Raw genomic sequence first — 143,050 nt, 5'->3', positions numbered from 1 at the left:
TTTCTTGAAAATAGTTATGTTGGGATAAATGTGTCTCAAAATATTGATTTTGAGGAAATGCAAGATTCAGGTTTCACACCTGCTAAGGATAAAGACCTGATTTTCTCTATCATTGTTCTTTCGAGTAATGTAAGAGAAAGTTCAGTCAATGAATATCAATCTCAACTAGATATGGTTGTTGATGAGGAGGTATACATACAACAACCTCCTGGTTTCAGTATAGATGACTCAAATAACTTAGTTTGCAAATCAAATAAGTCAATTTATGGACTTAAACATGCCTCCTGCCAGTGGTATAAGAAGTTCAATTAGGTAATAATGAACTTTGGATTCACTGAAAACATTGTTGATCAGTGTATTTACATTAAGACCAGTGGGAGTAAGTTCATAATTTTGGTTTTATATGTTGACGATATTCTTCTGGCAACTAATGATTTGAGTCTTTTACATGAAACAAAAGATTTTTTTTCTCTTATTTCGATATGAAAGACATGGGTGATGCCACTTATGCCCTTGGAATCGAGATCCGTCAAAATAGAACTAAGGGTGTCCTTGACCTCTCTCAGAAATCTTATATCCTTAAGGTTCTTAAAAGATATGGGATGGAGAATTGTTCTCCTTGTTCGGCACCTATAGTGAAAGGGGATAAATTGAGCTTAAAGGACTGTCCTCAGGATGATATTGCGAAGGCTCAGATGGATGTTGTCCAATATGCTTCGGCAGTTGAGAGTTTACAGTACACGCAGACCTGCACTCGACCTGATATAGCATTTGTTGTGGGAATGCTTGGTAGATATCAGTCAAACCCAGGCATTGCGCACTGGAAGACAACAAAGATGGTCATGCGTTATTTACAAGGAACGAAAGACTATATGTTGACCTACAGGAAAGCTGACCACCTAGAGGTCGTTTGATACTCTGATGCGGACTTAGGAGGGTGTATTGACAATAGAAAATCCACTACTGGATATATTTTCCTTATAGCTGGTGGTGTTGTCTCATGGAGAAGTGGAAAGTAGTCTACCGCTGCTGCTTATACCATGGAGGCGAAATTTATTGCTCTATACGAGACTTCGTCACAGGTCATTTGGATAAGAAACTTCATTATGGGTCTCGGTATAGTGGACTCTACTGAGAGACCACTAAAGATCTTTTGTGACAATGAAGCAGCTGTGTCCTTTTCAAATAACAACAAGAGCTCAACATCGTGTCGACACATGGATTTAAAATATTTTGTTGTTAAAGAAAGGACTGAGAATCATCTGGTATATATTGATACAATTGGGACAAAGGAAATGACTGTGGATCCCCTTACTAAAGGGCTAGCACTGGGATTGTATTCACAACATGTAAAGGGGATGGGTCTTTTTTATTCCTTTTGATGTATGACAATACATTATGTGATCACATTTGTGTTTATGTTTTGATTCTCTAAGGTTTTGTGTTATTGTTGATTTTGCATAAAGAATCTCTCATATGGGTTAGAGAGAATAGCAGAATAACAATATTAAAAGGACCAATAGAATAGGTGAGAGATCAACCTATTTATAAAGATAATTTTTTACATGCCTAAGCATTGAAGGTGAATTGTAGCGTAGTACATGGAAATATGACATTTCATAAAGGGGTGTTCATATCCATGACTCATACGATTCATCCTTGTGATAAAGGGTGGCATGTGAACCCACATGAAGAATTAAATTGAGATAACGGTATACAACTCGATTTAGTACACTTTTGATGTCAATGGGTCAAGTGGGAGAATGTTGGACATTATCGGTTATGGGTCCAACCCATAAGTGTGACCCTGTTTGACACCCATTAGTGGGTCACGTTAGTGGCCATGTAATGGGGATAGTGGGTGGGAGTTACGTGAATGTGGAGAGACCACATTCACGTAACTGCCTAATCTCCCGTCACATAAGGGGTTAGGGGATGTGAGGATGATGAGACATTCATAGCATTTACCCCGCCAAATTCAGTTGCGCATTCGGATGCAGCGGAACAGGGTCCTGCTCACCATCGACCTAAGGTCTGGGCTCATTGTGGGCATCGATCGGCTGAGAAGAACGCTAAATTTTCTACATGCACTCCATGGCGAATTCAGGTACGCTTCTTGTCAATGTTTGTTTTACAGGATTCGCCAACAGGCCCTACATATTCTAGAAGGATCCCACAATTGTTGAGGTTTATCATGCATTCCCATCTCAGGTGATTGACGACGGGGAGTGGTACCCTGACTTAGGCGCTACGCATCATGTTACCACCAATCTCAACAACTTGTCCCTTCAATCAAAATATCAAGGTAGTGATTCTGTTCGAGTGGCTAGTGATACAAGTTTGAATATTCAATACATTGGTAGCTCTCTTGTTTTTGCCAAAAATTTAAACGTTATTATCCATGATGCCCTTCACGTCCCAAACATTACCAAAATTCTTCTTTTTGTTTATCGGTTCTCTAAAGACAATGATGTCTACTTTGATTTTCACCCTTGCTTTTGCTATGTGAAGGATAGCAGGATGGGGATGCTAGTGGCTCAGGGACCAAGTAGGAACGGACTTTACAAGCTAAGGTTTATGTTAACACATCCAAAAAATAAAGAGGTGCATTTTGGGGAGCACAACGCCATTGATCAATTGCATAAACGCGTGGATCATCCATCCATGCATGTAGTACTTTGTGTCATTAAGAAATATGGACTTTTATTTATCGATTTGTCTAGAAGAACAATGTGTGAAGCTTGTCAACAAGGCAAAAGTCATGCATTGCCTTTTGATTCTTCATCACATAGAGTGTTTGGTCATCTTGATTTAATATTTTCAGATGTCTGGGGCCTGCTCCAATTATTTCTACACAAGGTTTTCGTTATTACATTCACTTTGTTTATGCGTACACTCGTTTCACATGGATTTATGTGTTATATAGGAAATCATATGTGTTCAATGTATTTCGCATATTTAAAACCCTTGTTGTGAATCGATTTGGTCAAACCATTAAGTCACTTCAAAGTGATTGGGGGAGAATATTGATATGTTGCCTTGTACGTTCAAACTTGTGGAATTGAACGTTGAGTCTCTTGTCCACGCACACACAAGAACAATGACTTTGCTTAATGCAAGCACATGCACATTGTTGAAACGGATCTCACCCTTCTTGCTCAATCTGGCATTCTTATGCTAGAGACTATGCATTCATTTCAGTCACTTATTTGATTAATCGACTTCCATCGATTGTTTAACATGAAGTGCCCCTACTCCTTGTTATTTAATGTTGAACAAGATTATACCTTTTTAAAGGTTTTTAGGTGTGCTTGCTATCCTTGCTAGCATCCTTATAACCAACACAAACTTGATTTTTGGATTACCCGTTGTGTTTTTCTTGGTTATAGAAGTTGCCACAAGGGGTACGTGTGTGTTGAACAAGATTCAAACTTGTTTTTCTTGGTTCAAAATGTGGTCTTTGATGAGATGATTTTTTCCTTCAAAGAAGCTTTACCCATGACCCATCCCTGAACTTTATCAGCCACTTCACCATTAACTCCTCCTACCGCCCTTCTTCTTTTACCGGTCTTTACTCCTCAGCAGCTAGGCCCCTTATTACCCTCTCCCTCCTCAACGTCTACCTCTCTAGACATCCATTCCCCGAGCTTGGAAGTTGTCTCACCTCTGTCACTGCCCCCTCCTCTCCTCCTCACTATACCTTGCACCTACGACTGATCTGAGACCCTTAAATGCTCGCTCTCCTTCCCCTCCCCCTCCTCGCTCTCACTCAATAGTCACTAGGTCCCAGACAAGCTCTCTCAAACCCAAAGTTCTTATTGCCACCAGATACTCTATTCATCTTGTTTACCTCACCGAGCTTCACCAAAATCAAGAGCTCACCTGTTTTATCAAGCCCATAAGGACCCTCGCTAGCGCAATGCGCTGCATAATGAGTTTAATGCCATATTCCAAAATGGGATTGGGTCTTTGATGCCTCTGTCTTTATCCCGAAATATAGTTGGTTGCAAGTGGGTCTTTTGAAATAAAGCATATGACCGATGGGTTTCTTAAATGGTACAACACTTGCTTAGTTGTCAAGGGATAGTCTGGTGATCAAACCCACCAGCATTCGCTCTATTCTTGCCATTGTTGTCCAATTTAGTTAGGATATTAACCAAATTGATGTGCTCAATACATTTTTTTATGGGTGTCTTAATGAGGAGGTTCATATAACCCAACCTTCACGATACTTGATTAATGTGTGTAAGCTTTTTATGGTCTCAAGCAAGCTCTGTGTGCTTAGTTTCATAGTTTGAGCCTCTTCCTTCGAAAACTTGGGTTTGTTGGTGGCATTTATTTGTTTATTCATCGACATGGTTTTGTGATTGCATATATACTTTATTTATGTGGATGATATTCTCACTACTAGCAATTATGGGACTTTTATTGATTATCTCATTCCAGTGTTGAATCATGAGTTTGCTTTCAAGGAACTCGTGGGCATTAAAGCATTACAAGTTATAGATGGATTTATCTTGTCTCAATTGAAGTACTTAGTGGATTTACTTCATCGTGCTAGCATGGACGGGGCCAAGCTTGTTTCCACACCACTTGCTTCCCATCCCAAGTTATCACTTCATGATGGTGACTGGTATCCAGATCCTACAGACCCGTTTAATAAATGGGTCGGCTGTGGCAAACACGAACCCGACCCATTTATTAAACGGGTAACCTGACATGACCCACCAACCCGTTTAATAAACAGGTTGGCGGGTCGGGTTGTTAGGCGGGTTGGGGTCGGGTAAACGGGTTAGCGGGCGGGTTGGTGGGTTGGGTTCGGGTAAACAGGTTGACCCGCCCGCCTAACCCGTTTATTAAACGGGTCAGCCAGGTTGGCGGGTTGGCATACCCCTAATACGAACCCGACCCCTTTAATAAACGGGTTAAGCGGGTCAACCCATTTATTAAACGGGTTAGTTTAAGCCAAACCCAAACCCACCTAAGAGGCAGGTTGGAGGGTCGTGTCAGGTTTTGCCACCCCTACTACCAAGCTTTACATTACAAAATTGATCATCAGTTCCTTCCCCACAGAGTAACTAAACTATTTGCCCTAGGTCATGATCGACCTCTCTTTCGATAGTTGACGTTGGTATCAGGCAAATTTGCTTTTGGTCAGAGCTGCTTTAGTGATCATATTTGTTTTTGGTCTAAAAATGACAGTTAAACTTTTTTCTTTCTTTAAATTATTGAATATCACTTTCATAGCTCATTGTTTTTGTGGCTAAAGTTGAGGGTAAATAAGTAATTTCATAAGGTTAAAAAAGTAATCTGCTGATTTAGGCAGATAAAAGTAAATTCTCTATACATTAGATGCCTATACGTGAACTACCTTTTTTATTAATTATAAAATCTAAATAAGGCCTCAACAGTGCACAATTATCCGCCTTTCACATGTGCCACCGAGGCCTTGGTTGCTAGATGGGCAGTTAAGGTTAGATTCCCATGGGCATCACCCTTTTGTGGATGCCAATGCGTAGCATAGGCCCTAGCAGTGTTGTGAGAGGTGTACGCCTCAGTACCTGAAGTGTACGCCTCATAGGCGCGGTGCACGCTCAAGGTACTGAGGCATTGTTGTGATGCGCTTAAAGTAAATATAAAAAAAGTACCACGGATACTTGAGAAGTAAGATCACTTGAGAGTGTGATACGAAGCCCTTCAAGAGAAGTAAGATCACTAGTGCGAGGCGTTGAGTGTGATGCCACATATTTTTACGATATTTTAGATAATACCACAGATACTTGAGTCTTATGTTGTGAGAGGCGTACCTGAGGCGTACGCCTCAGAGGCGAAGCGCAGGCTCAACGCCTTGCTTCGCCTCATCGCATTTAACAACCTTGGGCCCTAGGGCAGAGTCCTAGCCTCAAAGTTTTCCGTCTTGCGCGATCATTAAGCAATTTTCATGTTTAGATATACTTTTAATGTGATAATAAACCAATGACTCATATTGCACTAAAAACTTGATGAAATAAAATTCTATTTTTCTTGTCAAATTGATTCAATTCTAAGGCAATTTTATTAAATAAACAATGATAAAACACATCTACATGTTTGGGTTAAGTTAAAAATCACCTGCCACTATATTTTCAAAAGTATTTATAGCGTTTAAGATGTAAAACTGTTTAGGAACGAATAATTTTCCTAAGTGAGATTCAGATCGAAGGCCCAAGGAAATCCAATCCGTTTGAACCGCTAGTGTGGGGAAAGACATTGAATAGAGATGCAAATGATTCGGATTCAAGTCAGATATGGCCAAACCACATTCAACTAATTGGATGTTGGCTAAAAGAAGTAAGATTTGGATGGTGAAAAGCTCATAACAAATCCGATCTTTTACATGTAATTATATTCGGATATAGGATTCGATAACCAAAAAAACAAAACCATATTTGCATCCGTTTATAATTGGATATATCCGTTTATAATTGGATACCAAATAAAATCCAATCTATTGACATCCTAAACTTGTTCTTTGACTTGGGGTCGGTGAAGTGAATCTGACTCACTGCCCTCCGAACCAATAACGGTAAGTAAGGTAATCAAATCGGACGGCAGTCAGAGGAGAAGTAGATGATAAGCTGAGAGAGAGAGAGAGAGAGAGAGAGAGAGAGAGAGAGAGAGATGGCGTCGTTGGTAGCGTCGTCGCCGTGGCGGACGGCTAAGGTTTTCCCGATTTCCGTCCGGCGCTTGCCGGCGTCCGGACGCCGGAGCGGCTTCCTCCTCCGGGGACTCACCACCGTCCGCGCCGCTGCTTCCGGCAGCGATGACAGTTCGCCGGCGAAGGAGGTTCGCGTTCGCTTCGCCCCTTCGCCGACGGGGAACCTCCACGTCGGTGGTGCTCGGACGGCCCTCTTCAACTACTTATTCGCGAGGTTCGCTCATTCCCTTTCGTCGTTTCTCCCTTTTCTCCCCGTGGATTCGGGCGCTTGTTTTCGATCTTTATCGGAGTTTTTTTCGGATTTCTGTAGCTCGTTGGATTACAATCGAACGCCATATTCATATGCCTTCTTTTTGCAAAATTTCTGATTAAGTAATTTGTTGGAATTTGGTAATTACCATGGAATTGGCTAACAAACGTTCATAATGATCGGTCGTTTCGTGATCGATATGGCGTAATTATCGTGTGTCGAACTTCTGCTTTTTGCCCATTGTGAAATGAAAAAGGAATGTTGATTGAGAGTTCAATTGGTTCTGAAATCTCGAAGTGCTACGCTTATAATATTTTATGATGGTGTTTGGCGAGTTGCCTTAATCGCTGTACTTAATGAGTCTTGATTCATTGAACACAATTCTTGTTAATTTCCACGTCGAGGGTGAATGTAGTTAAAGACTGGATATGTGTTTGGATGATGAAGTTTTTAATGCGTTCATACAATGTACAGATGGTGGGTGAAGAGTATCAGTATTTATTCCTCTAGAGATGTGGGTTTCTATTGCTCTTTATTCGGTTGATGCAATATGGAGAAGTATGTGTCGGTCGGAGAGAGATTATCGAAACGGGATAGTTTATACAACATAATAATTAGTTGATTGTGACATTTACCAGTTTGTTGAACCATAAAAATGCTGAATTTACTTTCTATAGTTCATAATTTCTTTTACACTTAGGTATCGGTGATATTACTAACTGTTATCTAATTGTTTCATTTATGCAAATATTTTGATGTCATATATACTTTTGCCATTGCCTGCAAAATTTTCTATTTACATAATACATTTGTACTATTAAATATAAAATAAAATCTGGCAAAGCAAAGCTACCTAAAAGTTAGGGAGCAAAGTGACTGATTTAAAGTCTTTTAGTTTGGTGGCCTAATCCAATAGAGGAGTGGACGTCACCACTCCTCTATTGCTAACAACGCTGTACCTAAAAAAGGGAAGCACATTCCCTTTTTTAGGTATAGCCAAGCAAACCTTAGTAAAAGCGAGCAACAAAAGCAAGCAACTGAGCGAGCAAAGCAAAACAACCACCAGAGTTAGGGAGCAAAGCGACCGAGCAACAAAAGCAAGCAACTGAGCTCGCAAAGCAAGCAATCAAGGGATTAAAGTTTTATTGTTATGATCGAAAAAGAGGGAGCAAAGCGACCAAAAAAGAAACTTACAATTGAGGGAGTAAAGCGACAGATACAGTGAGCGAGCGGTACTGATTAAACTCAATAGGAAGCTGCCACTCCTGCCCCAAAGTGAGATAGTAAGGGCCGCCACCCATACTATCTCACCAATACAATACCTTTTGAAAAGGGTAAGCAATTCAATGCCCTTTTCAAAAGAAAACACACCTTTGAAAAAGGGATACCTAACTATTCAATTTCCCTTTTTCAAAGACTAATGCAACTTATAGAGCACTAGATGTTGTGTACTAAGAGGAAAAAAAGATATATCTCAGCAGATTGGTCTTTTCTTCTTCCCTACCCAAACAACAATAGTAACTCATTAACCGCAAGGTTAAGGAACAACAACTCAATCAACAACTCTAACAGCATCTGAGTCCACGTAGGGAACGAGGGCACTGCTCCCTTCAAGACCAAATGATTCGATTCATGAGTCACTGGGTTTTCGAACTAAGTTATCCATCTCTTTTATAAAAGTTGAATTGAATTATTTTTTATCCACTTCCACTAACATCAGCTTCCGGAACTCTTCTTGTTTCTTTGATTTTCAGAGGACTTATAGAAGACCCTGACATTTTTTATTCTCATTTTCTAGGTCCAAGGGTGGAAAATTTGTTCTTCGGATTGAAGACACTGACTTGGAAAGATCAACACGCAAATCAGAAGAAGCAGTGCTAGAAGACCTGTCTTGGCTTGGTCTTGATTGGGATGAAGGTATGTTTTAGTTCATTTGACATGTAGCTGGAAATATGTAAATGGTTGTTGCCTTCTTCTTCTTCTTCTGTTTATTGTGAATGCTTTATCGGGTCTGCAAAAGTTCCGTGTCATCAATTGTCATCATTCTTTGTGTGTGTCCAATAATCAAAGATAAAAGCTTAGGAAGTTTTTTTCTTTTTCATTTATTCTGCAATGAATTTAATATATGTTTAATTATTTAGACATTTTATATTGGGCACTTTTGCATCTTGACAGTGATACTTATACTAGTTTCTTCATAAATTATGACTTACAATGAGAAATTACCCTGCAGTTGCTCGTTCATGCAACCTGTGTATTACATGGGTTCTAACAAGAATACCTATTCTCCATAGCATGTGTGCTTGCTGAATGTTGATGTAGAGTAAGATCAGTTAGGATACATCGGTGCTATTGATGCCATAAAAGGGACATCCTTTATCATGAAAATGTTCTAAGCTCACAATGCCACATGAACAGTCACAGACACCAAATTTTTACTTCACATTTAAAGTTCAACACTCAGGATCATTAGGAAATACAGATACTGTCATGTCAATCACCGATTATGCAAGAAAAAGTAGCATGTAGTGACAGAATACAAAAGAAACAAAGAAATACAGAATACAAACAGAAAAAGTAGCATGTAGTGACATTAAATCACAAACGTGCTGTTCAGTTTTGGCCTTATCCAGCATGGATTTGACTATGACAGTGAAATGTGTTTTCATGCAAACTTAATAAAAGCTTACAAAAGAGAGAAACAGTGCTTAGATATTGATGGTTAACCTGAAAAAATTGATGTACATCTGGGAAACTGATACAAGTTTACCATGAACATTTATAAAGTTATATAATTGAAAAAATGAAAATTTATAAAATTGCAGAATGCCCTGTGTAAATTCCCATTGAATGGAAGAGAAAAAGAAAAGAAAAAGTCAAGCCATTTAAGACATGTTCTTTTCTTATTTTTTATTTTCTTTTTTCTTCCCCTCATGCAAACCTGTTTTATAGCTATGATTGCACCCAGTAAGCCAGCATATTCCATACACTAGTACCATCACCTTTATTGCATTATAATGTTTCTAGCCTTTTTCTATTTTCGAAGATGATAAAATTGTCAAGATTTCTAGGTCCTGACATTGGTGGTGAATTTGGTCCTTATCGACAATCAGAACGGAATCCTCTGTACAAACAATATGCTGAGCAGCTGTTGAGATCTGGTCATGTTTATCAGTGCTTTTGTTCCAATGAGGTAATTGGCATTGAATAATATGCAGGCCTATTAACTTGGAAAAACACTTACATTGAAAAAAAAAGAGAGAGAAGAGCTGAAGATACTTTGGCAAAACATGCACCTGTTTATTGTTTTCTCGAGTGAAGCCTGTATTACTCTCACACTAATCCATGTTCTTATATCTTCTGGATACCCAGTTACTTAATTTGTTATGCATATTATTTAATGTGTTAAGTTTTTTATAACTTTTTAAATTAGGGATATATTGGAATAACAGGGGAACAAAGTTGTTAGCTTCACATAATTACCAACCTGCAATCTTCCATATTCAGACAGAGACAATAGGATGTGTAAAAAGCTTAAATTTGATATATTAAAACGTGTTATTGTGTATGAAGCAACTGCACATCAAAATAACTAGAATGCAACAGATAAAAAGGCCATGAAAAGAATGTGGAATCTAGGGAAAATTAAGAAGCGACCCTGCCAGTGATAAAATGAAGGCCCCAGTATTCAACTGTAGGTGTTTGTGGAAGGAAATTGCAGATAGTGGTTACACTAGTAACAAACAAAATCCCTAAAAAGTTAAAGAAAATTGCCACTAATCATGTTACAAGAGATTTTTCCACAAAAATCCAATTATTATTAAATTCTCTGTGGTCATTACCTATCCTGAGATTTTTTCGCTATGAATTTACTAAATATGATTAAAATATGGAATCCCTACTCCTACATGGTTATGGAAATCCAGTAATACACTAGAAGAACATCTGGAACATTTAAAGGTGTCAGATTGGACTCTTGGAAGTTTCTGTTCGGTGCTAGAAAGATCATGGATAAAGGATAAGACTTTTTTGAATTGTTCTTTGTTTTTTATACTGGGACTTTAGATTGTCTGGTGAAAGTCTTCTTGAGAGGGATTTTAGAGGGCCACATTTCATCATGATAGTAGGAAAATCTTCATTCTGATGCTTAGGAGCACTGAATTGAATGATGGAGGAACGTGATCCTATTCCAACAATTGACTAGGTTACTGATCAATTCATCTTGTTTCCTTTTTATGGAACTGTTTAGTCAAAAGTGCTAAGTAATGGTAGGTGACTGAGGCTTTGCCTAGAAATCCAAATAAAAAATTAATCATTTAAATAAAAAGTAAGAATATGAAAAACTAAAATTTGCTAAATTGTGATCTAATATTTTGTTGATATTATATGTGAAAAAATTTGGAACGAGGAGATACGTAAGAAGGTAGGCGTTGCACCCATTGAAAATAAGATGAGAGAGAATCGTTTACGGTGGTTTGGACATATTCGACGAAGGCCTAATGATGCTCCAGTTAGAAGGATGGAGAAATGGGAAAATATATTAGTTAAAAGAGGTCGGGGTAGGCCTAGGAAGACATGGATGGAGGTGATAGGAAAGGATATGAATGCTTTGAACCTCACCGAGGACATGGCATTGGATAGAAATGAATGGAGGAGAAGGATTCATGTGGAAGACCCAGAATGATTTTCTTTGTTGGTTCATATCGCCGACCCCAATTGTTTTGGGATGAAGGCGTAGTTGTTGTTGTTGTTGTATATGTGAAAAATTTATTTTTTTCTTGTCTCCTTCTGCCACCCCAGCCCCCCTTCTTTCTCTCCCTCCCATGCACTCTTCTAGTGCATATCTTGGCAGGGTGTTGGCCTGGTGTTGGGCTAGCACCTAGCTCAAGGTCACCTAGGCAAGAGTGTAGGCATTCTTTTAATTACACAACTATGGAATCATCAGTTGATCCTTTGCAGGAGAAAATTTGGGAAAATATGCCTCCTCCTTGTGCTAAAACTTTTGCTTTGACACTTTATCTTAAGCCCCTCACAGATGAAAATAAGCAAGTTGTCATTAATTCCTCAAAATCATAATCATGCAAGCAAAACATCTTCTCAATACCCCCATCATGCTTTTGTTTGCCTCTTGCATCCATGTCAATGTGACATAGATTAATGTTTGAAGCTCTCTCTTGTGTATTGCATTTTGTGTTCCAGCTTGCCACTAAAATTTGTCGTGCACGTTATGTGATCCTCAGTTAAGATGTCAACAAGGGGTCTAACTAGGGGTGGGCATCGGGCCAGCCCGTCCCGGTCTGACCCGTTAATGGACCAGGCCGGCCCGGTTCTTAACGTGCTTGGGTTTGAAGGGAAGACTATGGCCCTGCCCATTGGCCAATGTGAAGCGGGCCAGGTCCGGCCCAGCCCGGCCTGGCCCAATCCTAAAATGCATAAATGCTTGACTGAAATGATGGGTTAGTGAGAGAATAGCAAGTTCCCATGCAACTAATTCCTAATTAGTGCAACTAATTCCTAATTAGTGCAACTAATTAGGTAAACAGTAATAATTAACAAATAGCAAGTTCCCATGCAACTAATTAGGTAAATTATAATAGTTATTCAAGTTACTATGTAATAGTTAATTTTTTTAAAAATTATATAACTCAGGCCCATCGGGCTAGCCCGGTAGCCTGCAGGCCGGCTTGAGCCCGGCCCACGTATATAACAGGCCGGGTTTCGGCCCGGGCCTAAAATCATGGCCCAAACCTGGCCCATGGCGGGCTGGGTCGGGTCGGCTTGGCCCATCAGGTCGCCGGGCCGGTTGCCCACTCCTAGGTTTAACACGTAATATTAACTTACATGGAATGACAGCACATGTTAAATTATTTCAAGCTATGTCACATAGGTGTGGGTGTAGATGCGGGTACAGGTGTGAAGAGTGCGGCACAGTAATTTTAAAAAAGATGGGTGCGGCGGTGTGATATATATATATATATATATATATATATATATATATATATATATATATATATATATATATATATATGGCAGAGCCACATTGAGGCCAGGGTGGGCACGTGACCACCCTAACCCAAAAATTCCCCAATAGGGCGGTTGGGGTCAGAGGTAGGCAATGCCCACCCTGGCCCAATGAAAAAAAGATCAGGGTGGCATTGCCCACCCTGATTTTTTACATCTCTCTGTCTCTCTCTCAAGCTTTCTCTATGCAATGGTTACAACCCATCTGCTGTTCGGCACATTTTGTGTGTATGATGTATGTATGTATGTATGTATGTGTGCGTATGTACATATTTATGTGTATAATATAGATAAAGCGGGACTTGGTTGGGATTAATGGGGTCCAGTTTCAGACTGAAATGGACCTCAGTATGGTTGACCGCACTTGACACTATGGAAGTCGTGTCCAAGTGTACCACCCGCATTGATGCAGGTGGGACACGGGTGCATTGCCCTTTCATAAGTGTCCATGTTACATAGTTTTCAAGCCTCCACCTCCTTACCGATGTTAGAAGCTTGCCAGAAATGCTTGGAGCTGATGCACTTAACTACTGTATTTTTTGTGCATTAACTGGATTTGGATTTGGAATAGACCAGATCTTATTTGGCTTGATCTTAAACATCTTGGATCAGGTTTTCATGATCTGAACATTGAAAGATCTAGGTGGGGTTCGGGTTGAATCTGATCTGCTGAGATCACTATGTAAAGGAAAGTCTCATCCTTGCAATACCTGCCATCTACTTTTATGTATGCCAATCATTTTTCTAGTTCTTTTTTAGCTTTAAATTGTGTTGTGCCTACCAAAATTTCTTTGGTAGCTATGCTTTAATCTGTCAAATCATGCCTCTTCTTTGCACATTTTTCATATCATCATAAAAAAGTTAGCTGTTGCTTCTTGTTGCACTTCAGGAACTTGAAAGAATGAAAGAGATAGCGAAGCTGAATAATCTGCCTCCAGTATATACTGGAAAGTGGGCCACTGCGACAGATGATGAAATACAAAAAGAACTGGAAAAAGGGACACCATTTACATACCGCTTTCGAGTTCCAAAGGAAGGGACATTAACAATTGATGATCTTATCCGTGGTGAGGTATGTGCTTGCCATTCACGTTGAGATAAACCTGTGCATTAGCATATGGCATTTGTTCTCGGTATTCTAGTTCAGATATTGTTTTTGATGCTAGGTTTTCAGGGTAATAAGAAGTTGAATACTCTCTCTCTCTCTCTCTCTCTCTTTGTAGTGCTCAAATTTCTGTTTCTTGTTCTTTTTATTTCTGTGCCATGTATTTTTTTTATTTTTTATGATTGTGTCATAATGAAGGTCAGTTGGAGCTTTAACACTCTTGGGGATTTTGTGATTTTAAGAAGTAATGGTCAACCTGTCTACAACTTCTGTGTCACAGTGGATGATGCTACAATGCACATTTCCCATGTCATAAGGTGAGTATAGTCTTCCACTAAAGATCTGAATCTGTTCATTTGAAGCTTCTGATAAGCATCATATCCTTAGTGATCTATTATTTAAATATTTCTGGCTTGTTGGTTCATAAAACTTCAATTGCAGAGCAGAAGAGCATTTACCTAACACTCTGAGACAGGCACTTATATACAAAGTAATTTTATGAATTGTTAGCTTTCTTTTAGTCTCTTCATTTCTTTTATGGACCATGTTATTCATTTTAATCTAAACTCTTTCACAGGCTCTTGGTTTTTCCATGCCTTATTTTGCACATGTTTCTTTAATTCTTGCCCCTGATAGGAGTAAGCTATCAAAAAGGCATGGTGCAACATCTGTGGGTCAGGTACTGCATACTGATACCTTTCACTGTTTGTACAATTTTAACTTTTCTTTTAAGGGGTTTATCATAATGCTGGGGGCCTCCCCAGCTTGCTTAGCGGAAAAGGAAAACAATTTATTAGAAAAAAAAAGGTTTATGACCTCATTATATCTAATTGTCATTTATTTTCTCTAACAGTTCAAGGAAATGGGATACCTACCACAAGCTATGGTGAATTATCTTGCTCTTCTGGGGTGGGGTGATGGTACAGAAAACGAATTTTTTACAATTGAGCAACTTGGTTAGTGTCCAATGCTCCTTTCTTTAGTGTTCAGTACTCTTTTTGTAACCATTGAACATGGAAGTTATGCTAATTGAAGAATGCAAATGCACATGAAAGTTATGATAATTAAAGAAATGCAAGGGCACTGCCTTAGTTATCTTTAGTTCTATTTATTGAAAACAATGTTGTAAGTATTGTAGCACATAGTACGATACTTATCGTATCTATGGGGTGTTTTGATATGATACACACTTGTATCTCAATTACAGGTGTATCTTATGATACATATCTTACAAAACACTCCGATACAGGGTGTATCTTAAGATACATTATAAATGCAGTTTCAATTTTTTTTTTCCGAAAACATATGAGGCCCCTTGAGGCTGGTTCATATTCATCCCTAAAGAGCTTAAGAGTGATTTAGGGAGATTTTTTGCAAAAAAAAAGAAGTGTAATGAAATAGTAGCAGACAATACAAAAACAATGCCACTAAAGGCTTTACAAGATCACAATCACAAAAGTGCATAAGCACAAACCAATGTCACTAAGGGCTTACAAGATCACAATCACAATGTGCATAAGCACAAGTCTACTATAGGACAAGACAATAGCCAACAAGGGGCAACAACACAAGCACTAAGTGCATATAAGACATTAATGAACTAAATAGAAAAACACAAAATATAAAAATATTCATCTATATTGAGCATAAATGCTTAAGCAAAGCATTAAGAAAAATGAGCACCAGTGCCATTATATACAAAAGGACCCAAGGCATGAAGCCATTGGGAGCTCCCAACGACTCTATGGTCCCAATGACCATAAAGCCCCTACAATGCAATAAAGGGGAAAATAAAAATAAAAAAGCAAAACTATCCATAGTGGGCAACATCTATTACAAAAAGATGAAAATACCCCTAGAGGGTATTACCTATTACATCAATATAAATAACATATATATATATATATGTACAACTTAACACTCCTCCTCAAACTTACAGTATGATATATCAAAAGTTTGAAAATACAACAAAGATTTAATGGGAAGGATTCAAGTCTTCAAGCGACTTCAAGGAAAATCTCCATCTTTATCACGTAAATTTTTTTGCAAATACAAGTCTTCAAATGTCTTTATTGGTGATCATCTCCAAACACCTTCATTGGCTATTTTCATCTTTATAACATGATGCATCGAAGATATCCTTTCTCAATTCATTGCATCTTTAAGAGCCTGTAGAGAGAACATACCAAAAGGTTCCAACTACACAAGGAAGATATCCTAGCCCAATAGTTATAAAAAATTTAAAACCAATATATTTTAAAAACAAGAATAGAATTTTCAAATAAAGTATGAATAATTTTTAGAAACATTAGATAATCATTAAGAAAGATAAGAGGAGTATTTTTTGAGGATTAATTTTTATGAAATCAGACTATAATCTTAAAATCAACATATTTTTCAAGAAAAACATAACATTGATCATAAGAAAATTTGATCACTAAAGGACATATGAATCATCAAGAGATAGACAATTATGTATAAATAATATCCTAAGCATTTCAAGTAACATGCATATAAAATATAACAAGTCAAAAGGAGACCATAAGAAAAGAAGCGCTAATTGTGTTTATGCATACAACAATGTGAACAAGATAATCAATATAGAACACACGTATATATCCAACATGTAATTAAAACATATTTAATGCATATAAGATGATAATAAAAATAATTATTTTTAATAGCATGCAGATAAAATGCATGGTTTTAAGGTAAAGAATCAAATAGCCTTCAATTACGAACAAAGGTGTCCATGAATATCAAGTGGACAACATACAAGTGTTTTCGTAAGGAACACACTCTCAACACCCACAAAGGGGCACACGCAAGAAGGCTCATAATATAAAGATTAAGATTTTATTAAACATCATAAGTATGCAAAAAATGCTTGAAATTTTTATCCATAAACATTTTTTATACAAGAAAAAATAAGTAGTAAAAGTTTAGAAATTTAAAGGAGAGATTTTAAAAAATCTCACGTAACAAAGAGAATGATATTTGCAAATCAACACTAATTTGTGACAAATATAAAGAGATTTAAATTTTCATAAATATCAAGAAATGATACTTTGCAAACTTCAGCAATAGTTTGATCACCACAAGCAATCACCTCACTAGGCCTCCAAACCTAATAAATCAAGTGTATCAGCGATTAGAACAAGAACATAATTACTATGCAAATAAAGGGCTAAAGATACACGTGAAGGTGTGTATAAACATCTTTTGTCTTCATATAATGACACTAAAAAAAGTGTATCAGTAACTAGAACAACATAATCACAATGCCAACGATGGGATAAAATCACACACGAAGGTATGAATAAACATATCTTGTCTACATATACTGACACTAAAAAATCATGTGTATCAACGACTAGATCAAGAGTTTAATCATAATACCAACAATGAGCTAAAAACACACACGAAGGTATGAATAAACATCTATTGTCTAGATTTAATGACACTAAAAAATCAAGTGTATCAACGACTAGATCAAGAGTATAATCATAATGCCAACAATGAGCTAAAAATACACACGAAGGTGTGAACAAACATCTCTTGTCTACATATAATGACACTTAGATAAGAGTCTTAATAGGAGAAAACACCCGAGGTAAGAAAGCTTGTAATGAAAACAAACTAATGCCATCAATTTATACAATCTTTCGAAACACCAAGGTTTCAAAAAAAGATTGCCATCACAAATAAACATAATTATGAGCATCCAACATAATAATAGCCAAATAAACAAATGAGTGATACAACACACTCGTACAACTAGAGATCAAACAACCGTCAGTTAGAGCCAAACTATAAGTTGATAATCTAAACTGATATAATCGAGGTTTATATAACTCACCTCCACAAACAAACTCTGGTTCAACAATAATAAGGTCAAGAGAAATGATGCATTATATAAAATTCTATGATGGACACAACAAATGCCATAAGAAGACATTAAATACTCATGAAAATCATTTTTCAAATAAGTGAGTTCAAATATAAGAATCGATTTAAAAAAAACAAAGTTTCAAATCAAATCCAATAACGATAGATGAAAAACTTAGACTGAATATAGTGCAATCATATGCACAACAATATGTCAACTGATGCAATCATGAGCATCGTTAATACAAGCAAGTTATATAGAGAGATAACTCAATCTAGATTACAAGTCTACTATAAGACAATCAATGCCATATAACATTAAAGAGGACAAAAACATATATAGAGATTCTCAAAGAACCATATAGAAAACCAAGTGCATACACAAGTACAACTAATCATGGATACTTACAAAGATATTAAAAGAACTCATGTATATGCAATAATCTAAATATCTTAAAGCCATATATCTTATACAAAAGACATGCATAGGAACAAATTTAAGCATATATGCAAGTGATAGATTTAAGGTACTAAGGGCACAATATAAAAAATTATATTTTATAAATAACAAGTATGCAATGAATCAAGAGTCTTTAATAAAAAACACACATATCCACCAAAGATTTAAGTGGACAAGCACATCCATTAATAATAGACAAGTACTAAAGTGAACTATGAGAGAAACACTTATAACACCCACTAAGGGAAAACACAAAGAAGTTTCTTATAATTCTCAACTTAATATTTTATTAAAAACTAAGTGTTCAACATAAACATAATATTTAGATCTCATGCAAAACATGTAAGATAATGTTCATTAAAGAGCCATGGGACTAAGAAAATAACATAATCATAAGGACTACAAAAATGACCAACAAGAGAAACACCCAATATCATAACTATGTCCCACAAAAGGACCATAAAAGGCATTTATTAAATTTAATGACTTCCCATAAGAAATTATGCTCAATACCTTATGCACGAATAAACAATCTTATTTATCATGTAAGGCAATCATAAGTGTATAAGGATAAAAAATCAATATAAAAATTATTATTTTTCTTTTTATAAGCTAGATTATAATTTGTAACACTTCATATGCTACTTTTAATACACCAAGAGTAAAGAGAAAGATTAAACACAAGTTTAAGCAAAATTTCATAAGATCATACTTATGAAATACTCACGACACCATTATTTTAAAATTTCTCAAATCATTTTAAAACATATGACAATTTTTCAAGAAAGAACAAAACAAAGTTCAATAATAGAACAAAAGCCAACAAATGCTCAAGCATACAAAATTGTATACATATATATATATATATATATATATATATCAAATAAAGCAAGTTTTTTGAAAAATTAGAATTCAAACATGATTTAAAAAAGCATACATATATCTAATTTCACAAGATTAAACAAATAAACTTTATAAGAACAAGTTCAACAATAATAAAAGACATTCAAAGTTTTTTTTTGTTTTAATAAAACAAAGGCAAATATATATATATATATATATAAAGATTAAAGAAAATAAGTGCTTCCTCATGCATAATGCATGAAAAGGATAACACACAAAATACTTAAAGATATAAGATATACCAGGTCTTAGTTTTCCTTGAATTCAAGCCAAACAATGATCATAAATCATTCACGAAGCACAAACTCGAACCAAAGAATCACAGGACCCAAAAGAGGCAAAATGCCAAGAAGAAATTCTTGGCTCTGATACCATGTAATGAAATAGCGAAAAATACAAAAATAATGCCACTAAGGGCTTTACAAAATCACGATCACAAAAGTGCATAAGCACAAACCAATGTCACTAAGGGCTTACAAGATCACAATGACAATGTGCACAACCACAAGTTTATTATAGGACAAAACAATAGCCAACAATACAAGCACTAAGTGCATATAAAACATTAAGGAACTAAATAAAAAAACACAAAATATAAAAATATTCATCTTTATTGAGCATAAATGCTTAAGAGAAGCATTAAGAAAAATGAGCACAAGTAGTGCCATTATATACAAAAGGACCCAAGGCATAAAGCCATTAGGAGCTCCCATAGGAGTCATTGGGATCTCCCAGCGGTCATAAATTTGACCATTGAGGCTCCCAACGACTCTATGGTCTCGATGACCATAAAGCCCCTACAATGCAATAAAGGGGAAAATAAAAATAAAATAAGAAAAATAAAAAAGCAAAATTGTCCCTAGTGGACATCTATTACAAAAAGATGAAAATACCCCTAGAGGGTATTACCTATTACATCAATATAAATAACATATATATATATTATACACATATATATGAATATATATGTAAATATGAAACAAATATATATGTATAACAATACATATATACACATGTACAACTTAACAAGAAGAAGATGATGATACTGATGACTAATTCATCTTTGTTTGAATTTTGAAAAAAAATGGTTATGTAAAAATTTTAAGTATTGATAAAACACTTTATGATATTTTTTTTGTTTATGTAAACACACATTATTATGAATCTTGTGAGTTGTGACTTATTAGCTTAGATTCGTTATTTAATATGCATATTATTTCATAGTTTGCAATTTTCTTGTGAGATATGCATGATATTTATAGCATATTATCTTGATTATTGAATGTTCGATGTCTTTTGCATGCCATTCATATCACATAATTGTTTTGATATATGATATTATAGTACATATTATCACATAATTGTTTTGATATGTGATATTATAGTACATAATATCACATAATTGTTTTGATATGTGATATTATTCATAGCATATAATTGTTTTGATATGTGATATTATAGTTTTATCTTACATAATTCATCATTGTTTCTTGTATTTTGAATTTTTTTAGATTTTTCCTGATTGTTTTTTGGATTTTTTTGTTTTTTTATATAAAGCATACATTTTTTTATGATACGATACGATATGCATCTTATTTTGGGCCCGGCCGGTATGGGTTACGATACGTTTTTTACAATCTTGATTGAAAATGTTGCTCATATCCTCTTGGGGAACATCTATTCTAGTTTAAATTTATTCTGTACCATGCACTCTTCTGATTTTTCACCAATTAAAAAACCGGAATCGTAATTTACTTGGATGTCAGTGTCAGTTTTCACTAGGATCGGTCACACGTGAAAAGAGAGATGAAAGAGAAAGGAGGAGTTGCGGCTGTCACGAATTCTAATACTGAAATCGTGACCTAAAACATGTATAATATATATATATATATATATATATATATATATATATATATATATATATCATTCGTTTACAGTATGGGTCGGGTCTGATATATTATCTAGACCCGGAATACAAAATAACAAATACAAGTAAATAATACATAGACAAATAGACTTTTTCACCCCCCCTCAAGTTGATCATGGATTTGAACCATGAACAACTTGCCTTTAAGTGTCCAAACCGATCTTTGGTCAAGCCTTTTGTGAATATGTCTGCAACTTGTCTTTCAGTGTTAACAAATTCGGGCTCGATCTCCTTTTCTTTAACCTTTTGTCTCACAAAATGTTGATCTATCTCAATGTGCTTGGCACAACTGTGATGAACCGGATTGAATGACATTTTGAGAGCACTTTGATTGTCGCACAGCAAGACAGACCGAGATATCACTTCTCCCACTTCAGTTAGCAAATGCCTGACCCATGTGACTTCAGCAGTAGCGGCAGCCATGGATCTGTACTCAGCCTCAGTACTTGATATAGCAATGACCTTTTGTTTTCTACTGCTCTAGGATACTAAGTTTCTTCCAATGAAGATGCAATATCCTGATGTTGACCTTCGTTTATCTAGATCCCCTGCCCAGTCTGCATCACAATATACAGTAATCTCGTGCATGTCCTTGACAGATGATTTTGGAGAATATATCAATTCATTGCCAATTGTTCCTTTCAGATATCTGAGTATCCTTTTAACAACCTCCATATGCCCAGTACGCGGTTCATGCATGAACTGGGACACTTGATTGACTGAATAAACAATATTAGGTCGAGTGAATGTGAGATACTGTAACATCCTTATTAGGCCGCGGTACCTGGTGGGATCCTCATACAAGTCTCCATCATGGGCACTCGGTTTTGGTGAAGAATACTTGGAGTTCCTAGAGGTTTAATATCCTTCATACTTGCTTTGGTTAGGACGTCCATCGTATACTTGTGTTGGGTGAGAGTCAACCCATCAGCTCGGCTATCAACTTCAACTCCAAGAAAATAACGCAAGGCTCCAAGGTCTTTCATTTTGAATCTCTGACTCAGTAGTTTCTTTACTTCTTTGATATGATCCTCAGAGTTTCCTATAATGACAATATCATCAACATAAATTAGCAATAAGGTGATCACATTTTGCCCTCTAAAGATGAACAATAAGTGATCTAGTAGGGAGTGAGCAAAGCCATTCTTTTGAATCTCAAGAGAGAAGCTATCAAACCAAGAGCGAGATGCTTGCTTTAGGCCATAGATAGCCCTTTTTAGTTTACATACATTTGTCTTACAATCTTCCTCATAGTATCTAGGCGGTTGTTCCATGTAAACTTTCTCCTTCAAATCTTCATGCAAAAATGTATTCTTAACATCAAGCCGACTCAGTGTCTATTCATGTTCAACAGCTAAGGAAAGAATGATTTGAATCGTTCCCATTCTCACCACTGGACTAAAGGTCTCGTCATAGTTTTGTCCTGCTTCTTGTGTGAAACCCTTTGCCATGAGTCTTGCCTTGTATTGTTCAATAGTCCCATCTAGTTTATATTTTATTTTGTAGACCCATTTGCATCCTACCACATTTCTGTTAGGCGGACTGAAAACAATTTTCCAGGTTCCACATTCATGCAAGGCTTGCATCTCATTATTCATGGCTTCTACCCATTTCTTAGAAGTGGCTGCCTGGTAGTACATAATAGGTTAATCTTCCTTGTTGAGAGCAGTAAAAAAGAGTTGAAAATCTATGGAGAAATTGTTGTAGCTAACCCACCTATCAATAGGATGCTGCATGCGACTAGTTCTCCTGACGTCAAGGGTGTGTGAGGAGATAGGTGTAGTCTCTTGAGCCCAATTTAGGAGTCCTGAAGCAGCCGTTCTCTGTCTGGTGTAGGAAATGCCCTTATACCTTCCTGATTCTAATGGTGGTGCTACTTCACAGTTCTGCGATTTCGATGTACCAACGATCTTGGGACTCTCTTCTTCGAACTATCAAAGAGCTCTGAATTCAACCAAGGGTAATAAATTTCAACTGAGGTAGAGGACATGTCACCTGTGCCAATTTTATGATCGAAGTTCAGCTCGTAAAAAATATTTCTCGAGATTTTGATGTGTCTGCTAATGGGATCATAACATCAGTATCCTTTGTAGTCATCTGCATATCCCACAAATCTACACTTTTGAGCCTTATTCTGAAACTTGTTTCTCAAGGACTGATCAATATGCACATAAAAAACACGTAAGTCATGATAATCAAGATGAATTCCAAAAAGGCAACGATAAAGAGACTTGTTTTCTAAAACAACCATGGGCAGTCTATTTATCACATGTACAACAAAATGAAAGGCTTCTGTCCACAGATTGATGGGAAGGTGACTCTCGTGAAGCATACTCATCACACTTTCAACAATATGCCTATGTTTGCGCTTACCAATCCCATTCTGTTGTGGTGTGTGTGAGCAAGACACTCTTCTTCCTATCCCATTATTTTGAAGAAAAGAAATGGAGTCACTGGATGTGAACTCCCCTCCTCCATCACATTGAAAAAATTGAATGGGCTCGAGAATTGATTTTTTACTAAGGACAGGAAGTTCTGAAACAAAAGAAAAGCTTCAAACTTATTTTTCATGAAGTATATCCAGGTGTATCGAGAGAAACTGTCAACAAAAATTAGATAGTACTTGCTTCTAGATTCAGAAATGACTGGAGCAGGCAAACACAGTAATGAAGTAACAATCATGTTATATTCTGATCCCAATCCACTCAAGGTTTGCTACACCATATCACTGTCTCTCACAACACATCCTATAACCGCAAGTTGATATGTGATGGTCTTCATCTTGTTTAGATACTCCATGATGGTCATGGAGTCTTTTCTCAGTAGCTGAAATTCTCTCTTGAGAAAAAACATTCTTGCCTAAGAGACCTGAGAAACTTGTGAATATGTCTGAACCAGTCTCTCATAAAGTTGCATGGTTGTGCAGTTGTCCGGAATTGCAATAAGTACCTCTTGAGAGAGTGTAGAGGTAATGTACGCGACCACTGACTGGTCTTTCTTTTCTCAGTTGAGATATTCTGCATGTTTTAAATACACAATTGAGATTGCCCCTTTATCATCCTTCTCTTATTGCGCAACAAATTCCAGTAGAACTGAAGCGGTTCCATCCAGATGACCTAAGAGACCTTGACTCCTTATAAAAGGAATGGTCTGTCTTTTCCAAATCAAGAAGTTTGAGGTGGTCAATTTTTTAGAAACAAGCTGATTGAGAAAACTCGAAGAGCGACCAGATTGGGAAGAATGGGAGGAGTCCATAGCTTAAGGTTAACAAGGTATTCTCGAGATGCACAGTTCACTGCTTGAGAAACTTGTTGGTCGTCCCTTCTTGCCTTCGTCCTTTTTTTTTGCTGTGATAAATGCAGGAAAGGGAGGAGGACAGCTCATGCTGAACAGACTTTAATAAATCGCAGATGGGAACTGTGTTGGTTCAAGAACAAAGAGTTTCGTGAATATGAAATTTGACAACAGGGCATTTCATGCACAACGATTTGCAGGCACAACGATTTACAGGCATAATGATTTACAAGTACAACGATTTGTGGTCACAACGATTTGTAGGCATAACGATTTGTAGGCACAACGATTTGTGGACACAACGATTTATGGACACAACGATTTGTAGGCACAGCGATTTGTAGGCCCAACGATTTGCGTGATTCAACAATCAAGAAATATGGTATTCCAGATCTGATACCGATGGATGATCAGATCTGATTGTTTCAGACAAGGTTTGGCAGAAATAGGAATTGCGAGACCAAGAATATTCACGATCAGATCTGAGTATTTCAGATCAGACAGAATAAGGAAGTGCGAGATGGAGAATATGTACGATCAAGAAAATTTGGGATCTGACGCAAGGATTGAATATTCTAGATTTGACGCATGTACACGATCAGATCTGAATATTCAATACAAACCGTGAGACGAGAATAGAAAGAAGAACTGGGAGAAAGAAGAAATGGACCTTTCAGGTCAAATCTGAATACTCAGGCACGAAAAATTGTAGAGAAGGAGTATATGAAAGAAAGAAGAAGAAAATGGAAGAAAAGTGTGGAAGAAGAAAACCTCTTGATTGGATGCAGGTCGATCTCTCAGGTCAGACCTTCTGGAAGCAGCTTCGAAGCCCTAGATGGATCTCTACTCTGATACCATGTCAGTTTTCACTAGGATCGGTCACACGTGAAAAGAGAGATTAAAGAGAAAGGAGGAGTTGCAACTGTCACGATTTTCAATACTGAAATCGTGACCTAAAACATGTATATATATCTTTCGTTTACAATATGGGTCGGGTCTGATATATTATCCAGACCCGGAATACAAAATAACAAATACAAGTAAAGAATACATAGGCAAATAGACTTTTTCAGTCAGTTGGGTCTGTAGCTTAACACTTGGTATAGGAATAGATGGATGCTTCAGATATATACCTTTCCTTTTTTTTTTCCTATGTTAGCAGTGAGAACTTTGGGTTGCAAAAATCAACTAATTAGAGTTTTTTTGTGTTTTCAATTTTAGATTAACTCTTTCCTTTTCAATTTATAAAGATTCTTGCTTCGAATCCACTTAAATTATAGGATGGCGGTGCTTCTGTACATACACATATTTTCTTTAAAGGCTTAAACACAAACTCTAGTAAGTCTGTTGAGGAGGGAACAGTACACATAAGCACTAGACAACATTTCATTGTTTGGGAAACATGCTGTGTTTTTATTTGAAAAATATTTGGTCAGCACCACACTTCGATGTTCCTGAAAGTTAGTAATGACTTCCACAAAGTTCTATTTCTAGCTAGTCTCTGTGAAGAGTTGATGATTTTGATGACCCGGTTACTTCTGTTTCTACCTAGTCTCTCCGAATGGTTAAGGGTTTTGATGACCGAGGTACTTATCTCTTCATGACACTTTTTAGAAATAGAGATATAGATAGAATGAGTTGAATTGCATATTGTTCTTAAATTCTAGCATATACTCAGAAAGGGAAAGGAAATAAAGAAAACCTGTGGCTAAGAAGAGTAATACAAGTATCCTCGCTCAATTTTCCTGTTCATTCTGTTTTGCTAAATTAGTTGGATCATCTTTGTTGGCATTCATGAAGGGATCCTGCTTTTGGGTGGTAGGAGTTCCTTCTGAACAGAAACTACTAGAAGGGACTACCTTCTGATAGGGGTCTTGTAGTGATGAATCTTTCTATAGACACTTGAATTTGTATGAACGATGTGGAAGTGATTCTCTCTCAAGACGTTGGATGGTGAGCCATTGAATCCAAGTCTTTCATGCCAATTTTATTGAGAATTACTGTTGCTTAGAAGAATTTGAGGGGTGAAGTTTTCAAAATAGTGTGCATGGCATCTTGAAAATCTCTGTTCAAGGGAGATTTCCAGCCATCATTAACTTCTGATGGTAGTAGCCGCCAAATACTAAATGTTGGGTTAGTTCTACTTCTACCTTGAAAGGAAACTGAATAATCTGGTTGCGGCATGCCATTTTTCAAAATAACCTTCAATTGCAGCAGCTTGAGTGTGATACTATCCAAGCAATCATGAACCACCAGTTTTATATGAGCAAGATGTGGCTGTGGCTGAAGCTTCTAAGTTCAATAGCATTTACTGGACATAGTACTTTTGCTGATTATTCTGTATTTACACTGTAACGACCCCAATCCATACCCTTTAAAAATGCGGAATATTTTTTTTTTTCAATGCGGAAACCTTCCCAGAGATCCAGGGTCCTCACAGTTTCAATTTCCATTGGATAGCCCAACCACCACAAACGAAGTTGCAATCATTATCCATAACAACCAACTAAAACTCTTTTATTAATGAACCAATAAGAGTCTCATACACAACTCAAAAGTGAAGTAACAACTGCAGAAATTTAAAAGAACAAAAAAAAGCAAAAATAGAGCCACTATGTCCCCTGCTGAAGCTGACAAGCTCAAGTATGACTCTCATCCATCCCCAGTAGCCAGTCCAACCTCACTGTTCACCATGTCCTGTGAAAAACCAACAAAGTAGAGTGTCAGAACCGAAATTCTGAGCGCAACTACTTCTAAAGAAACTAGGTGAGACAAAGAACACAGATAAGATTTCATGCAATGATTCGAGTGAGTGCAGATATAAAATTTACAGCATTCAAATATCCATACCTACCAATAATTACATATGCTCACCAGTCAAGAACAGTAAAGCAGTACCATATATCAAGAACTAGATAACCAAACTTTGCAGCACGATTTCAATAAGTAAATCATATGTTACCACCAATTCATGTCATGATATAGAGAATGATTCAAACATGCATGATCTAATGCATAACAGGAAAATGCATGATTATGTGTAATGCATGATTCCTTTTTTTTTGTTATCTTTCATTTAAGTTTCATCTTTCCATATGCATGCCCTATTAAATGCACACAATTTTAAGTTCCTCTTTTTAATTACCGTTGCCCGCGGATACACCAAACGGGTACAATCCCCGAGGTCAAGTAGGTTCCCAGGGTAGCTTAACACACAATTTGTATTTTATTACTGGGTTCCAATTTAGCCCTCGACCGAATCACCTTCGGAACATTATACCTCCACATCTAATGTCGGGGACACAAAGGACACCCCACGCCCACAAGTGCCACTTCCTTGGTACCAAACAAACTCACAGTTGTGACCAACACACCACTTCCGGGTAAAGTGGCGGACTCTCCCTAAAACCGTGGCCAGGAGAAAGAACCTCAATATCGAGTTCAGGGGACAATTTACAGCACACGGAGTTTTTGTATCCTCACAGTCTCCCCAAGATCGGATATCTAAGATTCTCATACTCCATATGAGATATCCCAGAATGTATATTACACTGTTTTTATTCATTATATTTTTATTTAAGTTATTTCTTTAAGTTTGCAACACCATATGCAAAAGTAAAGTGAAAAACCCGCATCCTCCCTTGCGGGGACCCATTCGGGACTCTAGCCCGTATAAACCACTAGAACAGTGTAGTAAAGTGTCAAACCATCTTATGTGGTTCAAGTGATGCAGTTAAAAACATATGTGAAAGAAAACCAAACCCGCGGCTCTCCAGGCCGGTGACGGTCCATTTAGGCCATCGATGCATCACATAATAAAACCAAGATAGTGTTTTATTCATAACACTAAGCCAAAATGCCAAAAGCATGTGCACTCATGCAATCAAAATTCGACTATATGCATGTCGTTATTAAACAGATGCATTTCCTCTATGTGTGTGTCACCTACATCATATACGGATATTAATCAAAGTATATCTTCTTTGAGTGTATGAGTGCACAATTCAAGTATTCTTACCCAAGAAGAATTATCAATAACTGAATCATGCTCACATTCATGAGTACCATAATCATAACAATAACAGTTACATAATCTTCTTAGAAATAACATTCCAACCTGTTCTTAACACATATATAAGTGTATGTAGGTTCCAAGATTTCCCTTTATTCATATCAAAACTTACACAGTATTTATTAAAGTCTAGAACCTAATTCATAACAGTCAAATGAAAGCGTAAACCTCCATGGCAAGTGTTTTCATACAATCTAATACACAAGCTTTTAAATAACACATGGACTCTAGACAAAAATATAACGTTCAACTAGAGACGACAAAGCAAGATACATTACATATAAAATTTCAGTTTTATGTGTCCATCCTCCCTAAACAGTGTAACATGAACACTATTTTACACAACTGAAAATTTTCAGGTTATGTTTCAATGATCCCACGCTGCATCTTACAAATTTTGAGCTTAACCACACTCAAGCACCAACTTAGGCCAATAGACAACCTACAACAAGCATTAGGTAATTCATGCAAGATCCTGTCGGACCTTAATAGTTCATGAACCCAGCAGCAGTGTATCACACTATTCATGCTTTAATGGTTTAGGATTTTGTATATTCCTTTATGAAAATAGGAGATCCGATTAACATCATTCAGCTAACTATGAAAACATATGGAAATCAGCCCTGCTAATAGAAATCAGGACATGTGTATATATATATATATGTATATATATATATACACACACAGTCAGCTGGAACACATACTGACTTTTAGTAATTCAAAACATCGAATGGTACTGCATCATCAAACCCATCTATTCCCTGTTTCAGTATACACAACAGTGTTCCATTTTGAGGATAGTAAGATTTCAAAAATCAATTAACAAGAAATTGCCTATATGCATATCATCACACAACCCCTTTTTTTCCCCTTTCAAGTTACAGACATAGACATCCCCTTTGATATCACGATAACCAAATGCAAACCGAAAATGACTTCAAATTCTGAGAATCCAACATTCAGTCCAGAATAAAATGCACCATTATGAGAATAGCAAGGCAAGAATTTTGCAGTAAATTTCTGAGGCCTAATTACCCCATTATCAACAACAACTACAAGACCCAACAATCTTTATGTACTAGGTTTTCAAGATTGCAAGTGCTCGGATTCAAATACAACATAATTCAGGTAAGTAACGGTATCAAGACCTAAATCCACACGCAAGATCAATTGGATTCATGATTTTAAATTATCATTTCAATGTTATATCTAAGAATAGAATATTTGGCAGAGAAAACAGAGGAAAAAGTAACCCAAAGATCGGCTAACAGCAAATTTCGACCTCCATGTTATGTTATACTATTCTACTACTAACAAGGTTAGAGAGAAGACGAAAAAGAAACATTCAAGAACCTTCTTAAACCTGTCATGGAACGAAATAAAAATATCGACAGAAAAAAAGGAACTCAGGCCACCTGAGTTGCTCGTTTCCTAACTGAGAAACCCCCAAGCATGGGGTAATCCCTATAAAATACTCCGGACCTACACGGTTGGGGTCATTCACTACCTCAGTCGACCCCCACAATGGGCCCGATTTGGGATTTTTTTTTTCTCTTATTTAAATCCTAGCCCAAAGATACCATCGAAGAAAAGAGGGGTTTCTCAGGGACTCATCTCAAATCAACATATGGAATCGAACCCCTGTTCAATTCCTCACCCAAAATCCAAGAAGCACCGTACCTTTTTGAAGCTTTTTCGGCGATCTTTCCGGCGATCGGAGGTTGCAATCGCGTGGGTAGAGGGCCGGCTGGTGTTGCTCCACTAGCTGCCGTGACAGAGGGTTGCTCTAGGAGCCCTTGAAGGTTGCGGATGGCCGAAGCTCTGCTGCTGATGGCTCTTTCCTCCAGCGTGCTCACCAAACGAGAGAGAGAGGGAGACCGAGTGAAGAGGGCAAGAACCCCCTCTCCACTCCCCCTTTATCGGCTAACCTCCTCCCCTCTTGCCGAGAGGCACGGGGTCGGTTACGCCCTGCGTAACCCCCCCCCCCCCCTGCCCCTTTCTTGATTTTGCGATCGGGGTTAGGGTTCTCTCAGAACCCTAACACCTGCTAAAGATATCGGGCAACCCTTATCGGGTTGCCTTAATAAAACCCAACTTTCTCCCTTTTAAATCGAGAGGGTCGGGTCCGGGTCCGGGTCCGAGCCCGTGACCCGCGACGCTGGGTCCATTATTAAAATGGACCCAATTTGCCTACGAGTGACGGATCCTCAGTTGGATCCGTTTGGATCCAACTGTGGGTCCGACCCTATGCATCAAAATCTATTTTATTTTTTTCTTATAAATACTATTAATTATTTATTTAATTAATAATTAATATTATAAGTATAATTTAACACTCCCAATGGTGGGTTATTTACGGATTCTTTTATGGATCCGATAACGGTAACGGATCCAAGGCCCAAATTTAGAAAAATACTCATTATTTTTAAACAAATAAATTATCAAAAATTGAGGTTATTACATACACCATAAAGAATAAAAGCTATGGTGACATATCTAGGCTTAATGTGTATGTCTATTCTTTCAATAGCATCTGGAGATGCATAATTGTGCTTATAAATAGAACTCAGACATATTTACACTCGAGAACCAGTAATCTCCATTACATTGTGCTCTTCTTCTACCACGCTGGAGTGCATTAATGGAATCATTTCTTGTTACAGAATTCTTTTTCTCTAGCAAACAATTTATTAATAATGATGCTTATATTATGTGTTTAAAACTTTAAAACTAAATGGTTCAACAGTGTAAACCATGGTATTGTCATATGACAAATAATTTAATAAAAAAAGTATACGTGTTTCTCCACTCACACACATACACTCAGAGAGAGAGAGAGACTCTTTGTTTTTTGTCACTATGCTTGTATCGACCTCTTCTTTTTTTTTGCTTATCCAAAAATCTCTCTCTCTCTCTCTCTCCTGGGTTCTGTCAGTTTTTTCAATGGTTTAATGGTTGACTTGTTTATAGACCAGAAGATGGCCAGAATTCAGGTTATAGTGTCTCAGCCTCTCAGTTCATGTCATGGTAATCATTTTGGGAGCAAGTTAGTTTGGTTCATCTTGGATTGGATAAATGAGATGAATGTTATTCACTGATTTAGTTCAGTCATGGTTTGCTTCATAGAAGTCAATGATACTGACTTGTCCTAAATTATAAAAATATCTGCTTCATAGAAGCCAATAATACTGACTTTTCCTACATTTTAAAAATGGATTATCTTTGAAGTAATAAATATTTTAAATCATCATTCTGTTTGTGCAAAATGGTTTAATGGTTGTTTATAGACAAGAAGATGGCCAGAATTCAGGTTATAGTGTCTCAGCCTCTCAGTTCATGTCCTGGTAATCATTTTGGGAGCAAGTTAGTTTGGTTCATCTTGGATTGCAAAAATGAAATGAATGTTATTCACTGATTTAGTTCAGTCATGGTTTGCTTCATAGAAGTCAATGATACTGACTTGTCCTAAATTGTAAAAATATCTGCTTCATAGAAGCCAATAATACTGACTTTTCCTACATTTTAAAAATGGATTATCTTTGAAGTAATAAATATTTTAAATCATCATTCTGTTTGTGCAATTTTTCTTTGTGCCCTGAAGTGTTTGTAACTTGCTTTTTTCCAGTCAGTAAGTTTTCAATTGGTCGTGTCAATAAAAGTGGAGCTGTATTTGATTCTACAAAGTTAAGGTAAGGATCTCCTGATGCTTACAATTTTTGCTGAATTGATTTAGTATTCTGCTTGCATTATCTAGCAGTTGTGAGATATACTTGGAGTAAGTATTGATTCACTTGAACGGTTGTTACTGGTGGTTATGTCCCATTGCTCTATACAGATGTACTGTGTATTTCAATCATTTTTTAAAATTTAGAGGAGACATGTTGCTTTATGCACACTACATTGAACTTCAATCATTTTTTTTTTTAATTTAACACAAACACTTGCTGTTATGCATATATAGCTCTGCATTGCTAGAAATATCTTGAGTTCCTAATACATGCAATTGATCCATTTATCTGTCTAGCTTCCCATTTTCCAGACTCTAAGTTAAATTGGATCAGTACTGTCTACACTATGAACTATGTGATTTTCACATGTATATGGTAAATACTCATTCTTACATTTCTGTTTGCATGCTTAATCTATACATTGACTCCCCGTTCATATTTTTGGTTTTCTTTGGGTGACATGCATTTTAATATTGTTCTGCGCTTGAAAAACAACAATTTTCTTCAGTCTGCTTATCTCAGACATATTTTGTAACTTTGAGTGCTCCCCTAATGCTTCGTTCTTGCAAATCCCTCTCTACAAAGATGGATGAATGGCCAGCTGTTGAGAGCCCTTCCCTCCAATGACTTGATCAAGATCTTAGGGAAACGTTGGAAGACTGCTGGACTACTCTCAGAATCAGAAGGAAAATTTGTAGAAGTAAGATCCATATCTTCTTAATGCTGGTTCTTGGCTTTTCTTGTCAAGGTAAAATATTGTGTGATTTAAAATAAAAAAGAAAATAAAAGGATGTTCTCTTGGAAAATTTGTTGTGGAGAGAGAGAGAGAGCTCGCGTGGGGGGTGGGGGCGGGGGTAAGTTCTCTGATAATTAATGCAGGTTTAATTGTTTGATAGTTGGTTAGTTAGGTTAAACATTTGGAAGCTATTTTTGTTTAGCCCCATATCGATGGGAGAATAAGCGAGGGGAGGCCAACCCTATGCCTACAAAGGGGTGCTTCCTCTCCTTTTACAAAACACATGGATAGTGGCTTTTATTTTAATATAATGGAGGACATAGTTTGACAACTTTTCCCTTCATTTTTTATATTGAAAATGGAAAACTAATTTTTTATATGTTGTTAAAAATTTGCAATAAAATCACAATAAATTTAGTTTCAGCAATATTTTGAATATATTGTGATTTAAACATTTATTTTGTGGTTGAGAAATTTTTGTGCTATTTTGCAGTATATTTAAAAAATCACCAATAGTTGTGACTGTAAGAAACTTGTGATTCATCTCTTCTCTACCCTTTTGATCCATTCTTGTGCCCAATAAACTGCATTTTAGCTGATTTTCTTTCCACTTATATCTTGCTATTTGCTAAACTTGTTTTACCCTTGCTCATCTCTCATCTCTTTCCAGATTGCAAATGAAAGTAACTTTATGATATTTGAGCAGGAACTAGTCAGATAATCGAGAATATATATATATATATATATATATATATATATATATATATATATATGGAAGTTCTCATATTAAGGAGCTTATGATTTATGATGTCTGCCTTTTTGTTTATACAGCGTATATGGCCTGGACCACTAGCCTCTTGAATTTAACGAATGTGGCATCAATATTCTGGCAAGATACTTTGTTTTCAAAATATTTGATTGCTTCACAGTGTTTTGAATTTCATCATTCAAGTCATAAAAAACCTCTATCTCTGTATTTATTGTTCAATTCTTTTAATTCTATTTCCCTAGATAACCTAGTTTTCTGTATCATGTCTCATTCTATTTAGTCTTTCTAAAGTTTAGAACCAAGGAAAGTAATGAAGGACGGAGTCCCAAAAACCTAGGTGATGCCCATTGAAAATTACAAAATAGAAATTAAGGGGAATATCTTGAAGATGGCAGGAACTGGGTGAAGTTATCACTTCTAAACTTCTTCATGTGGTTTCCGTGAAGATTTCAACTTCAAATTCAACCTCGATAAATTTATGGTTTTCATGAACTATATAGTTTGAGTAGTTAGATTTTAGAAGAGCATAAAACTGAGGCAGGTAAAAATGCAATAGGGATTATAGTGGATGAAAATGAGAAATCCTCTTTTCCAGAAAGAGGGTCTTTGTTTTCTTTTCTTAAAGGTGTTCAAACTTGATAGAGACTAGTAACGTTAAGGTTGTTCCATTCTGAAAATGCTAGTAACGGGACTTTATTTCAAGTTCTCTAACAAATTGCTTGTCTAGGCAAGTCAAATTGGTTTGATTTGGAACTGATTCAGTCTGAATTGACCGATCTGGAAAAATATTCATTTTGATGTGAAACTCAGTCTAGATGGGATTGAAAATTTGAAATAACTGACAATCTAATCTGGATGAAATGGATCCTCCCAATTTGATTCAGCATTGATAGCATCAGTTGCTTTGCTGAAATAGTAGTCATTATTTCGTGCAAGTATTTGTTCAGATTATAGTCACAAATATTATATTGTAATGCCTGTGTAGCATTTTTCACACTTTCTTTTTAATTATAAATTTACCAAGGTTACCAAATATGTTTTTTTAGTTTATCTCGAGATTTTCAAGAAGGTCCATATGACGTGATATGTGACTATGGTTAAGATATTACATACCTGTTTTGTAACTTAATTTTGGTGCAGGGTTATTTGTTGGCTTAGATTATTAGTATGTAGCGCGCTAGTTTTGATTTGTTCCAAAGGCTTTGTTGTGTGTGTGTGTGTGTATGTGCCCGTGGGCGGGTGCGTGCATGTGTGTGTGTGTAAAAGTGATTCACGTTTTGATGTAATATATTAAATAGCTGATTTTGAATTTTGGCTTTTCAGTAATATTTAATTAACCTTGTATAGAAAGCACATGGTAATTCAAGTGAAAAATTGCAGGAAACAGCAGCTCTATTGAAGGATGGAATTGACTTGATAACAGATGCAGATAAAGTACTCTCTGACTTGCTTTCTTATCCACTGCATTCTACTTTAGCAAGGTAATCCTTTTCAATCATCCTTGATTAGTGATTGCATAAATGGTTCACTATAGGTCCAATTTAGGCCCCAATCATATATTATGTTTTAACTTGTGTACCATATATAGCTCTGAAGGTCAGCCTATTATAGAGGACAAGATTTCTGAAGTTGCTGGCAGCTTGATCTCGGCTTATGACAGTGGAGTTTTTTACAGTGCTCTTGAAGAAGGCCATTCTGGCTGGCAGAAATGGGTGAAGAACCTTGGGAAATCACTGAAACGCAAGGTACCCATCATCACTGAAACTCAAGATTTTCACAGTGTGATTTTGAGACAAAGGCAGTGCAGTAATGCAGTTTCGATTGCCTATGGGTGGAAATATCCCTTGTCCTCGAATTAGTGAAACATTGTTTTTTTCTAGTGCATTAGTTATTAGAATTTCTGCTGCATTCATTAGCAATTGTGTTTTATAGTTGTAATCAGCCAATCTATCATTTGCTACTCATTTCATCTTCTTTTATTAGTAACTTGGTCCTGCATTGTCAGTTTTTGTGTTTTCTTTTGTTTTTCAATTTATGCCTTCATTTTCAAATGACCAAATAGGCTTCCTGTATCCACTGCAATTTTCCAGGACTATGAACCATTGAAAAATCATGGTTGCTTTTGTTTATTGGAACTTGTAAACATTGATTCTGTGCTCTAGTACTTGTACAAATTATTTTGTTGTGAATCTCCTGATCGAATCTGGAATCACAGAGTACTTGACCAAAAACTGCAACTCTTTTCTGTTAAGTGTCTGAGAGGAGGAAAAGGGAGGAAACTATTGTTGATTTTTTTACCAGTTTTTGCAGGATTTTGTCATGCTACTATCATCTCTTGGTATATCTTTCATAAAGTGGTTACGACCAATGCTCATCTTTGACTTGCAGGGTAAAGCTCTTTTCATGCCTATTCGAGTTTTGCTGACTGGGAAGCTCCATGGTCCTGATATGGGTTCAAGCATTCTTCTGCTGCATAAAGCAGGAAGTTGTGGAGCGATCACATCTGAAGTTGGTTTCAAGACATTGGACGAGAGGTTCAAAATTTTAAGGGAGATTGATTGGGAAGCTATTTCTAGAGATAAGCAAGCGGAGCCTGTTGCCACTGTCTCTCACTGACACCTCAGATCGCTTCTATTGTTAGCATTTTGAATCTTTCTCCGACCTCCAATTTTTCTCTGTTAGTGAGCGGGGGAACTATTAGTTAGGCAGTTATATAATTTGCCCACAATTTTGAGAACAAAATATGTGGATTTATTTTCCTTTTTCATTTGTTTTGCTACGCTAGAAGTGTGGGGTGTAGGCTTTGTTTATAGCTATTTATTTTTATGTTTGTATCATGGAAGATGGGGACTGGTGCCAGTGGAACACGTTGAACACATGGTCATTCATACTTTTGTGATGTATCTTCAGCAGGCTGTGAAGGAATTCTTGTGCAAATACATCTATGATTGTTCCATGAATTTTGTCTCAGCGGTACCCTACTTTAAAAAGGCTGATGCAGTAGTAGATCACAGCTTGCTATTTATCTGAGTACAGAAAATTGCTCCAACTGTAAAGATCAGATAGAATGTAGGCTGATTTATTGTTTACCAAATTCTTTGATTTTTTTTTACCCTCTTCAGTTTTTATTAACAGAAAAAGCTGTCATCTTATCGATGACAGAAAATTTCTTAAAATAATAAAAATTATTATTTTAAAATTTCATTAAAGTAGCTTTTGAAATTATTTTTACATGGAGTCGATGTGTGAGTATAAACTTGGTCTAATATGATGGCCACCTAGTTGTAGATTTACATGGTGAAATTACGAGGGGCTTTTTTAGATGTCAATCTGTTTATTGAGCCGATTGATGTATATGACCAGAGCCTAAATACATCGGAGTGGTTAAGCTAAACATTACCGCTATAATAAAGATATTCAATGATCATATCTGATAACTTTAAACAAAAATACAAAGGAATATTACAAAACAGCCCCTACTAGGCTGACCCTATTACAAGAGTGAAATGATTGAAATACCCCTATGGGTATTTTAGTTTACATTCAGAAATATATATATGCTATATTTTAACACCTTCTCAAACTTATGGTGTAAAACCAGAAGTTTGTTAAGAAAAATGAAATCTAGGTGATGGAAGCACCTTGGTGAAGAAATCAATGAGTTGATACTGGCGTAGGGCAAGGTGATAGTCTTCTTTAAAAATTCTTCACATATATAATGGTAATCTATTTCAATATGTTTAATTCTTTGGTAAAATATATAGTTGTCTGCTATATATGTATATGATGCTCTTATTGTCACAATATAATTTATAAAGTGTTTGCTAATGCACTCATATATCCTCAAACAATCTTCATAGTCGAACAATCTTTGATGTCATAGTAACCATTGCACAATACTCAACTTCAGATACTTTATATTGTTTCTTACACTTTCAGAACACTAGAGAATCACTTAAAAAGATACAAAAACCATTAGTTAAACATCTATCATTTAGGTCACCTTCCCAATTTAAGTCGGAATAAGAAATTAACTCAAGAGATAAAGAGAAAGACAATAAATGACTTAGAAGGAGAATTTTGTAAATATTTGACTATCAACATCACAACACTCATGTTAAATATGGTAAAAGAGTGTTGAAACGGACTTGCATTATGAACTGCATGCACAATATCAAGTTTAATAATAATTAGGTAAGTTAAGGCACCAATCATTTGACGATACGGAGTTGGATCTTTCAGAAGTGTCTCATCATTAGACTTCATTTTAATATTGATAACTTCTGGAGTATCCACTATTTTCTCATCAGTAATCTCAGACCTGTCAATAATTTCATTACTGAACTTAGTCTAAGTAAGTACCATCGAAGAAAATAAACAATCTCGATTCCTAAGAAAAATCTAAGAAATTCAAAATCAATTATTTCAAAGTATTTTTTTAAAATAACTTTAATATTATTTACTCTTTGTTCATCACCTATAATGATCATATCATCAACATAAATGATAATGACTATCCTTGCATCATATTTCTTAGTAAACATAGTAATATCAGTATAACAAGATTTAAATCTAAAAGCTAACATAACTAAATCTATCATACTAAACTTTAAGTGCATATTTCAAATCATATAAGGTTTTTCTTAAATGAATAATCTTTTTAGGAGGAACCTCCTATCCAAGAGGTGAATCCATATAAACTTCTTTTTATTAAATTTTATTCAATAAAACATTTTTAACATTTATTTGGTAAATAGCCAAACTCTTGACAACAACTACAGTTATAAGAGTCATAACAAAAGTCATTCTAGCTACATGTGCAAAAGTTCCATCATAGTTTATACCATATTCTCGAGCATATTTTTTTGTAACTAATCTAGCTTTATATATTTTTAAAGTCTCATCACTCTTAGTTTTAACTTTATAAACTCACATGCAACCTATAGTTTTTTTTTCTTTTAGGCAAATCAGTTATTTTTTAAGTGCCCCTAATTCATCATTTATGACTTTTATCCATTCTAGGTAATTTTTTTCTTGGTTATAGGTTGTTGGTTAAAAAGATTCATATATTGAGGAGAAAAAGATTCATATGAAACAAATCTATCAAAAGGTCTTTCTAAGTTGGATTAATTAGTTTTCTAATACACTGGGTTGTCTATCATTTCCTCTACTACTATATTGAATTACCATAGGTTCGTTTTGATAAAAAAAAATTTACCATCCTAGATATTGGATTGAGATTCTTCATTAGCAACATTATCAATCAAACAATCATTATTGTACTTGGGCAATAACTCAAGAAAGAAAGAGTATTCAACACTTTTCTTAGGCATACTTTGATTAAAAAAACTTTTTTTTCAAGAAATGAATACTTCTAAAAACATAGAGTTTGTCCTTTTCAAAATCATCTCCATACCTAAAAAATAAATAAGGTATGACCTTTGAATTTTTTTTTATCATTTTTGTTAGTCAGAATAAATCATTTACATCCAAAAGGCCTTAGTCTTAAATAGTCAGAAGAGATTTTAAAAAACTTTTCATATGAAGAAATATTTTGGAGTTTGGTGGAAGGAAGTCTATTAATAAGATGTACGACAATTAATAAAACTTTGACCCAAAACTCCTTTAGAACATGTTTTAAAATTAGGAGAGTTCTAATAGTTTCAACTATGTGCCTATGTTTTTTTTTGTCAAACTATTTTGTTGGGGTGTATAAGAAAATGATCTTTGATGTAAAATCTCATTTGATTCAAGATAATTGTTGAAATCATTTGACATAAATTCTTCCCCTGAATAAGAGCAAAAGATAAAAATATCAGTTTTAAATCAATTTTTGAAGGTTATGAAATTTTTGAATACTTTAAAAAATTTATACTTGTGCTTAAGAAAATAAATCTAGATTAATCATCAACAAATATAATATATCAAAGGTACCACCTTTTGAAAAAATAAGAGTGGGACCTCATACATTCGAGTGCACTAATTCAAAAGGTTTTAGTGAAAAAAAGTTTCTATTGAAAAACAAAATCTCTTTCATTTTGCTAAGAATACAATCAGTACAATAAAAGTTGTCATTACAAAGATTTTTCAAATGTGGTACATAAGACAATTTAGATATATTAGGATGACCTAACCTTTGATGCCATAAAAAATGCCTATGTTTTGTACATTGAAACACAAAATATTCTTTGTAGTGACAAGTTGATCCATGCAGTAGAAATCTTTGTCTCTATGACTTTTTCCAATTTGCTTCTCTAACTGGAGACTCTGCACCCAATATTGGTTTGATGAGAATAAAACACTATATTGTGGCCGCTAACCTCAGGATCTATGTCGTGGTACATGTTAATGGCTTGGGAGGTACAGAAAAAATATGATCAAATGAGAGAAACAAGACAAAATAGCTAAATCGGGTTGATGTCGTTTGGGTCCAATAAACGTTCCAAGTGTAGTTTTATTTCAGAACTAAGAGGCTTTGGTCTAGAGGTTCTAGGCACACCTAGGAGTGTGTGTGAAGATCTAAGATAAGTCCTAAACTCAAGAGGAGACTGTTGTTGATTAGAGTTTATCAGTTTAGTAAATTTGGGCATTTCGAGTACCCGATATGATGCAATTTTGGGTTTTAAGACCTAAAAAACTAACAAAAGCTAGTCTAATGCTAAGGAAGGTTGGTAGAGGTACATAAAAGGTTTATAGTAGGCTGGTATGAGGTTACACATGTCTGAAACTCAGACACATGATCTACAATGCAAAGATGTCACTTAGCTCACCAAAAAAGCAAAATGCACTGTCTGGGCATTAGGGGAGATGAGGCTCCAAAGAAGGGTTGATCATCCAACCCTAATAGATCTGATATGCAGATGGGTCTAGGGAGTACCAGGGGTCGTGTGAGAGGAGACGTTAGAGACAGAAAGTGAGGGGGATGACTAGAGAGAGTGAGAGAGAGGGAGCGAGAGATCTTAGAACTTCAAATCTTATTACATTTCATAATCCGATTGAGCTACCCCAGATGTCCTTATATAGAGATAACTGAGGTTGAGTCATAAGTATTCAATACTTCATCTAATTAGAAAACTCATTCATGCTAAGACTCCTACCTATCTAAGAACTCCATAAAAAATAATTAAAAAATCAATTAAGGACTCTTATTTCAAAGCTATCCATTCTACTTAATTATCTTCTATAAGGGGGGGACATCCTCTAGGACTTTTTTGATTCACGCTCCCACATATAGGGCCCCCTCGATTAATTGTCTTGCTTCCTAGTGATGTTATGTGCCTGACTTCTCCTATGTATGACTTAAACTCTAAACAATTATCATTTTTCTTAATTGGGAAAGCCACATCATCAACCTAAGACCCACACTATGTTGGTTGACTCTCATGGGGCTCTGGAGTGGGCGTTTGGATCCTGGGCATTGAATCTGGATTATCTTTTAAATTTTGGATTGTAACATATTACGTCCATGATCAATAATTTGAGAAACAGAAAGAATGTTCAAATTCAATTTAAGAACAATTCTAATTTTTTGAATAAAAAAGTTTGAATTATTTTAAAAATTCTCAATATCTTTTATATCAAAAGAGAATCCATAAACAATAAAAACATGAATTTTTCTTGAATTAGTGCAACAATCGAAAAACAAGGATTCATTTGGGGGTCATATGAAAAGATGCTCCAAAATCTAAAAGCCAATTAACCTTATCTGGAAAAGATAAAGTAGAGACCGCGGCTCCCAAAATAGAAGAATAAGAGGTTTCGTGGAGTGGTTGTAGGACCTTCACAAGTTGAGACAAAGTCATGGTTTCAACGAATTTGGAATCTTTATCGGTTTCATTTTTGTCATCTTGAGAATTTCTCACGAATGCCACATTTATTTCTTCTCTTCTTTTAAACTGAAGACAATAAGGCTTGATGTGCCCCGATTCTCTACATTTATGACATATGATTTTTTTTTTGTCATCATCATTGGCTTGAAAAAGTGTGATGGTTTGTAAACATTAGTGTTGACACCTAATCTTGAAACAACAAACACATTATCCTTATTTTCTTTGGATTTAGATATGGATCTCAACTTATCTCCTCCATACACACCTCAGCTAATACTTCATGCAATAGAGAATATTTTTTTTCTATGGATAATGTTATCTCAAACTTGTTCAAATTTAGATCTAAGATCTCTCATAAATTAGAATAGTTGCTCTTCAAGTATTTACTTTTTTTTTTTTGAAGAACATCATTTGGGGTTTTCCATATTGGCTCTAACTTAGCCATTTGATCCCAAAGCCTCTTAAGGGCGCTATAGTATTCTCGAACAGTCTTGTCACTTTGCTTACAATTATAGATATGTTCCCTTGGATACCATTTATGGGTAATATCTTTTTTGGTATAGGTTTGTTTAACAAACTTCTAAGCTTCATCCGCCCTTTCAAACTCAAAAATGTTGAAACATGGCTCCTCATGCATACTTTTTATAAAAGAGAAAAAAAAACTTTAGCATGACTTGCTTTTCAATCTTTATAAGCTTGTGTCCCTACAAAACCTTTTCTCTCTTTAATCTCTTGAGAGCTTCTTCTTTAGATTGTCCATTTTTTCCTATAGTTATTTTTGTGAGAATTAGTTGAGGTTCTGGTTCAGAACCATCAATAAATTAGCATAAATCCTTTATCCATAAGAATTCTTTTTACCGTTGTTGCTCACATATTATAATTGCTCATCAAATTGATGGGAACAACAGTTACAACTTTTTTATCGGCCATTTGAGAGAAGAGATAAAGAGAGAGAAAGGGAGAATAGAAGAGAGATAATGAAAATTCAATTTGATAAATGCCCACCAAGAGACATGTAAATGATCTTTTGAGCCTTCAACACAACATTTTCTTGAATCTACAAGTCTCAAAGAGTGCACGACTATGATATCATGTAATGAAGAAACAAGAAATACAAGAGAATGCCACTAAGGGCTACAAAAGAGCACCAATGCAAAGAGACCACTTATGGACCAAATACAATCTGACAAAGGAGATATACAATAACAACTTATAAGAGAAAATAACATAAAAAATATAATTTTGTATTAATCATAAATGTACTTAAAAAAACATACTTTACAAGAGGAAAGAAGCCCCTTTAAATAGGCAAAAGAGAGAGAGCATGAGGGCTAGTCCAACTAGGCATATTTTGTTAAGGAAACCGATCCAAGTAGATCACATGTGAAGATCAATCCGGTTTCCATAAGAACCCAAGTTTCACATGTAAAGCAGAAACCGGTTTCCAAAAGGACTCTCATCAGAGAAGAGTCCTTTTCCAAGTTAACCTTTTTAATGGCTTAGATTTAGGAGCTGATTAGGAAACTCCTACAACTCCTCTATGTATAAATACATATATTCAACTTCTTAAATCAATGAGAAAAGAGAAGAGAGGTGTGAGAATTTGGGGTTGTAGACGTAGGGTCTTCAAGGAATAGTACCACATTAAGTTTATGTGTCTTGTTCATTGTGATTCTATTATATTTAACCCACAAATGCCTGACCATCCCCTACTTTATATTCTAGTTACTAAACAAACATGCACCATTCAGAAACACACAAAACTCGCCAAATTTACACACAAAACTTGCCAAATTTATATGGTTTTGTCATGATACACCTATGTCCACAGTAAAGCTCTCAAACTTCTCAATCAGTCGGTGAGGAGCTTGATTTACATGAATATTATGTCTTAGTCAAGATAAACTACAATCATCTACTTGCCTATCTTCTTTTCTTTTATTTTCTTTTTTTAATTTATAACCCAAAGAAACTGCACCCAGCACGAGACCTGGTCCCCCTGGCTCAGTCTGCTATACCTATGGTGGTCGTGCCGGCAGTGCAAAATTCTGAGGCTAGGAGCCCTGCCCCCGGAGCCTATGCTATGTGTTGGCTTGCGCAGAAGGGCGACACACCCATGAAAATTGAACCTTAACTACCCATCTAGCAGCCAAGGCCCCGCCCCACTACGCCAACCCCTCTCGGGGCTATCTTCTTCTTCTTCTTCTTCTTGATTCATTGATCTTGAACTTTTGATGTGCCTTTAGATGTTTCCATGGTTTCTTAATCCTTTTGTCTTCTAAGATTGAGAAGATAACTCATGATAGAAGCATGTTTTCCTTTATCTGATGTGAATTTCCTTGTACTTATTATAGAAGTGATTTTTTTCTTCTTTTAGGCAACCATCAACTAGATGAACTTTTCAAAAACTCGTAGCCTCATTCACCAGGACTCTCTCATTCGGTAGGCTATCTGTATTGGATCTAGGTTCAGCTGGATTTGGATCAATGATTTTTGGTTCTTTAACAGTTACAAAACCAATATAGTATTTCCATTGAGACCAAATTTAATGTATTCGTCTCCCTGTCCATTTAGACAATAATAATTAAGAAACACGAGTTTTAGATTGATATTCAAGCTTGTGCTACCAAGGAAAACATGCAAAGACAAAATTTCAAGAACCTGTAATCTGGTCTGACCTTGAACATAGCCTTCAATGGCAACTTACGGTTCAGAGCTTTCCTTTGGCACATACCCTTTTTGAAGTGAGCTCCACTTCCTTCCCACTTCTAAGCAACCTCTAAGCAAGGATCACCCAACTATTTTTTAGAATCATTGTTCTATGACTTCTACCTGCTTACCTAGAAAAGGCAACGTCCACCTAAAAGAAACGAAATAGAGATGTTAATATTGCATTTGGCACCCCTTCTTAGGGCTTGGAAGGCCTTCCAGGAGTGGGTCACAGGCGATGGGAAGGTGATTGGATGGTAAAGTTTATGACTCATTCCCATATGGAATGCCATGATGAAATGCCTAAAATGGGAAGGAGAAATTTCCTCCTTCTCATGGAATGAACTTGGTAAAGTTTTCTTCTCCTCTGCTGGTGTGATTCGTCTCCCTTCGCACCTTTCTCTCGACTGCGATTCGTTTTCCCATCAAGTACACACTCTCTTTTTCTCTCACTCTTTGGTTTTTCCCCAAACCTCTGTCAGTTTTTTTTTTTTTTGCAAATCGACCCACTTTCTCTCTCTTTCTAGTTTCCCCCGAACTCGAACTCGGTCTATTTTTTTTTTTTAAATCGACCCACTCTCTCTGATTTTCTCCCAAACTTTGGTCTATTTTTTTTTAGCAAATCTACCCACTATCTCTGTCTCTCTCATTTTCCCCCCAAACCTCGATCTATTCATTTTGGTTTATGTTTTTGGGCAGTCTCTTCTAGGATTCTGGATTTGTAGATTTTTAGGGTTTGATTTTTAGAAAAGATGATGTATTAAATAACAAGTTTTCATAGTTTGATCATTCATTTTATTCTCTTTGTTTTTCTGCTATTGAGTAAATTGATAATCATTCTATTGGCTCTAGTTCTGCCTTTAGTGCACTGGATCTTGGGCCCCCATTGTTTATCTTTGATTTTGGTTGTTTTACACTATTGCAGTTTTGACCTGCAACTTGCATCTTTATTTTTTTTTTCTTTTCTTTTGGATGGAACATCACTGCTAGATGGTTGTATTTATTCATGTTTCCTATGGTACCAAATATTTTCTATCGATTTCTGAATTGCATGTTTCATTTATAAGTTCCACATATAGGATTGTATATTATCTATCGATTTGAGTTTTTAGGATACATATGGTCGATAATTTTTCCAAGACAACATAGTTTTAGATGGGAGTTAGGATAGCTAATCTATTATTCTACAATCTAATATATTCGCTTACTCGATCTAGAGACAACAACCTTCATAATTTTATGTGGCATGCAAAAGTTGATTAATCCAATAAAGGTTCTTCTTGATTACATTGGTGCACTTTTCTTTTAACTCTACTTCACTTGTTTTGAACTTCAATTGGTAGTTTATTGTTTGGTTGGAATGCACATTTTGTTGTATTTCTTAGTGGGATATTTCATTTATTTGCATTTTCAAAATGCATTTTGTTGCATTTGATACTAGGCTAAAACCATTGGTTAGTATTAATGTGTATGGGCTTCATTGCAGATAAACATGTGATCAGGTTCCAGTCGGATGTTGAGGATGAGTCTTGCATTAATGTTCTTAATCTAGGTTTCTTGGTGCATTTTTTTATTTTTCTTGCCTTTTTATGAGTTATTGTGCATTTTCTCTTGAATTTGATCAATCTTTTATTGCATGATGAATGTTATGGTCTTGCTGCAGTGTTTAGGTGAAGATTTTGGGACTTTAATAGTATGATTTGGTGATTCATGGTCAATTTTGTCTATTCCTTTTAGTATGATTCTTATTGTGTGCTTCTATCAATTTATCTGTGTTTTTTGCTTACTTAACTTAAATTAGGGTTCATTTTGTACCTTTCATTATATGATAAATCAATAAACTTATTGTGTTCAACCTGATCACAAAGTTGGCACAAATCGCTTGTTGGTTTCTATAACGCTAGAAACTTATTTAAGATGCCTTCGGGTCCTTAATTCTTAATATGTGTATTACGCTATGGACAACGAGAATAATCAAGAACTAGTGCCTATGAAAAAGGCACATTGGGATGACTGCACAGAGAGAACATTCATTGAAATGTGTCTATAAGAGGTTAAAAAATGCAATACACTAGGAACACACTTGACTAAGGAGACTTGAGTGACTGCGAAAAAAAAATTGCTCAATCAACTTGCTTTTCTTACACATCCAAGCAGTTAAAAAACCACTGGCATAATGTGAAAACTGATTAAAAGGCGTGAATATACCTTTCTAAATAAACTAGTTTGGGTTGGGACCACATCTGATATACATACACTGCATCAACTAAATTTTGGGTTGAATTTGCAAAGGTATACTTGAAATGTATTTTTTTTGTATGAATAAAAAGTCTTGAATTTTGGGCTGATTTGTTATATATACATATTTTATGTTTTGTAGAAGTTTAATGATGGTGATAAATTTAAGTTGAGAGGACTTGAGTTTTCTAATGAATGTGATGTTCTCTTTGGTGGGACCATTGCTATGGGTGAAGATATCTTGACCCTATCAGAAGTTTCTTTATTAAGAGTGGAGGTTTCTATTATCGAAAGCAATACTTGTACAAGTATGGGATTAGATGAGCTCGAGGAGGAGGATCGCATTATCAATGTTGTTACTCTTACCACTAGTGCGCTACCTACATGACGTTGTAGCGTGTCCATGGATGTATCAAATTTAGATGATGCTAAGGACAAAACATATCGTAGGAGGAGGTTTAATGCAAATCAAATGATTGACATCCAAAACAGAACGTATGAGGTGATTATTGATAGACAAAGTAATACAAAGTTTGGCTTTATTGGTCAAGCAATCGATGATAGAGGGTTTGGAGAGACACAATACTCTTCATGTATTTGGCTATAGACTCATTAGTAATAAGGAGAAAGCTGAATTATTCTTGGCACTTTAGAGTGACGAAAGTATGCTTGTATGGTTGAAGGATGAATATGACAACCGTTGACACATTTATTCATGAGCTTATAATAATTTTGATATTTTGATACTTTTATGGTTTGTGTTTATTATAACTTTGACACTTTTATACTTTGATACTTTGATTCATGAGTCTTCACAATCATTGATTTATGGGCATGTAATAGTTTGGATACCTTTATGATCTCTTTTATCATATTATCTTATGGTTTGTGTATGCCTATTATAGAATGGTTTGTGTATGTTTAGTTGTGTAGTTGCATGACGATTGATATTTGTATCTATATGCTTTGTGGATATTTAATATTCATATCATGTGAGTATGCATTTATTAATTATGCAAATGAACTTATGATATTATTTGTAGTAGATGATTATGGATTCATATAAGAAAACATTAGATGATGAGAAATTTGAAGAAGTTTTGTTAGTAGTTTTATCAATGGGTTGTGCAGTGACTTGTTTTTTGAATTATATGATAAGAGTCTGTACATGACGCGTTCATTTATGGAATCCATTATGTGCATCATATACTCGGGGGCTAATGGAGACTTGCTTATGATACCAATCGCATAAGGAAGCAGATCAGGTCATGCTGAACATGAGCGTTTTTTCTCATGCTGACATCATGGTCGTCTGTTTGCATTTTGGATGAATGCCACGTGGTTTTGTTGACTTTTTAGTTTTTTAAAATGCAAATCGGATGGCCACGATGTCGACATGAGCAACAGAATGACCTGATCTGCTTTCTTCGCATAAGGAAGCATGTCTTCGTGAGACTGTGTAATTATTTTAGAGATAATTCGTTGCATGAGCAAAGAAGTCGAGGCAAATGAACAATTATTTATATTTTTCATCACTGTAGCTCATAATGAGAGGATCATAATGGTGTAGTACATGTCGAGTCATTCAAGAGAAATCATTAGTAGGTACTTTACTAATGTGTTGAATACAATAATGACTTTGGCTAGGAATATGACTGTCCTACCATCATTCGAGGCGACACCTAGTTATATTTTTAGGTCAACTAAATATGTCATATTTTTACGTAATTTTTCGTTTCCACATGCATGCCATTATATCATTGTACAATTAGGTTCAATATATAGTACGGAAAGGGATACGCACTCAAAATATTCTTGCACCATGTGATTTTAACATGAATTTTACATTTGCACAAAGTGGGTGGAAGGCGATGACTAATGATTCTTGGATTCTATATAATGTAGTCAATACGCAAAAATATAGATTTTCTACGCCTCCACGTAGTAAGAGGTTCTATCTTATAAGTATACAAATATATTTGATTATCATATAATATATGTGCAATTATAATTTATAATTGCTTATTTTTTGTAGAGAAATATTATGTTGTTGACTCTGGGTATCTCAACATGCCTGAATTTTTAGCATCAAATAGAAGGGTTAAATATCATCTTCAGGATTATTGAAAACTGACCCGTCTACGAAAAAAAGGGTTTAGAATCACCTTCATTTGTCCTTGTACTTTTTTCTAGGGGAAGACTATTTTTTGTGTTTAAAAGTAAATCAACTGTCATATCACACTAAACTTAAAACAAAAAAAGGGCAACATTTGATTATATCGACCTAACCATCTGAATGAGCTAGAAATCATAGGTAAGGGTCATGTTAACCCAATCAGACCTCACTGATGGATTCAACATGGTCCAAATGTTAGGAATCAACTCTTGAATTGTGTATTTTCAGTGAAAAAATACCATTTTATGAGCCAATAAACTTGTGCATTATGCATATTTGATTTTTCAAGTCTTAGAAAATCTCACGATAATGTGTTGTAATCAGATGATGCAATAACTGATTCCTAGTAACCAAACCATATAGATCACATCTAGAAGGTTAGTTTCATGAAAAGCAACACAAAAAAAAACTCACACATATCATGATGATTGGACCAAAACCTGTGAAAAAATCAATATTTTGAATTAAATTGATTGAAAACATGATTTTTTAGTAAATAAATAATGATAAATCAATCTACATGGTTAGATTCAGCAGAAAACACTTGTAACTATGTTTTTTCTAAGTTTAGGAGGTGCACACTACTCATATATATGTGGCGGGTAAGTCCTAAACATTTTTATCTCTTTTTTTTCTTTAGGAGTAACAAAACATTCATCTCAAATCGCTAGAGTTATACAACTAATTAATAACTACTACTGTAAACATTTTTATCTCTTAACACATCTTAAATGGCTTAAAAAATTTAATTTGAATTTACAGATGAGTTTTATATAAATTATTTACTAGCAAACATTCCCTAAATGATGTATTTTTCATGTTTAGAAGTGTTTTTACAATGTCTTATATTGTGCTAAAACTTAGATGAAAAAATCAAAATTTCTAGTTAGATCTATTCAATTTAAAGCACAAATTATAATAAATAAAAAATGCTAAACACATCTACACGTTTGGATTAAGCAAAAAAACACTTATAAATATTTTGTTTTAAATGTTTAGAACGTTTAAAAGATAAGGCTATTTACGAGTTATCCACTGACCTCTCTAGTGGATGCCCAAAGAGTGAATGGAAGGGTCGGACGAACCCGTACTGCTGATAGCGTGCAATCGGCGACAAATTTTTTTTGCTGAAATGGCTTTTAGTGGCATTTGTAACTGCCGCTAAAAGCCCTTCTTTTACAGATCATGCACACCCTTGACCACACATGCGTCTGTGCATTGTGAATGGCGTTCAACAATACTATATATATATATATATATATATGGTAATACATTCTTGCTAAATAAAACACTTTAAATGGGTTTTTTGGCTTTTCTTCATTTTTTCATGATTCCTACCCCATAAATGTGTTGAACATGGTCGATTTATCAGGAATCCATACTTGGATCATGTGTTTTCGATAAAAAAAAAACATATTTAGAGCCTCAAAATTTTACAAAGATTTTGGACAGTTGATTTTTTGAACCTTATAAAGACCCACCCAATTGTCAGAATCCAACCCTTCAAGGACTGATCCCTATATACCATCAAAATTTAAAAATAAAACAAAGATGCCCAAAAAACTATTTAGCACGGATGTGTTACCGTATATATATATATATATATATATAGAGAGAGAGAGAGAGAGAGAGAGAGAGAGATGCCTACTACCTTCTCAGTGAGATAGATGGACGATATGCTATCTCACATTCACATGCTAAATAGTCATAAAACAATATTTAGCGGCAGATGCAATCGCCGCTAAATCTCTTTTATGCGAAAAAAATGTCGACCGGCTGGCTCTAGTTTCGTTCAGATGGTGGTAGACAGCTACTAATTTCTCTCTCTTTCTCTATGTACTATCTTGCCACTTATACAAAAACAGGGTCAATTTTAATGATCATTTTAGAGAGAAAAGTAAATGATACTACAGATGGCAGCAAATAGGTTGGAAGACTTATTTTTGAAGTAATTACCATTGTCAAGCTACCAATTTTGCATACCACCACATTGTTATTCCAATGTTAGATTTGACGCCAACGAACAACAAATTAATAAAAAAAACCGTAAAAAAGAAAAACGAAAAAGAAGAAGAAGAAGAAGAAGAATAGAAAGCGAAGGCTTGCCCGTCCTTCGTACGCTGCACACAACCTGACGTAGAACCGTCAACGCCAGCCAGGGAGAGATCTGAATTTCTTTCTCTCTCTCTCTCTCTCTCTCTCTCTCTCTCTCTGCTTAAGAAGCCAATCCCACAAAGATCAATTATTTCCTTCCATCGATGGCCGCCAGATCTCTTCCTGCCTGAGATCACGCATTCTCTCTCTGCTCTCTCTGAGATCACTCCGCGAGAGAGAGAGAGAGAGAGAGAGAGAGAGAGAGAGAGAGAGAGAGAGAGAGCGAGATAGAGAGATGGCGTCGTCGTCGTCGTCTCAAGGGCTTGGGGGGCCGTCGAAGGCGGGGCGGGTGCTAGGTCCGTCGCTGGATAAGATCATCAAGAATGTGGCGTGGCGGAAGCAGTCGCAGCTGGTCCAGGCCTGCAAGTCCTCCCTCGACCGACTCCAGAATCTCCCCTCCTCCCCGGACTTCGCCGACTCCTCCATCCCGGGCTTACCCCCAACGGACGCCGACGTCTTCCTCTCAGCCCTCTCCCTCGCCCTCGACTCAGCCGCCCCCAAGGTCATCGAGCCCGCCCTCGACTGCGTCTTCCGCCTCGCCTCCACCGCCCTCCTCCGCTGCCACGCCGACCAGATCGACGACGATCCCGCCTCCCCCGCCCCCGCCCTCCTCCTCAATTCCGTCTGCAGGTGCACCGCCGTCGCCGACAACGCCGTCGAGCTCGCTGTGCTCCGAACCCTTCTCGCCTCCGTCAGATCGAGCTCTCTGGGGTTCCACGGCGATGCGTTGATTCACATCGTGAAGACGTTCTACAACGTCTACCTCGGCAGCACCAGCAACGAGAACCGGATCTGCGCCAAGGCGGCCTTGGCGCAGACTGTGGCCATCGTGTTCGCCCGCGCGGAGGCAGACCGCGTGGACGTGGGTGTCGATCCGGTGTCGGTGCCGGCGCTGCTGGAGATGTCGGACAAGAATCTGAACGAATCGGGCTTGGTTCAGTCCGTTCAGGGATTCCTCGGCGAGGTGTTGGAGGGATGGGAGGCCGATAGCGGAAATTCGACGAAGAGGGACGGTACGGGGGAGGGGGAAAGCAGGATCATGGAGGACGCTTTTAATCTCTTCAAGAACCTGTGCAAGTTCTCGATGAAATTCTCGACGCAGGAGAGCCCGGAGGATGAGCTTCTCCTGAAGGGGAAGGTGTTGTCTCTCCAGCTGATAAAGGTTGTAATCGACAATGCTGGACCCGTTCTGCGGGCAAACGAGAGGTCGGTTGTTGATGCATCCTTGTTTCCCTTTCCTTGATCGATGAGTTCTCGTGATTACTTTCAATGATCATCTTTCTAGGTAGCTTCTCGTTTAAATTATCGAAATTTGAATTTTGGTTCTTTCCTTCTACATGAATTTTGTGTGATACTTGTTTTCCTGGTAGGAGATCCTTACTCAGGAAATGCAAGATTAGTTGAAACATTAGCATACAATGAATTTATATATTTTCTTTTTCACTTTTCTTCTCTGAATTGTCGGAGCACTTTGGAGTTCCTCTAGAGTGAATTGGAGAGTGTTGTGAACATGTTTATTGAGTGAGAAGAACTTTTGATTTCAGAACCATTTCTGAGTTATTCCTAAATATGCTGAAGTTGCCTGGAAATTTACAATCTCTAAATTCATAACTGGTAGTTTTGATGCCTACAGCACATTCAGTCTCGAATCAATGCACATGTTGATTAAGAAGGTGTTGATTCTTTCATCAAGGTTCTTTTGGATTGTATGTATAGGAGGATAACAAGTTGAAGCCCATGGGCCTTTTTGAAGGGGAAGAACAATGTATTGCAGTGGTGGAGAAAACTAGGACGCTCTTAGTTCCTTTTGTGGTCAATTCCTATCTCCTTGGAGTTAGTCCAGCCCATGTTCTAGGATATTCATAAAAGGAAAACAGAAGTGTGAATGCACATATAGAAGGTTATAATGAAACATAACAAAAATAAAATATAAAACAAAATAGCAAACGAGAAAACAAATGAGAATGACAAATGCTAAGATCTATTGTGAAAGACTTGCAAAGACTTTTTTTAATTCTTTTTATTCGTGGCTAATTGGCTAATTTTCTCCTAGTACATAGCCTTCTTCTAGTCCTATTTTTTTTTTCTGACTTTGAAAAGGTCGTCGTCATCATCATCATCATCACAAGGTCTTCTATGTTGTCTTGTCTAAGGTTCCTAGTTCTCAATCATTCTTATTTGATGCCAAAACCTCAGTCATGCCACAATCTTTTATGTCTTACTATCTCCTTGAAGTCTTTGATGGTTTACTTCTTGCTATAGATCTTTTGAATACATATCAGATCACCCTTTCATATAGATATTGTTCTGGGTCCCCATAAAACATGCCTAACCATCACCAAGATACTCTTCAGTTTGCTCTTCTATTGATACAAGCTTCCTCTACCATGCTCATTATCTCCATCTTTTCTTGCTGTTTTTCGGATCTATCTTAACACATGCATCTAATCTATATGCATTCTCTCTTTTTATCAATTCTTCATTGCATCTACGCTATATGCACTGTCTCTTTTTTATTGATTGTTCATTGCATCAAAGTGCTGGTATTACCATCATGACATTGTGCTTCATTTAGAGATGCATCTATTTAGCATATAGGTACCAGTAGCTTGGTTCTAATTCATTCATCTTGTCCTTATCAAACACAAGATTTTGTTGTGTAATTAATTAAGTTGATCTCAATTAGATTTCATTCTATAGATAGAAAAGGAGTATTCAATTCCTTGAAAGCCAAATTAGCCACCTCTATTTTGAGTCACATTCCTAGAACAAGGTGCAATTAGGATTAAGTGCCACCCACAATTGGACAATCCAAACAAAATTCTGTGATGCAGCGGAGTTGAATTCTAGTGTTATATATATATATATAGATAGATAGATAGATAGATAGATAGAGAGAGAGAGAGAGAGAGAGAGAGAGAGAGAGAGAGAGAGAGAGAGAGATATGTAAGTTTTAGACCATTTATCTCCCAGACTGTCCTAGACCCCTTTAAAATACATAACCCCTTTAAAATACATACTTGCATGTGTTTAATGCTTAATCCAAACCTGTAGATGTGTTTATCATTGCTTATTCACTAAGAATCATGCTTTGGATCGAATTTATTTAACAAGAATTCTTGATTTTTAGTTAAATCAAGTTTTTGGTGTAATATGAACCATTGATTTTTTTGTTCTGTTAAAAACACATCGAAACGTGAAAAATGTTTAAACCAATACATGTTTTCTACTAAATACAGCATAGAGATCACATCTATGCATTTAGATTAAGTAAAACACACACGTAAATATGTTTTTTAAAGGGGTATGGGAGATAAATGGTCTGGAACTTACACATTACTCTCTCTCTCTCTATATATATATTAGAATGTATTTTAGGGGTTTTTGTTGTATTATTTTTCTTTTAATTTTAATTTTATTTTTTGTATTTCAAATGCCCTTGTGAGGGGAATTCTTGTCTTTTTTAGGTAGTTGTTGGTGTTAAGATATTTATCTAATATTATTTACGTATATACGTATACATATTGTATATGTACATATGTATGTATGTATGTATATATATATATATATATATATATATATATATATATATATATATATTGGTTGACTTGGGGATGGCTAGTTGTTGGACTGTTGGTCCAACGATTAGATTGGTCACCCTTTCTCTCCTTTTAATCCCTTTATTCTCCCTCTTATTCTTTATATAAAGGGTGGGTGTGTGCTTTTGTAGAAGTGAGGGAGTGATGGGTAGTTCTTAGGTTTTTAGTGTATGAGTGTTTTGTAGTAACACTCTTTTGTAATTTTTCATTTTTTTTGTATTATTTGAATTTCATCCTTAATGAAATTGTTTATTTTTAAGTCTTGTGTTCTATGAGTATTTCTATTGTGAATGTGTATTTAACTATATTGTGTTCTTGGCTCATGGGATGCATTCCAGAGTGCATTGGGATTTGTGTCATTTCATGACATGGTATCAAAGCTTGACATCTTGTTCTTGGTATCTTGTTCGTGTTTGTTCTTATAAAGAAAACTCTTAATTGATGAATGACTTGGCCTCGATGATCTCACATTCTGGTGTGTATTTTATATTTGGTAATGTATGTATGGTAAAATTTCAAAAATTGTTTTTGATATGTTATGTTGAAAAATTGGATGTGTTTTTCAAATTAATTAAAATTAAAGCTTTATTTTAAATATCTTTTTAAATATATTATTGTTTTGTTGGCTCTTGCGTGAGCATGTTGATTCGAAGTATATTTTGAGTATGCTAGTACTTTTGTTTTAACAAAACATGTTAAAAATTATGTATTAAGTGAATATGTGATTTCTTAAGGATTTTGAAATTATGATTACGTGTTCTTCATGTTTCTTGCCTTGGTGTGTCTTTAGACACTTTTTGTGTTTGTCTGTTTAGAGCTTTGTTAGATACTTTTGTTCTATCCTATCATCAATAAAATATTATTTTGTTGTGTTAACCGCCTTGGGTGGATTTAGTGTGTGAGCCATCTTGTGGCTTGTGTATGTTCTTTTGATGCTTTGGTGGAACTCTTTGAGTGTCTACTTTATTGATTCAATGAACTTCTTCAGGAAGCCTTGTTTCCTTTCATGTTAAAACTCATTTTTAAAAATTCTTGTTATTGAGTCTTAAGTGACTTTATGTGTTTTGCTCATTGATGATTTATTGACTTGGGTATTTGTGCCCTCTTGCAACTCTTAGTGGTTCCTTTCTTTGATATTTTATATCATGATTCTTAGAGATTTTATACTTGCGAAATTTCTTGTATGACATATGTGAATTCGTGATTAGAGAAAATTATGTATTAAGCATTTATATGAAAGACCTTCACGAATCTCTACATATGTACCTTCATTGTCTCATAAAAGACTTATAATTTAGATTAAGCTTCTTAAAAACTATTATTTTTGTCTCCTATTATTGGATCTTTGTGCCTTGGTTCATGTGTCTCTGGATTGACGAATTTATGAAAGGTAATTTAAAATTTTTATCTTCTCTGTGTTGATTGCTTGCTTGTTCAAATTTGTGAAAATGGTCATCATGTACTGCGTATAATTGCATCAATTGACATATTGTTGTGCATATGATTGCACTTTATTCATGCTAAGGTTTTCATTTACCTTTATTGAATTTGATTTGAAACTTGTTTTTTCAAATCGGTTATTTGATATGAACTCACCTATTTGGAAATTGATTTCTGTAAGTATTTATTGCCTTCTTATGACATTTATTTTATTTATCACAAAATTTTATATGATGCATCATCTCTCTTGACCTTGTTGTTGGGTCAGGGTTAGCCGTTGAGGTGAGTTATGTGTGCATCTCATGCCATCTTATCAATCTAGATTCTCAAGGGTTATGAGTGATGTGTTGTCCTTTGTCTTGGGTCTGATTGATGGTTGATTGGCCTCTGAGCTCATTAATATTGGTATTTTGAGTTAGCCATTGATGTGAGTTATGTGTGCACCTCAAATCATCCTATCAATCTGCAATTATCAAAGTTTATAAGTGTCGTGTTGACACCAGTCTTGGATCTGATTGATAGTTGATTGATCTTTGAATCCATATATGCTTTTGTTGATTAAGAGATGTTTGTTGGGGTGAGTTATGTGCACCTCATTTTATTTTAGTTTAGATTGTCAACTTATGGTTTGACTCTAACTGACGTATGTTTGATCTTTGGATTTGAGTGTGTTATGTCATTCATTTGTTGTATGACCATTGTTATTATGGATGCTTATAACTCTGTTTATTTGTGATGACCATCTATTTTTTGAAACCATAGTGTTTCGAAAGATGGTTAAAATTGATATTCTTATTGATAATATAGTGTGTTTCTATTACAAGCTTTCTTACCTCGAGTGTCTTCTCTTTGTTATGCTTCTTATTTGAGTGTTATTATATGTAGACAAGAGATGTTTGTACACACCTTTGAGTGGGTCTTTGGACCTTTGGTGACTTTATGTTTATGCTCTTGTTCTAGTTGCTGATACACTTGATTTTTGAGGACAGGAGGTCTAGTGAGGTGATTGTTTGTGATGGTTAAACTAGTGTTTTAATTTACAAAATTCATTTATTATGATGTATCGATTTTTAATATCTTCATAATTTTTCATAAACTCATTTGCTCTTTTATGAGAAATTATTGTTGAAATATTTTCATGCATTTTGCATTATAATTTAGTTACATGGGTTCCATGATTGATTGTCTTGCATAATTTGCATAAGTTTATGCTTTTTCAAGCATATATTCAATAAAAAATATATTTTTTACTTGTTTGTATTGCCCTTCATTGGCTCTTTGTATTGTCCTGTAGTGGACTTGTGCTTTTGCACTTTTGTGCTTATATTATGCCTTGTGCCTTTATATTGTTTACTCTTGGACTTTATGTGTTTTTGCACTTTGTTTTTGTAATTCCACATACTTCATTATATGCTTTTCTAAGCATTTCATAAGTATGCCCATAGTGGATATTGTATGCATCTGATTGCTCTTGAGATTGATCGCACTTTGTATTACTTTTTGGTAAAACTGGTGCTTGTACACTCCTATTGTGTTTGTGTGGATCCTCATTGGGATCCCCTTTTTTGGCTTATTTCTAAGCATGTGTTCTTGAAAGATTGTTTATTGTTATTAATATTGGTCCATAAGTGGCTTTTTCATTAGTTCTAAATTATTACATGGTTCACTCATATATCATGCTACACTCTTATTTATGTCTTCCGTTGTGTAAAGATGATTTGTTATTTATACTCCTTTGTGAGTTATTTCTTCATATTATTAATAATGATGAAAATCTATGACTGCTATGCATTAATGTGCCTTTTATGATAGATGTATGCGTGCATGATTTTCATGAATGATTAAAGTGATAAATGACTATCTATTTGAAAATTTTCAAAATTAATTGTTACTTTAAATGATTTTGAAAAATGTTAATTTGACTTATTAAATATATTTTATATATTGTATGCTTGTGTGATTTGCCATCTTTTCTCTGTAATATATAGTTATTTATTATTAGATTGCTCTTGTTTTGCTTTCTTTACAAGTTTTCAAAGTATTGGAGGCATGGACAATTCTAAAGACAATTCGAGCATATCAAGGAAGCTATAGAAGCCCCTTCAAGAATTTGTATTATGAAGAACATGTTGATATATTATGTAATGGATTTTTTTTGTAATTGCAAACTTACGGTAAGTCACCATAAGTTTGAGGGGGCGTGTTAAGATATGTATATAATATTATATATGTATATATCCAACGGCTAGAAATCTAGTTGTTGGATTAGGTCCAACGGCTAGATTGGTCCTCCTTTCTCTCTTTTTAATCTCTCTCTTCTCCCTCTTGTTCTCTATATAAAGGGTGGGCCTTTGTAAAAGTGAGAGAGTAATAGGTAGTTTTTTAGGTTTTGAGTGTGTGAGTGTTTTGTAGTGAGTCTCTTATGTAATTTTTCATTTCTTTTGTATTATTTGAATTTCATTCTTAATGAAATTGTTTATTTTTAAGTCTTGTGTTCTATGAGTATTTTTATTGTAAATGCGTGTTTAACTCCATTGTATTCTTGGCCCATGGGATGCATTTCGGAGTACATTGGGGTATGTGTCATTTTTGTAATAGGCTAGTGTTCCCTCTCTTTGGTTGTATATGTAGGGGTTTATACTCCTTGTTGCTTTATGCTTTTTCTGAGCATTTGTAGATTAATAAAATAATAGTTTTTATATTGTTTCCTGTGCCCATTATTGGCTTGTGTTTGTAAATGCTTTTGAGCTCTTATATTGCCCTTAGTGGCCTGTGATTGTGCACATCTTTGTAATTGTATTGGCCTTAGTGGCTTTTGTATTGTGTACTTGTCTTTATTGTTTCATTACATCCGGTTCCACAAAGTTCCTTGAAACTAATCACGCACATAACTTCCTTTTCATGCCACCACACTATTAAAAAATGTGATACTGATTATCTGTCACATAGTGATGCACTCTCATGGTTTGAGTTTGCAGTATTTACAAACTGCAAGACTTATTCCTACAAAGCAGTCAATTTATTAAATTGAACCTGCTCCTAAATGTTGCAAGGTGCACCATTGTTTTCCCAAATTCAATCTCCTTGTGCTTAACATTAAAAATCACCTTTTTCTCCAAATTCAAATTTTGTTCTCCAAGATTTTCTACACCCTTTTTCTCAGTCCCGTTCTTAGTCTTATTTCTTCTTGAGGTTGAAGCATATATGTGCTATTGTTAGAATGAAAGCTAACAATCAAGAATAGTATCACCCTTCACATTTCTCTTCTCAAATTCTTGTCCTTTCTTCACTCTTAGTTCTTAACTACCTTTTTTCCCCTTTACATGTGTACTTATTTAAGTGTTAACCTATAAATATGCTACATGGCTGGGTGTTTTGCCATATTAACCCATCTGTTGTTGTTGTTGTTGCTCACTACATGGCTGGGTGTTTTTACACCACGGTTGGGTTACATCAAGGATCTGCTTTAAGCCTTTTCCTATTTGCTATAGTGATGGATGAGCTTACGAGATCAATTCAAGAAAATGTGCCGTGGTGTATGTTGTTTGCTGATGATATTATTTTGATTGATGAGTCTAGAGCTGGGGTTAATGCTAAGTTAGAATTATGGAGACAGACATTGGAAGCAAGAGGTTTTAAGTTGAGTAAGAGTAAGACAGAATACATGGAATGCCGATTTAGTAAGCAACAAAATAGAGATGGGAGTGTAGTGAAGCTTGGTGAGCAAGAAATACCGGTGGATGATTCTTTCAAATATTTGGGATCTATCATTTAAAAGTATGGAGAAATTGATGGAGATGTAAATCATAGGATAAAGGTTGGGTGGATGAAATGGAAGAGTGCAACTGGAGTGTTGTGCGATCGTAGAATGCCATTGCGGTTGAAGGGAAAGTTTTATAGGACGACTATTAGGCCCGCTTTACTATATGGTACAGAATGTTGGGCTGCCAAGAGACATCATATTCAAAAAATGAGTGTAGCTGAGATGCGTATGCTGAGATGGATGTGTGGAAATACAATAAAAGATAAGATTCGGAACGAGGAGATACGTAAGAAGGTAGGCGTTGCACCCATTGAAAATAAGATGAGAGAGAATCGTTTACGGTGGTTTGGACATATTCGACGAAGGCCTAATGATGCTCCAGTTAGAAGGATGGAGAAATGGGAAAATATATTAGTTAAAAGAGGTCGGGGTAGGCCTAGGAAGACATGGATGGAGGTGATAGGAAAGGACATGAATGCTTTGAACCTCACCGAGGACATGGCATTGGATAGAAATGAATGGAGGAGAAGGATTCATGTGGAAGACCCAGAATGATTTTCTTTGTTGGTTCATATCGCCGACCCCAATTGTTTTGGGATGAAGGCGTAGTTGTTGTTGTTGTTTGTTGTTGTTGTTGTAGTGATCCTGTCAATAATTCTGCAAATCTAATGATCCTAACCTGTAGATTTTTTCAACAATAATTCACCCACTATTTGTTGGAATTTTCTTTCCTATGTTCTAAATCTTAAACCTATAGATGGAATTCTTAATTTCTCTTTCATTTGACCTCTTGAAGGCCACGTTATATGTGTTTTCCTTTTCGTCATTGTATCAACAAGTTCAACATTGTTCTGTGTCAGTGCCACTGTATTTCATGATATTGTGCATATATCTTCACTAGCTTCTTTAATCCATCCAAGTGTGATAACCCCTGCCATGATGCATATAACTAGAAAGTGGTATCTCACATTTCTTGATACTTGTCATTATTGATCAAGTCTCATGGTAGGGCGCTGCTTGCTTGGTCTGCTCTAGCCTTACCAAAATTCCTCGTATGACTCAGTTACACAGTTCATATAATTTTTGTCAGAAAGGTTGGCTGCCACTATACACCAAACTGCCTCTTCTCCTTTATCTAGCATTGGCACCGAAATTAATAGTTTAACACCCCACCAATTGCTGAATTGAATATTATTTGTAAAATTGGGTTAACCTAAATGCCTTAATAAGGATTGCATTTTCATTTTAATATGCTTTTTAGCTCCAGCTGATTGCATTGGTGGATTTAACACCACATCAGTGGTGGATTTAAATTTTATTTGGACATATTGGTTAAATAAACTAAATATCTTAATGAAGAAGGATAGCATTTTTTAATCTGCTTTTAAAATTTTTCCTACTTGCGTCGGTCATTCCTTTTGCTTTTGCTATTCTACAGGTAATTCAAGTAGGCTATGTTGTCTGAAAGCAATTCATAAAGGGGGCTACTCTTTTCTTATTTTTGTAGTCTTCTTATTGATAGCCATGCTGTGGCATAGCCCTAGGTGAATCAACTTGTATAGTCTTGTCTTGTGAAAAATTTTGTTGTCCCATTCACCTGTTTCTCTCGAATCTCTTGTTTCATACTATTGTATAGGACTCGATTTTCATTACTCATTTCGTTATCTGTCTTTAAGGCCTTTACTCATCTGCTCACATATAAGAGTATACAAGTGTTCCTTTCTAGCTACATAGTGGCTGTTTATCTTTTTTGTGTTTATTACTTTTTCATTTCTAATTGTGCTGCACCCTGTAGAGATGTGTATAGATGCTTATGTTTGTTTAAATCTTTGAATGCAGGTTTCTTGGTGCTACCAGACAATATCTCTGCTTATCCTTGTTAAAGAATAGTGCCTTGTCAGTGATGAGTGTTTTCCAACTCTTATGTTCTATTTTCATGAGTTTATTATCAAGGTTAAGGTCTGGATTGAAGGCTGAAATTGGCATTTTTTTTCCGATGCTTGTTCTCCGAGTTCTAGAAAATGTGCTTCAACCAAGTTTCCTGCAGAAAATGACCGTTCTAAACTTGTTGGAAAAGATGTGTGAAGATCCACAGATAGTCATTGACATCTTTGTGAACTATGACTGTGATGTTGAGTCACCAAATATTTTTGAAAGGTTTGTTCATGCTCAGTATCCTGAGACTGTACATTTTGCTCTGCAAATTTGTTTATCTTCAGGAAATTATGTTATTTCTTTAGTACTGGACTAGGTAAATGATTTAAAATGCATTTAATTCCTTCAGATGCTTGCAGGATCGTCAATGGCCTATTAAAAACTGCATTGGGCGTGCCTCCTGGTTCAGTGACGACCTTGTCTCCAGCTCAGGACATTGCCTTCAGGCATGAATCTGTCAGATGTTTGGTTGCTATTATTAAATCAATGGGACTGTGGATGGATCAACAGCTACGTATTGTTGACACACGTCCATCAAAAGATTCTGAATTAGATAGCTTGGGTGTTGAAAATCATGCTGCACTAAATGGTGAAGAAGGATCTGCAATAGACTATGAGCTACATTCTGAAGCATATGCTGAATTATCCGAAGCTGCAACACTTGAGCAGCGGCGTGCATATAAGATAGAACTGCAGGTAAGATTATCTGATTATTATGATTGTCAGTGGATTTCTATCGAGTTTGTCGTTCCATATGGTAAAAAATAAAAAAAAGACCATTGTGCGGTGATTATGATTGATCCTTGTGTCTGATCTTGTCAAATGCAGAAGGGCATTTCACTATTCAATCGAAAACCAAGCAAGGGCATTGAATTCCTAATAAATACAAAAAAAATTGGCGGGTCCCCAGAAGCAGTAGCTTCTTTTCTGAAGAATGCTGCTGGCTTGAATGGGACAATGATAGGAGACTATTTGGGGGAGAGGGAAGAGTTTGCTTTGAAAGTTATGCATGCGTATGTGGACTCCATGAATTTTGAGGGAATAAATTTTGGTGAAGCAATTAGATTTTTTCTTCAAGGCTTCCGTTTGCCAGGAGAAGCTCAAAAGATTGATCGTATAATGGAAAAATTTGCGGAGCGCTATTGCAAATGCAATCCAAATTCCTTTAGCAGTGCTGATACTGCTTATGTTCTTGCTTACTCTGTGATAATGCTCAATACCGATGCACACAATAACATGGTTAAAGACAAGGTTGCTTTGATAACTTTGTTCCCTTCTTTTATTTTAAATCTTCCATTAGTGTCTTAGCGAGAAACAGATGTGTCCTTGTAAATTATCTCTGATAAGTTATTTTGTGCTCTTTCTAGATGTCAAAATCAGATTTTCTTCGCAATAATCGAGGAATTGATAATGGCAAGGACTTACCAGAAGATTATCTGGGAACCTTGTATGATCAAATTGTGAAAAATGAAATAAAGATGAATGCTGAATCCTCAGCTCCACAAAAACAAGCAAACAGCATCAATAAGCTACTTGGCCTAGATAGTATACTTAATTTAGTCTCTTGGAAGCAGCCAGAAGAAAAAGCATTAGGTGCTAGTGATGTCCTTTTGAGGCACATCCAGGAGAAATTCAAAGCGAAGACAAACAAATCAGAGTAAGCTAATGTGGTTGATCCTTGCAATCCATTTGTCAGCATACATCTTCCTATGAACAGTTCATTTTTTTTATATCACAGGTCTGTTTTTTACATGATTACTGATGTGGCAATTCTACGATTCATGGTGGAGGTCTGCTGGGCACCAATGCTTGCTGCATTTAGTGTAAACCTTGACCAGAGTGATGAAAAGGTTATTGCATTTCAGTGCTTGCAAGGCTTTCGTCAAGCAGTGCATGTCACTTCGGTTATGTATATGCAGACTCAGAGAGATGCTTTTGTGACATCTGTTGCAAAGTTTACTTTTCTTCATTGTGCCGCTGACATGAAGCAGAAAAATGTTGAAGCTGTCAAGGTAAACTATATGTAAGGTTTAGTATTGCTGATGGAATCAGATTTGGTTGATATTAAAAATAATGACCCAGTTTGGTGCTTGCACAATTTATGATGTCTCAGAAAGAACAAAATATATAAATTAATTAATACATTATCTTGATGATTAAGTCACCTATTCAACCAACTTGGCTTCTGTGGCTTCCAAATTAAGTTTTATTCTTAAAACCACCCCGTCCAAGCCAACTTGAGACTTGCCTAGCTTGACCTTTAAGGTCAGAACCATTAGCATTTTCTGCCTGCAAATTGTAGCATCAAGAGGTCTATGCATCTTTCATGGCGAGCAAGTATGATTTGCTGAAGCTTCAGATCTTTTTAATTAAATTAGAGAGGCATAGAGTACTTTAAACATGTTATATTTGTATCTGTTACATACATATATTCATTAATTTACTGGAGCATGAAATTAAGTCATAGCATTTTGAAGTTAGAATTCTGATTGTAAAGCCTTAGATATATTACTTCCATCATCATTCATTAAAGAGGGAACTAGCCTATATTTGAGTCATAACTTCATTTAGCTACACAAGTGTAATTCTGAATATTGGCTCATTTTACTTCATTCAATTGATGTCATCTATGAAGTAGTTGATTAAGCAGACATGATCTCATAAGCTTAAGTCTGCTTGATGCCATTGTTGTGTAAACCCTTGTCTACAATCTAGCTCATATCAGATTGTCCCATCTCAATTTGTAATCCTAATTGATGTTGATCTTCACGGTGTAAATATGCTTCACATGGGACATGGTGCAGATTTCATTCATACCACAAATGAATTTATCATGGTTTGATTGCTATAGAATGTACTTTGGACCACTAAATTTAAATACTAAAAGTTTATTTAAACAAGTATAAAAATGAAAGGTCCATATTGCACCAGGTTGTAGCCATTAACAAAGATTTCAAACCCACTTTATTAGATGAAATTGTGGTTCTTAATAAACGGACCATGTTAAACCTATCCATAGGTCCAATCTACTTGAAAATGCATAAGTGAGCTTGCACTCATTGATATGGTATGCACATTTGTAAACATCCATCTCGAGAGTATTTGAGATGTGCAATACCAGTTAATCTGGTTAACTCTAATATGAAAAGAAAATTATAAAACAAATATAAAATATTAATAATTTAAGTGCCCAAAAAAGTTGAAAGAAGAGGGTTGACCATAGACAACCCTACTCCCCCTTGCTTGCTCTTCATTCTTAGACACTAGTTCCTGCCCATAGAAACTCTCTCCTTTCTCTTCATTCTCAGACACAAGTTCTTGTAAACAAATACAAAAGAAATAAAAGAGTGCCTCTTATGGGCTTACAAACACACTAGAATGTGTGCAACCAAGGACCATTTATGGGTAAAATACAAAGAACACAAGTACAAGAGCTACTTAGGGGCTAGAACATGACATGCACAAGCACAAGAGCCTCTTAAAGGCAAGAACACTGTTAAAATGTATTGTGTATATATATATATATTGTTAAGATGTATATATATATATATATATATACACATTTAGATATACTGTTGTGTATGTAAACTGAAATACCCATCAGGGGTATTTCAGTCATTCCACTTTTGTAATAGGTGTCAGTCCACTAGGGACTGACAACTTTTCTTATTTCTTATTTCTTACTTTTTTAAATATTACTGTTGTGACAGTTATATAGCTGTTGGAGCTGGTCCAACTACAACAGCTAGTTGGGCCAGCCCCTTATGTCTTGGAGTGCCTATTTAAAGGCACTCCCTCCCTTGTACTATGTTATGCTTGTTGAAAGCATATTTGAATAAAAGATTTTTTTTTACTCTAGTTCTTGCTCTCTTTTGAGAGATTTATGTGTTAGCCCTTGGTGGCTTATTATAATTGGCCCATTAGTGGCTTGTGTATTTGTGGATGTGCACACTTGTAGCCCTTTTGTGGCATTGTGTTTGTGCACTTGGTATTTCATTACATGGTATCAGAGCTTTCAGTGCTCTTGGGTGAAAGCTTGTAGGTGAAGAGGAGGATTGTGGGATCAGTGGAGCATTGGTTCGTTGCCTCGGGAAGCACACCATCAAACTTCTCCAACACTTTTTTCTTGCTATCTTTTCCTCTTCTTATCCCTTTTCTTTTCTTTTCTCCACTATGGCCGATAAAAGAAATTGTAACGGTTGTTCCCTTCAAATGTGATGAGAAACTACAACATATAGGCCACGACAGTGAAAAGAATCCTCATGGGTAAAGATATGGGGCATTTTGTTGATGGATCTGCATTGGAACCACCACCAATTCTCACAAAATTGGTTGTTGGAACCGATGGTGAATCCAAATAAGAAAGTCTTAAGGGGATTGGAAGAGAAAAGGCTATGCTTATACAAAAAGGCTTATAAAGAGTGGAAAGTAGGCCATGCCAAGGTTCTTTCCTTCTTTATGAGAAGTATGCATGAGTTGCTTTGCTTTGATATCCTTGAATTTGAAAGAGCCGGTGAGGCTTGTGAATATGCTAGACAAACATATACCAAAAAAGATGTGGCACACAAATGAGCTCTCAAAGACAAAATACATAGTCACAAACAAGGTGATAAAACCGTGAGGGAATACTATAGTACCCTAAAAAAGCTTTGGGATCAATTGGCTAAACTTGAACCTATATTAGGGGGCTCCTAATGATGCTCAAGAATGAAAGAAATACAAGCATGAGGGACAATTGTTCCAATTTTTTAGAAGTCTTAGACTCATTTGAAAAAGTTCGGGTGTAACGACCCCAACTCATCTTCGTTGAAAAGTATTTTTTTTTAAAACAATTGCGGAAACAAACCCAGAGACCTGGGGCCTTATAGACATAACACATTCAAAAGCCACATGGGATCTTACATTAACCATCAATCAAACTAAATAACTTTATTCATCATTAATTAAAGTTTGAAAACAATAAACAAATGAATATCAATAAAACAAAATAGAGCCACTCTGTCTCAAAGTAAAATATCAAAACAATCACACAGTTCTTGTAGCTCCCTATAGCAGCTGGTCTCATCACTAGGCTTCTGAGGTTGCGAAAACATAAAGAAATGATGTTAGAATCATATGTCCTGCGTACGAATTCCTTTAATAATTCAAATAAGCAAGAAGAATCTAAATCAAATTCATGCAACATTTTTAGAAGAATACAACTACAACAAATTTCAGTATTCAAATCACCATTCATTCATTAGCGGACATTTATCATGCAACACCACTATATCACAGTTAAAAAAAGAGGTAAAGATGCATGATTTAATGCAGAACAGGAATATGCATGATATCAATGCACATGCTGGTAAAATATACTCTCTCTATATATATATATACCTGATAGAGGTATTTTTGTAATTTCACATAGTTGTTTTAGAAAACAACTATTTTTATTTTTTTGTTAAAATGTAATTTCTTTTTTATTTTTTTGTTTTTCATTTTTTGTATTTTTTAGGAACCAAAAGGGGATCCAACCATAGAGTCGTTGGAGCCCCCAACGGTCACAAATGTGATCGTTGTGGGCTCCCAACGACTCCATGCGAGCCCCCTTTTGGGCTCTTCTTTTGAGTCCCTTGGCCTTCCTTTTCCTTCCACTCCCTCTTGTATAAATAGGGGTGAACCCCTTGTATGTATGCATTCTTGAGAGCTCTTTCTCTTTTCAATAAGAGGCTTTTTATATTGTTGCCTTCTTAAAGGCTTGTGTTTGTATTGTCCCTTAGTGGACTTGTGATATTGTCTCTTTTATTCATTGTTGTAAGTGCTTATAAGCACTCTTTATATTTCCACAATATCTCATTACACGGTATCAGAGCCACTCGGTTCTTGAAAGAAAAGTGTGGTACGTATATTTCATATTTTGTGTATCTCTTCTCTTCTCACTTCTTGGAAACATCATGGAGGCAAAGATTGACTTATCCTTCAAGCTCAATGGAAAGAATTACATGATGTGGGCATCGGCAATGGAAAACAACCTCAAAGGAAAGAAACTTTGGGATTTTGTCATGGGTACCGTTCCGGAACCTAAACTTATGCTTTTAAAGAACGAAGGAGGTCAAGAAAAAGCTCTTGAAAGAGATGCTCGCCTCAAGGCCATTGAAAATCATAAAAAAAGAAGTGGAAGATTGGGAAAGCAATCACGCAAAAATCCTTGCGTTGTTTATGAACAATGTTGAACTCAAGGTATGTGCTAATATAGCTAAATTTCGCCGGGTCAATGAGGCTTAGTTCTTTATGAAGGTTATGTATACCCAAAAGGATCTTACAAGAGCGTATTTTTTGCAAGAAAAGATTAGAACCATCAAACAAGGTGATTCTAGCATTCAAGACTATTATAGTGCCTTAAACCCACTATGGCATGAATTGGCGCTTTTAGAGCCAAAATGGGTTGCTATGGAAGATGTTGAATTGAGACAAAAACAAATGAAACAAGAACGATTGTTTCAATTTCTTTTTGGGCTACGTCCCGAATTTGAGCAAGTGAGATCCTCACTTCTCCATAGATCTATCTTTCCTCCAATTGAGGATGTCATTGCCGAAATCACTCAAGAGGAGACAAGGCTTGGCATGAGTAAACATGTTGATGAAGTGCTTGCCGTATCCAAACCCAGCAACAATGTAAGAACCTATAAATCTCCTAACTTTGAGAAACAAGGAAACTATAATGGAGGAAGAAAAATGATTGTTTGTCATCGTTGCTATAAGCTGGGTCACATCAAACCCGCTTGCCCAAAGCTTAATGGAACTTTCAAGCCTAAGGTGGCCTCTCTTGAAGAAATTACCACCAAAGAAGATGAAGGCAAGAATGGTGAGCTCAAAGAAACTCTTGGGCAAATATCTATGGCTCTTCAACAAATTCTTAAAGCTTCTTCCTCCACATCGGGTGCGGCTATTGCTTCTACATCATCACCCGGTACGTATTCTTGGATCCTTGACTCCGGAGCCTCTTTTCATATGACCCCCCATGAAAATGCACTTGTTGATGTTTGCACCAATTCAAAGGGTTCTTGTGTCTCTACGACTGATGGAACATTTTTAAAAATTTTAAGTATTGGCTCTTTTAAAGACTCAAAATTTTTGTGTTCCAAAAGTAAGAGTTGTTCCCAAACTAAATTTAAATCTCTTTTTGGTCTCTCAAATTGCCGACCGTGGATGTGAAATATCTTTCTCATCTAATAGTTGCTTTGTGCAAGATCTCTGGTCCGAGAAGCAGATTGGGCAAGGCCATAGAAAGGGAGACCTCTACTATATGGATCATCTAGACCTTCCCACAAATTATTTTTGTTCTTATGTCCAAGAAAAAAATATGGGAACTTGGCATAAAAGACTTGGTCATCCAAGTTATTCCAAAATGTACTTTTTTCCCTTTGGAAACAAATTTTGTAAGGAAAAAGAAATTAATTGCAAAGATTGTATTTTTGGAAAAATGAAGTCTATTACGTTTCCAACTAGAACTTTTCTTTCTTTAAGACCATTTGAATTGGTGCATTCGGATGTCTGGGGGCCTTCTCCAGTCATGTCTAAAGGGGGTTATTCTTATTATGTTACTTTTATTGATGACTTTACTCGGTATGTTTGGATTTATTTTCTTAGTCATAAGTCGGAAGTATTTACTTTCTTTAAAGATTTTCATAGAAAAATCCAAAATCAATTCCAAAGTAACATATCTACTTTGAGAACCGATTCCGGTGGTGAATATTTATCTCATGAATTTCAAAACTATTTAACTCAAAATGGAATTTGTCATAAAAAATCATGTCCTAGAACCCCTCAACAAAATGGCCTAGCAGAAAGGAAACATAGGCACATTGTAGAAACCGCTAGAACATTACTTGTCTCTAGAAATATTCCAAAGAAGTTTTGGGCCGAAGTCGTTCTAACCGCAACTTATCTAATCAATAGAATGCCTTCTTCTAAGTTAAAAAATGCTTCTCCCTATGAAAAACTCTTTAAATTTTTACCCGATTTCAATCCTCTTCGTATTTTTGGTTGTAAATGCTTTGTTCTATTGCATAAGAGAGATAAGTTGTCTCCAAAAGCAATTGAATGTGTTTTTCTAGGATATGGTGAAAATAAAAAAAGGTATAGATGTTATGATTTTAAAAATGATAAACTTTATGTTTCAAAAGATGTAACATTTTTAGAAGATGAGAATGGTTTTGATAAAATAGAAGAAACAAATGAAATTGATTACATATTTTTATATGATCTTATTGATGACATACAAAATGATTCTCTTGAAAGCATAGAAGATACATGTGAGGTGTCCAACCTTGATATAATACCCTCAAATGATAATGATGCAAATATGAATGTATACTCAAGAAGAAATCAAGAAAACCCTGTTAGTGTCCTCAAAAAATACTCCCAAATTTCTGAGTCTACCGAGGAACCACAAATTAGACATTCTTCTAGAATATCAATACCACCAAATAGGTTTGTATCCTATGATTCTTTGACACCCAACTATCGAGCATGTTTAATAACCCTACATTCTTATTTTGAACCTGCTTACTATAATCAAGCTAAATCTATACCACATTGGGTTGAAGCAATGCAAGTTGAACTAGATGCACTAAAAAAGGCTAATACTTGGGAAATAGTTAATCTACCCCAAAACAAAAAACCTATTGGGTGTTGCTGGGTTTTCAAAGTCAAAACTAAAAGCGATGAATCTTTAGAACGATATAAAGCTAGGTTAATCGCTAAGGGATACTCACAAGGATATGAAATTGATTATGAAGAAACATTCGCTCCCGTAGCTCGAATGACCAGTGTCAGGACTTTAATAGCTGTCGCATCAACCAAAAAATGACCTATTTATCAATTTGATGTAAAAAATTCTTTTTTAAATGAAAGTTTAAATGAAGAAGTTTACATGGATCCACCACCTGGAATTAATATTGAGCAAGGTCAAACTCTTCGACTTTTAAAAGCATTGTATGGCCTTAAACAAGCCCCTAAGGCTTGGTATGATCGTTTTAGTGATATCATGATAAAATTACGATTTCACTCTTGTTATATTGACACTGCTCTTTTTGTTAAAAATGCAGGTACTAGTATTGTTATGTTGTTACTTTATGTTGATGATATGATTATCACTGGGAATGGTCAAAATAGTATTGTTGATGTTAAAAATATGTTAAAAAATAATTTTGATATGTCTGATTTAGGTTTTCTTAGATATTTTTTTGGAATTGAAGTTGCATATTCTTCTCGAGGATATATTTTGTCACAGATGAAGCGTGCTGCAGATATATGTTCTAAGTCTGGCATTTCAGATGATAAAAAAGTAGACTTTCGAGGTTATTAATGCCAAATTACGGTTGGCGGATGGGGTTCTTCTGGAAGATCCCACACTCTACAGACAACTCATTGGGTCTCTCACCTACTTAACCATCACCAGACCAGATATCACCCATGCGGTTAACTCAGTTAGTCAATTTCAGCATGCTCCTACAACTGTGTACATGAATGTTGTTCTCCGGATCATTCGTTACATTCAGAACACCATCAATAAAGGGCTATTTCTATCCTTCTCTTCTTCCTTGAATCTTCTTGCTTATACTGATGCAGATTGGGGAGGTAATCCTAATGATCGAGTCTCAACTACTGGTTTTTGTGTCTTTGTAGGGGACTCTTTGATTGCCTGGCGATGCAAGAAGCAGCAGAAAGTTTCACTATCATCTATTGAAGTTGAGTATCGGGCTATGACAACCACAACAATGGAACTTGTATGGCTTCGCAGTCGGCTTAAAGACATGGGGGTTGATATTACCGAAGCTTCAAAGTTATGTTGCGACAACAAGAGTGTCATCTATATTGCAAACAATCATACCTTCTATGAGCGTACCAAACATATCGAAATGGATTGCCAGTATGTTCGCGATGAATACTTACGAGGAACAATTGCTCTACCGTATGTCATTTCAGAATATCAGTTGGTGGACTTCTTTACTAAAGCCCTTCCGGCTCCTCGCTTCATGTTTCTCCTTGGCAAACTTTCTGTCATTTCCCCATAAAGTTTGAGGGAGGGTGTTAAAATGTACTCCATATATATATATATATATATATATATATATATATATATATTACATCAATACCCAATAGGGGTATTTTTGTAATTTCACATAGTTGTTTTAGAAAACAACTATTTTTATTTTTTGTTAAAATGTAATTTCTTTTTTATTTTTTTGTTTTTCATTTTTGTATTTTTTAGGAACCAAAAGGGGCTCCAACCATAGAGTCGTTGGAGCCCCCAACGGTCACAAATGTGACCGTTGGGGGGCTCCCAATGACTCCATGGGAGCCCCCCTTTTGGGCTCTTCTTTTGAGGCCCTTGGCCTTCCTTTTCCTTCCACTCCTTGTATAAATAGGGGTCAACCCCTTGTATGTATTCATTCTTGAGAGCTCTCTCTCTTTTCAATAAGAGACTTTTTATATTGTTGCTTTCTTAAAGGCTTGTGTTTGTATTGTCCCTTAGTGGACTTGTGATATTGTCTCTTTTATTCATTGTTGTAAGTGCTTATAAGCACTCTTTATATTTTTGCAATATCTCATTATACATGCATGAGTAACTTATTATCTTTTATCGTATGCATGTTCCTATTATATGCATAATTTTAATTTCACTTTCCATTAAAACCCGCGGATACTTAAAACAGACACAACCTAAGTCACATGGGTGCGGGTGCGGGTGCGGGGATTCGGCACTTCCAAAAAACCCGGGTGCGGGGGTGCGGCAAAATATATATATATATATATATATATATATATATATATATATATATATATATATATATATATATATATATATATATATATATATATATATATAAGGGGTCCGGGTTCCCCCGACGCGGGTCCTGGGCAAGGCCGTTCTATATCTTATTACCCACAATAGGGATTGTACCGCCTCCAGCCATCTTTTCTACTTTTACATTTTTAGATTTCTTTATGACATATAATAAGATATGTCAGTTCTTTATGACATATAATAAATGTCAGTGCATCACGTGAAGTGGAGGGGATTTTGTGTTTTGCGCTTTTTCCTTCTGGAAGTGGAGGGGAGACTAGTTGGGGGCAATTAGTTAGTGCATCACGTGAAGGAACTTTGGTTAGAGTCCCCAACCCTGGTTGGGTGCAACACTCGAGACATGTAAAGGGTTAATGTGATGTGATTTGAAGTAATAAGGGGCAGCAACGTTAGCTTTACTAATTTGTCCCAAAGGCCGAATGTTGGAAGCATGGGAGGGGAGATTGGTTGCGCATCAGAGACGGGCAGTAGTAGCGCAGGCACAGCAGGGAGCTTTGCAGGCGCAGCAGCAACAGCCTTGGCCGTGAATGATTCCCTTTAGGTTGGTGGCTTCAAAGGAGAGCTGAAGAGAGGGAAGGTATTAGTCCGGCGCCTCAAAAGCTGTCTCGCACCGACGCGTTCCCCTTTAGGATGCCTCCCTTCTCCCGTTGTGACAACAGCCCCACCTTTTATAACAGTGAGGGCAGGTTGAGGTATTTATACGATGTCCCCGGTGGTGCAGTTGCAGCAGGAGCTACTGCAACAATGACTCTGCAACCTTTTCCTATTGCCTTCAAATCCCCAGGTATCAACTCTAAAACAACACCCCTTCCAAAACACCCTTTGCATTTTTCCGGCACCTCTGATTTGCCCAAAGAATCACCCTTGTACCATTTCATAGGGCAAACTAAAAAAAAAAATCAAAAAATGTATCAAAATGACCCTGGGTGCGTTGACCGCACCCAGGGTCGTGTTGACCGCACCCGGTGCCGCACCCGCACGCGCACCCGCGTCGAGTCGCGTCGACGCGGGTGCGGCACCTGCTTTGCCGAGTCCCTGTGACATAGGACACAACAAATTCTCGAGTTCAAGTTAGGTCTCCACTTGTAGCTTAACACACAATTTGTGTTTTATTTCTGAGTTTCACACTTGACTCTCGACCAATATCAAGAATCAATACCATCCATCAAAACATTAGAATTCAGTATCTGTCGGGATATTAGGGAAATCAGCTTCCACTAATGCGACTTTCTTGGTATAGCAATAACAATAGTTTTGTTTACACACCACCCCCAGGCAAAGTGACGAAATCTTTATAAAACCGTGGTCGGGAGGTGAACCACTTAATTGGGTTGAGAGACACAATTACACACGGAGTTTTAGTATCCTCATGATTTCCCAAAACCAAAGTTCAGGATTCTCACACTATAAAAGGAACATCTATGAAGAAGCATTAATTACATTGTTTTTCTTTTTTTATCAAAAGAAAGATTTATTTCTCAATATTCGTTTTACAAATCAGCATTCAAAACACAACACGAGACCTCACCCCATTACAATATGGAACAGTGCAATTAATGCAAAAATTCAATAATATTAAATTGATTTTTGCGACGCATATAACTAAATATAGAGCAACACATGCTCGTGGTCCACACGGCTTACAATGGTTCACATTTGACCACTGATGCACCTTATGCAAAAACCATAATGGGCATGCATATATAAAAATATTCACCATGCTTACAAATGCACATTATGCCACCAAATTGAGAATATATATGTATAACAATTTCACATATGCATATGAACATATGCCTGCAAAATACATCTTTATTTTCACGATTCATTTCATGTATAATATGCAAACATGCATGTGATCATGCTAGTGAAACAACCATGTAAATTTCAGGATTACACGTGCTCACTACATGTATACGTATGTAAACAACACATTAAATTTCATAAGCATGAGTAATCAACAATTTTTTTTACCATTTCGGGCAAGCTCGGGGTACAACCACCAAGTCCAAGCCATGCTGCCCGGACTCAAGACAGTACTGGTAATCACATGAAAATATGTCCAATGCTCATATGCAAACATGCATAACAGTTCAATCATAAACATGCATAATCTGCACATTGACAGACACAAATCTGCATGTTACACATGTATAAATCTACACATTCAACATGTACTTTAAGATGTGTAAATCTGAACATAAGCAGGAGTATTTGACATATGTAAATCTGTACATAACCATGAGTATTTATCAAGCATATACATGCCCATGTAAATCTGAACATACATGTAAATTTAAACATACATGTAAATCTGAATATATATGTAAATCTGGTCATGAACCTATAATATAAGTAATTCTGGACATTTAACATGCATATTTATTATTCTTTTGAAAAACTGCCCGGTTTTACTTTTGGAACCTGCCCAGTTCTATATTTTGAATTTGCTGAGTTTCTTTATACAGTTACGAATCTGCCCAGCCGAACTGCATGTCTGTTGGGGGCTTTAACATGTATATTGCCCAGCCAACCTGCAGTCGGCTGGAGCTTTATCAGGAAATCATTGCCCAGTTTCTGTTCATATGTATATATTCTGCCCAGCCGAAGCAATCGGCTGGGCTTTGACAGTTCTTGTGGGCTCACTGCTTTAGAATCGGCCCAGCCAATGCAGTCGGCTGGGCTTGCCATCACTAGGTTTTGCAGTCGGCTGGGCTTAATCATAAGCCCATAATTTTTTTTTCAGTTTGGCCTTTGACAGACGAGTGACTGCCCAGCCGAGACAGTCGGCTGGGCTCACTGTCTTTTTTTTTTGAACCAGCCCAGCCGATGCAGTCTGATGGGCTGGCTATCGTAAGGTTTTGCATCGGCTGGGCTTAACCCGAAGCCCATATATATATATTTAAAAAAAAGTTGATAATCGGCCCAGCCGACACAGTTGGCTGGGGCTTAGCAACATCAAATCAGTCGGCTGGGCTGTAACAGTTTATGAAACTGTTCAGCATCTCCATATATATATATATATATATATATATATATATATATATATATAGGATGCTGCCGCAAGCCCGGTTTGGGTCGAATCTGGCCCAAACCGTGGTTGTGACTATCTTAAACAACATCTTATATATATATATACACACACGTGCATGGACAAACATACATGAAAACACATATAAAGTATGCTCATGCCACAAAATCAATGCTACATCTGAAGTACACATAAACTACCATGCCTGAACCGATTTTTTTTGTAGGTTGAACATGAGAAAACTAATCTAATTCATGGGTTCCTTAAAAAACATTACCTAAATCCGATTTAGGCTCTTTTTCCCCATTCGAATAAAAAGAAAAACCCGTACCTTGTTTGGAAATCGAGAAAGACCGAGCAAATCGTCGGATACTCGGAGAAGAAGGTTGATCTCTTCTTTCTTCTTCTTCTCCTTCTTTTCCTTTCCTCCTCCTCTCTCTTTTTCTCTCTCCCACGAGTTTTCTCTCTCTCTCTCTCTCTTTCTTTCTTTCTTTTTTTCTTTTTTGAAGTTTTTATAATGGGGGCCTTTAGAGGGTGACTGCCCCCCTCTAGGGTTTTCCTCAAATGTGGGCGGGAGATAGAGCTTCCCATATAGGAGTCTATCTCCAACTCCTTTCCATATCCCATGAGATTTTTTTGTTGACTTTTTCAAACTTTTTTCTTTTTCTAACTACTTTTACTGTTTTGTTTACTCACCCTTTTTGGGCTCTTCTAGAGGGTGACGCCCCCCCCTCTAGAAACCCTAATTAGTTAACTACCTCATCTGATACAATTTCAGAATTTATTACTAGAACTCTTTTAAATGCAAAAGATGTAAAACCCACTAAACAAAAAAAAAAAATTTCGGACCCGGGTAGGATTCAGACCCGACCCGAACCCAATAACAGTCGGCAGGGGTCAAGCCCTGCCAACTTTGACCCCTCTTTTGGCAGGTTGGCAGGCGTAAGGCCCCTACCTCTGTCGGTGTTTCTTGTAGGATGGCAGGGTGCCCCGCCCTTGCCAACTCCTGCTTTGCCTGCGTATTGAGAGAAGCAGGCCCCCCTGCCCTTTTGCCACCCTTTGGCAGGCATGGGCCTCTGTTGTTCGGGCATGCATGGAATAGGGCTCCCTGCCTCTACCACTTCTTGCTGGGCAGGGGCTGCCTCTGCAGCTTTTTGGCTGGGAGCAGTGCCCCCCTGCAGGCAGGGAGAGCCCCTTGCCTGCCCTCGCATCGGGGTCCGGTCTGCCGACCATTGTGGGTCTTACCGGACCCGCCTCCTGTTTTGGATCATGTCATACTAACATCTTTGCGCTCGCAGGTTGCACAAAGGATCTCGCTCACACCCCGCGAACCGAGACATTGATCGCTTATACTCGAAGACGTGTGCAACCTCCCAAAACCTCCAAGGTAGGGGAAAGTCGCGCAAAAAGGGCAGTAGATGAATTGAATTAAGTTGAAATAATTAAAATGGCCATGCTAGATATGCCTAGATTTACTTTATTGCTTTGCGTATTTACTTGCTTGCACGTTTATTGGTCGATGTACAGTTTCGTACCTCATGCATTATTTGCATATTTACTTGATCAAATATTTTGTCGAGGTACGGTTTCGTACCTCGTGCGTTGCTTACACATTTACTTGCTTGCCCATCTTTTTGGCCGAGGTATGGTTTTGTATCTCGTGCATTTTGCTTATGCATTTTTCGTTCAATGTGCGATTTCGCACATCCAGTATTGCTTAGTACTTTGCTGTCACGCTATAATGGGCACATGCTCGCAGTTGTGATATACAAGTAAATGTAGTCTTTTATATATCCTGTTTTCGCTAATCTTCGAAGGATGCGAGTTGCGCTTGTGCGCAACAGTTCTTTTTAAAATGATTCCTTATGCGAATCCAGTTTTCAAATGCATCATTTTGCAAAAGCAAAGATTGGAAGTCTCACAGGTTGCGAAAGTGCAACTAAGTTTTCCAAGTCAGCATTTTCGAAAAGAATGTTTTACAACTATAATTTGATATTTTGATATGATTCGGAAACTCTGAAAAGGGTTACAACTTATAGAGTGTGCAGTCTTGTAGAGCAACTCGAAGGTTTTGGGAGTTGTGATATAACAATCAAGTCTCCCAAATTGTCGTGTCTTTGGAAAACGAAAGCAAGATCCATAACGATCTCTTGGACGCAATATTGTATCGTCACTCTAAAAGAGAGAATACGACATCTGAGCATTTTCTAATTTGCATTGAATCTTAGTGTAATTTTTGTGTTGGGGTTCTGTTGGGAACCCTACACCCATTTTGTCGTAATGTATTTATAGACATGCGCGACATGGTAGTACTATGATGACCGGATGAGAGATCCGAGACGATCTCGTACCGTGCAATATGCCATTGTTGTTAATATAATTTAAAAAACGATCTGGTCAAACTGAGTAATTATTGTGTTACTTTTATGAAAGATAAATGTTGGGGTTTCTTTTGAGAAATCATTCTCCTTTTTATCGTAGTCGTACCTTTTGATAAGTATGGCCGTATCTTTGGAAAGGTACATCACATTGGTGTTACGATGATCGGATGAGAGGTTTGTGGTAACCTCGAAACGTGTTTTGGCACATTATTGTAATCATATAATATTGTTATTCGCCTAACAGGCAAGAGGTTCGTAAGGTTCTAAGGGACAAGAGCATGACATGTTTTAACTTGAATGGCTACACCATATATTATTGGCAAAGCAATATTATGGGGATTCCCTTTGAGAAATCCTTACCCCTCTCATCGTAGTTGTACTTTTGAACATGTACGTTACATACTACGATGAGTAGGATGAGAGGTCTATGTCTACCTAGAACGTGCAATGACACGTGTTTGAGACCACAAAATGGTGATATTTTCACCTTCACAATATGTTGACTCCTCTCATCATGATTGTACTTTTGAACAGGTACATTGCGTACTGCAACGAGTAGGATAAGAGGTGTGTGTTGTTGCCTCGAACGTGCACTGACATGTATGAATCACCTAATGGTGACGGTTTCGTCTTTACAAGTAAGATGCTCGAGTGGGTCTAGCAGACCAGAGCATGTAAAATGGGGCGGCGGTTAAGAAACCCCCGTCATGCCCATTCGACCCACTGACTTCCGCCAAAAGAGATGATAGGATGGTACAAAACTCTGATGGACATGCCATTAATGACTATTTCGGGCAAAAGACTCAGCTTCCCCAGTCATCAGAGTTAAGGGAAATGGGCTATAAAAGATAGCTTTCAGGACACTTATGTAGAAGTTTGGATGCATCCACGGGCCACCTATGCCTTTGGGGATTTACTCTCTTGGTCACTAGCTGTCCCCTTAGGAGCAGACTCAGTCAGTCATCCGGGTTATCTAAAACACAATAAACCCCCGGACTGGTCTTGGTTGTTTCTACGTTTCGTGCCTTGCGCGTATCCGAACATAAGTTAACCCACATTATTTGAGATGTGTGTGTTGTGATATGACTTGCTTGTTTACTCAATAGTTCAATATATTACTCGTTGAATTATGCACGTCTGTTGTAGCGTTACACTAGTTCTTTGTTAGTAATAACTAACTGTTTGTACTAGTTAAATGCTTATGATGATAGCATTTTGCTAGTTGCAAGATGATGCATGTGACTTGTTTTACTACTTGGTTAAACTATTCGTGCTTGTTGTAATGCTCCCAAGATTCAGTGACTAGCTAATTCAAACATAATTTTCCGCTGAACCTGTATTTCAAACTCTGATAAATAATCGATTTCAAAGCTTTCAATCTTTTCATAAAAAGTTTCAAGTCCTGGATTTTTTGGGCGTTATAAAAGATGTTCCAAAACATTTGTGGACCGAAGCATGCTTGACGGTTGTGTATCTCATCAACCGACTTTTGTCATCTAAGCTTCAAAACATCTCTTTATGAAAAAAATTTTAAAACCTCTTCTGATTATCTTAGACTAAGACCTTTTGGATGTAAATGCTTTATTCTTACCAATAAAAATGATAAATTCTCTCCTAAAGCCATACAGTGTGCTTTCTTTGGATACAGAGAAACTAAAAAAGAGTTTAGATGCTTTGATTTCAAAAAGGATAAACTATATATATTTAGGAATGTTTGCTTTCTAGAAAGTGAAAGTTTTTTACAAAATGTGACTAAGAAAGACTTAATATTCTTTTACTTGAATTATTGCCTCAAAATAAGGACGATCCTTTGAATTATTGCCTTAAAATAAGGATGATCCTTTGATTGAGAATGATAGAGATGAAGAGCCTCAATCAAATTAAGATGGTGAAAACATTGAAACTAGAGGACCTAGCATAATTCAATATAGAGAATGTGAAAACGATAGTCAACCAAATGCCTTAGAAAGATACCCCACCTTAGAAAATCAACAATTTGAAGAAGTCAGAATAAGATAAAATAGGACTTCTAGACCCCTTGGTAGATTTGTCTCATATGAATCCTTTTTGTAAGTAAATGTGTTCCTTCGAAGATGTTCACTAAATCACCAAAAGTGAATACTTGAAAGAGTTCCACCAAAATATCAAAATGAACACACAAAGAACCACAAATAGGTTCACTTACAAACACCCACAAAGGGGAACAAGAACAAAAGCTAAAAAAGTAAATGTTTTTATTGATCTCAACACATGCAAGAAACATACATTTGAAGTGGGGCTTGACCCCATATATATACACAAGAGAAGAGGGCCATAGGGAGTCGTTGGGACCCAACTCTATGTTGACTAGTTCAAATGCAACAAAAAAACCGAAAATTCCTAGTTGTATTATATATATATATATATAATACAATAAAAATGAGTGTAGCTGAGATGCGTATGTTGAGATGGATGTGTGGAAATACAATAAAAGATAAGATTCGAAACGAGGAGATACGTAAAAAGGTAGGCGTTGCACCCATTGAAAATAAGATAAGAGAGAATCGTTTACGGTGGTTTGGACATATTCGACGAAGGCCTAATGATGCTCTAGTTAGAAGGATGGAGAAATGGGAAAATATATTAGTTAAAAGAGGTCTGGGTAGGCCTAGGAAGACATGGATGGAGGTGATAGGAAAGGATATGAATGCTTTGAACCTCACCGAGGACATGGCATTGGATAGAAATGAATGGAGGAGAAGGATTCATGTGGAAGACCCAAAATGATTTTCTTTGTTGGTTCATATCGCCGACCCCAATTGTTTTGGGATGAAGGCGTAGTTGTTGTTGTTGTTGTATATATATATATATATACAAATTTTAACACTTTTCACCACAATATAGGGTTTAGTCTAGCTAAAATTTTGTCTTATTTTGAAGTTACTACACAAATAAGCAAAAGAATATCCCGAATGGATAAAAGCTATCAATTAAGAATTAGGGGCACTTGAAAAATCTCTGGCTTAATAAATATCTGATTTGCCTAAATGTAAGAAAATTATAGGTTGTAGACTCGTGTATAAAGTCAACACAAAGAGTGATGGGACACTAGAAAGAAACAAGGTTAGGTTAGTTACCAAAAGGTTTGCACAAGAATACGAGATAGATTGTGATGAGACATTTACATCAATAGTTAAGATGACTTCAGTTAGGACCAGAGTTACCAGTCGAGGAAGCGGGAGCGGGAAGCGATACGGGAAGCGGGAGCGGGAAGCGAGGCACTTTCAAAAATTTAGGAATCGGGGAAGCGTGGGACCACTTAAAAGAAAATTCCGAACCGTCTCGGAAGCGACCTAGGAAGCGAACCGGAAGCGACCTAGGAAGCGAACTGGAAGCGAGGGGGAAGCAAAAAAAATGAAAAAAATGGGGAAGTGAGGGGGAAGCGTGGGGGAAGTGCGCTTCCCATTTATGGGAAGCGGGTTTCCCATAAAAGGGGAACGGACTTCCCAAAAAAGGGGGACGCTTCCCCTCACGCTTCGGAAGCGCGACGTTTCGCGCTTCCCCTTTTGCCTAGGCGCTTCTGGTAACTCTGGTTAAGACCCTTATTGTTATTAAGGGTTGGCCTATCTACCAAATGGATGTAAAAAATGCATTTTTAAATGAAAATTTAAAAGAAGTTTATATGGTTTCACCTTTTGGATATGAAGTCCACTCTGGTAAGGTACTTTGATTGAGAAAGGCTCTTTATGGTTTGAAACAAACACCCGAAGCTTGGTGTGGCCGTTTTAATTCTGATATGCTAAAGTTTGGTTTTAAATCTTGTTATACAGACACTGCCATGTTTACTAAGAAATTTGATGCATGAATTGTTATTCTTCTCTTTTATGTTGATGACATGATCATTACAGGTGAAGACAAACATGGGATAAAGTATATTAAATGTTTTCTTAAAAAATATTTTGAAATGATTGATCTTAGATTTCTTAGATTTTTTTTTAGGTTGCTTACTCTCCTAGAGGATAATTTCTTTTTTCAAACCAAGTTTGCTAATGATATCATTGACATGTCAAGCATTACTGATAAAAAATGGACACACCTGAAGTTATTAATGCCGAGATGAAGATTGATGATGGGACACCTCTAGCTGATCTTACTCCATATCGCCAAATGATTGGCGCCCTGACTTGCTTAACTATTACTGGGCTTGATATTGCGCTTGCAGTATATACTGCTCGCCAATTCCAACATTGTCCTACCACAGACCACATGAGTGTTGTAATGAGAATTGTTAGATATTTACGAGCATCTACCTCTAGAGGTTTTTTGTTATCCTCCTCTTCCTCTCTTGAGTTAATTGCTTATTTTGAGTCAAATTGGGGAGGAGATCCAAATGATCGATGCTCAACTATTGAATTTTGTGTTTTTGTAGTGATTTTCTAATGTCGTGGAAGTGCAAAAAATAATAGAAAATATCATTATCATCCACTGAGGCAGAGTACCGTGTAGTGACTACTACAATATCAGAGATCGTTTGGTTGCGAAGTTTACTTGAAGATATGAACATTCATCTTCAGACACCTCAAGAGTGTGTTGTGATAATAAGAGTGCAATATACATCGCTGACAACCATACATTTCATGAAAGAACTGAACATATAGAAATGGATTGCCACTGTGTGTAAAGAATTTCTGAGGCAAATCATCACCCTACCTTATGTTACTTTTGATTATCAACTAGCAAACTTCTTCACCAAGGCACTTTCATCGCTTCGATTTTATTTTCTTCTTAACAAACTTTTTGTAATCACATTGTAATTTTGAGGAGAGTGTTAAAATGTATTGTACATATATATATAGATACTTTTGTGTATGTAAATTGAAATACCCATAAAGGGTATTTTAGTCATTTCACTTTTGTAATAGGTGTCAGTTCACTAGGGATTGACAAATTATTTTATTTTTTATTTCTTATTTTTTTAAATATTACTATTGTGATTGGGGCTGCTGGTTGGGCCAACCCCTTATGTCTTGGAGTGCCCATTTAAAGGCACTCCCTCCCTTGTATTGTGTTATACTTGTTGAAATCATATTTGAATACAACAACAACAACAACTACGCCTTCATCCCAAAACAATTGGGGTCAGCGATATGAACCAAAAAAGAAATTCATTTTGGGTCTTCCACATGAATCCTTTTCCTCCAATCATTTCTATCCAATGCCATGTCCTCGGTGAGGTTCAAAGCATTCATATCCTTTCCTATCACCTCCATCCATGTCTTCCTAGGCCTACCCCGACCTCTTTTAACTAATATATTTTCCCATTTCTCCATCCTTCTAACTGGAGCATCATTAGGCCTTCGTCGAATATGTCCAAACCACCGTAAACGATTCTCTCTCATCTTATTTTCAATGGGTGCAACGCCTACCTTCTTACGTATCTCCTCGTTCCGAATCTTATCTTTTATTGTATTTCCACACATCCATCTCAGCATACGCATCTCAGCTACACTCATTTTTTGAATATGATGTCTCTTGGCAGCCCAACATTCTGTACCATATAGTAAAGCGGGCCTAATAGTCGTCCTATAAAACTTTCCCTTCAACCGCAATGGCATTCTACGATCGCACAACACTCCAGTTGCACTCTTCCATTTCATCCACCCAACCTTTATCCTATGATTTACATCTCCATCAATTTCTCCATACTTTTGAATGATAGATCCCAAATATTTGAAAGAATCATCCACCGGTATTTCTTGCTCACCAAGCTTCACTACACTCCCATCTCTATTTTGTTGCTTACTAAATCGGCATTCCATGTATTCTGTCTTACTCTTACTCAACTTAAAACCTCTTGCTTCCAATGTCTGTCTCCATAATTCTAACTTAGCATTAACCCCAGCTCTAGACTCATCAATCAAAACAATATCATCAGCAAACAACATACACTACGGTACATTTTCTTGAATTGATCTCGTAAGCTCATCCATCACTATCGCAAATAGGAAAGGGCCTAAAGCAGATCCTTGATGTAACCCAACCGTTATCGGGAAATTGGTTGTCACCCCTCCACAAGTGCGGACATTGGTTACTACTCCTTCATACATATCTTTAATTATACTAATGTACTTGAGAGAAACACCTTTCTTCATCATTGTCCACCAGAGAACGTCCCTAGGTACTCTATCGTATGCCTTCTCTAAATCAATAAAAACCATATGCAAATCTTTGTTCCTCTCTCTATATCTTTCAATAAGTTGTCTAAGAAGATGTATAGCTTCTATAGTTGATCTTCCAGGCATAAAACCAAATTGATTCTCCGATATCATGACAACCTTCCTCAACCTAGACTCAATCACCCTCTCCCAAAGTTTCATAGTATGACTCATGAGTTTTATACCACGATAGTTTGTGCAATCTTGTATATCACCCTTATTCTTATATAAAGGCACCAAAGTACTCTTCCTCCACTCATTAGGCATCTTATTTGTTCGCCAAATCAAGTTAAAAAGATTTGTCAACCATTCTAAACCTTTCTCTCCCAAGCATTTCCAAGCCTCGATAGGTATACCATCTGGGCCAACTGCCCTTCTTGATTTCATTTTCTTCAAAGCCTCTGCAATTTCTTTCTTTTGAATTTTGCGCATGAAGTCACGATTTATCTCATGAAAAGGAATGGAGAAGTCTCCAAGATCTTGAGCATGACTATCATTAAATAGCTTATCAAAATAATCTTTCCATCTCTCCTTAATCTCCTCATCTTTGACTAAAACCCTTTGCGTTTCATCTTTGATACATCTAACCATACCCAAATCCTTCGATTTCCTATCTCTCATCTTTGCAAGCCTATAAATATCCTTCTCGCCTTCTTTGGTATCCAACTTGTCATAAACCTCCTTATATACCTTAGCCCTCGCGTTTCGAACAACTTTTTTAGCTTCCTTCTTTGCTATCATATACTTCTCCAAATTCTCATTATCACGACTCTTACTTAGATTTCTATAACACTCTCTTTTAACCTTAATAGCTAATTTGACATCCTCGTTCCACCATGATGTATCCTTACCTAGTGGTGCACCGCCTTTAGACTCACCCAATACCTCCTTAGCTACTTTTCTCATACCACCCGCTATCTTATTCCACATTGATTCTGAATCCTCCTCGAGACACCAATCAACTTCCTTAACTACCTGCTCTACAAACATTCCTTGAAATCATATTTGAATAAAAGATTATTTTTTTACTTGAGTTCTTGCTCTCTTTTGAGAGATTTATGTGTTAGCCCTTAGTGGCTTATTGTAATTGGCCCATAAGTAGCTTGTGTATTTGTGGATGTGCACACTTGTAGCCCTTTTGTGGCATTGTGTTTGTGCACTTGGTGTTTCATTACGAACACAACATAAAAAATATAGGATTTATTAAGGTTAAATTGCTTGAGATAAGCATAGCCCATCTAAGGGGTAGCACCCCTATATATACCAGAGTTACCAGAAGCGCCTAGGTAAGTGGGGAAGCACACTTCCCCGAAGCGCGGAACGTCGCGCTTCCAAAATGCGCGGGGAAGCACACTTTCCTTTTATGAGAAGCGCGCTTCCCATCACGCTTCCCCCATTTTTTCAATTTTTTTTGTATTTTTTTTCGCTTCCCCCTCGCTTCCTAGGTCGCTTTCGGTTCGCTTCCAAGACGATTCCCGATTCGCTCCTAAGTGGTCCCACCTATGTCACATGGGTGCGGGTGCAACACGGGTGCGGCGCAATTCCAAAAAAATTGGACACGGGGACTCGGCTATATATATATATTAAAAAATATATATTTTAAATATATATAATTATATATAACAATAAATTAACACATAAAGATTGTAAATTTTAAAGCAAAAATAAAAAAGCAATTCTTAACAACACAAACTTACCAAAATATAACACATAAAGAAGCTTGTGAGTGTGATAAACAACAAAACTTATCATAAATCTGCCTCATCGTCTGAATTAGAGGGAAGAACATGATCGAGGTAGTCCATGTTGAGAGTATGTAAATTATGTTCTCCCTCCAAGTCAAAATCTTCTGGATTTACATCACAATTCTTGGATGGTCCACAACTGCATCAAAAAATGACTATATTAGTATCTAACTTAAAACTTTGAATGCAAATATTTAAATACAAACTTTGAATGCAAAAAAAAAGTACCTATACTCTTCTTTGGTGCGGCGAGAAATTAATCGTAGATTTAAGTGAACATAAACCAAATCCTCTGCTCTTTTACTAGTGAGTTTGTTTCTTTTAATGTTGTGAATTTAAGCATATGTACTCCAATTTCTTTCACAACAAGATGATGTAGCAGGTTGGGATAACAACTTCATTGCAAGACGTTGCAGATTTGGTGTCTCTGATCCATATGTTGCCCACCAATTAAGGGGATCTTCCTCGTCCCTTGCCACAAGTGCTGCTAAAGAATCAAATCTCCCATTAGAAAACTTGCCAAACTCACTATTTATAACCTTAAACATGTGAGGATCATTAAAAAGTCTTCCTAAATATATCATTCTATTTCTTGATATCTCAGGATCTTCATTTGGAGAAACACGACCAACACCCGCTGTCAACCATTTTTTTGCGTAGTATTTTGGATTGAGAGTGTGTGCCATGCAATGCAAAGGTGTATTGCTTTTATCCCATCTTCTCACTAAAACTGAATGTACATGATTGTAAAATTCTGAATCATCAAGTGCAATATCTTTCTTCTCATGTTTAAAAATGATACTTTGAACTTTTTCAATCATATTGTCTCACATTTCATAAATTCTATGAAGCATGGGTACATCTCTGTCAACTTCTCTCAACATTTCTCAAATAGGCTCTGTAAATTCAACAAAATATGTAATTTTATCCCACCAAAAATCATCACAGATGCATTTTTTGATAGCTTGAGCCTTGACATCATCTTCAGTACGATAAAAATCCCAATCTTGATCAGCCACTATCATCATCAATGCATTCTTGAGTTGCTTAATTCTTTTTATCATAACAATGAGAGAAGCAAAACAAGTTTCAGCAACTTTCAGTAACTTGAGATCAGAATGCCTATTAAATATAGAAAGGGCATGATGATGGTTTACAACAAAATTTCTAATATTTCGAACATCATGTTCTATTTCCTCAATCCATAAGCACATTTCATGTGCATGTGCATCATCTTTTGATGGATTACATATACTCTTAAGTGCCAAATTTAAACTGTGTGCTGCACAAGGAGTCCAAAAAATATGTGAATATGTATCTTCACTTGCCAAATTCATTCCTGCACGACTGCAAACTGGAGCATTGTCAGTAATGATTTGCACCACACTTTCTTCACCCACTTCTTTTATCACTTCGACAAATAATCTCTTTAAATATTCAGCATCTTTATACTCTCCAGATACATCAACAGTCTTCAAAAAGATTGGCCCATTAAGTGAGTAAGCAATGAAGTTTATCAGTGGTCGCCTTTGTATATCAGTCCACCCATCAGAAACAATCGACACTCCATGTCGTTTCCATGCAAAATTTTGAGTCTCTAACAAGTCTTCAATTCTATTTTTTTCCTCTGCAAGAATGACTATTCTTAGTTTTTCTGAACTAGGAGGCACATAACCACTCAAATTGCAATTAGCCAAAGATGTAATCATATCTTTCCAGTATGGACTTCTAGCTACATTAAAAGGAATTGAGCTTGAGTAAAAGAATCGACCAATCTTTTTATCAATTTCTGCTCTTGCCATGTTTTTGAATGACGCTTGTATTGTTTTATTGCTTTCCATCTTTCTTTTCTTTAAAAGCTCTTCTTGTATATCACTAGCAGTAAGAAAAGACAAATTAATCGAATCGCTTCTCATCTCTGCAATTTTCTTCTTTTCAGCTTCCTCTTGTTATTTTTTTAATTGCTTTAACATGTCTTTGTCAACCCCAGAACATGCTCTAATTCCTTGACAACGAATATGCAAAAGATGTGCTTTCACACGCGTATAAGAACCTGTGAAAACAGTCTTACATAGATTACAATGAAACTGCACATTCCCACCACCACCACTACTAGCTTTTACCCATTTTGTCACAAGCCTCCAAAGTGGTTGAGAAACTTCTAATTCAGGGTTAGAACTTGAACCAAATGTATTGACACTACCGCTAGAACTCGCCATTATATCTGAAAAGTGAAAACTGAAAAGAAAATAAGTAAATAAAATAAAGTTAATAAACACTTCAAAATAATAGTAATAGGAGCTACCCCCTATCTAACGCAAAAAAGGAGGGGCAGGGTAAGCCCCTGCTGAACCTTATCCGTGCCGGGGGCTTCGCCCTTGCCAAAAAGCCAAAGGCAGCAGGGGAAACGAGGAGGGGGCGAGCCCCTCCCTTTGCCTTCGATTCACAGAAGAGGGGCTCGACCCCTCATTTCCCTTCTGTCCGGCGTGGCAAGGCTCGGCCTGTCAGCCGACCCCCCTCCTTCCCCCACTCCTTCTTACCCCTGCCGAACAAAAGGAAAACGAGGAGGGGCTCGGCCCCTCCTCGTTTCCACTGTTGTTCAGCGTGGCAAGGCTCGGCCTGTCAGCCGAGCCCCCTCCTTCCCCCACTCCTACTTTGAACTTTTTCAATAAAAGGGAAACGAGGAGGGGTTGAGCCCCTCCTCTATGAATCAGACGCATAGGGAGGGGCCGAGCCCCTCTTCTGCGAGCAGAGGGTGCAGGGAGGGGGGGCGAGCCCCTCTTCTGCGAGCAGAGGGTACGGGGGGAGGGGCCTGCCTGTCATAAGCGAAACGAGGAGGGGCCAAGCCCCTCCTCTGTGAATAGGAGGCACAGAGAGGGGCCGAGCCCCTCTTCTGCGAGCAGACGGTGCAAGGGAGGCTGTGAGCAGAGGGAGGGTTAATCGACGTACCTATTGAGTGTTGACGGAGGGGGAGACGGTGGCTGCCTGTGCGTACCGTCGCCGGAGTCTTGATCGCCGGCGTGGGTGGAGGAGAAAGCTGCAGGGGCTGAAGGGGAGAAGCAAAATCGAGAGGGTAAGCCCCTCCCCCTGTCGATAAACCCCTTTTAGGGTTCGGCTGCAAACAAAAAATGGATCTGGGTCGGGTCCATACCCGACCTAGATCCAAAATGTAATTTAAAAGTCGAAATGGACATTTTTGGACTCGGTCAAAGTTGACCGAGTCCAAAATGTGGACGGACTCGGCCTGGACTCGGCGTTGACCGAGTCCGGGCCGAGTCAGAAGCCACACCCGAGTCCGCACCCGTGTCGGGGCGTGTCGACTCGGGTGCGGCACCTCCTTAGCCGAGTCCGTGTGACATAGGCGCATAATGACTCTTAATGGGAATAGCCCAACGACTCTTTAAGTGCTTATAAATAAGGGTTATGCGAGCCATTGAAGTCATGTATTATAGTAAGGAGTTGTCTCCTTAAGCTTATGAATATTGTGCATTTATTGCACTTCTTTTGTGGTGTAAAGCTTATAAACACTGTGCATTTATTTTGTGTCTTGAGTATTTGAAATATCAAGTTATTTGAAAACTTGATTGTTTGCAAGGATTCTTTACAGTACTTGGACACTGACATGGATATCACTGTCGAACTTGGCGGTTTTTGAAAAATTAGATCCATGGATACGGCTATATATATATATATATAAGAGGAAAAAAATTAAGTAAAAAAATAAAAAACTATTTCAAAAAAAGGTAGGGCGACATCTTTGGTTCTCTTTCCCTTGTATATGGCACCACACAATTTAAAATACATCAAAATTGTGAAATAGAAGGAAAATTAGTTCTTGAATGGGACGTAGAGGGATTCGACTGTGTTAATAACAAGGAGTCTTTTTACCAACTAGCTTGACTTCTTCATCAATTGAGAGAGAGAGAGAGAGACTGAACCCTTTTTATATAGTTAAGAGGCATGCCGAATCATTTTCGTGGAGTTGGAACAAAATAAAGTATATGGAGAGAAAAAAGGGCTTAAACAAGGTTGACACAAAGTGCCTGACATCGGACACTTCGTGTCTGGGACACTCACAAGTGTTGGACTCGTGACACTGTGTCTATTTTTTCTTGGAAACTTCTATGTTAAAAAATGAAGTGTCTAGGAATGCTGGTGTTGGTGTGCAAGTGCCGGACACTGACACGTTGGCCCTTCAGAAGTGTCAAGGCAACATAGCCTATGACTCATCAAAGTCAACTGAGTCTTGATAGAATCCTGGTCAACATATTCAGTTGAGCAGGTTAGATGCCAATTTGAGATTCCTATGGCGAGTCATTATATTGGCATGCTGCAGTGGGCTAAGATGCATCCTACATAACATGGGTACTAAGGTGGTGATGAACAGCTAGTCCGAGAGGATAATCAGCCACTTTGGGACCGAGGCACCAGGATTCATATACAAACTTGTCCAAGATTTGGCAGGCTATATATTATGCTTTTAAATCCCTTTACAAGGTGTCATATAATGTTTTGTATTTACAAAGTCACAGTTGGCCCCTACCGATTGGGTGGATTTCTTGATCTCCCTCAGGTTTTAAAAATGCTGGACAATTTGTCTTTGTTTCATATAAACCCCCAAGTTTTACCTTGCATTGAAAAACTTAAATGGGAAGATGAATGAGGTTTAGTTGTCTATTTTAGTACCATTTTTATCCTCAAAGCTATTTTAGTTATTTTATCGTGATTGGAAGGGGTATGCAAGTTATTTAAAAAAATAGGTCAGAATCTATAGAAACCATACTGGGGCATGTGGCATTTCTTAATGCTGAGTGTTTACGGAATTGGCCTAAAGGAAGGACAAAGTTTAAAGTCTTCATTTTTATAATGGCATCACTAGCAAGAAAAGACTGATATGCATTTGAACTTCGAGTTCTATCTGCTGAAGAATTACCATTTTCATGGTTTTTGACAATAAAAACAGATAAGAATTTAAAGGGAATAACTGTCTTGACAAATAAACCAAGTTCTCCTTTTATCATTATGACATTGGACTTGTAATCTTTGAATCTTTCATCAGACAGACACGACTGGTTTTCCTTTTCTGGTTAATCATGTTTGCATGTGGAAATAGATCTTCCATTTATTCTAGCTAGCAAAATTTTTTACTTTTTCCTTTTTTTTTGCACATTCAGGCTATCATATCCATTGCAATTGAAGATGGAAACTACTTGCAAGAAGCCTGGGAGCACACCTTAACATGTCTTTCCCGATTTGAGAATCTACTGCTACTTGGAGAGGGTGCTCCACCTGATTCTTTGTTCCTTGCAGTACCTCAGGTAGAAGCAGAAGAAAAGGCACCCAAGTCTCCAGCACATCAATTGCTAAAGAAAAAAGGAGCTGCTCTGCAGCATCCAGCTATCATGGCTGTTCTTCGAGGGGGAACATATGATAGTATTGCTCCTGCAGTAAATGTCTCAGGTCCTATAACTCCAGACCAAATAAATAACTTGATTTCCAATTTGAACATGCTTGACCAGATTGGAAATTATGAATTGAATCACATATTTGTGCATAGTCAAAGGTTGAACAGTGAGGCCATTGTTGCTTTTGTGAAGGCTTTATGCAAAGTTTCTATGTCAGAGTTGCAGTCTCCGTCAGATCCTCGTGTCTTTAGCCTTATGAAAATTGTCGAAATTGCGTAAGATTTTTCTCTCATTTTTCTGGATAAATTATCAGAAATGTTAGTGGGGAAGTTTTCATTTTGTTGAGCTTGCTTCTTGTGCAGGCATTACAACATGAATCGCATTAGATTGGTCTGGACTCGTATATGGCATGTTCTATCTGATTTTTTTGTGTCGGTTGGGCTATCAGAGAACCTCTCAGTTTCCATTTTTGTCATGGATTCCTTGAGGCAGCTGGCTATGAAGTTTCTGGAACGTGAAGAGCTGGCAAATTACAATTTTCAGAGTGAATTTTTGAAGCCTTTTGTTATCGTTATGCAGAAGAGCAACTCTGCAGAAATTAGGGAATTGATTGTTCGATGTGTCTCTCAAATGGTCCTTGTTCGTGTCAGTAATGTGAAGTCTGGCTGGAAAAGTGTTTTTAAGGTAAGAACAATAAGATGCAGCTCGATGTACTTTGGTGGTATTTCCAAAGTATCAAGATTCTTTATGTATCTGTCTAAAAAAATTTGCCTGTTTTCACGAAATCTTCTGAAATTTGTATAACTTTTCCAATTTTCTACAATATAAATACGGATATATTTCTTGTTTTCTTATTTTTTATTTCTCCAACTTTTCTAATTTTATTTTGGAAAGGCATTTGTTGCATTCTAATCTTTTGTAATTCTGAATTTTTTTTCATAAATGCCAAGATTTTCCCAGGAAAGCAATTATTTTTTAAGTCTCTTGAGAAGTTGTCTTACAAGAAATTGCTGATACAAATATCAGTCCTATGACTTGAACTTAATTGATTAAATCCCTTCAGTGGTTTCAACTGCTGCTTCTGATGAACTTAGTTGATTTAAAATGTGTTTGTACTCTTTAGTCCTTCATATTCACACCATTTTATTAATAAGCAAATCTTAAGATAGCTCTTATATGTCTGGAACTTGTCTATAGTTCAGTGAAATCCTTTTGTTTTCAGGTTTTTACTACTGCTGCTTCTGATGAACGCAAGAATATTGTCTTACTGGCTTTTGAGACCATAGAAAAAATTGTTCGAGATTATTTCCCTTACATAACAGAGACAGAGACAACCACTTTCACTGACTGTGTTAGATGCCTTATTGCCTTTACAACAAGCAAATTCAACAACGATGTCGGATTCAATGCTATAGCATTTCTTCGGTTCTGTGCTGTGAAACTGGCAGAGGGAGGACTTATATGTTATGAGAGGAGCAAGGAAACTTCTGAACCAATGAATGGAGATGTTCCTGATAGGCTCACATTTACTGATAAAGATGAACATGTGTACTACTGGGTTCCTTTACTGACTGGTAATTTCTTGCCTTCCTATGAGTAAGCCAATATTTTTTCAACAAATGAACTTTCTTTTATGATGATTTGATGGATCTCTGCTATTATAGAGTAATATTCAAGGTGTTTAACTGAAAAAACCAATCTTTTCAGGTCTTTCAAAACTTACTTCTGATCCTAGACCAGCCATAAGGAAAAGCGCATTAGAGGTGCTCTTTAATACATTGCGGGATCATGGACATCTTTTTTCACTCTCCTTCTGGATCAGAGTATACAAGTCGGTTGTTTTCCCAATTTTTGATAATGTGGAGTATATAAAGGGAGTTTCATTAGATGGACAGTCAGCAAATTATAAAGAGGAACAAGTTGTTGAAAGTGGTTGGAGTTCTGAAACTTGTGCACTGGCAGCACAATATCTTGTTGACTTATTTGCAGGTTTCTTTGTCATAGTGCGCTCACAGCTCAAAAATGTTGTGTCTATTGTAGTTAGTTTCATTAGAAATCCCAATTTTGCTAGTATTGGTATATCTGCATTCCTGCGCCTAACCAGTACTGTGGGGAACATGCTCTCAGAAAATGAATGGCAGGAGATACTATTGTCCTTAAAAGAAGCAGCTGCTTCGACACAACCTAGTTTTTTACTCATCGTGAAGACAATGGATGGCATTGAGATACCTGACAGTGTGGAAGTCTATTCTGAAAATGAATTGTTTCCTGAGCAGTTCCATGTTGATGAACCAGAGGATGATAGTCTACAGGTGGCCTCATATTGTGTCTCAAGAATGAAGGGTCATATTGCTGTACAACTTCTCATAATTCAGGTACCTTGTGTATATTTACTTTTTTGATTTCCTATATTTGTTATGATTTTATCTGATATTCTTTAAAATCTCTTTGAAGGATCAAATTTTGTCTTAGTTAATAAGAGGGTAGCAACCAATGTTGTAAATATGTATCATAACTTGTATCTTAATTTGCCAGATAATAATATTGTATCCTAAAGTATCTTAATGTATAATAAAAATTATAATTTTTCTCAACTTTTCTTGTTCGTTTATTGTATGGAAAAACTAGCATTGAGTCGGGAAACCTACCGTGCTGGAAGTCCTGCTAAGCTATGGCCGCCATGCCCAGTGGTGTAAAAACCACAAGGTTGCCCGCCTTGCTCACCAGAGAGCCTGCTGCTTTGGCCTTGCGGCATGGCACACACACCCCGAGTATTGAACTCTTGATGTCCTTCAGCTTGTATTCCTTAAGCCGACCCTCCTAGCTAGGTGTGCCTAGCCCTTGTGGGCAAATTTTCTTAACTTGAAAATTTGGAAAAGATTGAAAAAAGATTCACATAATGGTGATTATAAATGAAGCTAAATAATGCAGTAAATATACATCAGGGTACAGTCAATGAATGCAATTATAGATAACCGAAACATTGATTGGTTGTTTCTTCCTTCTCAAGTTGTATTGTCATGTTTCTTTAAAACTATTAATGTCATTGTAGATGTCCTGATTTCTGCCTATATGCTAGCTTAGATGTTTGGCAGAAAATTCCATCTTGTTCTATGAAACAGTTGCTTCCTATTCATGCTCTGGAAAATCATGAGTCAAATTCTCTCTCCTAGTAAGGTGAGAGCTTGCTAGATAGAGCATGCTTCTGTAGTAAAAAGGCTTAAAACCCTGTCTAATTTTTTTTTATTGTAGCTAATTTGCAAAGACAAGCTCAAGACTAGACTTGTTTGTATATGTAAAAATTCATAAAACTTTATCTATAAATCTAGAAGAGCTTTTTAGCATTTTACATATTATAAATTTACATGGATTTAAGTATAGAAAGCTAATATACATAAATGCATCATTCATGCATTTAAAAATGCCATATAGAGGCATAAAGATGTAGATATAATAATTTAATGGATATTTTTCTTTAAGTTCATTAGTTTTGACATTTAATGCATGGTCCTTTTCTCTCTTCCTGTCTGCACACATAAATAGACTGTTGAAGAAAATTATCTTGTAGTGAAGTTCACGTGCTCAAAATTAATGTGAGAATAGAACTTATGGATTCTACTAGGTAAAAATATGGTGGACGACTTGGACATATAACACCATGTCTCAACATGAGAACTAGGTAGAGTAAGGGGAATCTAGTGTGGGATGGGGATGGATTTCAAGTTGGTCAAGTCAACACAAGGAAGAGGATGACCTAGGCAAGCAAAGAAGTTGGGCAATGAAGAGAAACCTATACATGGATTTTCTAGGGAGTCATTGGTAATGGGAAAATATACAATCTCAGATTAATGCAAGGCATAGACACAAATCTCGTTATCGGGATTTTCTTGGCAAAGGAAAATCTTGCAATAAGTTTAAAAGTTTCTTTTCTCAGGAAAATGTCTGTATATTTAAATTTTAAAAATATATAAAAAAATTTTGTTTCAAATATTTGGGATCTATCATTCAAAAGTATGGAGAAATTGATGGAGCTGTAAATCATAGGATAAAGATTGGGTGGATGAAATGGAAAAGTGCAACTGGAGTGTTGTGCGATCGTAGAATGCCATTGCGGTTGAAGGGAAAGTTTTATAGGACGACTATTAGGCCCGTTTTACTATATGGTACGGAATGTTGGGCTGTCAAGAGACATCATATTCAAAAAATGAGTGTAGCTGAGATGCGTATGCTGAGATGGATGTGTGGAAATACAATAAAAGATAAGATTCGGAACGAGGAGATACGTAAGAAGGTAGGCGTTGCACCCATTGAAAATAAGATGAGAGAGAATCGTTTACGGTGGTTTGGACATATTCGGCGAAAGCCTAATGATGCTCCAGTTAGGAGGATGGAGAAATGGGAAAATATATTAGTTAAAAGAGGTCGGGGTAGGCCTAGGAAGACATGGATGGAGGTGATAGGAAAGGATATGAATGCTTTGAACCTCACCGAGGACATGGCATTGGATAAAAATGATTGGAGGAGAAGGATTCATGTGGAAGACCCAGAATGATTTTCTTTCATATCGCCGACCCCAATTGTTTTGGGATGAAGGCGTAGTTGTTGTTGTTTGTTGTTGTAAAAAAAAATAATAAAAAATGAAAAATATAAAGTTATGGATATCATGTTAATAATGTGATATTATCACGATAAAAACTGATATTTTTAAAATAGTCAGTATCTTGAAAATATCGTGTTTTTATTATCTCAAATTTTGAAATCTCGCAATAAAATCATGATTTTCAAAAAATGGCCAATATTTGTGACTATTGTACTAGATATGTTGACTGGAAACAGGAGTGAACTGGGGATGGATTTATGGCTTCACACAAATCATAATCCCTTGAGCTATTTGAGGGAGGCCACCGAGTGGGTCACTGAAGATGTCTGAAAGCGAAGAACTCGCATAAGGCACCAGCATACATCGAGTCCATAATACCATGTCTGTTTGGTTGTAGCCAGAAAACAGTCACAGTAGGGCTAGACTTTTGCTCCCAACATAAGGTACAAAAATCAAGGAACCTGATGTATGTTTATTTAAATATTTACATGACAATGAAAGCCTAGGACTGAACCCCATCTTTACATATCAGGTCTGAAAGTCACCTTGTTGTGCCCTGAAAAGTAGCTAGAAGGGAAGCCTTCTGGGATCTAAGTTCTTCAAACTCTTGATTTTTTTAGATCATTGACAAGAACTTGGATGATAATTCTATTCCCATGTTGAATATATTTGGATTATTTGAGCTTTCTTTCCTGGTACTGGGATGAAGATCAGTCTTGCACCTACCAATTTCTGGTTCAGTTTACTCGTTCAATGTCTAATCCTCGACTTTCTGACCCAGATTGCAACTCCAAATTGTCTGTAATCCGAACATAACCAAAATCCTTCTTCCTCCCTTTTACTCCCCTCAAGCCAACTTTGATTTAGATCAATTCTGCTTTATGTCATTTATGTACAGATGAAAGTGATCTTTGTCTCAAAATTTGCAAATTGTTAGGATTTGGTTGTTTGTGTACATACTAGGACAAGAAAGAACACAATTCCTTTCTAAATTTAGGCATAAGCATTTCCCAGAGTCAATCTCCAGTATTTGCAGAAATATTTTTCAATGTACTAAGATTCGTTTTGCATGTTTGACCCATTTAACATAATTATGGTTTGACTATCCCCCTCAAGTGTAACTAGGAGTTCTAGTTCACTACGTGTGATGACCAGGTGCATTGTTGAAAGTTCATCTTCTACAATCCTGGTTCATAGGACCAACACCCTTAATTGCTTTCTTGGTGTACAGCTTTGTATCATAGATGACATACTTTCTGACTGTTCTTCACAGATGGACCTGGCTAGCCTTCTGTCAGGACTGCTCACACACACACATGCACATCATTATTTATTTGTTTGTATATGCACACCAATTTCTTGGGTGTTATTTATTTCTTTCAGGCTTTGATGTTTTGCTTATAATCATGTTATTTCTTTCTTTCAGGCTTTGATGGAACTGTACAAGGCACACGGACGGTCTCTTGCGGCTTCAAATATTCTGATTCTCTTGGAGATATTTTCTTCTGTTTGCCAGCATGCTCATGAAATGAATTCCCATACGGTCCTACAGGAGAAATTGCACAAAGTATGTTTGATCTTAGAGGTCTCTGATCCACCTGCTCTTCACCTTGAGAATGATTCATACCAAAACTATCTCAAGTTTCTGCAGACCCTAATAACCGACAACCCGTGTCTATCTGAAGAAAGAGGCATGGAACTGCAGCTTATTTCAGCATGTGAGAAGATATTGGAGATATACCTAGATTCTGCAGGCTGCGAGATAAATCAGAAACTTACAAGAGACCAGCCGAAACTAAACTGGGTGATTCCATTAGGCACAGCAAAGAAGGAAGAATTGTCTGCTCGCACGTCGTTAGTTGTGTCAACTCTGCAAGTATTGTGTAATTTAGAGAAGGATACCTTCAAGAAATACATCTCACGGTTTTTCCCGTTATTAGTAAATTTAATTCGCTGTGAGCACAGCTCAGGTGAAGTGCAGCGTGTATTGAGGGATTTGTTCCAATTTTGTATAGGCCCAATAATAATATTGTGATTTTTGCTCTCTCTCTCTGCACATTCAATTAGGCTTGGAATTTATAGGTTTACGCTGACTGAATATGCAACCCCAGCACAGGAGGGTGTCACTTGTTGAAAGGTCGAATCTGGGCATACTCTCCGGTGAGCAGGGGAGACCTCAAAGGTTGGTTAGGTGATCGCGCCCGAGAAGTACTTGGGCCACACAAAACACAGAAAAACACTAATGTGCAGCGATTTTCTGTGTAAAACACGAGCACAGAAAATTGCTTTGCTACACGGGCAGCGATTGTGTAAAACACAACAGAAAATCGCTGTATGCGCAGCAATTTTCTGTGTTTTTTGTGGCCCGAGTACTTTACAAAGTACTTGGGTCCGATCACTGGATCTGCTCCAAAGTCAGTGATGAGGGGTTTTCACTTATCTTAATTGGAAAAAAAAAACACAAAGGAGTATGTGACCTACCATATATACTCAGGTCAGAATCCAAGGCTCTTATCTTGAGACCCATTTTGCGTGAGTCATACAGTATCGGGTCAAGCATGACCTGACCCATTAAATGTTTGCATTTGTATTAGCCTATTGCATCATATAATTTTTTTCACCATCTTAGTATCAATTAGTAAATCCGCAAACTATAAAAATTTTAAAGACAAGTCAATATCACAATATTTGAAAATATCACAATTTAACAAGATCACCCTACTTCAAAAAATCAGTGTTATTCTGCATTGCCATCTCTTTTCTTTCCTTTTAATGAAGCTTTTAATTATGCATTAGCCTTTACACGTGTAAAAATAGCTTTTACTCTAATTCCTTTACAAAATACAGAGAAAATGTTATTGTTTTCAACTTTCAAATTATGAAATTTTAAAATTTATTATGCATTTTAGTTAGGCTTTTTTATGTTAAATATTTAAAATAAAATAAAATTATTATCAAAATGAAAATGCATTAAAATTTTACTTTTTTTGCCTAATCGATTGCAAATTTTCCTGAAAAGCAGGTTATAACCGTAACTTACAGCAAAAAACTAAGTGATAATTTAACCATAAATGTTATTTTTGCTATTTTATTCTTTTATAAAAAACAGCTATATTTTCACTGAACCGCTTTTGTTTCAACTTTAATGAATAATGTATCGTTATTGTTAGTGTTACTAGCAGTAGTAGTAGTAGTGGACTTCTTGATCCAGCCGTAGTTTATGCGGCCATGTCAGGTTGCGTCACTGACCTATTTCATCCCTAAGAATGCCTGGATCTGACTTTGGTTGGACCCATGTCAGGTGTGGACCTGGATCAAATGTTGGACCATCCTTGCAATGTTCAAGTAAACGTGTTTAGGTTGGTTCATGGCTGGATTCAATTAGAACAAACTGACCTAATCAACCCCGCTTGCACACACCCACAAACAATTTTCTCAAACCAAAAAGGAAAAAAATTTATTTAAGGAAAGCAATAAAAAAACAACTTGATATCACCAGCTAAAATGGTGGTTTCTCCTAAAACTTTTTTTTTTGAAATACCAGTTTAAGACGAGTAGTTTTGGTCTATGGTCATAAGGTGATAAGAGAATCCGTACGTCATTTCTCCATCATTTCATGATTTTTTGCATTTGGGTTTCTATGCAAGCTCATGAATCTTCCAACGAGCAAAAACAAGTCCTCGAATATATTACAACAAAAACGTACATACCGTGAAAATCCCAATAAAATCACAAGAAATTCAAAATATCACCTTTTTTAAATATGTAACAAATTTATTTATCGTGTTTTTTTTTACATTTTACATGCTTTTTATATATTGATCAAGATTGGGTCAAATCTGGGCTTAAGACGCAGATTGGTGGTATTCAAGCAATTAAACCAGTAAATGACGGCCCATGAGTCATCTAAGAAACTAGACAGGGCTGGTAAATGAGCCGAATGAACCAATGATCAGCTCAGTCTTGTGTCAAGCTGAGCCAAGCTCGAGCCCATGGTGAGCCAGAGTTAAACGAGATGAGCTCAAGCTGGCTTGTTAACCCCAAAAAATACATTTTTTTAAATTTAAAATTGATAGAAATTAGACTCTAAACCTACTGAGTCAAATTGGTAGGGCTCTGCCTAACCCCAGCTTGACTATAAAAAAAAAAGCTCAAACTGGTTCATTTACAAAATAAATAAATTGTTTCAAAGCTGTAAGCAATAGGTTCACAAGTTCAAATGAGCTCTTATGAGCCAAACATGAACGCCGCTCATCTTTGTTTCCCAGCCCTATAGTTGGAGAACCAAGAAATGCTACAACTGAACATTTTGACCCAGTAGATTCCCAAAACGCCAAGGGAATTTACACCATGCACCACCACAGTAATTATTAAAACAGTTGGATTTAACATTAATGACAACAAAATGACCCCACATAACAAACCAAAAGGTTCTTCTCAAAAAAATACCAAAAGGTGACACAATTATTAGACTTCACTTCTATCAACAATGACCTACCAGGAGATGAATATACAGCAGCATCTCACGGCAACTTAAGACAATGACACAGAGAAACTTCACTGTAAAAATAAGGTTTATATTTTGTATATATGACTGTAGTTCTGGTATTCCTTTAAGATGACCAACTTGAAATTGACAGAGGCCACCGCCTTCAACTCGACACTGGATCTAGAGCACCATGGGTCAGGATTACAGACACTAACAGCAAGCTAACATGTTTGATTCTGTGCATTGATTCAGCCCCAACAATCAAAGTGAATGTGACAGACAGCAGCGAAACTGGACTCTTAATCTCCTGGTGACCTGACAACTATGGATGACCTGCAGTGAAAATTGAAAACAAGTGTAAATTTTCAGTTACTGAGTAGCTAACATGACATTGACTTTCTACATTTCTTGGCCTACGTGATATTGCATATTAAAAAAACTAGACCTTAACAAGTCTACTTTAAATTTGCCACCTCCCTGATATAATACCTGCATTTCATGAAATTCCTTGGGGACAAAAAGCTGTCATGATTTGCGGAACAGATAGCAGCAGCCAAAGAACATGGAATTGTGAATATATATATAGAGAGAGGGCTTTTGAAAAACAAAGTTAATAGAAGCGTAGTGACAAGAATCAGAATGGCAATTTGTAAGCTCAAGAGATATTTAGAATAGGCAAAAAATAATAAGTTTAAAATTCAAAATAAAAAAGAATAAAAACCAAAACTATGTAAAAAATCAAACAAGTTTTTTGAGACTTGGTTAATAAAACAGATATAACATGATAGAATCACTATATATACAATTAAATGATAAAAGAACCATATTTTTTAAAAATAAGATAAAAGCACCATATTTTGAAAATATCATGATTTTATCAGCATTTTTAACTTCTACCAAAATAATGTTTTTATCATGAAATTGTTATAAATCTTGCAACTATGAATATAAGATGAATGAAACACAAAGGACATCTGATCCAAGGCTAAAATATAGCAGACTGGAAGAAGCATACTTGAAGCTTGGAGGAACATGAATCCGGCCATCCAACATATGAAGTCCAATTTGTCAAAGAGAGCAGAACAAACTAACTTTTCCCTCCTTGTGCATTCACTACAATGCAAACCAAAATTATCTAGTTGAGGAGCTAACCCCAGCTCCAAGCAAGGGGTGTTCCAACATTGATTTGTTGCAGCCTATTGTGGTTCTCGGTTCACTGTGCAATCCTAGGATAATAGCAAGTTCTAGCACCAAGAAAAATCTTCTCACTAGACATCGCTTATCATAACTTTGAGAACTTCTCCAGGCAAAACTTATAAGCTAATAAGGAACATGTAAAATACATTCTCTGTTAACACAACATAATTACCAACATCTTCATCTCATCGATTTTGCTGATTTCACTTCAAATCTGACAAAAAGGTCCAAATTTTGGACATCATTGGCACAAAAGCCCTTTATCATCTTTTACCTCCAGTTAATCATTGAAAAATGCTATGATCCAATTGATATAATGGAATGGATTGCAAAAGCCATCAGTTTCACGCACAAGCCAATGAGGGACTTCAAAAGCAACACCACCGGCATTCTTGGGTTTATCCATATGCATCAGAAAGTAGGGCATGAAGTGATTTCTCTTTCTCAGCTTCTTTTATTTGTTTGTTTTTTCCCCCAACTAAACAGTTTCCATATACAATTTACAATAGGAACCATAACCAACCCATCTAACTCGAGTCAGTGTTCAAAATCCATTCCTGGTATTTCGCTAGTCAAAAAACAATTGCCTGGACCAGTATGGTCTAGAATCTAGATCCTTTTTATGGTGACTGGAAATTGAGAACATGCCAGATATCATGTGCCATCAATCTTATAATCAAAATTCAAACAATGATTTAAAAAACAAAGACAAAAATTTCAATGCAAGCTGAGACAAATGAAAAGAACATATAGAAACATGAGGTTGAACCAAAGGGCTTTTACATGGAAAAAAGTACACTTGAAAAGTTTCTTAGAAGTCATCTTTTACCTGAAAACAATGAAATAGGTGAGAGACATTAACAAAAATATCTCCAGATATCATGTCACTTGCAAATGCTCAGTAAAACTATATAATGAAAAGGTAACAGACAAGCATGGCTTCACCCTACAGGTGTTCTATAAAGAACATAGGATAAAACAGAAAAACCAATAACCAATTGCTCTAACTAGATTGAATGTTGTCAAAGCTACTCTTGGACAAAATTTATGAACCTGAGTGTTAGACTCACAGGTTTTAAATGAGAGCAAATCACAAGGATACTACTAACATGGAAATTTATATCATGCGACACCAAGCAACAATCTTCTGAAAACTGAATACCTGCTATTTGATACAGTTTAATGCATGAACATCAAGAGTGCTGGATTCTCCTATACTTTTAAAGTTCATGATAATTGATCATTAAAGTTAAACCATGATTTCTTGAGTTTAAAGAATTCACTTTCACTAAGTCAAGAATACCTGGCTTTGTGGTATAAGGATGAAAATGTACATGAACATGTTATAGCCTAGAAATACGACATTGCAATTATTACAAGAACACAGATAGCTTTACTCACCTTTAGAATGCAAAGATGATAACTTGCAAGGCTAGATTTGAAGCCCGCCACTCAAGTAGCAGTACTGCTGTTCTTAGTCCTGCTGCAATCTAAGGAAATCTGCGATAATTATGTCCAATAATTATGTTCAGACTCTAGAGATCATCCTACAACTAGGTGTCCAGAGATTCTTACAACTAGGTGTCCAGAGCTTCTTAAGCCAAAAAAAAAAAACATCATCTTGTATAGCTACCTCAATATGTTGAGTTCATCCCCATAGCCCTTTCAACCTGCTGTCTGGTCTGAACCACTGGTACCTTGAGTAAATTGTTGAGAATGTGGGGGAATAAAAAAATGTGGTTGTGCTGCTACACCTGGAACTCAAAGATGTCAGGTTCCACTGATTTGACCTCTTCATGACTTGACAGAAATATCTAGAATAGAAAAAAAAAGATGCTATGGAACAAATAAAAACAACACAACTGATAAAATCACATACCTGCAGGAAACGGTGCTGGAATTGCTGGTACAGGTGGCGTAGTTACTCCATTGACATTTGGAGCACTCAATTGTATGATTTGATGGCTGGGAACTGTATACCCTTGAACTGCAGCATAACCATGTCCACCAGGGACTTGCTGAGCCAACTGTGTGAAGGGGTAAACAGGTGCATTAAATGTGCCAGGCGTCCCATATATCTGAACGTATGGATGCCCCCCATAAGGGCCATAAACATTCTGCAAATTGATCATGAAAAGATAGTTTTTTTTCATACAAACTAGTTGATAAAACTACTATGTTCACACTATTCTTCAAACAAGCCAAGTTGTAATATTTAAATAGGAGTTTTCAACCTGTCCATAAACATATTCAGGACCGGGTCCATATGTCGTGTACCTGCACAGAAACCCATTGCATGCTGAGAATATTATATACAAATAGTTACAGTGAGAGAATGACAACTCTAATCAAACTCGGTTTTAATGGAGGCAAACCCACCCATAGGAAGGATATGTGTATCCCTGTTGATACCCATAAGAAACTGGTTGGTGATATGTTGGACTGTGACCAAATGCAGCCCGAGCACCTTGGACAGTTCCAGGATAAGGACCGCCTGACCGCAAACGTCCTATGAGAGGGCAAACATGGGCATCCTTATGTTATATAGATATCCTGGAATTAGATTTAGTAATAATATAATAATATCAATGCCAACATTAACATTACATGGATAATAGTAACTAGAACAACAAAGACATCCATAACAACAGAATAATATTAAAGGTACAATGGAGATAACACAAACTGACACTAACACAAAGCCATGTTTAAATATTTGCTACTGGAATTTAGAATTCTCAACACTGGAATCTAGAAATTTCACCTGTATCCACTTATACTGCCTTGATGCAAGGTTTGGTGTGTGTATATGTTCGCATGCATGTGTGTGTGTGGTGTTGACCCCACACAGTTGGGATAAGGCTTATGATGATGATGGTAATGATATGTGCATGTCCATGTGTCGTGTGTGTGTGCGTGCATGCGATCACCAATATCAGTCTCAGAATATCTAGGCAAGGCAATTTGTCATGATATTATAAGGTTTTCTATAAATCTTGAGAAAGTATAAGGAAAATTTCCCAGAAAAGGGAAATTTAGTCAAAAATCAAGTAAATTAGCTTTTATTAGTTTTTTTCAGGAAACAACAATGAGAAGAAGAAAGGTATCAATATCATAAAAGAAATCTGTGAATGAACTAAATAAATCATTCAAATTAGAATTAAAAAAAACATCACAATGACTTCCTGACTTATTCCCAAGACTTTTCCTATATTTTTTATATTATTGCAATATCTTTGACGTGTCAATATATTTAGGTGTTATTTCTAATACTTGAGAAGGGGAAAAAAGGGATTGATGAATTTGTCATCCTCCAATGAAAGGAATGGATTTAACATCGTTCTCACACAGAAACAGAAATACACAACACACGTCATCAGCTTTTGAATTTTCACTATGTCAAGCTTCTTTTGGAAACATCCAGTCAACAGGAGTATGTCTCCCAATGGCATCCAGAACATCTAAGTGAAAATCTCACAATGTCAATACTGTAGATATGAGTAACAAACATCATGATGTCAGAGTGAGCATGTTACAAACGTTTTAAATCAAAACTCTGCAAGCTTTCAGCAAAACCACAGCAACATATCTCCATTGAAGCAGTACCACCACAAGCAAGGGACAGAGAAAAGGAACAGTGGAGATAAAATATTAAAAGAATGCCAAATTTTGAGTTAAAACATGTTATAACTCAAAGCTCTGCAATCTTTCAGCAAAACAGCAGTAACATATCTCCATTGAAGCAGTCCTGCAAGAAAGGGACAGAGAAAAAGAATAGTGGGAAGATCAAAAGAATGTGCTTTTTCATTTTATAGCATTACAACAACAACAACAACAACAACAACAACAACAACAACAACTACGCCTTCATCCCAAAACAATTGGGGTCAGCGATATGAACCAAAAAAGAAATTCATTTTGGGTCTTCCACATGAATCCTTTTCCTCCAATCATTTCTATCCAATGCCATGTCCTCGGTGAGGTTCAAAGCATTCATATCCTTTCCTATCATCTCCATCCAAGTCTTCCTAGGCCTACCCCGACCTCTTTTAACTAATATATTTTCCCATTTCTCCAACCTTCTAACTGGAGCATCATTAGGCCTTCGCCGAATATGTCCAAACCACCGTAAACGATTCTCTCGCATCTTATTTTCAATGGGTGCAACACCTACCTTCTTACGTATCTCCTCGTTCTGAATCTTATCTTTCATTTTATAGCATTAACAACATAAAATTGACTTCTACAAAGATAGAAGCAATTGAACTCTTTAAGCAAATCATAATCTAATGTTACATTGAACAAAGATTCTTGTTTTCTTGAGAAAACATGCATTCATCATTCAACAGCCCTCCCTGAATCTCCTTTTTCCAAATGAATAAACTAGAGAACTATGTCACATAGGTGCGGGTGCGGGTGCGGGTAAGGTGATGCGGCACTTTAAAAAAAAATTGTGTGCAAGGTGCGGGAGGGTATATATCTTAGTTGTAAAAGGTGGAGCCTAGGCGAGATAGGTGCAGCCCCACCGACTGGGCGACCAGGTCTGGGCGGTGGGGCCCTATTTTAGCACCTAAGTGCCGCCTAGCTCGCTTAGGCGGTGCCTAGGCTTGGACCGCCTAGGCTTAAGCCTAGGTCGGTCCATTTTTTTTTTACGTTGACTTGATATAAAAGGGGGAAACCTCCCCCCCCGTCTCTCTCTCTCTCTCTCTCTCTCTCTCTCTCTCTCTCTCTCTCTCTCTCTCTCTCTCTCAGATGTGCAATTGCACACACATATATATGTTTTATGTGTGTGTACTTAATTCATATATAATCTATAAGCGTACAAGTTATCTATTTGACTATTTTTATGTAATATAATTGCTTTACAATGTTTGACAACATGTTAATATTTGTCTATTGCTTATTTTTGATTGATTTTATGTTGTATACATGTTTGTTATTAATTTTAGTAGTTTGCTTACCTATTTTGTATGTTTTTTTAAAAAAAAAAATATTTGGGGTACCGCCTAGGCTCCACCTAGCGCCTTTGACAACTAAGGTATATATATATATATATATATATATATATATATATATATATATATATATATATATATATATATATATATATATATATATATATATATATATATATATATATATATATATATATATATATTGGACAGACCTGACTCTGTATACCCAGACTGATTCAAACCTAGGTTTACTTTGACTTGGGTTTGAATCCGAATGAGTCAAAGCAAACCCAACAAACCCAGGTCCAATTCAGACCTAGGTCTGCTTTGACGCAAGACTGAATCTGACGTGGGTTAGAACAGGTCCAGGTTCAATTCAGATCTGGGTTGCTTTGACCCAAGTCTGAATCAGACTTGGGTCTAAACAGATACCTGGTTGCTTGTTTGTGCCAGATGTTGTAAAACTATAAAAAAAACAAGAAAAAGGAAAAAAGGGGAGAGAAAAAGGGAAAAAGAGGAGAGCGAGAAAGAGAAGAAATGGAGGAGAGAGAGAGAGGTACTTACTTGAAGGTGGGGCTCACTAAAAGGGATGTAGGAGGAGAGAGGTATGTAATTGAAGGTGCAATGGAGTTATGGAGAAGGGGCTGACCCCCTGCCCCTCTTTTCTTCATCTTCTTTTTCTAACTTGAAAGTCTGAAATTGGACTCGGTCAACGCTGACCGAGTCTAGTTTCGGAGAGTTTTGAATTTGGGTGCAGTTGACCGTGCACCCAAAAAGTTTGACTGCACCCGGTGCGGCGAGTCCCGCATCACACCGCACTGGGTGCCGCACCTGCACCCGCGTCGCGTTAACGCAGGTGTGAAGGGTGCTTAGCTGAGTCTATGTGACATAGCTAGAGAACTATGTGAAGTCTAGAAAAGGACAAACCCTAGTTCTGGACTGGTTTCCAGTTTGCCTCTTCAAGGCATTGGGATGTCTGCAAATAATACATCTTATCAATACTTCATGAGTCTCATTCTCACCGGGCAATGCCATTGGAGTGCTACAGATCTCTCCTGGGTAGCAAATTTAATGGAAAACTGCAGCCAAAGTCCCCCATCTTCCCAGCAAGATACTTCATGACTGAATTCTAGAGGATAAGGTTGTTAATAATGAAGCTATTCATTCACTAAGAGAATGATAAAAGCACTATAAATTGTAATTTGACCTGGAGACTGTCAAACAGATATGTATACACATACAGGACACATCTGGTACTACACAGTTTTAAAACTAGGACACAAGGACACGTGCATTATTGTAATATGCATACATACATCCATATATACATATATATAGGTTAATGTGTATACAATCATGTATACATTCTTAATCTAAAGCAATAAAGCATGAATATCATCCTAAGCGCAAATTCTTGAACAACAATTTGAAATCACTAGCATTAAATAATAAATCTAATATGAAAATATATGTAATCACTAACAGATTTGAAAAGAGAAACACAACTATAAAATAAATAATCTATCATAAAAAGAAATTGACCTAGTTAGGGACATGGTGTTGATCATGTCAGAGATCCTATAGCTCTCAACACTTGTATATCAACCCTATGGTTACTGCCTGTCAGAGCTCAGATTCCTTGAACAAATAGACTGGTCAGAGCTCTGATCCAAGCAAATGATGGTTCAGTTGAAACATACAGAATACTTTGACTCTATTTGCCTCCATTTCTTGGTTATAGACTGAAGATACATCCCTAAAGCAATCTTAAAATAATTTAAAACTATTAACATTCTAACCCTCTCATTCTTTGTTCCAAGAGCGATTGATAAGAGGATCTTTAGGCATGGAGATGATAAACCGAGATTTTCACCTTAGATGACCCTCATCGAACATCAACCACTTTTACTTCTCATCTAACATGCAGTCAATTTTGTTACTGCATTTGAAACCGGACACCCCTCATATAAAAACATGAAATTCTTACCTGCTGTTATTTGATACCAAGAACAATCAAGCACACTGCCTAGAAATTAAAGGGGCCTACCTCAGTTACAACATGAGCTGATTCACATAGAAATTGTTCTAGATTTGCATCATAAAAGCATAAGCCTCACCACTTTTACACGTTACATACACCTCCAAGTGATGTACTTCATAGATACTTACTTCCAGCACACATCAGATCCATATCACACAGCCTGCAAATTCTTCAAGTCGAAATTGAGACTGTCAGTTGAAAACTGCAACATGACAACCAAATCCATCACATTATATCTGTAATCATAAGTAGTGACCTCTTTGACCCCATTCCAAAAAGTTTTTTCTTTTTCTTATGGCAGAGTAAGCCTCTTATTGACACATACATGAAGAAGTAAGATTAAAATGATATATCTAAAAAAAATTCATTTCCTGTCCCCCTAAAAATCAAAGTTCCAACAGAATTAGTAATAATGGAAGGTGCTTAAAACTTCTTCAGTATGCCAACCATGATTGCCAGTCGAGGAAGCGGGAGCGGGAAATGAGTCACTTTCAAAATTTTAGAAAGCGGGAAGCGTGGGACGACTTAGAAGCGAATCAAGAATCGTCTTGGAAGTGACCTAGGAAGCGAACCGGAAGAGACCTAGGAAGCGAAGGAGAAGCAAAAAAGAAAAAGAAAACTAAAAATACAAATAAAAAAAATGAAAAAAAGAGGGGAAGCGAGGGAGAAGCACGCTTCCCAAAAAAATTTGGCGCTTCCCAGAACATGGCGTTTCCGATAACTCTGATGCCAACCACTAATATCAATAGCAACAACAAACACATCATTTCAAATTAGCCCACTATAATGGACATCACCAATACAAGTCTTTTCCAAGGACCATTTTCTCGTTGGGAACAACTCTTTCTGATAGAAAGAAGTGCTTGTACCCTTTGGTGAAATATAGTCAAATAAACAGATCTCTATGCACCGTACATGTTTATGTGCTCACGTTTCTCTTCCATTTAGCCCCAACCATCAAGATTCCTTGGATAAGGTGAAACATGAAACCAACTATAACAAATCAAAATTTTGCGCCAATGCATATAAACCATAATGTGATATGTGCAATAAAGTGAACATTACATATGATCATGCAAATCGTCAAACCCCAAGAGGACAAAATTAATGTATACTTTAACCCATAAACGATCACCAAAAATTTCCTACAACAGTCAGGCATAGAAAACAAGAAGAATAGCATGAATCCCGCGAACACCAAGAGCTGCTTCCTCATCTAACACATAAAGTTCTGAATAACAAAACCAACATACAGAATGACATCTTCCCCTAGAAGGCATATCAACTCACCATAAGGTGGAGCCGGCCGAGGACGGCCAAGGGATGCCAAGTTACAATTGGCCCTCCTACCATCAATAACAGGGCTCGGATCAATGCACGCCTTTCTTGCCGATTCAGGATAGCGGAAAGTCACCTAAACCCTCCATAAAAAAAGGACCCACAAAGCCGAAACAAGAGAAGCCCAAATCAGGAATCGAGTTAAACCCATCAAAGAAGAGCTCCAGCAGTCCAACCTAAGATCAACAATTCAAAAAGGAGAACAAGAAGATCAAAGCTAGGATAGAAACGGAGCAACTCACGAAACCGTAGCCCTTCGATCGGCCAGTGTTCTTATCGGTGATCACGACGGCTTCGAGCATCTCTCCGTACTGCTCGAAGTGCCTGCGCAGCGCCCCGCTCTGCGTCTCCCACGCCAGGCCGCCGACGAACACCTTGGTGTAGGTGGTGTCCCCAAACGGGGAATTTACGAATTGGGGACCGGGGCTCGAGCCGGAGACCGAGCCCGCGAATTGCTGGTGACCAGCCATGGATGGGGATCCCTAACGAACGAATTCAATAAAGAGATGGAGATTTGGTTGGTGATCTCTTTAAGGCAAGAGCACCGGAGGGGTGGCCATCATTGATTGAAGAAACCCTAGAAAAAAATAGGGTTTGGTTGGAAATGGCTGGAATCTAACATGGGTAGCAAAAAGTGATCATGGGGAGGAGGTGTAGGAATCTTTGGGGGTGTATTTTGTTTATGTACAATAATTTATGAGAGGAGAAGGATTTGGGTCTTTGTCGTTGAGTTGAGAAGAAGCAAAAGGAAGAGAGATTTTGTGGGCACAAGGGAGAGATGTGATCTGCGTGCAAGGGGGGGCGGGGGCGGGGGCGGGGGCGGGGGGAAAGAGGCTGGCAAGAGAGAGAGAGGGTGGTGGTGTGAATGAAACCAAAGTGTAGAGAGAGAAGCAAGGGATGGTGGGGTCGGAGCGTAGGTGGCAGTCTGATTCTGCCCACCTAAAACCCTAAACCCTACAACGCGACAACGCGACAACGCGTTTGCCATTGAGTTTGACTCTCTCCATTTATAGATGCAGCAGACAGATACACGGTAATTTGATCAAAGTTTTGATCTCTCTCTCTCTCTCTCTCTCTCTCAATGTTAGAGAGAAATGGTAAATTTATGAACTTTGATCTCCTCTCTCTCTCTCACACACACGTACATATGGGTGTTGGAGAGAAATGGTACATTTATGAACTTTGATTCTCTCTCTCATACATATGGATGTTGGAGAGATGGTAAATTTATGAACTTTGACCCTCTCTCTCATATACATGTTGGGGAGCAATGGTAAATTTACGAATCTCTCTCTCTCTGATGTTAGAGATAAATGGCGAACTTATAATTTTGATCCTCTCTCTTTTGATGTTAGAGATAAATGGTAAATTTTGTTTCTCTCTCTATCTTGCTTGGCTCATGTGGCAGTCTTGAACAACTCTTATCGTCATTTCTGCCTTTTTTTTCTTGAGTTAATAAATTTTCCTTTACTCTAAAAAGCAGATTCTCTCTCTATCTCTCGCTTTGCCATTTTTTTGTGCATCATAGATTGTCACTACATAGAAATAAGACAATGACTTTCTCATAATTTTATTTAGGAGTAGAATTGAGCAAAGGATAAATCACATTCATATAATTAGCAAATTAAAAGTGAGCACGAGAAATGATGCACTAAGCACGAAGCTAAAACCGAATGTTTAAAAAATACCTTAATGTGTGAAGCGTGAAGCTTTTAAGAAGCATAAGAAAAAGTGTTCAATAAGTGGTAATGAATGTGAGTAGGAAATGGCATGGAAAAATTAAATAGAACATATATTCTAACTTTTCAAAGTTTTTTACCAAATTTATCTATTTATGTGCAAAATTTATAATGAAAATATAGTTTTATAATGAAAAATAAGTATTATCAATAATGAGAAATTTTAATTTCACATTAAAGAGATAAAATTTTCATATAGAAAGTGAGACTTTCATAAAGTTTCGGAAACATCAAAGAAGAAAGTAATTTATTGCTTTCTAAACAATCTCCCAAGGTTTTTCTTAAAGCTTTTAGTGATGATGGTGTAAATTCTCTCTCTCTCTCTCTCTCTCTCTAAACCACATATGGGCTATTTAAGGCAAAGGGAAGGAAGTTTTATATATATATCATGCACAAAGTCTCTCTCCTCTTTTAAAAGTGATCTTTGTTGGAGATGAATCATCCAAGAAGAAAACAATAGTTAGTAGACAGATAAAAGAAATTTGTATAAATTAATGTCAAGCAAATTTAAATCAAAACTACTTGCACGTTTATAGATGTAATCAGCATCCTCTCTCTCTCTCTCTCTCAAGTATAGCTGCCTCATATCTATTATAATGGGCGCTTCTATGGTGGTATTGTACTACACACTTGATTTACATACATCTAAGAACAAAAATACAAAATGTTTAGCACGTTCTATTTATTGTTTTTCATGTGTTAAAGTTTACTCAAATAATGATGGTTTATACCATTTTTAAACCACCCTAATTTTTTCATTGATTTTCACCATTAAAAAAATAAAATCTTATGGTGTATTAGATATGATAAAACCTTTTAATATACTAAATAAACCATACTAAACACATGCATGGTTAGATTACCATTTGGTGGCTAGATCTATACAAACAAGAGTATATACCACTGTATGGTATCATGGTTCAGAACCACCATATATTTTTTCTATTATAATATACCTTCAACAACTAATTGCCCTAGATTAAGAGTTGCCCTATGCTTTTAAGAATAAATTGCAAAAGCCAGTTTTTGTAATTCACTTATCACTTTTTTAATAACAGGGAAGGCCATCTTGCTCACTCACGATTTGAGACCATGTGCAATGTGATTGCACACTTTAATTGTTCTACTGCACTTAATCACCCACTGTCCCACGGTGGTTATAAGGTGCAGCAGCACACTAAAAGTGTGCAATCACATTGCACCAGATCCTCCCTCCACTCATGAGCTCATTGGCTTAAAAACCTCAGGCCCCCTTTGCCTACTAGGGAATACACCTAGCTTCAGCCTCCGGACAAGAGATACGCACCTATGTGTATCAAATTTGTGACATCTCTTCAGCTTAGTGACAACTAATCGTCCCTGTTTGCTGGACAACAGACTGGGTAGTCCGTAGCCCAGCCCAAATGGGTCGAGTCTGGGCCTAGTTTTTGAAAGAAGGCCTGACCCGAACCAGGCTTAATCCCGACCTGATAATATATTGGGTCGGTCCAGGCTAGCCCGCGGGCTAACAGGCTGGCCTGTAGGCTTCTTATATATGTGTGTGTGGTTAAATATGTGTTTTAAAAATTGAATTGATCTTGAGTTCTATTTTTTTTGTATTTTTCAATTTCTTACCAAAAAAACCTATACATTGAAGGAAAGGAATGCCGAATATGTGAATACTAGATAACTTGTAACCCGGTCTGGCTCGACCCGAATTAGGGCCATGGGTCAAATGGGCAGGCTGTGGGCTTTGTATTAGACCTTGTGCCCGACCTGGTTGGTCTTGGGCTTGACCAGGCCCAACCCATCAAAAACCTGGTCAAGGCCGTCCACTAACCGGGCTGGGCCAGCCTGGCCAGCTGTCTAGCCCTACACTTAACTATTAAACTTTTTATTATCATATTTAACTACCCCTCTTCAAAGTATAAAATTATTTTCTTATCCTTCTTGAAAAAATAGCCCATTTATTTTTCAAATTTAATAGATATTAGAGGCATTTTTGCTCTTTTAGTTGACCAAAACATCATCAATTGACAGGGTAGCCATGCCTTGGCATAAAAAGCCAAAAAATTTTATTTTATTATAGGTCAAATGAACTCAATAAAAGTTAAGTTTAGAAAGTTATATGTAAATAGGTATAATATACAAAAAATGATCATACTGTACGAAAAAAATGACATATTTCCCGAAATGCTCTGCAATTTTCAACTCCCTCCACCCCCACCACCCATGTCCAAATTCGCAAATGTTTAACTTCTTTATAACCATTTTACCCTTCACATGAGTGAACCTTCTGAAGTTCACATGATATATTTGTATGGTCTTTAGGTATCGCAAACTCTCACTAAAAGGTAGACTCATAATTTTTTTGTGGACCTCAAGATATTCGCTTGACCAAACTTGCAAAATTTTTGTAACTGAAACTTTTCAAAACTCCATAAATAGTTCACTAAATCTGCATATATAGTACGAAGTTCATATAGCTAAATATGCGAATTTAGTGTAACTAAAACCTGTGAAAACTTCATAAATTAACTTTGCATATATAGTACGAAGTTCGCATAACTAAATATGTGAACTTTCTGTAACTAAAACCTATCAAAACTTTGTCAATATTCTACTAAATTCACATATATAGTACGAAGCTCACATAAATCCATGTCGATCTCATTTAAGTAATAGATCCTCAAGGAGATCTGCAAATATGGGTTGATCTGCACATATAATACATTGCAAATTTTTGTGAAGTTTGTACTCTGAAATGACTATCAAAAATAAAGTGCTAACTTTGCAAATAAGGTTATTGCAAATATGCTCTTTATATTCAGATTTTCTAGTAAATTTATGAATTTTCAAAAATATCTTAAATATCAAGGATGAATAAAATGTGAATTTTCTTCTTTTTTAGAGTTTTGTATGATCATTAACATCAAAGACCGGAAAGAGAAAGCTAAAGATGTGGTCATCTACAGTGGCAGTGGTGAGATGAAGATAGAGTGTAGAGAATAGAGTTGAAAGATCTTATAGAAAATTGGAGGATGTACCTCAACAATGAAGGAAGATGATAACTCTAAGGTTGAGGTTAATGTGGAGGGTCCTCAAGATGAGTTCTATCATGGCCACAAACATGAGTGTCTATTCTACTGCACAATAAGTGTAGCTACTCTAAACAAATGCCAAGAGTTGTAAGAGAAGGTTCCAAGAAGGAAAGGGATAGTAACTTAATTAAATCCTCTAAGGCGCATTTGAACATTGCGGCCTCAACAAATGTGAACCTTGATGCATCTTCTCCATATGGTAGCAACTGGAAACAGAAGTTGTGCTTCTAAGTTGTTGGGAAATATGGAGTGACCACGTGAGAGGAGAGAAGTAGTCGAACAAGAGCAAGCGTATGATGGAGTTGTTGATGAAGACATGGTTGGGGTCACTGGAGAAGTGTGTGGTGCTCCTGAGCTTGAGCAAACATTGGTTGGTGCCTCTGCTCAACAAGAAGATACTTCAATTCACACAAGCGCACAAAAAGTTAGAAGAATTGAAAAAAAAAACTCTAGTTCAAGGAAGCATGTTTGTGGAGAGGAGCTAAAACCATTAATTTATCAGTTATACTAGACCGGTGTTCACAATTGATACCCAAATCTGAGTGAGAATCAAATGATTTAATTGCATGTTATGCACTTCAGACAATTTTCAAAAGTTAAGTTGTAGAGGATCGACCATACTCTTCTAGATGTCATTGCATATCTTTGGAATATAGCCACCAACACCTTCCAAATCTCTAGATTTGAACTCATTATGACTCTATAAAATGTTGCATGCATAACATGATTAAAGTGTCATAGACAGTCTACCAATGCATCAAGGTTTGGTAATTTTCAATACATGTATTGAATTACGTTGAAAACGATCGACGATGCATTTGAGGGTGATAAGATAAATCTAGCATGGTTAGGAAGAGATATGACATTAAGAGAGGTATAGAAAAAGGTTCAACTACAATAAAGAAACCAACAATCGAAGGTAGTATAAACAAAGAAATGGAGTTGAGGGCATTCATACTCTATTTTTAGGGAAATTGTATGTTCATCGACAACAGTTGCAAGACGATTAATGCATCATACATCATATTTATGGTTAATTTAGACACAAACTATTACTATGCTTGGGAGGTAGGCTTGCACACGTGTATGCAAACCTCTCCCAATTGAAGACTCAAGGCAAAAAAAAAAATTGGCTGGGTTGCTAGTGGTGTTGCAGGTATGATAGGTGACTATGATTGGGTTTTTGTTTTGTTTATGTAGTCATTAAACTTTATTGATCTTCTATGAGTAGGTGGTAACCTATATAGGTAACATGTTGAATTAACATGTTTGAATATGAGAGCACCTTCTCATCATGAGACCATGCAAACATGATGAAATGCATAAGTTTTCACGCATGACAATGTGGGTAATGTCACTTGAAGAGGAGGAGGTGGATGAGGCTAAGGAGGAACATACATCATGTTGCAAGAAGGGTAAACGGTAAACATTTTATAAATATAGTATGACACAAGCAAGAGATGTAGGACATTGTTTTTGTCTCTTGCGTGATTTTACTGAGGGTCAAGCGAGTATATATAGTGCAAGGACATATTTAGTGTCTGTTTACGACCATATATTACATGTTCTAAGTGTTGAAACTACATTTTGTAGGTCATGTGAAGGCCCTACAAAGGTGATGAAGATAAGAATCAGGATCTGATTGGTCCTGCAAGAGAGCTCGCTGAGAGTGATGTATGGATGCACAACATGAACGAGGTTGAGCAGTAAATTGTGAGACGTGTGGTCCAATAATTGGGAAGGATCATGCATGTAGCTACAATGTAAAATACCAATCAAAGGATTTTTATATTGCTTTTAAGAAGGAACTGAAGAATTGGAGCCATGGTGGAGATGAGATAGAATATAATGAACATATTTGGTTCATGTCAGGATACAGAAAAGCTATTAAGTACCAGTTTGTTACCTGTTCCAAAGAGGCAATGAAGAGTGAAATGATAATGCATCCTATTCACTTTGTAAAGCCATTGAAAACGCAATTTTGTTTATATGAAATTTAGATTGAACATGTTACATTACAGAAGATGTGTAACGCCCCAACAATTTGGACAGAAAATTTTGGATAAATTTTTTTTTTTGAATTAGCGGAAGTGACAAGTCCAAGTGTCGAACGAATTACAGGGTAAAACAAAGAAGTACTAAAAGCATACCATTCATTAATTAAAGCATTAATGTCATTAAATACATCTCATAACAGAAATGTAAATCTACTAATCAGAGTTCAAACATAAAATATTGAAATAAATGAGATCTCTTGGCTACATCCATAACAGCACCCCGATGCTCTGATTTAGTTGCTACCTGAAAAACATTTAAAGCACAAGGGTTAGACTCCCATGTTTGCGTAAGAAGCATTATATTTATATTTGGTGCTCAGTGTTCTGTGTACAAATATGCGCAAACATCTAAAGTTATAGCTAACAGATAATTTGCATTATTCTAAGAAAACAAACACGCTTTTTACTTCATGATACAGTACAAGAGATAACTGGACTAAAGTTATATTTATTCATACAAGTATAAGTTATAGTTTTACAAGTTCTACAAATGTCATATCAACAGTTCACAATTCTTCAGGAATAAGATTCCAGTCAACTTAAATTATTTAATGTTTATCTTACTCTGTGGGTACGCACAGGCATAAACCTTATAGCGGACCGAGACCATACGGGGGTCTATTAATTAATAACTCGTATGACTAGCCGTACAGATATCCAAAGGGGACGGTCTGTGACCGAGAGAGAACTCCTCAGAGGCTAGAACAAAATTAGGATGCACCCTTTGATAATTCTGCAGAAGACTTGGATCTACCACCTAGGATACATTGGTAGTTCTGGTGCCCTAACTTCGTGGACTGGGAACCCGGTGAAACGCCTAGCTCTCACGAAAACCAGAACGTCCACAAAGCTTATACCATCTACCCTCTCCAAGGTAGACCATGGGTCCAGTAATCATATACCATCTTTCAGGTATACCCAGAGCCCAGAGAATCCAATAATATATATTGTCTTTCAGGTATACCCAAAATCTCGAAGGTTTTTATGTCTATATTATCATTTAACCTCATCTTTATAATCATGTGCGAACTATCGCACCACTAGGGGTCCGGTAACATATATCGTCTCTCAAGTATACCCAGAACCCAACAAACCTCATGATTAGGCATACATTTTTATTTTCCAATTATATTCTTAGGCGAGCCATCGCACCACGACGATTTTCAAAAATCCAAACCCGTCTCGGGGTTCCAAGCCTTGTATGCATTAAAGAACCAGAGTGCCATAAGCACCATCAAAATAGCATTTCTCAGAATATGGCTTGACTCGAAGCCCACAGTTTCATCAAAATTCTGGAACGAGGGTGTATGCAGCCGCATCCCACATACCATGCCATCTACGTGGCACAAAACATATATATAAATATATATATATAGCTATATATATATATATAGCTAGGTAAATCCATAGTGAGGTCACATGGCCTTCGCTCAACACATCGGCTGTCATAAGCCTAATTAGTGCCAGAATGGGGTCCGACCCAGCAGCAAATTGGATTTGGTTGCAGCATGTGGTCTGTTTTTATATGGCTAACATTAGCCTTTCTAGTTAGGGGCACAACACTGATATACTTGGAATGACATGTGGGTTATGTAAACTACGAAAACAACAAAAGCACTGATATCACTTGAAGTCCAAATTTTTTGAACAATAATTCCAACTCATCAACGATTATAAACAGTAATATCATGCCAAGATTTATTTCACAAGATGGGAAAAATACGAACTTATATCTACCTATCTCACGGTTTCTTTTTTTTTTTTTTCCTTTTTCTTTTTTTTTAACTCGTTATGGCAAACATCTTATAGCTCTGCAGCACACTTGCGTCAGTGTCTTGCTGTTAGGAGCAACGTGGCCCAGTTCTGGCCGTCTGTCAATACCCAAACCCCACCAACAGTCCTCGCATCTTAGGTCGATGAGAGGCATGTTGTTTGTGGCTATCACTGAATCGTCCAGACCAAACCACCCTCAAACAGCCCAATAAGACCCGAGAGGGTCTGTATGATTCTCATTCAGGTCACGTTACACCAAAATCATAATATATATATATATATATATATATATATATATATACGCAAACCTTGATGTATAAAAAAATATGTGCAACCCAATCGTGTGTTGTGATTGAGTATGTTTCAAAATGTTTGTGTATCACAGTGCCATTCATAAGTGTGTTATACCCTATTTAACTATGGGTGTTGGTTATATATTGCAAAAGTTCATGGTTCATTAAGTAATAACCCAAACTAAAATTTTCAGACCTAACTTCATAACAACAAGTAATCATATTTATGTCAAGCCATACACATTCCAAACATTATTCCCAGGCAAGACATGGTGCGGCAGAGCATAAATCAGTAGATTATCTGGCCCATACTTAACAGACTATCAAAACAACATTTAGTAGACGATCTAAGCAACAACCATTAGGTCAAGGCGAAGGCTTAAATCTACAGGCAGCGAACATACATGAGCCTCAACAACAGCCATGTCAATAACCAGATTCACGTTGCCTCCAATGAAACCCTTGGACAGTAGATCTGGGAACAACATATACATATATTTTTTTTTCAAGATCATGTGACGTGGTCTGTGTATTTTGCTGAGCATAAAACTTAAAAATTCTGACGGCTATTGGAAGTTGAATAACTGTCTCCTCTCTCTGTTTTCAATACATATACACTCCTCTGTAGAGTCATCCACTCCAACCGCTTGTTACAACGCCCATCAAGCGTTTGGGATGAACTCGCATCCTGCCCTCCATCACTCGGACCATCCAAACCCGATGTTTTCCCTTTTTTATTCTTTTTTACTATCATCCCGATCCAAACATACCGAGCTTGGAACCCATATACCCCATCCATGGCTGGTATGATTTCGTACAGGTTTATGGGCATCATCAAGCCCCATAATCATACTACATGGCAGCAAGTACAACACATAAGTATAGTGCCCCTTACCTCTTTGCAGTCTCACGACGGCACGACTGCAACTTCTTCCTTTCGTTGGAGTAGCACACCACATCGCCAATGGAGTCCACACGTATAGTAATGGAGGTCGACCCTTACGGTGGAAGAGAATAAAGAATAGCAAACATATATATATATATATATATATAGAGAGAGAGAGAGAGAGAGTAGGGAAGTCCAACTGTTTCCCCCTCTCCTCCTAATTTAATTTCCTTCCCCACTTAGGGGAGTTTTGATTTTCAAAAACCTAACATCCAGCCCACGTTTTTAGTGGGTGCTTGGAATTTCCAAAGTCGCTCTCCCTCTCATTAGCAAAAATTATCTCAAACTTCCAAATTCTCTCTCTTAGTGGTACCCTCCACCATTTGGTGGGATTTTTCCTTGTTTCTTGGAAAAGAGGAAACTAAAAACCAACTCCCACATGTTTTTGGTGGGAGGTGGGTTATGAGGTAGAGAGGTTTTTACTAGCCCACGTTTTTACCCCTTTCACTATGGTAAAAAATCACCTTTCTATGTAAAAAGGAAAAATTCATGCACATGGAGTTTTGAACCAAGGTCCTCTACCAAAGGGGCAACAAACCTCACCACTTGTGCTATCATTCATTTTGTTGCAAAGTATGTGAATAAAATTGTATTTTACTCCTTTTGTTCAGTTTCGGGTTTTATGCAAAAAGGCAACATTTTACCTTTCCACACAGGTGCACTGTGGGTTTTGAACATAGGTTGTGGCTCCACACCACCGTGTGTCCTACCACAACACCACCCCACCACTTGGTGTTTACTTTTGCAAAGAGATTCACTTTATGTCTTATTACGACATTTTCCCCCATTGGTGGATCTCGCCCGTTTCCACGTGGATTTTCTCCCGTTGGTTCTAACCTTGCACTCTCTCACCTTAAATGTGCTTTGGATCTCACACTATCATCCTGAAACTATTGGATTTTCCTATTTGGCCCCGTGAATAAGGTTGGCTCATCGGATCTCACTAAGGTTCAGATCCAAATACCCCTTTCAAGCATTTGTTACCGGGTTCGTTCTAGAAATCCTCAAGTCATCAAAATTGCATTGCATAGTACAAAATCCTATTATTTCACACAAATGCTTCACTTTTATTCATTTAAAATTTCTTAAATTTCACAGGTTTTACATCCTTCCTCTCTAAAAAAGTAATTTCGTCAGCGAAATTCAAAACATATGTCAATCAAACAATTGTGGGTACTTGTCCTTCATTGCTGCTTCTGGTTCCCACGTGCATTCTTCTAAATCATGATGTCTCCATTTCACTTTGACTAATGGGATGATCTTGTTTCCCATTACTCGCTCACTGTGATCTACGATTTTGATCGGTCTCGCTTCTACGGTCAAATCTTGTTGCACACTGATGTCCTCAAACTGAATCACGTGTGACGGATCTTGAATGTATTTTCTCAACATCGATACGTGGAATACATTATGGATCTTAGCAAGTTGCGAGGGTAACTCAACTCGGTATGCTATCTTGTTGATCCGCTCCAATATCGGGAAAGGTCCGACGTATCTAGGACTCAACTTCCCCTTCTTTTCGAATCTGAAAACGCTCTTGGTCGGTGATACTTTGACGAACACTACAACTCCCACTTTGAAACTAAGATCTTTGCATCGCTGATCTGCATAGCTTTTTTGTCGACTCTGCGCTGCTCGAAGTCGATCTCGTATTTTCTGTATTTGCTCTATGTAATGCTGAAGTACTATTGGTGACTCAACTATTCTTTCGCCAACTTCATCCCAGTGTACCAGTGATCTACAAGGTCGTCTATATAATGCTTCAAAAGGCGCCATATCGATACTCGCGTGGTAGCTATTGTTGTAAGCGAACTCTGCTAGTACCACATGAGCATCCCATTCTCCTTTCTAATCCAACATATAGGCACAGAACATGTCTTTTAGTGTCTGTATGGTCCTTTCTGACTGTCTGACGGTTTGTGGATGGAAGGCAGTGTTGAACTTCAACTTAGTTCCTAATGCCTTTTGTAGCTGCCCCCACAGTCGTGAGGTAAACCGAGGGTTTCTGTCAGATATGATCGAGACTGGCACTCCTGTAGTCATACTATCTCCTGGATATAGAGGTCGGTCAAGCTTTTCAGTGACTGACCCTTCCTCATCGGTAGAAAATGTGCTGACTTAGTGAGTCGGTCAACCACTACCCAAATAGCGTCATGGTTCTTTCGAGTTCGTGGTAACTCCATCACAAAATCTATCGTGATACATTCCCATTTCCATTGAGGAATTTTCATCAACTGTATTATTCTTCCCGGCCTTTGATGCTCAATCTTGATTTGTTGACACATCAAGCACTTCGTGACGTATCTGGCAACATCTCGCTTCATTCCATTCCATCAGTATTCGTGTTGTAGATCTTTGAACATCTTGGTACTGCCCAGGTGAATGGTGTACTTGCTCTTATGTGCCTCTGTCAATAATTCTTCTTTGAGCTCTAGATCGCTCGACATCCATATTCGATCCTTAAATCATATACTTCCATCATCTTTGCGTTGGAAAGCGGTGTCTTCTTACAATGCCAATGCATCTATTTTCCTGTATTGCGAGTCTTGTTTTTGCTTAACCATGATCCACTCTCGCAGTTTCGATCGTACTATCAGGATAGACAACCTAAGTATGCCTTGATCGTCGGAGAAAGGTTTCCATTCTGTAAACTCAGAAATCATCTTCCATCCAAGACTTACCAGGCTAGACAAATTTCTCCCAGCCTTGCGACTAAGGGCATCAGCAACTACATTTGTGTTTCCGGGATGGTAAGAGATTGTAAAATCGTAGTCCTTGATGAACTCGAGCCACCTCCTTTGTCGCATATTGAGTTTCTTCTAAGAAAACAGATGCTTTAAACTTTTGTGATCGGTGAAGACTTTGAATTGTTCCTCATATAAATAGTGTCTCCAAACCTTCAAAGCGAAAACTACGGCCGCCAACTCCAAATCGTGAGTGGGATAATTCCTCTCATGAGTCTTCAGTTGTCGGGATGCATAGGCAATGACCTTGCCATGCTGCATCAGTACACACCCCAACCCGGTACCAGAAGCGTTCATGTATACCACGAATCCTCCGCTTCCAAATGGTAAGGACAACACTGTAGTTATGGTAAGCTTAGTTTTAAGGGTTTGGAAGCTTTCTTCACTCTTCTTGTTCTATTCAAACTTCACCCCTTTTCGTAGGAGGTTTGTCATTGGCATAGCGATTCGGGAGAAGTCCTGAATGAATCGCCTATAGTAGCCAGCTAATCCTAGGAAGCTTCGGATTTTGTTGACGTTCTTCGGTTATGACCAATTCATCACAGCCTCAACCTTGGCAGGATCCATTGAGACTCCGTCTTTCGAGATCACATGCCCAAGGAACATGACTTCTTCAAGCCAAAATTCACATTTCGAGAACTTGGCATATAGTTGATGTGTCTAACGGGTTTCCAAAATGATTTTCAGATGTTCTTTGTATTCCTCCGCATTTTCCGAGTATATCAGTATGTCATCAATAAAGATGATGACAAAAGAGTCCAAGTATGGTCTGAATACTGGATTCATCAGGTCCATGAACGCTGCTGGAGCATTAGTGAGTCTGAATGGCATCACCACGAACTCATAATGCCCATACGTGGTTCTGAGTGCTGACTTAGGGATGTCTTCATCCTTTATTCTCAGCTGATGATATCCCAACCTCAAATTGATCTTTGAGAAGACCTTTGCCCTTTTTAATTGGTCAAACAGATCCTCAATACGAGGTAGAGGATATTTGTTCTTCACAGTTGCTTGATTCAACATTCTATAGTCTATGCATAGTCTCATAGACCCGTCTTTCTTTTTCACGAACATGACCGATGCTCCCCATGAAGATGTGCTTGGTCGCACAAAACTGTGCTCCATCAGCTTCTGCAAGTGCTTTTTTAATTCTTCCAACTCTGCTGGTGCTATCCGATAGGGTGCTCTTGATATTGGCTTCGTACCTGGCATCAGTTTGATCCCGAACTCGACTTCCCGCTGAGGAGTAAGTCTAGGAAGTTCTTCTGGGAATACATCAACAAAATCGTGGACAATTTTCAGATCCTCAATCGGAGTCGACTTCATTTCTCCTCTGTTCATACTAATTAGGAAAGTCATATCTTCTCGACGGAGATACTTTTGGGCCTTGAGAGTTGAAATAACCATTTTCTTCATTCCAGGCCTTGTCAGTCAGAATTCAACCTTCGACATATCCGGTCGAGACAAAATTACCTTCTCTTCTCTACAGAAAACTCTAGCATAGTGTTCAAAGAGCCAATCCATATCCAATATGACATCATATTCGGTCATATTGAGTATGATTAGGTTGGCAGGTAAATTGTGTTATCCTAAAACCACTTCTACTTCTGACATGTAGTTCACACAAATTTTATTGAATCCTATAGGGTTATATACTTCTAGTTCTTGATTCAATGATTCTGTGGGGATTCTAAGTTGTTTTGCAAAATATAAAGAGATAAAGGAATGAGAAGCTCCACAGTCAAATAATACTAGAGCAGCTTAGCCGGAAATAAACACGGTACCTTGCACCAAGTCTCCTCTTTGTAACTGATCGGCCGAGGTAGCGTAGACTCGACCCGTTACTCGCTGTTGAGCCGCTTGCGGCTGTGGTGGTGGTGCTCGATGTTGTTGTGGTTGTTGTCCCCCAGTCTCACGACGTGCATCATCGGCCTGCTTCTTCTGACACTCCTTGATATAATGTCTCATTTTTTCGCAGTAGAGGCACCCTTCTGTCTCACAGAGACATTGTTGACCGAGGTAGAAGCGGTTGCACGTCTGACACCTCTGATTCTGTCTTGTCCTGGGTCTAGTGCCTCCGTCGTGCCTTGGTTTCTTGGTCTGATGGTTAAAACATTTCCCACTAAACCTCTTCTTGAACTCATGTTTCTGAATCCCAGTTCTGTTCTTTTGCGACTTCTGCCCCTTCTTCCAGTCATCGTCGAGGAGAGTCTCAACCTGAATGGCTTCATCAAGGGTCTTGGGTCCTCGAGTATACAGACGGTTCCTCAAACCTGTCTTCAAGCCTCGGGCAAACTTCTTAGCTCGATCTTCGCCCAAAGTGTAAATGTTTGGACAGTAACGTTCCAAGTTATGGAACTTAGTGATATAGTCTGCCAGGGACATCTCACCCTGTTGCAGGTCCAAGAACTCATGCATCTTCTTCGCCCTCTCGTGCTTTGGAAAGTAGGTGGCGTTGAAGACCTCTACGAACTCCGCCCATGACACAAGGCCATCCTGGAACTTTACTGCCCTGGTGGTTTTCCACCACTTTTCGGCGTGGTCCCTTGAGATGATAAGACCCAAAGTCCACCCGACGCTCCTCGGGTACCTCCAGTACACGAAAGATGTGTTCGATCTCTCGGATCCAACTCTCAACGGCCTCCGGAACTGTCTTTTTAGAGAAAGCAGGAGGGTCCATGTCCATGAATTTCTTGTAGGACATAGCCCCACCATTTGTACTCTTCTTGTGGGCCACCTGGTGTAGATTATTACACATATGCTGCATTGTCGTAGCTTGCTGGCCTACTACTTCGGCCAGGTTATGTAGCGTCTCCATAATATCGTTGCAACAGTTTGTCCAAGCCATCTATTTGAGCAATTAAAATCCATTATAACCTTAGCTATAATTTTATGAAATGATCGTACATACTTATATGGTTTTTATCTCTACATTACTAAAACAACATTCCTACATACTCACAGAGCCATCGCGGTCATTGAAAGAGCCAAGATCTCAAATTATTCAATCCTGCTCTGATACCATAACTCTAACGCCCTAAAAATTTTAACCTTTTTTCTTTAAGCGGAAACAACAAATGAGGTTAAACATTCCAGAACATTACAGTGGAGAGCAAACCAAATCATTTATTTCATTTCATTATCAAATGAATAATAACATCAGAGTTTAATGACATGTTCTAATAATTAAAAATGAAACCAAAATATCCTGGGAACAACAAATACAAAGTCTAGATCGAAGCCTCATCCCGCAGTCACCCATAAACTCTATTCTTCAGCTAAAAATTTATAAATTTATAGGAATTAGACTACAACTATCTAAGTAGGAATTACCATAATTTTTCTTGTAGGTATATCATGTGTCAAGTATGTGACATGGGTGTTGTGTGTGATTTTCAACATATACAAGATTAAATAAAGAAACTATACAACAACAATAACATGTATATCATTTAATCTAACAATCACAACATTAGCATGCATAACATTTAGCTACACATCAACATGATTCAAATATCTCACATGTTACAATTTCTAAAGCATGATAAAAGTACAATAACGCCCCCATAATTTGGATGGAAAATTTTGGATAAATTTTTTTTTTGAATTAGCGGAAGTGACAAGTCCAAGTGTCGGGCGAATTACGGGGTAAAACAGAGAAGTACTAAAAGCATACCAGTCATTAATTAAAGCATTAATGTCATTAAATACATCTCATAACAAAAATGTAAATCTATTAATCAGAGTTCAAACATAAAATACTGAAATAAATGAGATCACTTGGCTACATCCATAACGACACCCCGATGCTCCGATTTAGTTGCTACCTGAAAAATATTTAAAGCAGAAGGGTTAGACTCCCATGTCTGCGTAAGAAGCATTATATTTATATGTGGTGCTCAGTGTCTTGTGTACAAATATGCGCAAACATCTAAAGTTATAGCTAACAGATAATTTGCATTATTCTAAAAAAATAAACACGCTTTTTACTTCATGATACAGTACGAGAGATAACTGGACTAAAGTTACATTTATTCATACAAGTATAAGTTATAGTTTTACAAGTTCTACAAATGTCATATCAACAGTTCACAATTCTTCAGGAATAAGTTTCCAGTCAACTTAAATTATTTAATGTTTATTTTACTCTTACCCTGTGGGTACGCACAGGCATAGACCTCGTAGCAGATCGAGACCATACAGGGGTCTATTAATTAATAACCTGTATGACTAGCCGTACGGATATTCAAAGGGGACGGTCCGTGACCGAGAGAAAACTCCCCAGAGGCTAAAACAGAATTAGGATGCACCCTATGACACTTTTGCAGAAGACTTGGATCTACCACCTAGGATACATTGGTAGCATTAGGGATCCGGTGAGACGCCTAGCTCTCAAAAAAATCAGAACGTCCACGAAACTTGTACCACCTACCCTCTCCAAGGTAGACCATGGGTCCAGTAATCATATACCATCTTTCAGGTATACCTAGATCCCAGAGAATCTGGAAATATATATTGTCTTTCAGGTATACCCAGAATCTCAAAGGTTTCTTTGTTTATATTATCATTTAACCTCATCTTTATAATCATGTGCGAACTATCGCACCACTAGGGGTCCGGTAACATACATCGTCTCTCAGGTACACCCAGAACCCAACAAGCCTCATGATTAGGCATACATTTTTATTTTCAAATTATATTCTTAGGCGAGCCCTGACACCACGAGGATTTCCAAAAATCTGAACCCAGCTCGGGGTTCAAAGCCTTGTATGCATTAAAGAACCAGAGTGCCATAAGCACCATCAAAATAGCATTTCTCAGAACATGGCTTGACTCGAAGCCCATAGTTTCATCAAAATTCTGGAACGAGGGTGTATGCACCCGCATCCCACATACCATGCCATCTACGTGGCGCAAAACATATATATAAATATATATAACTATATACATACATACATATATATATATATCTTTAGGTAAACCCATAGTGAGGTCACATGGCCTTCGCTCAACACATCGGCTGTCATAAGCCTAATTAGTGCCAGAATGGGGTCCGACCCAGCAACAAATTGGATTTGGTTGCAGCATGTGGTCTGTTTTTATATGGCTAACATTAGCCTTTCTAGTTAGGGACGCAACACTGATATACTTGGAATGACACGTGGGTTATGTAAACTACGAAAACAATAAAAGCACTTATATCACTTAAAGTCCACATTTTTTGAACAACAATTCCAACTCATCAATGATTATAAACAGTAATATCATGCCGAGATTTATTTCACAAGATGGGCAAAATACGAACTTATATCTACCTATCTCACGTTTTTTTTTTCTTTTTCCTTTTTTTTTAACTGGTTATGGCAAACATCTTATAGCTCTGTAACACACTTAAGTCAGTGTCTTGCTGTTAGAAGCAACGTGGCTCAGTTCTGGCCGTCTGTCAATACCCAAACCCTGCCAACAGTCCTCACATCTTAAGTCGATGAGAGGCATGTTGTTCGTAGCTAGCATTCAATCGTCCAGACTAAACCACCCTCAAACAACCCAATAGAACCAGAGAGGGTCTGTATGATTCTCATTCAGGTCACGTTACACCAAAATCATATATATATATATATATATATATATATATATATATATATATATATATATATATATATATATATATATATATATTCAATATGCAAACCTTGATGTATAAAAATATATGTGCAACCCAATCGTGTGTTGTGATTGAGTTTGTTTCAAAATGTTTGTGTGTCACAGTGTCATTCATAAGTGTGTTATACCCTATTTAACTATGGGTGTTGGTTATATATTGCAAAAGTTCACGGTTCATTAAGTAATAACCCAAACTAAAATTTTCAGACCTAACTTCATAACAACAAGTAATCATATGTTATGTCAAGCCATACACATTCCAAACATTAATCACATCCAAGACATGGTGCGGCATAACATAAATCAGTAGATTATCTGGCCCATACTTAACAGACTATCAAAACAACATTTAGTAGACGATCTAAGCAACAACCATTAGGTCAAGGCGAAGGCTTAAATCTACAGGGAGCGAACAAACATGAGCCTCAACAATAGCCTTGTCAATAACCAGATTCACGTTGCCTCCAATGAAACCCTTGGACAGTAGATCTGGGAACAACATATACATATATTTTTTTTTTCAAAATCATGTGACGTGGTCTGTGTATTTTGTTGAGCATAAAACTTAAAAATTTGACGGCTATTGGAAGTTGAATAATTGTCTCCTCTCTCTGTTTTCAATACATATACACTCCCCTGTAGAGTCATCCACTCCAACCGCTTGTTACAACGCCCATCAAGCATTTGGGATGAACTCGCATCCTACCCTCCATCACTCGGACCACCCAAACCCGATGTTTTCCCTTTTTTTTCTTTTTCACCATCATCCTGATCCAAACATACCGAGCTTGGAACCCATATACCCCATCCATGACTGGTATGATTTCGTACAGGTTTCTGGTCATCATCAAGCCCCATAATCATACTACATGGCAGCATGTACAACACATAAGTATAGTGCCCCTTACCTCTTTGCAGTCTCACGACGACACAACTGCAACTTCTTCCTTTCGTTGGAGTAGCACACCACGTCGCCAATGGAGTCCACACGTACAGTAATGGAGGTCGACCCTTACGGTGGAAGAGAATGAAGAATAGCAAACATAGAGAGAGAGAGAGAGTAGGGAAGTCCAACTGTTTCCCCCTCTCCTCCTAATTTAATTTCCTTCCCCACTTAGGGGAGTTTTGATTTTCAAAAACCTAACCTTCAGCCCACGCTTTTAGTGGGTGCTTGGAATTTCCAAAATCGCCCCTCCCTCTTATTAGCAAAAATTATCTCAAACTTCCAAATTCTCTCTCTTAGTGGTACCCTCCTCCATTTGTTGGGATTTCCCTTGTTTCTTGGAATAGAGGAAACTAAAAACCAACTACCACACGTTTTTGGGGGGAGGTGGGTTATGAGGTAGAGATGTTTTTACTAACCCACGTTTTTATCCATTTCACTTTGGTAAAAAATCACCTTTCTGTGTAAAAAGGAAAAATCCATGCACAGGGTTTTTTTAACCAAGGTCCTCCACCAAAGGGGCAACAAACCCCACCACTTGTTCTATCATTCATTTCGTTGCAAAGTATGTGAATAAAATTGTATTTTACTCCTTTTGTTCAGTTTCGGGTTTTATGCAAAAAGGCAATATTTTACCTTTCCACACAGGTGCACCATGGGTTTTGAACATAGGTTGTGGCTCCACACCACCGTGTGTCCTACCACAACACCACCCCACCATTTGGTGTTTACTTTTGCAAAGACAATCGCTTTATGTCTTATTACGATGTTTTCCCCCATTGGTGGATCTCGCCCGTTTCCACGTGGATTTTCTCCCGTTGGTTCTAACCTTGCACTCTCTCACTTTAAATGTGCTTCGGATCTCACGCTATCATCCCAAAACCATTGGATTTTCCCATTTTGCCCCATGAAGCGGGTTGACTCATCGGATCTCGTTAAGGTCCAGATCCAAATATCCCTTTCAAGTGTTTGTTACCAGGTTCGTTCTAGAAATCTTCAAGTCATCAAAATTGCATTACATAGTACAAAATCCTATTATTTCACACAAATGCTTCACTTTTATTCATTTAAAATTTCTTAAATTTCACAGGTTTTACAAGATGGACCAATAGAGGACTGACTTGTGAGATGCATCAATTCACTTGCAAGTGCATGTGGCAGCTACTAAAGCAGAGACCCGCGAGATTAAAGCAGAGTGTCGAGAGTTGTGAGTTGCATTGGAGGCAAATGAATAAGTACTCATGAAGAACAAAGAGATGTTGTTTACCCAAAAGCGCTTTATAGATGTGCTTTATCAAATTGTCCAACATCATGAGCAAATGATCCAACAACTCTGTGCATGCTTGTTTGCACTGAACAACATTAAGAGCCTCATACCATAGATGAAATGACATTATTTGATTCATGATGTGTGTAAATCTATATATAAACCTAGATATATAAATGTTGGATATATAAATGATGAATTGTATGTTGATTCTGTAAAATTGTATATGAATGCATTTATTAGCTTCTAACCTCTTATGAGAGAGTGAATGAATGCATAACGGTCCAATGAATTTGATAACTTTCTATTACAAACCATCACATCCGAGATTAATAGATGGGCATCTCCTCAACTACACGTTTAGTAGTTACAAACCTCTTATGAATGAGTGAGTGAATTCAGGGCAATCCAATGAATCTAAAAGCTTCCTATTAAATACCATCACATACGAGACTAGTAGATGACTATCTTCTCAGTTACATTTTTAATAGATGCTAACCTCCTATAAAAAAGTGTGAATTCAAAATAATTTAATGATTATGCTAACCTTCGATTAAATAACCATCATATCCGAGACTAATAAATGTGCATCTCCTCAACTATGCATTTAATAGTTGCTAACATCCTATGAATGAGTGAGTGAATTTAGAACGATCCAAAGAATCTACTAACCTCTTATTAAATACCATTATATCTGAGACTAATAGATGCACAATTCCTCAGCTACGCGTTCGATAACTGCTAACCTCTAATGAACGAGTGAGTGAATTCAAAATAATCCAATGATTTTGCTAACTTTTTATTAAATATTATCATATATGAGACAAATATATGGGCATATCCTCAACTATGTGTTTAGTAACTGCTAACCTCCTATTAACGAATGTGTAGATTCAGAATGATTTAATGATTCTACTAACCTCCTATTAAACACCATCACATCTAAGACTAATAGATGCACATCTCCTCAACTATGCGTTTAATGGTTGTTGACCTCTTATAAACAAGTGATTGAATTCAGAACTATCAATTTAATAGTTGCTAATCTCTTATTAAGTACCATCACATCTTAGACTAATATATATACATCTCCTCAAGTATGAATTTAGTGGTTTTTTGACCTTCTATGAACAAGTGAGTAAATTCAGAATGATCTTTTTAATAGCCACTAATGTCTTATTAAATATCATCACATTCGAGACTAATAGATGTAAATCTTCTCAGCTACGCGTTTAATAATTGCTAAATAACTATGAACTAGTGAGTGAATTAAGAATGACCCAATGATTTAATTCAATGAATTATCCTGTGACATTAACGATCAAAAGTGAATACATGCAAGACTAATAGATGCACTCCTCAGCTATGTGTTTAATAGTTATTATCCTCCTATGAACGAGTGAGTGAATGTAAAATGATCAAATAATTTCACTAACCTCTTATGCAAACACAATCGCATATGAGACTAATAGATGTAGATCTCATCAGCTATGTGTTTAATAGTTGTTAACCTCATATGAACAAGTGAGTGAATTCAGAACAATCCAATGATTCTGCTAACTTTTTATTAAATATCATCGCATCTAAGACTAATAGATGCAAATCTCTTAGTATACATGTTTATTAGCTGCTAACCTCTTATTCAATTGGATTACTTTTGGATTCGAGATGAAAACACTTTCTTGAAGATTTATTTTCATTAAGATAATCTTTCACTTTGCAAAACAACAAGTCAACAACAAAACAAATTCAAATAATAAAAAAACTAAAATTAAAACACCTAAGGAACATAAACTTTACAAATAAAAAACTTATACATCTAATAAACACAAAATGAAACTTTATAAATTATTTTTATTTTTATTTTTCTGAGTAGAGGGGGCAAATACTAACGATTGTAACCCGAACTAGAGTTGGAGGAGGTGGTTTGGGAACTGGTCTTCCCATACCTATAATGTTTGTTCGACAACAAGCGGGTCGACGAAGATTGTTCATCTACATCCATATGACTACCTCTGTCATCCTACTCAACTTCCTCATCGTCATCCTCTTTATTCTCATCCTCCTTCTCTTTCTCACTCTCCTCATTTATATCCTCCTCCCCATAACCCCACGGGCTGGTTACTGTCACAAAAATCATGATTAAAGAGCAGAAGGGACCAGTTTTGGGGGGGGGGGCCTCCCTAAAATGGTTGTTGAGTCTCACTCTTCTACCCACAACAGAATGTTGGTGAAACTTTGACACCTCTCCTGCAATTCATAGTGGGAGAAACTGAGAGGGGGCCCAAGGTTGATACATATCGTAACACCATTCTTCTTGTCAATATAGTCATCGTCAAGAAGAAGATATTTTCCACCAATGACATATCCAAGTTGCTTAAAAATGTTATCATTCCAAAATTTACTCTCAAGACCAACTCAAACTCATATAGACTGAGAAATAGCGAAGACAAATTTCGTTGCTTGGTCCCTCAATAGGAACACGATATTGTTGATCATGAATACTGAATCCTTCACTTTTTCCATGTCATCCATATACTCAAATAAGGCATGGATAACATCGATGTTGGGTTTTCCTCCTACAGATCAAAGTTCACTGACCTCTGACAAACGAATCCTTTTATCAGTGCTTAAAGAACCTTCTGGTCCAAGAATGTTGATGACAAATGCCCAACCAGTCAGAATTGAAAACCCCTCTCACACTTGAAATGGTACCGAGACGAGACATTGATCACTGTACAGTCACCCGAGTGTAAGACAATCTTGACAGGTTGTCGAATCTTGACATTGAGTCGAAGGGTGTTGGGATGAAATCCATTTTTTAGGGAACATGAATTTATGGAAGGGAGTCAGAAAGAGCAATGGAGGAAGAAGAACCAAGTAGAGCTTGAGCAAATAGAGCACTCCATACTCAGTTTTGCCTCTTTATAAAGTGTCTCGCTGAAACACAAAGAGACGTGGGATGAGACATGGGGCCCTATCACTTCACTGCTTTCTGACACTGTAAAATACTTGGAAAACTCAAATTATGATAAATAATTCAAAAAGAGGAATAGAGGGAGGGTGGGGAGATGATGAGAGGGAAAATAAAATCTTCAGCATATTTGCATGAAATCCTAGACATTCGCTCAAATATCATGTGAATGACCGACATACTTGAATTAAAGAATAAAATCTACCAAAAAATGATATTCATAGTTATTTTGTGCATACCTATTGACATCCACACTAAAACCTTACGAAGAGGAGACTTGCAAGTACTAAAACATTGTCTACGCAACATCTAACATCAATTGAAATAAGCTATGAATCACTTAGAAGAGATGTATACTAAATATACATTGACCGACATACTCGAATTAAAGAACGAGATTATGTATGTTTGAAAAGGAGATTCACATTTACTTTATGCATACCTATTGACATTCACACTAATACCTTACGAATTGGAGCCCTTAAGTACTAAAACATTATTTGCACAACATCTATCATCAACCAAAAGAAGATGTGAATCTCATAGAAGAGATGCACATCAAAGATATGTTGACCTCCAGACATCCGCATGTATTCTTTGTAAAAGTGTGAATCCACTTTGGGTAGGAGATACGTAGCATTTTTTGCGAATGTCGCAGGTTCACGCAAAACACTTGCAAAAGGTTACATGGTTAAGAAAAGTCAAGAATCATCAAGCATTAAAAAAATACTTAAGAACAATTTTTTTTAGAAAATTATTGAACTGGCTCATAATGATCTTGGGCTTGGCTCGGCTAATGACACATGTCACACTCGAATTTTTACCACATATATATATATATATATATATATATATATATATATATATATATATATATAATACCTAGATTTAAGAAAAATCTTGATGAAATACCATTTAAATAATCATCCCAATATCAAGAAAGGAAATGAGTTTCAATACTTCAATATAAATATTTATATTCATTTACAACAAAATGTAAAGTTTATATTACACAATTCATATTTACAGCGAAACCCAAAATCCCAAAAGGTTACCTAGAAGAAAGTCCAAGAGTCCATCCATTAAAGTCTACGAGCCTCTAGTGTTCAGTGCACATTATTCTGCCTTCGCTTTAGTTTTTTAAAATTTTAATAATGATGATGGGAAACAACTTATCGTCATACAATCCCACTACTCACATGATCACCAGTGAGTGTGAGCCAAACCAAAAGTCCATTTGTCAAATATCATTAATTCTTAAATACTAAGAGTCGATCCCTCCCATAGGAGTTTACCTTTAGGTTTACTCAACGCAAGAGAACAACTCAAAATAGTTGACTCACCCCAACTGGGGTCGACTCACAGACCAAAGAGCACACACACATATATAAGAGATTCAAGAGAAGTCGACCCTGCAATCACAGGAGTTGACCCTCAAAAATAGACCTAACGTTAATAGACCCAATAAGGAGTCAATCCTTCACATACAGGGGTCGACCCTCAGAACACAGAACGCCAATTTTATAAGAGGAGTCGACCCTCCCAACATAAGGGTCGACTCTCAGAACAAAAAATTATAGCGACATTAAAAATGAGTCGACTCCTCAAACATAGGGTTGACCCTCAGATACTTCACGTACCAAGCTCACAAACTCATGCCATGTCAACCTATATGCATGAATATTTTATTAAATCTTTCATTTAATTTTTATTGTTTTATATGTAATGCTTAACATACACTGTTTTGTTATTATCTTGTTTATATCCAAGGAGTACCACTCCCTTAGCCCCTATGAGCATCTTTGGCTTGTCCAAGGGTATTCATTCAACCATTTACTTATATCTTTAAACCTTTGAAAAATACCAAGATGCTTGCACCACATTTCAGGACCCTTTATCAAGGCATTCCCCTCTCCAAAACCTAGAATAGGGGAACCTTATCCCATTCTGAAGTCAACATAGTGCACTACTCAAGAAGTATGAGTCGACCCTCAAGTCTTTTCAAGAGCCTGTGAGGCAACAAGGGTCGACTCTTGAGTACAAGAGTCGACTCCTCTGCTTCATAGAGCCGATAAGCTCTTCCAAAACACAAAAAATTATGATTGACCCATCAGTTTCAATCTTATAAACCTCAATCCAACCTTCTAGGGTGAGAAAGAACAAACCAAATATTTGAAATACACAATTTTTATTACATGTAACTATCAAATATATGCTAAAAACATGCATTCTTGGTCATGGAGCATGATATATAATTTTTTTAAATTTTAGAACTTTAAACATACTTTTTCCCAAAAATCATCAGTGACAACATGCTCAAAATACCCAACCTGATAAAAACTGAATTTGAAATCATGGATCAAGTATGAGATATTCAAATTTTCAAATCATCTTTTTTTCTATCATGATTTCTAAAAACATGCTTAAAAAAAATCATCTAGCATACTTTTCAAGGGTCATGGGAGTAAGGTACCCTACCTTTTAGATTAAGGGAGAACACCAAAATATACTTCAAAATTTGTTCAAGTTCTGCTTGTATTCGCAAGAACTCCTCCAAAAAGTAGATTTAACTTATTCAACCCTTCCTCCTTGCAACTATCTCAACAATGTTTGAGAATAGAAGAAGATGGAGGTGATTGAGAGGAATAAAAGCCAAGTATAATGTGCGCACGTTGGTGGTGAAGGATAAGGTGAGAAAGAGGAGCGATTGTGATATGCCTATATGAAAATGAGTTTATCTTAAGGTTAATCTACCTTTATATTCCCTTATCAAAAAGAAATTAATGTGGCAAGTAAAGAGAGAAAGGGTGAGGCAACTTCGCTTCACCTTTACACCTGTTATGAATAAGGATTTGCCCTTAACAAAAAATCTATCTCTTATATGTCTGTTGTCTATTAAATTTGCCCTTTTTAACAAATTTATTAACAAGGATGCCATTACCAATAAAACCAATATCTATTTTGGTATTTTCTTTTTTGCCCTTAGGGCAAAAATAATCTAACTTTTTTTTAAGAATATTACCCAAAAAGACCATCTTTTTCAAAAATGATGACTATGCCCCCAAATCGAAATGGAGCAGATCCAAACTCGAATTTGACTAGTTTGAGACCCAAATCCATGAGAGATGTATATTTATCAATAATAAAATATTTATAACTCAAAAAATGCACATATATGTTACAACACGAGTCGAGCCCGAGCAGGGGTTTACCCTTAGGGTATGTTTGATTTGTGGATGCGAGTGGACAGGACCTTATTCTGTCCTATAATGTCCACGATCAGGATAGGACGTGCTGCCCCGACCTGTCCACGTGTCCTAAAAAAATTGTTTCTTTTTTCTCACGTCACGGGTTATTCCATCCTCTCTGGTTCCATTGGGTGGGAGGCACGGAACAACGACGGATGCCCATTTTGTATCCGTGGGAGACACTCAGCGGGGATTCACATATGCAGTGTTTTCATGGACACACGGACACACATGACTCTCACCCGCTGGGCATCCCGCAGACAGCAATGCAAACGCCTTAACAAGCCAAGCCCTAACACCTCAAACTCCTTTACCAGCCCTACTACCAAGTATGTATCGACAGCCGCAACTATTTGGTCCTTGAATGTGATCCAAACGTATCGATATTGGAGTATATTGGATCCAGGTCATACACGACTAGGATATAGGCCCATTTGCAGTGACTGTGATGTCACTGTATCCCGATCCAAATCACAGTCAAATCCAAAATTTTCTGAAACCTTGTCCTTTCATACACAAGACCCGAAATCTACATTAAACAAAAAAATAATAGAGGGAGATTTTGCCTGGTTTGGTCTGCTCCGATTGGTCGAGCCTTGATCAGGTTCGGATCTATGCTTCATAGATGTAGGCATCTTGCTGGATCCCATTGGGTCTGGTCCAGATCCAAACCCATTAATGGTAGAAAATAAATAAATATTTTTTTATTTGCTATTAAGAAGAATAAACCCTATAATGGTGGAACAATAAATAAATTTTTATTTGCTATTAATAAGAGTAAACCCTATCCCCTTTTTGTTCTTTGCATTGATTAGAAATTATTTAATTCACCGTGAGAGAATGACTTTATTTTTAATATTCAAAAGGATCAAGCTCTGTTTGGGCCACTTGGTGTTTCTTTAATCATCTTCAAAAAAAAATATTATCTTCCTCAATTACAAGGTACTTTGGGTTGGTTGTTAGAATGGATGATTCCTTCAATGACTTTGTAGGCAAACCTAATTAAGCAATATCAAGTTCCCATATTTATATTGCTTGTGGAACGAGTAATATCATTTTTTTTCAGCAAAATCTACTTTTTCAGGCCTAGGGTAGGGTTGGGGATGAGGGGTTCCACTTTTCGTTTGACCAATCACATATATCCATTGGCTCAAGGTTGGGGTTTAAATTTTAATTCATGTTAGTTGAAGGGTAATCATTTGTGGAGTTGCAATCTTAAACACCATTGGTTTACTTTATCAAACATGATGATGGTCACCCAACTTGAACCCCCACAAACCCAAACCCAAACCCCATCTCTCTCTCTCTCTCTCTCTCTCTCTCTCTCTCTATATATATATATATATATATATATATATATATATATATATATATATAGTGGTTATGTACCATGATACCATAAGCCGGTACACACTCTTGTTTGCATAGCCACCAAATGGTAAATCTAGCTGTATAGATGTATTTAGCATAGTTTATTTTTTATTTTAGAAGGTTTGATCGTATTCTTTTTTATTTGAAAGGCAAGCTGCGGTTTCGCAGACCCCTACCAGTTATTATTCAACGTAGCACTGGGTTTTGAACCTGCAATGTCCCACCATAATTAGACGGGCACTGACAGCTCTTACCAACGACGTGGTGCACCCTTTGGTAGGATTTATCATATTCAATATACCAAAGGATCCTAGTTAATATATGAAAAAAATAAATAGATGCTATACATAATCAATGATTAGATTTTGCTTTTGTATCATCATAAGCTATGGTAGTAGCTTACGTCCATAGAAGTGGCATTCTATCTTTTTGTTCAAGACAATCAATTTCTTCCAAACTCTCTGGTGGCCTTTCTAATTTTTTAAAATGATCTGCAATTTTGATGGTGCCCCATTTTGACAATGGAAGCAAGACTCACAAAGCTATCACTAAATTGATTATTTTCTCAGAATTTGCAATGATCAACATTCTTTGCAGGACTCAGATCATTTTTTTTCTTGGTCTGCTCCAATAACTTGCTTGATCACCAACATTAAGTCACCTTTTACATGCACCTTCTTGACATTTAATTCAATCAAAGTCTTCAATCCTTGGATCAAAGCTTTATATTCAGCATCATTGTTGGTACATGAGAAATCGAATTTAAAAGCATATGGTATCTTCTCCATCCAGAGCAGTCATTACATCCTTGCTCGGCTTCCTGGGCTGCCTTTGGAAGGATAAGCCTCTTCATTAGCACCTTTCAAAGGAAATAATGTAAATTTGTGAATATTCATTCATTGTATAACACTCATTTTGATTAATACAACCCCAGCTTGCTTATCGAAAAAAATTATGTACCATAGTAGAAGCAAAATTTATATCAAAGTTGGTATGTGCATGGTGCGCATGCTCATTTTCTACTATTTTCTTTTTTTCAATATGACTATATAAAGGTGTTTTACACTGTCAATTTAATTTCTTGAATTGTTCAATTCCAACATGTAAGCAAGTTTTTTTAAGTTTGAACAATCAATTACTCACAGTTTTATTAATATCAAATTTTAAAAGATTGTACTTTTCTATTAAGAATGCATGTCTAAGAGTTGGTTCTTAGCAAATTGACCATGCCAACTACATTTACAAGGTCAGGTAGTCATAAAATTATGTCTTTTTATAATAGATTTGTATGCACGAGACCTACTATATTATTAAAAGATGATCCAAAATCTACAACCAATGATGACCTGATTTTTGTTCTTATCCAATAATTGAATATTTCATCGATCAAATCTTATACGTTTGATTTTTATAATTTATTTACTAAGAAATATGTTGATTTTTTAATATATTTTTCATAACTTAAAAGATCAATGGCTTATAATGCATTAATTATTTTACAATACAAAGTATTCTGGACCATTGATTTTGAGCATTATAAGTTACATGTTTAGATATGAAAACATCATAATCTAAAACATATTTCTTACTAAATAAATGATAAAAATCTAATATTCAAAGCTTGATCAATGAAACACTCAATCATTGGAGAAACGTCCTATCATCATTGGTTGTAGACTTGATTTTTCTTTGGTTGGACAATATATATATATATATATATATATGGAGAGAGAGTAATGCAATCTTCCTAACCAGTCTTTTGAAATGGCATTTTCAAATGTTTTTTTTTGTTTTTAAAAATATGTTGTAAATGCTTGATTTTGTAGGAATTGACTCTTGGATCATTTGATTATGGCGCTGAGTCGGTGTTTTGAGGTTTGAATATTAACAACACAATTTTTTTTCAAATATTCAAGTCTTAAAATTTTGACTTTTTTCTTCCAAAAACATTATTCAAGTATCGATTCCTAGCAAATGAACCATATTGCATGGTTAACTTTAGAAAAATATTGTCATAAATGCACAGCTCATATATAATTCATATATTTGGTGGTTCATATACTTTCAGGGCTAAAATTCTTGTTATGGTTTAAAAAGAAAAAAAAGGATATAACATGCTTGACTTAGTTACTACAACTAGGGATGGCAGTGGACCGGGGGAAAGCCGGGCCCCGCCCCGCCTCGCCCCGTTTGGACCGGGGATGAAGGGTATGAAACGGGGATGGAGGCGGGGACGAAGGTTAAAATCCATCCCCGTCCGGGGGTGGAGGCGGGGATGGACGTGCACTTTTCCCTGCCCTGCCCCGTCCCTGCCACGATCCCCGCCTCATCCCTGCCCCGACCACTTTTCCCCACAATATCCCTACCCCGCCCCGCCTCATCCCCGTTTGAACCGGGGATGGAGGACATGAAACGGGGATGAAGGCGGGGATGGAGGATAAAATCCATTCCCCGTCGGGGGTGGAGGATAAAATCTTGAGGCGGGGCGGGGGTGGAGACCTTGTCCCCCGCCCCGCCCCGCCCCAATGCCATCCCTAACTACAGCGCGGTTGCCCGCGTGTCCAGCAGAGTGCTGTGATTAAGGCACCAGATCAAACCCTGCTGGCGCACGGGCGTATCCATAGCTTTTAGAGGTATGCCACTTAAGGCATGGCGGTCGCGAAGCCCCACCCGGGGTTTTTCTCGCTTTGGTGAGGATTTCTTCAAAAAAAAAAATGCTTGACTTGGTTGAATCAATGTTAAAATAGTGAGTTTAGTTTCCAATGAGTGATACTGATTTTTTAACTCAGTTAGAGGCTGATACGAGACAACTAGCCAAAGTCACAAGTTGACTCACCAAATTTACCAACTATGATATGAAATGATTTATGCAAAATAATATTATGAATATTAGATCTGTGCACAAATTAATGCCCTAAAAATTGGGCACTTTGGATTTTTTTGTTGGCAACTTCATAATGTCTTTGAGATGGCATAATATTTATAACATGCACTCACGTTCATTTTGATAGCACTCTCAAGCTGAGCTGCTCGTGGCTTGGCTCATGTTCAGCTAGGAAGGAGCTCATTTGAACTTGTAAAATAAGCCCGGCAAGCTAAACATGAACAATAAGTATTCAGCTCGGCTTGACTTGTATAAGCTCGTTAGGTATTAAAAAATATATTTTACATATATTTTTTTGTATTCCTATTTCTTCCAGCTCTAAAAATATATATTTTCTCTATAAACAAGTCAGCTTGAACTCGTCTTGGCTAGCTACAAGAATGAGACACTTCAAGCTTCACTCGTTCAGCTCATTTACCAGCCATACCTGAGACCTTGAACACTAGTGTATCAAGTATCATGACTAAGTACCCACATGGTCTTCTCATCTTATAGGGGTGTCTTGTGAATGTTACCAAGTTGATGAGGCGTCATAAGTTCAAAACCCACAGGTGACATCCCTTGCTACAAGGTCAAAGCTGGGTGTACTCTCTGGTCGGCATGAGGGAACCTTAAGAGTTTTACCAACCGGAGGCCAGCTAATGTGCAGTCAGTGATTAATTGAGAAAAAAGTCTAATGATCATGCTATATTAAATGAGATAAATCAGACATATTTATTTATGAACCCATATTTCCAGTGAATGGATACATGGCATCGAATGATTAAAGGCAGTGCTATTAGGTATTTCATAAACACTGACACTTAAGGCGACAATTAGGCCTGCTTTACTATATGGTACAGAATGTTGAGCTGCCAAGAGACATCATATTCAAAAAATGAGTGTAGTCGTGTATGCTTAGATGGATGCGTGGAAATACAATGAAATATAAGATTCGAAATGAGGAGATACGTAAGAAGGTAGGCGTTGCATCCATTGAAAATAAGATGAGAGAGAATCGTTTACGGTGGTTTGGACATATTCTGCGAAGGTCTAATGATGCTCCAGTTAGAAGGGTGAAGAAATGAGAAAATATATTAGTTAAAAGAGGTCGGGGTAGGCCTAAGAAGACTTGGATGGAGATGATAGGAAAGGATATGAATGCTTTGCACCTCACCGAGGACATGACATTGGATAGAAATGATTGGAGGAGAAGGATTCATGTGAAAGACCCAGAATGATTTTCTTTTTTGGTTCATATCGCCGATCCCAATTGTTTTGGGATGAAGGTGTAGTTGTTGTTGTTGTTGTATAAACACTGACACATGTTGACTCGATAAAACATTGGTATACAATTTTAATTTTTATGAAAATTAAGACATGATTTTTTTTAATTAGTAAAAGTAGAACATGTCACATAGACACCGGAGCCCATATAGCGAATTCATGTGACACGGGCTAATAGTCTTCTCCTTTGGATCTTCCTCTTGAGCCAAACCAGGAGACATCTAGCACAAGCATATTAGACTTAATTCGCGATTTTATCATTGATAATTTCAAAGGCCAATAAAAAAATATTTACAAAATATCGCATATGTAGAAAATATAGTAATGATTTTTCATTATACTTATTTTTATGTATTTTATATTTTTATATATATACCAATTATTTTTTTTAAAAAAAAAAACTTTTAAAAATAGATTTTTCAAAATAACCTGAAAAATTTCCTCACTAATGTTTTATCAAGAACAAGATTAGTGACTAAGACCTAAAAAATCCCATGACACATCCAAGTACTTATCTTTTGGGGTGTAACCAAAGAAAACCACCTCATTCATTCACGAGCTCAATGATGTAAAAACCCCAAGCCTCTCTTGCCCACCATTCAGCTTCAGCCTCATGGCCAATCGGATTTTATCTGATATCTATTAGAATTCTATTCCGTTTAGTTACATTTGGTAAGCCAAAACCATATCTGATTATAATCAGATGCGGATATGGTTTTGCTTTTTTTGTTAGCGAATCCAACAAATATCTGAATTTGATGAATATCTGAATCTGTTTACATCTAAAAAAGCCAATGTGGTATGAGATTTTCTCCATTCATATGGTACTCGGTTACATCCGATCCGAATCCAAACAGTTTACATCCTTATAGCAATA

At 36.9% G+C, this 143,050-nt stretch overlaps 3 protein-coding genes across 3 annotated transcripts; 2 read left to right on the top strand and 1 right to left on the bottom strand.

The window, feature by feature from the left end:
• Positions 1-6,585: 6,585 nt before the first annotated feature.
• On the top strand, positions 6,586-36,787 carry ERS (glutamate tRNA synthetase). The gene is made up of 13 exons (XM_090017873.1): positions 6,586-6,911; positions 8,746-8,864; positions 10,019-10,140; positions 13,858-14,040; positions 14,272-14,390; positions 14,515-14,563; positions 14,651-14,752; positions 14,927-15,029; positions 32,243-32,306; positions 32,931-33,045; positions 35,231-35,331; positions 35,439-35,595; positions 36,239-36,787. The coding sequence occupies exons 1-13, from the start codon at positions 6,661-6,663 to the stop codon at positions 36,464-36,466; spliced, it is 1,713 nt and encodes a 570-aa protein (XP_089873999.1). The 5' UTR covers positions 6,586-6,660; the 3' UTR covers positions 36,467-36,787.
• A 14,081-nt stretch (positions 36,788-50,868) lies between these two features.
• Positions 50,869-97,952, top strand: LOC149829036 (brefeldin A-inhibited guanine nucleotide-exchange protein 1-like). The gene is made up of 11 exons (XM_090017871.1): positions 50,869-52,162; positions 61,598-61,915; positions 62,053-62,389; positions 62,522-62,944; positions 63,061-63,350; positions 63,432-63,705; positions 91,074-91,579; positions 91,667-91,988; positions 92,527-92,878; positions 93,012-93,679; positions 97,331-97,952. The coding sequence occupies exons 1-11, from the start codon at positions 51,192-51,194 to the stop codon at positions 97,937-97,939; spliced, it is 5,070 nt and encodes a 1,689-aa protein (XP_089873997.1). The 5' UTR covers positions 50,869-51,191; the 3' UTR covers positions 97,940-97,952.
• A 2,319-nt stretch (positions 97,953-100,271) lies between these two features.
• Positions 100,272-110,718, bottom strand: LOC149829035 (putative RNA-binding protein ARP1). The gene is made up of 8 exons (XM_090017872.1): positions 110,167-110,718; positions 109,877-110,000; positions 103,970-104,099; positions 103,825-103,867; positions 103,470-103,707; positions 103,224-103,344; positions 102,992-103,090; positions 100,272-100,726 (listed from the first exon to the last, which is right to left on the bottom strand). The coding sequence occupies exons 1-6, from the start codon at positions 110,392-110,394 to the stop codon at positions 103,256-103,258; spliced, it is 852 nt and encodes a 283-aa protein (XP_089873998.1). The 5' UTR covers positions 110,395-110,718; the 3' UTR covers positions 100,272-100,726; positions 102,992-103,090; positions 103,224-103,255.
• Between the last annotated feature and the right edge of the window lie 32,332 nt (positions 110,719-143,050).

This window comes from Nuphar pumila, chromosome 9, assembly GCF_984573655.1.
Source record: "Nuphar pumila chromosome 9, dmNupPumi1.hap1.1, whole genome shotgun sequence".
Classification (NCBI taxonomy): Eukaryota; Viridiplantae; Streptophyta; class Magnoliopsida; order Nymphaeales; family Nymphaeaceae; genus Nuphar; species Nuphar pumila.
The sequence above is the reverse complement of the archived record's forward strand: the minus strand, read 5'-3'. Positions and strand labels throughout refer to the sequence as shown.

Excerpts from the sequence above, each read along its gene's own strand:
- ERS (XM_090017873.1), top strand. The coding sequence starts at position 6,661 with ATGGCGTCGTTGGTAGCGTCGTCGCCGTGGCGGACGGCTAAGGTTTTC. Across the intron at positions 14,391-14,514 it reads CACATTTCCCATGTCATAAG|AGCAGAAGAGCATTTACCTA; the intron begins GTGAGTATAGTC and ends CTTCAATTGCAG. Across the intron at positions 35,332-35,438 it reads CTGCATTCTACTTTAGCAAG|CTCTGAAGGTCAGCCTATTA; the intron begins GTAATCCTTTTC and ends TACCATATATAG.
- LOC149829036 (XM_090017871.1), top strand. The coding sequence starts at position 51,192 with ATGGCGTCGTCGTCGTCGTCTCAAGGGCTTGGGGGGCCGTCGAAGGCG. Across the intron at positions 52,163-61,597 it reads GTTCTGCGGGCAAACGAGAG|GTTTCTTGGTGCTACCAGAC; the intron begins GTCGGTTGTTGA and ends CTTTGAATGCAG. Across the intron at positions 93,680-97,330 it reads TACAACTTCTCATAATTCAG|GCTTTGATGGAACTGTACAA; the intron begins GTACCTTGTGTA and ends TCTTTCTTTCAG.
- LOC149829035 (XM_090017872.1), bottom strand. The coding sequence starts at position 110,394 with ATGGCTGGTCACCAGCAATTCGCGGGCTCGGTCTCCGGCTCGAGCCCC. Across the intron at positions 104,100-109,876 it reads TCGGCCGGCTCCACCTTATG|GACGTTTGCGGTCAGGCGGT; the intron begins GTGAGTTGATAT and ends GCCCTCTCATAG. Across the intron at positions 103,708-103,824 it reads CTGAATATGTTTATGGACAG|AATGTTTATGGCCCTTATGG; the intron begins GTTGAAAACTCC and ends ATCAATTTGCAG.